The sequence below is a fragment of the Rattus norvegicus genome, chromosome 3, assembly GCF_021556685.1.
Source record: "Rattus norvegicus strain SHRSP/BbbUtx chromosome 3, alternate assembly SHRSP_T2T, whole genome shotgun sequence".
NCBI classification, from domain to species: domain Eukaryota; kingdom Metazoa; phylum Chordata; class Mammalia; order Rodentia; family Muridae; genus Rattus; species Rattus norvegicus.
In genome coordinates, this window is record NC_141536.1 from 124,571,948 (window position 1) to 124,716,126 (window position 144,179).

The 144,179-nt window shown below is 38.4% G+C and overlaps 2 long non-coding RNA genes across 3 annotated transcripts; one reads left to right on the top strand and one right to left on the bottom strand.

Moving 5' to 3' along the window:
- Positions 1–27,538: 27,538 nt before the first annotated feature.
- On the bottom strand, positions 27,539–117,381 carry LOC102547911 (uncharacterized). 2 transcript variants are annotated; one of them, XR_015683830.1, is made up of 11 exons: positions 117,266–117,381; positions 106,113–106,170; positions 95,550–95,589; positions 76,374–76,559; positions 72,602–72,685; positions 72,162–72,225; positions 57,649–57,738; positions 56,493–56,587; positions 53,993–54,082; positions 47,489–47,558; positions 41,337–41,533 (listed from the first exon to the last, which is right to left on the bottom strand). It is a non-coding gene; the product is annotated as an uncharacterized LOC102547911 (long non-coding RNA). The 2 variants fall into 2 exon arrangements; XR_015683829.1 differs by lacking the exons at positions 41,337–41,533; positions 106,113–106,170; positions 117,266–117,381 and adding exons at positions 27,539–27,718; positions 100,754–100,820.
- Positions 109,279–113,910, top strand: LOC120101692 (uncharacterized). Its single transcript, XR_015683831.1, has 3 exons — positions 109,279–109,499; positions 110,729–110,824; positions 113,732–113,910. It is a non-coding gene; the product is annotated as an uncharacterized LOC120101692 (long non-coding RNA).
- Positions 117,382–144,179: the final 26,798 nt, after the last annotated feature.

Sequence of the window (144,179 nt, forward strand, 5' to 3'; positions counted from 1 at the left end):
CAATCATGAGAATGGCAAAATATCATTAAATCATCTCAATTCATTCAGTGATTATTTTTATACCAGCCGTGTTTTGTTCTGATTGGTACAATTTTAAACTGGACATCTGTTGACATCTATACATAAATTATACAGTGTATTAGAAAGTATCAATTCATATTTTATTTTTGAGAAAAATTTTGAGTTGTGCTCTGATGTGCTTTTAGTAAATTTGCTTTTTAGATCAAAATTCTTTCTTGGAGCTCTAATAATGGTCAACTCTCTAAAGCTCAGGGTGACTGTATTCACTATAGTCATTATCTTATTCTAAATGTTGCTTTGTGAATAAAATGTTTTGGTTGAAAGGGGTCATTGAAAATACTATCACTCTCTCATCATTATTCATTATATCTCATTACCAGAAAGACTACAACCACAAAATGACATATACACACAACTGAGTCACTGCTGAATCCAAGATATAAATCGGCCACTATAGCTGATGCATTATAATTTCTGGAAGTGTTTGATGGATTGACACATTCACCTCATAGTTTTCATTTGAGAATAAAGAATAATCTGAGAATGATTAATTCCTTTTTAATTAAAAAAATCTCCAGAAGCCTTTATTAGTAGTAGTTAGTGATTAACAAAGACACACAATTAGTTGTGGTACAGAGAATAAGAGATTGGGGAAGGCTCAGCCCTAAATGAAACATCTATTTCATATGTGCTCCTTTCAAGGTTCAGAAAGCACTGTGGAAGAGGAGGCATAAAGAGTGCAGTGCGAAGGCCAGAGGACGTGAATACCCACAAGGCATCAGTGGTTTTTGTACATTGAGGACTTCTGTACGTATGAATTGTCAACAGCTATGACAGCACACACAAGACCTGTGCAACTCAAGCCAGACAAAATTTCATCATGCAGAAAAAGGTGGGCATGGAGTGCCACTCCACCTTGGGGAAGTATTGACAATGGACAGCTGCTACGGGAAGTAGAATCAATTTTCTCTAAGAAGGTAACCCTTGATATATGTTGACCAAGCTCCAGTAGAAAGGCACATGTCAACGAATGTCTGGGTAGCACAAATCGGACTTAATGGATCCAAAAAGGACACAGATATGGTTGGTTAGGGAAAGAGAAGGGGATATAATCAAAACACATGGAATTCTCAAAGGACTAATCAAAATTTACAAAATCACAATGATGAATTCAATCAAAATGAATGAAAGTGAGGGGCAAAGTTGCTGTCTCCATCCTGAAATTTGACATTTCCATAGAGTGATGATTGACTACCTAGCTTTCTAGTTTTTCCAACAGGAATATGAAATAGTCAAATCCAAACTTGAAATAATAAGCAACCTCCATGTCACGTCATGCAGCCAGCAGTGATCCCTAGTTCAAAGTTCTGTCTCAGTGTGACAGGCCTTCGGGTATTGGGGATATAGAACACACTGCAGGATGTTGAAGGTGTTGATGAAATACACAGCTGTGGCTATGAATTTAGTCGTTCAAGCCTGTCCTACAGTTTCTGTTATAGAATAAAGGAAGTAGTCATGATAGTAGGAGATTTTCTCTTCCTTTAAAGATCACAAATCTACTTCAAAAATAAAGTAAGACTATCCACTTTGAACTATATTTAAAATATTCAGACATTTATATCATTATGATATTAAAGTGGATGGTAACATTTTATTATTTACTTTTATGCTAGTACTTCTGTACCAGTTGTCAGTTACATGAATTTAAAGCATGCTGGTATTGTCTAAAATTTACAACTTCCTTTGTAAAATTATGTTTTGATTAAGGTTTTAATCACTTTGCCATTATAAATTTAGATGAAGATTATGCTGGAAGGGAAGTTTGATCTTTCAAAAACAGATGACATGAAAAGTCTAGTCCCTTATAAATAAGATTGTATGGGAAAATTGATAATTTAAATTTAAGATTTTGTGTGTGTGTGTGTGTGTGTGTGTGTGTTTGTGTGTGTGCGTGCATGTGCGCACCCATGCACACATGTGCCAAGATCCCACAGAGGTCAGAAGAGGCTTTTGATCTCCTGGAACTGGATGACAAGGGTTGCAAACCACTGTGTGGGTGGTGGGAACACAAACCCAGACTTCTGCAATGATTGTGAACTCCTTAAGCTCTAAGCCATGCTTGATAATTTGATTGAATGATTATATGTTCAACAATTATTTGAGCCAAAAAGCATTAACTTTAACCATACATGAGAAATGAATTCAATCAGTGTTGATTGGGTATCAAATACATGAGAAGTACAGTTCTGAATACAACACTTCTAAACAAACATCATTGAACTCCCCTGGTTGTAGTCCAAAAGGAGAGAAAGAGGAGACAGGACAAATAAGATAAGTACAGAAGATAAAATCTAGATGAGAAAAATTAGGTAGGCAGGGGCAATAGGTCCTTTGGAAGACAGACTATAATTTTAGATAGTGTGGTTGAGGAGAAGACTCAGAGAACACAGAGTGAGGAAGGTAGAGAGAAAACCTGTTCATATAGAAGCAAAAGCAACAAGGAAGGAGGTGGGGTGGGGGATGCAGGTCACGGTCGACCTGCGAGGACTTTGACTCTTACTCTGAGTGAATAAAACAACTTTTGGAAGAGTTTTAAAAGAAAGCTACTATTTTATTATTGATGATTTTAAGCAATTACTATAACTGCAGTGTTGAAATTGGACTGCAGGTAGATAGGAACAATAGAAATCAAAAGAGTTATGAAGCAACTGCCATTGACACTAATAGAAAGGAAAGTGGATGAGACTAGAAAAAAGGACCGGTCAAGGTTTCAATAGCAAATACGATGCTCATTAAAATTTTTGAGAACTGAAGGTTTTTTTTAATACAAAGTTAATTTCAAAGTGTGGGTGGAGTGGAGAGGAAGCTCAAGGAATGTTGGAGTAATCCGGGGTGAGTAACACTTGCTTACTTTCCTAAGAGTCAAAGGATTAGAGAAAACTATAGTTCCAGAACTTGACCGAAGGACAAAGTTATGTAGAGACATTCCCTTGATATTAGCAGGGACACAGCCATCTCAGATGACTTCACAGAGTGATCCCAAACACTTGACACTATGACTTCAGCAATTTCCTCCTCCCATCCTAACTCCCATCACAGTCAGACTCCCCACTGCCCAAACCCAACCAAGAGCCTAAAGCAAAAGAATCACAATTACCTCCTTTTCCTCCCCTTTATCCACTTCCTTTCGTCTGAGTGAAAACCTTGTATCTTCCACACCGGTACTTCAAGCACACTTCAGGGCAGGCTCCATGATCAAATACACTCCATGATTTTTACTGTAATTTCGTTTGTTTGTTTCGTGTTCTTTATGTTTTAAAGAAACTATTGGTTCTTTGTTTTAATTTTGTGGTTTTTTTTTTTTTGACAGAAAGAGATAATAGAAAGCTGGGTAGATAGGGAGATAGGAAGGGTATGGGAGGAGTTGGAGGAGGGGAAAACAAAATATTTCAATCAAACAGGAAAGGTATAGCTGTAAATACAGACCTGCATCATACGGCACAGATACAGAAGTCTCCGCTTCTGTTTCTAATCGTGTACTGAGATCTATAACCAGAATTGCCTCTGCTTATTTCCCATACACTTGGCTAACACGGTAAGTTAGTGTTCTTTATGAAATAGAATGATACTAAACCTTATTTGTGATAGATGTGGACCTCAAATGGTTTTGTTTTCTGAAGGTTGTCACAGTTTTACACTGGTGAATGATGTTAGGTCAGAGATATATTAGCATGTACTCCAGTAGATACATTATTCTTAAGGCAATCCTATTATGTCCATTATATAGTAACATCTTATTTCCTTCCAGGCGATTAGGTATAGTTGATTACCCTGGATACTGCAGGGCTTCCCTTCTCTGCTTATTGGCTCACTGATGTAAACACTCAACTGACCAGGGCACAATTTCAGTTTGTAATTCATTGTATCCTTGATCCTGTCTTTCTTGGATGCACTGTCTAAACATCAGGACTTCTAAACATACTGAGCCTTAGGATGTTAGGAACGAGAAGAAAACTCTTCCAACTGAGTGTGTGTGTGTGTGTGTGTGTGTGTGTGTGTGTGTGTGTGTGTGTGTCAGATACACACACACACACACATATATATAATGTATATACATATACATATTAGAACTAAGTTTAAATAAAATGCAAAATGTTTTGTCCAAATGCCCAAGACATACTTCAACTATCAAGTTATCGATTTCAACTGATTTTGAAAAATTATAATTCTTTCAGCTGGCCAGCTCCTACTTTCATAAAGCCAGCTACCTCTGTGTGACAGGCCATATGTTGATTTCATGGAAGTGAATACATTTTCTTATTATCTTTGCTGCAAGATGAATGCCTCGTTGAAGGCAGTGTTTTTCACAGTGTCATGGATCAGATATGTCCCATAGCAATTCTGCAAATGCTAAGGGTTACAGTTCTGGAAGGCAGACAAAGCAAGTCAGCATCCCGAATATGTGTCCATTCCTTTGAGGTTGTATTTCTTGTGGCAGATACCAATGGAGCATGGTGGGTCGTTAGACTCTTAGCATCTGGTTTTGCTGTTGACCATGCTTATGGCAGTATACAGGTATGCTTTGGTGAGAGCATTTGGTGGTCTTCCAAATGTACTTATCTATAATCTAACAACATGTAAGTAGATGTTGATATCAGAAAAAGAATGCTTATCTCTACCCCAATACGCTTAGACTCAGCAACCCTTCCACAGACAAATCCATTTTTTTGCTGGAACATAGCCTCAGGTAGGAAAGAAGCTTTTCCAAAGCCTTAATTATTTTCATAATTTTTCTTGTGCTTTGAGTCCATCCATAATTGACTATATGAGTAAATGATATAGTGCAGCACGTTTAAATGTTCTATATTTTACCTCCAAAAGCCTAAGAAATGCCCCAATATTGTTTGTCTCATTGAAGTGAGTAGCCATCATTTGAAAAAAAATGGCCCTCATTTCAAAGTTTTCTTAGCCTTGGGACAAAGATTCCAACTTTGGTAGGAAAGGGAAGGAAATATTTACCTTGTTAAAACAATGTATCAGATACTAAATATCATGTCAAATGACTGCAATGGATACCCTATATTTAATGGTCTGATATTTTACATTGACACCCATTTGTTGCTATTATGACAATCCAGATATGAATCAAGCATTCATATTGGAATGCATCTCTGTATTTCATATAGTTTGATAGTTGCACACTTTTGTAGCATTTTCAGAAATGTTACAGATATTTTTGTTTACTCAGTTGCCTTTTTTGGTATGAAATTTGAATGGAATTAGGAATATCAATAGTCTTAGCCTTATCTATATCTAAAAAAAAAATATCCTCACACTGTGCCTTAGGATTTTAATTCAATATTGTCCTTGTCTTAGCATAGATGACTTTGTTGGGTTAAACATTTACATGGCAAGGAAACACTTCAATCTTCATAACCTCAGCCACATCTGCTTTGTGACCAAGTAAGATAAGGAACTCCTTCATATCTACATAAGAGTGTTCAGATGCTTATGTGTTCTAGTTATATTTCGAACATAATTTATGTTTAAAAACAATCTTTTGAAAACAGAATTTTAAATCTATAATTATTACTTATAGCTAACATCACTGAGGTTGTCAATCAGCACACAGGTAACATATTCAGAGCAGAACAACTAAAGAAAGGGCCATATCCAAAGCAACTGTTTATAAAAGCGGAGATGGGAAATAGGAAAACTCTAAATGGCGGTTTAAAAAAAAAACCTATCCTATTTTATAGCCTATTGTTAAAATCAGCAGATTCATTTTCTAGGACTGAAGGACAGAGATTAAGATTTTTCTAGAATCTATAAAATATAATTTTTATAGATTCTGAAGTAAATGCTTTATAGGTGTTTGTCTGAACTGTGAGACAAACGTGCTACACTAGCTTAAGGAGACTGCAAGGTGGGTATACATTAGACAACGGGACTGAAAGACTATTTGCACGCCTGCTGTGTTATATAATAATAGGACTGGAAAGGCAAAAGATATGTTTTCTTCACTTTAGTTTTATAATAATTGTAGGACAATTTTAAGCAGTCATTCTTTACCAAGTTACTGAAGAATTATATCTAATAAAAGGAACACAGTTCTGTCCCTTCTATTTTAGGCTATTAGATTTGCATGTTAGTGTTTATTACACAAAACTCAAAAGTTTCAGTTGAATATCACTCAAATGCAAAGGACGAAAAGATTTACATTTCCCCTAGTTTGCTTTTAGGAGTATCAAATCAGCTCTCTTACTAAGACACCTTCCAAATAGTTAAGTTTTCTGCCATTCTTCAGTATGTAGAACTGAGGCAGAACCTCCCAGAAGACACTAAATTTCGCATCTTTTACTCATAGGGGACAACCCACACCCTTTGGTCCTTGTCATTACTCTCTCCTGCTTTATTTTATATTAATATGAAAACATTTATCTTGAATCTCTGGCACATGAGTTTTGATTAAACAAAACCAACCAAACAAATAGAAACCGAAATGAACTTGCTTCCCACAGAAGGCTATGTTGAGATCTGTTTCCCAGAAGACATGGTTGTCTATGTTTCAGCTCTTACTCAAGAAAAAGTTTCCATGTAAAGACATGTGTGGGCAAGCAAAAGATGCTACCTATTGGCTTTCTATCTAAGAGCTGCTGTAGCTCTAGTGTCTGGTCTAAGGTAGTTTTCTAGAAGATATATTTTTTCCCTACCAAAATAGCTAATAAATAGTTCATTTTTTGCTTGCTGCATTGAGGCAGTAGGTGGCATTTCTGCATTTATTCTGGTTTTGGTTTTGATTTTTTTTTTAAAATCTTACAATCTCATTTGAAGTAAATGCTTTTAGATGAGGAAACCAAGTTCTAGAAAGTTTAAATAACTTACGGAAATCCATAAAACTAGTGAACCATCTAGACCTAAATTTAGAAAGTCATTCCCCTGACTATCACAAGGTTCATGAAAATAGTCATTTTCTTTATATCTTTGTGTTATTTTGAAGTACCTTGTACAGTTTATTCCATTAAAATGCATTTACTGCCCACGAATAAACTGAAGTTAAGAGAATTTCATTGCTGGGCTTCTGTGATTTGCCTGAGAAATACAAATGGAAACGGACCATTAAGATGCTTCACACAGTAAGACGCACCAGTGTTAACTAAGAACAAACTAAAACTCCATCATGTTTCCCTTCAGTGAGTCTGATGGCTTAGTCTAAATGCTTTCCTTCTGCCATCACACAGACTCCTTTCTTATCTCTTCTCCCCGTGCACGTTTTTCAGTTGTGTGGTCTTAAGAAGCATGCAGGTATGTTTCCACTGGTGACATCTTTGAAGAAAATTCTCTCCGTAAATTCCTTAATCTTTGTATTCTTCGAGGCAGCCATGTGAAAACTAGGGCCGTCCTAAGCAACATGAGGCATCTGGCTGCATTCTGATAAATATTTCCACTGTGAGAAATTCCAGCTGATGTGCCAACAACTGGAAACATCAGTTCAGGGTGGGAAAAGACTTTGTGGGTGAGAATATCTTTATTTAAGAATGTAAAGCAAGAAATGTTTGGTAGTTATGTGTCAGGAGCATGGATCTGAAATACAATCATCTTTGCTGCAGAACTGACTAAAGACACTTTTGATAAATGGCTCTCTCCTTTTAATTTCTGCTCAATTCAAAGGGTTCTTTTTTTTTTAATCTATGGAAGGAAATTCATGCAGGAAAGAGGGTGGGGATGGAAAAAAAAGGTTCAGGCTTAACTCCCAGTCTATGGATAAGAAGGAATTTGAATATTAATTTGCAACCTTGAGAATAAACGGCTCTGACCAGCAACCTTAAGAGTTGGCAGCTGGCTGGGGACTGATAAGGAATGCTGGGGGGTGGGGGAGAGGTCCTGGGAGGGACTGTTCCCAGGCAGGCCTCTCATCTCTGGCTGGCATTAGAAAGAATTACAAAGCATGATTCAGAATCTAATTCTGTCAGCTGGTGATTGGCTCCCACGAGGCTCTGGCCTCACAATGTTCTATTAAGTAATGGGAATTGGGTTGTGTTCTCTTTCTCTGCTGCGCGGTTGCCACCCTGTTTTCCTTCTGCTCATGTCACCAGCATGCACATAGGTGTGTTGCTGCTGCTTACACTTGCATTCCAAAAGGCATCCGTAAATATCTCAGCAACGTCTGGATGCGGAGCGCCTGGGGTAATGACGTCACTATGATTTTCACACTTTTTTTTTTTTAATCTTAATTGTCTGACTCTGTTGTGTTGAGCATAACCTTACCTTATCAGGACTGGCAAATGCCAAATGGGATAAAGGAACATTTAAATTAAACCCATCCACTTACTTACTGTAAGGGATTTGATGGGCTTTCACACGCAGGCTTTTATCATGGGTAAACTTCTATATAGAGAGGCCAAGTAAATACAACGAGTGAGAAATCATTTGGTTTATGTTAACGTCCCAGAAAGAGGACTGAATAAAAATTGACTGTGTAACACACTTTGCTTGTGTGTCTGAAGGAAGGCCTGAAACCTGTCAAAACATCTGTTTATCCTGCATAAAATGATGGATGTCATCAGTGAGGAAACCTATTTGTTTAAAGGTAGTAATTTGCACACCTACAAAAGGTGGTGTTATGTGTTCAGAGGACCTAAAATATGGGTTTCATTATCCTATTACACAACTCAACAGGAGTTAATTTCTCAGAGAGTTATGAAACAGGACCATTTCCCCCCCTATTTTAAGACTTTTGGAAGTTTGTTATTCTCTCTGGACTCCAGAATGTACAAAAACTATAATTAATGAGCATAGGTGATGTGTTCACTGGGCAGACTTTTAGGCTAAAAATAAAACATTTCTAAGAATCTATATTTTTCTGTCAAAATTAAATCACAAGATTCATTTCTGTCCACTTAAACAATTTCCCTGAGAGAATTTTTGCAGACTCCCCAATAAAAACCTTTCTAATCTTATCTTTTAGCCTTTCTTTCCTGGTCTCCAAATGCTTCCTGTTTCAGGTAGGAAATACCAGGCTTTTGTTGAAGAAAATATCTCATATCGGCATCAGAAGACACTACTCTATTTCTGCTTTGGCGTGGATTAAGAAAGTTAATACAGAATGACTCTCTGGATCTCATTGTATACATGAGAGGACTGGGTGGTTCAGAAGGCAGGAAGCTTCCAGTGATGGTTCAAGTTGGACTTAGAGGTTCTTTGAGCTTATATTTGATTTATTTAAGATTTCCAAACTTTCTACAGTACCCAGCACTCTAGTTTTCTCTGAGTGTGCATGTGTGTGTGTATGTGCATGTGTATGTACACTTGCATATCAGTTCACATGAGAAATCAAATTAAATTTTATGCTTAATTGACTTAAATATAGGCCTAGTGAATATGAGATTAGCTCAACATAGTAAGGCCAGTAATTTGATGAACATAGTTGGACACACCTATTGATCTTGCTTGGGCTCACTTAGTTGTGGTCAACTGCCATTTAGTAAGGTAGCTGTATTTCCAGACCTGGACATCTGTCACCTAGGGCAACAGACATTTCTAAGCAAATAACGTTATCATCCTGTGAAAACCCCTGGTCTCTGTGCTACTGCTGTGATAATTGAGCTGTACTACTTTTGTTATATTCTCTTACCCAAGGCAACTGACAAAGATGAACTGAGAGTCAACATGTGGAAAGAGACTCCAAGTCAGGAAGGGACAATTAAATAATATTTTTAATTATTTCAATCTACTACCATCTCCTCATAAGTATTTATTCTTGAAGTCTTTTCCTATGTGACTTTAAATTCATTCCCAGATTTTTGAAAGGGAATCCAAGCCTACACAGAATAAACACATGGACACTTCTATACCAGGAGTGTGACTATGGAGCTTAGCAATGTGTCTCAATATATAATCCTTTTAAAGAAATACTGGCAAGCGAATGTCATACTGACCACAGTTCCCCAGACGTCTGGACACTTCTGCCCTCAGTGACTGAATCCTTGACCAATCAACATCTAGAATCTTCCAAATATAAATGATTTTCTTGTTATATGATGACCATTTTATGCAATGGTGGTCAGCATGAGGATGGGGATGTTGACCCATACAATGTAAGCCTACATGTTCTTACATGGCCCCAAAGACAAAACAAATCCCGAACCATTTTCAAAGTTTGAAAGTCATTTCTAGACTTCTTGGCTTTTTTTCTAACTGCTCATAGTCTGAAGTGATGATTCGGGAAAATTCCCTTTGGAAGGAAAGTTGACTGTTTTCTTTTTGCGCATATGTTAGTCCGAAGAAGCCATAGATGTTATGTGGGAAATAAACTCAGAAAAAATAAAGACTATGTAGTAAAATAAAGTAGAAAAAGAATGTGTGAAGAGACCCACAAATACCTGGAATGTTACTAGTAGCAGTTAACACCATTCAAATGAAAGCAACTGATAATTTTTCCCTCCTCCACTACCCACAATGAAAATTACATTATCACTGAATGGAGTTGAGCACATTAGAGCCTTCTAGAGATGAGATCGAGGAAGGCGTGTTTTAACATCCTCTCCGAGGTGTGAGGACATCATCCAAATGAGGACTTCTGCTTACTCAGAGGTCTGGGAGTTATTTCAAAGTTTTGTAAAAAGAGCTGACAAACAAAATGAAAAGGAGAATTTTATTTAAAATAGTATTACAGTATCTATGGCTTTGGGCTCTGTGGATTGCACACATAGGAAGGGAAATTACAGAGTAGAGGTAAGTGGCCAAGGGCCTTTATTGCAAGTTTGACCTAAACATAAAAAGTCCAAATAGAAGCCGAGCAGAATTTTTGAAAGAATACATTTATTACTGCAAACACTGATTTAAAATACCACCCGATTTTACCCTAAAGGGAAGTTCAATAATTATTTTCTGAGGAAAAAAATAAAGACAGACCAAGGTATGCAGAAATCTGTCAATATGATCCATTTCAGAAAAGGATTAATGAGAGCTGTGGCCTTTGTATACTTGAAAGTGGGAGAAGGAACATAGAAATACTATAGGAAATGTATCCAATTTGGAAGAGTGGTTAACATAGAAAACAAAAGTAAAATAAAATAATAAAAGAGAAGCTAAACAGAGGGGACTATGGGAGGAATCGTCGAAGGCTAAGTGTAGCAGTGAAGAGTTAATCCACTTTGAGCTCCTTCCTGATGGATGACCAAGCCTCTAGCCAACCACCCGGGCTGGCTGGATTCATGAATGAAAGGCACACATACGTCAACTTAATTTTTAATATGCATACCTAGCTCAAAGTTTGGGCACTTCCAAACCTCCCTGCAGCTAGCAAGCACTCTCCTCTGGTATTCCTGAATTAATATTTGCTAACTCTACATTTTCTCTCTGCTGCCAGACCCAGTCAGGGGAGTGGCCCCTGTGGCCACCTACTCTGATTCTTACACATTGTTGGGCCTTTTAGTTTGATTTTCTTTTTCCCCATCTTGGCGATTTTGTCTGTTCTTCCCCCTGGGTCCTTGGCCATGCATTCTGAAAGCCTGCCTTCATCTCCCTGCCCAGCCATGGATGTACGGCTATTCCTTATTACCAATCAACCAAAGCCAGCTCGAGGCAGGGACCCTCAGCATCTGGAAGTGTGGCTTTTGGGAGCTGAATTATGACAAAGCATTAGAGCCAATTCCCAACAGTTACATTGCCATAAAACGACAGAATTCTAGTGCAAAGACAATTTTTTTCACATCAAATTCATCTGTGTCTCCCTGATGTGACATGATTTCTTAATCCCATGTGATATCTTGGATGAGTGTGAATCCTCATCATGTTTTAAATGTGTTCCTATCACCTTATATTCCATAGTCGCTCATGAAACATGTCTGTTTGAAGAACAGAGAGGCCAAATGAGTGTAGGGCTGGGTCTACTCCTTTTATTTATAGCTAGGAAATCTTCAAAGTATTCATTCTGCTACTTCATTCAAATTCAAGTATCTCTGTGCAACTCTGAAAACTCCCAGATATTATTACAGCAGTAATCCGTGTGGACTCCCTCTTGTGTTTAGGGTTTCAGTCAGTCCAGCCAGTCCTGGGCTCACGAAGCATCTTTTTCAATGACCCCTTCATGTGTTTCATTAGAAGCTCCTCTCTCGTCTCCTCTTTGATCCTGCCTAGTCTTCAAACCTTGGTTTCATTTATTTTCTTCCCTCAACACTTTACTCTAAGCAACTGTAGTTCATGTTGCACTTGTATCTAGACTATCAAATGCTGCTGAGAAGCTCTAACCTCCTTTGTCCACTCCACAAAACCTTTTCTGATACTTTACACATAGCAGGAGTCTTTTATATGCTTGTCTGTGATTCAAGTTTTTGTTCTGTGTAAACAGGAATATTTACTACTTGTCATGTCAGCCTGCATGTTGCATGTTTTGATAGCATCTGAAGACCAGATGTTCTGAATGGAATTAATTAAATTCTCTCCATGATTCCATTTCTCCTGCTATATTTTCTGCCCTAGTAACTGACAATAATATTAATTTATGTCTAAATCCAAAATCTACTGAATATGATTCCCTATTATTTTTACCTCCAACATTTAATTGGCTACTTGAAGTTTAATTGATGCTTCCATAGCTACGCACAGCCAATGTCTGCATCCTATTCATCCTTTTTCACTGCCAAGATCATGCTTCTCATCCTTGTGCTCTGGGCCTTCCTACCGGCACTTCTTTTGTCTTACTCTCGGGGCACTCTTTCCTCCAAACAGTCTCCAGAGTTGACCTTAAGAAGTGTTGTTTCTTTATGTTTCTTTTTATCCTAAAACAATTGATAACAAGAATGCCCTTTGATAGCTGTTAAATCCATTTGCTTTTTTTCATTCCCAGACTTCCAAACACTCAGTTATGGACTTGCAAGTATTCTCCTATTATTCCGTGCTTTGGTTCAGTTTAAAATTCTTTTCCTTTATCACTCTTGTGATATCTGCTGATCTAAACGGTTTGTATCAGATATGATACATGACAACCTATTGTCACCATCATTGCTGTTAAAGGCTAAGATCAAATAGTATCTCTCTGCAACTCTGTCTTGATCTCCCTGTGGAAGATAACGAATAACTTCTCTATGTTTAATTTTGCTTCAAAATCACCTTTAAATAAATCTTAATGTTTTATATTACAGTTATCTGTCTACTTCTCTTTCTTTTGAATACATCGTCATATGTCACATGAAGCCCACACATGCTTTGCATGTCATCTACATAGTCTACATACAGGTAGACACATTTTTAAAAGATCAATAAAGATAAATATTTGTTTTGATGCCCTTGAGCAACATTGCCATTTTCAAATCCTTGAACTGATTATAATTCTCAAGTCCCACATTTTGAAATTTTATATATATATATACATACATATATATATACATACATATATATATATAATATATATATACATACATATATATCATATATATAGGCATCTTTGCTGCCTAGAGGAGAAATAGTGTGAAGCAAGCAGAAGTTATGTATGTCCCAGGCATGTTCATTTAGTCAAAAGAAAGCAGTGAAAGGTTTGAAGATACTCTCAGAGATTCTTATCCAACATTGGCCAGGAGTGTGTAAAAAGAGATGGACCAAAGAAACCCAAAGCCGAAGGAGTCTAGTTCTAGGTGGTTCACCCTAAGAAAGAAGCATATACCTTTTAGGATTAAAACGCAGAGCCAGGTAATGCTTCCTATTATTAACAATGTTGCTGTCATCAGCAGCAGCATTATTGTGTCTGCACTATGTAGGTACAGCCTCGGTGTGACTCACAGTGAGATCAGTAGTGTGGGGCAGGGGGTGCTGGCAAAGACAAAGACTGAAGCCAGTCAGTTAAGTGCCAAGGTAAGTTGGCTTTTGAGTCAACTCTAATCTCTACAGGATCTGAACTGGGGAAAGGCCAGTCTGCATACGCTAAACAAGTCAAATATTAATGAACTTAAAAGCTTTTTAAAAATAAAAGCATTTCATCTGACATGTCTTTGTCTACTACTCTGAGCTGCTGAGCTGAAGAGAGGCAGACATTACTCAGAATGAGAGAGGAGACTGTTTCTAGCAACACATCTTTATTTCAAGTGTCTTTTTTGCCCCCAATTTTAAAATAATGATATAATTAAAAAAATAATCTTAAGGTATTCATCAGCGTACTACAAAGGTCTCACCCATCCAGAGAGAGATTTTTGAGTCCCTTTTGTTCTTATAAGAAGGACATGGGCTAGAAGGAGTCTCACAGCCCTGAAGGTGGCAAACAGTTGCCTAAATTTCTAACGCTTAGAGTTGAATATCTTCCTTTTAGGATTAAAACATATAAACTGCTTCAGATTATTGTTTACTATACAGATCTCATAAACAAAGCACTATCATTCTATGTCGGTTCATTTTATACAAAACACAACCAATGACAAGCTATTTTATTTCATATTTTAGTACTTGCAGTAATGCTTATGTTAGGTGATAATTCTGTAGTTAGCTAAAATAAATCAAATCCAGTTAATGTTAAATCACTCCCCGCACGTTTACATGGAAAAGAATAAAATACTCTGATGGGAAACTGCAGGCAAATTGTTACTTGCACCTGGAGTCTTACATGAATCATAGAAAATATTAATTTCACTCATTTATAAGGATTTCCTCTCCATTGAGTGGAAAATTACTTCTCTATACACTTCTCAATCCCGTTACTCTTGAGATCGATAGTTTATTTTTCCCTCTTGTCTTTCTCCAAATGAAGTTTTAAAGTGTATTCTGATATCGGGTATGATGTAATATGGAGGGTTGAAGCATGAATCAGGAAGCCAGTGTCCCTGATTTCGCTTGGACATGGATTTGCTATGTGGTGTTCATTCTAATCACATAATCTTCGTAGGCATCAGAATCTGCATCTAGAGGACTCTACAGGGAATTGACTATGGTGATGAATAACGCTCTCTTTGTCATGAACATTGGATAAAAGCCTTTAGTCCCTTTTGGTATGCATTTTACCTTGTCTGTCAGACATTTCTATGGGATTCATTTCAGAATAGTATGCATAAGAAAAGACTGCACGTTGCTTTCTCTTTCTCTAAGTAATCTGTTTTCAGATTCACTTGTAGTTGTAAAGGAAGAACTTACTCTACAGGAGAATATGTTTCTGTTTGGAAAACCATGTATAGGACTATAAGGCCATCATTTAAATCAAGCCAATTCACCTTGCTTTGAATTTGACAGCACTGTAAACAAAACAATACCTCCCAACTATTCCAACTGACAGAATGAGCGGCCATCCTTGATATGCTAGTGTATGAATCTCTTTTTCTTTCTTCTTTTATTGGAAGTGACAAGTAGTATTTCTGCATTAAATTAAATCTGGCCCACAAGGAGCTCTTTTGCCCAGAAAATGCGAGAACATGGGTTGTTGGCAAATGTAAGGTAAATATAAAACCTCTGATGGTACTTGGGCGCTATGAAGCTTATTCAAAAGCCACAGACCAGCACTGACTACATCATTCACAAGTGGCAAGGCTATGATGGAGTAGTGCAAGCCATCCAAAAGACGTGGTACTGAAATTTATGCTAATCCTTCTATTGCCAATTTTATTCGTGTTCATGTATCTAATTGTGTTTTATGGACATTTCACATCTTTCCATTTCTCTTTTTTGGTTACTATGGAAAGAGCTGGCTCATGAGTCTGGGTGGAGAAAGAAATAATGGCAGTCAATCTTGAATTAAAAATGCATGTTGGCTCTGAAAAAAATCAGGGTTTGAAAGAATTCTCAACAGTTTAAATAAAACTATAGTAACCTATCTCATAAACTGGCAGACTATGAACTTCAAGATCAGTTAGCTCTTTGTGGGACAATATTATTATTACTCCTGGCAGGGAAAATGTGATCAGTTTTGTTTTGTTCAAGATTTGGTAAAATCTGTAATGATATTACATGTTGAAGCATAATTAAATTTTAGATTTATTGTTTTAAGTTCGCGCTGGCTGTCTTCAAGGCTGCTCAACTTAATGTTTTTCTGCTCACTGATCGATGAGATTTACCCAGCAAGAAGTCAAGGCTCACTATGTGTTCAATACTTTGCCAGATCTTGGTAATATAAATTCAGCTCAAAGTTGATTGAAATTCTAGGAGATTGGTAAAGCAATGTGGTTTTATCAATATGTCAGTTTCCAGGGAATAATTGCAATTTCAATTCACAATGAAATCCAAGCCTGGATTTTAGGCGTTTCCTTGATCTAGGCTCTGCTTGCTATTCAACCTTAACTCATATGCAGCATATATTTTTTCTTTTAAATTTTTCTTCCTTTTGTTTGTTGGCTTTATTTTATTTCTTTCCGTGCTAAAGGGTGGACCTTGTGCTAACTGAAAACCCTGCCACCTAGCCTTAGACTTGTATTTGGGGCAGAATCTTCTTAATTTCCCAAGTAGGTTTCACACTTGTTATCATACTACCTTAGCCTTGGGAGTAGATGAGATTGCAAGCTTGTGCCACCAGTCCTGACCCTTTGTTGTTATTACTTTCTTTGTGTGCTTGTTTGCTTTGTTTTAGAGACAAGATCTTGCCCTATAGCAAGGATTTAAACATTCTATGCTCTGGCTTTAACGTCACAGATGCTGGGATTGCAGGTACACACTTATTTGCTCCACTCTCCACCACCATGGCCATTTTAACTTTCTTAAATATGATTTCTTTCTTAATATTTTTTAAAGTAGATCCTCCTCACACATGACACATCAGAATATGTCTCTAGAAGCCATTCTTCTTTCTGCTCTTTTCTCCTGAGCCGAGTCATTTTTGCTTTTCTGGTAGTCACCTAAATAAGGCATTAATCAAGTTTTTCACATTGTGTTCTATTAATATCACAGCATAGGAATACAGAAGAAAAGTGAGAGAAATTAGTAGGCAGGCAGTACTTTGGGATGGGTAGGAGATGTACTGAAAGCAGCCCTGAATACAGTCCTGATTGTGCTGTGGGAGTGGCCAATACCTAACAAAGTGACAAATCATCTTGAGAGAGGGATGGTACAGTTAAGTTGTTAAGACACTGGGGAGGAGACAAGTGTTGAAATTTGACCTATAAATGGGGGTAAGGAAGAGCAGCATGATAGAGGCACAGGCTAAAGTAGATTAGGTGTTAGTACGTGGGGTGGCCTTAAGGTTAGAATGAATGCTTGGATTCGTAAGGTCATCTTAGAGCCTGCTCTGTGATCCAGGTATGAAATGACCTGGTCTAGACTAGGGTGATGACAACCAGGACCCTGAAGGTGTGAGTTTCAGAGGCAGCTGGTCAGAAATCAGTGACAACAGGGTATAAAGGATTCAAAGGACAAATGAGTCAAGCATGTCCCTGAAGTATTATTCCTCAAACACTGGTAGGTGGGGAAGGGTAGACTCCAGACCTCTGCCACATTTACCTGTTGGCTTGTAAGGAGAAGCAACTTGGATCAGAGTAGAATTCACTGTAAGAAGTGGAAAATGGGGCAATTTGGACTTTAAAGATGATGCTGGAAATGTTATGATTGGTGCCACTATCCTGAGAGCTGAGAACTCCCCCGACCCTCCTCCCAACTCAACATGGAGACAGACCAAAACCACAATGTCTGGCCTTAGAATGTGTACCATGAAGACCAGCAGGCTCACAATGCTCATATATTTTTCTACTTCCTTTTTCTGTGAAAAGATAGCAAACCTTTTGCTGACCAGGAGAGAGATAAAGAGAGGTCACATTTTAGAATTGGTTTGTTACAGGTTTTTTTTTTCCTTAAACATATTGGGCTTATAAAACCCTAAGTGTGTTTTTTCCCCAAGTACTTTTCTTGTGTTTTAAACTCATATGTATTTTGAAGTCAATTTAACCCATATGTTTCTGATTAATTTATGCTTAGCTCATCAAAATGTTGTTTTAAGAAGAAAAGCTTATAATAAAAACAGAGTCATGCTTCAGCAGCCACTGATGAAATCAACTCCAGAAGACTGCAGTTTAGTCAGAAACTCGGCTGGACTAAGGGCACCATGGTTTCCCAAGTCAGGACCTCACTCCGGTTGTTCTTTTAAAACTTAATGTGCTCAGTTCCACGAGAGAAACCCATTTCGGTTCTTTTATGTGTGTTATTTGCTTTCTGGAGGCGTTGGCTCGTTATTTTAGTCAACTGTCATCAGTTTATGTAGTCCTTTAGTTGTTCACTTAGCTTCCGGGGTTTTCATAGATCTAACTGGGAAAGAGACACCATCATGGCAGAGAAGGATGACTGTGTGTGGACAAGAGGCATGTGTAGTTAAATCTTTGCAGAAGAGGGTATGAGAATTTGAATTGGGTCCATATGTATCCATTGCTCTATGGTGATAGAAATAAGGAATAGATACGTATCACAAATATAAAAGTGTGGTGTCCATGTCTGTTATTGCAGTCAAGAATTAGAAACAAAATAATCTTTTAGAAAGACATGGTTAGAGGAAGGTAAAATAGCAATAAGGATGTTGAAAAAGACTTAAGGAATCCTACAGTTAAATGTTTTTTCTTAAAACCCTATAAAACACATAATTCTCCTCATTCAGATATACATAAATGTACATATATGTATAGCTTAAGATTCAGATATATATACCTATCTCTATCTATCTATCTGTCTATCTATCTATCTATCTATCTATCTATCTATCTATCTATCTATTTTTTAAGGAAAATCTTCTCATCTGAGATACAATGCTACCCCCAAGTGCTAAAGACCACTTAACAAAAACCCTGAAACCAGACTTGAGAGGCTTTTCTGAGTTGTTTGTCAGGGTTGCCTAAGAGACTCCTTAAATATACAGCTGATTGCTATTGGCTTTGGCTTCTTTTGAGAGGTGGAAAGCAAGTCTCTATTGCTGCCCCTTAACTGGAACTCACCTCCTGAATTCATCCTTCCTGAAGACCAGCTTTCATGGTACCAGAAGGCACCACGCAAACACCCAAGTGTCCTAATCAGCTCTGGTATCTAAGAACTACTACAATAACTAATATGGCACAGCAACTCTAAGGGTACAATCATGGCACACATTCCTTGGCAGAGTCCTACAGGTCTCTAGTTGGATGCAAAATCTCCTCAACAAGAGGAAAGCCATGCCTGTTACTGGAAACCTAGCCTACTACTCAGAACTAATGAAGTTGGGGATCTTGGAGGAGAACCCACAACCATCACTTTACCAGAACAGCAAAATTCCTAACAACAATCCACACTTTTGTCCCTATGCCCACAGATAAGGCCAGTCTTTACTCTTCATCAAGTGAGCTTCTCTTTGAAAAAGATAGATGTCATATAGAGAACTATGGCCAATCAAAATGTCAAGTTCTAGAGCTCCAGTTTCAATAGATATATCTATTAAACCTCTTCACATCTCAGACTTAGGAATCATCGTAGAAGAAAGAGTAGAAAGACTATGAGAGCTGGGGGATTCGGGAGTTTGCTGTGAGACTGTTATTTGTCTCCTAGTGATGTGGGAAGCTACACACACAACATTTCACCAATATGGCTGCCTAAGCATGAGCTGAACAAGTACATTAGCAAGAAATATGCCAATGTGAACAGGGGAAAGCTCATGAGGTCCCAACACTACACAAAGAACTATTGGCAACTTGGGAATTCTGAGAGTGAGAGAAATAGTCTTTTCCAGGGAAAAGCACACCAACTACTTATCTAAGACCAAATAATCAATCCTGAAGACATACAAGCAACGTTATTCAGATAAAGCAAGTTTTTCACCCATATATGCACATTTATGTATTTATATAAAATTCATAATATATTATACAAATACTATATATTTATATATACATATATAAACAAAGAAGCTGTGGATTTTAAAAAAGAGTGAGGAGGGTTATAAGAGAAACATAAAATAATGTAATTATATTTTAATATCACAAAATTTTAAAAAGTGGGAAATTGTATACACCAGTACATTACATACACAGCATATAGATCTACTTATAAGGCTAATTTTATAAAGCTAACATTTTAAAAGAGTAACATATTTTCTTCTTTAAAAAGGCAGTAAGATTATTTTCATCAAAAACTTCAGGAAAATCCTAAGAGATAGGAAATACTTTCTGAATCTCACAGACAGAATTTAGATAGTGGTTTCTTTTCAGTGTCACAACAGCTGCCTGGGAACTGAAACTCACTTTGATTATCATGTAATTTTATCTATCTCATTTGAGCAGCTCTATAATATCATCAATAAATTACCATCACTAATAATACATCTATGTGCATTTCTTCTTTCTAGACTTTATAATTTCTTCTTTCTGCTCCCTAAATGTTGACTTTGACTTCATGTTTATATTTAATTCTGTACAAGTTTGGATAGCATCCTGTCCATATTTCAAACCTTGCATTCAAATACTTTAAATGTTCAATGTATTTTAAAATACATTGTATTTTGTCATAATACAATGTATTATGCCAAAGAGAATGTGACTTCATTTTTTACTTTCTCCTATATCTTTCTCTTCTCTGCCCCTTAGTATTTCTGGAACTATTGGAACCTTCATCTACCTGATGTCTCAAGCTTAAGCACGTACTGTCAGCCAAGATTCTTCATTCTGCTTATAACCTACATCTAACTAGGCATAATACTTTCAATGCTGCCTCAAATGATTTCATGTCCTTCCTAATTTCTTTACTTCGGGAAGGCATGAGTTTTCCAAGTACTGTGATCTCATAATTTTGATTCTACCACATGAAATGTTATTGCTGCCACTGTTACCCTGAAAAATACAAAGATTTCCAGTTTGCTCAGCTGCTTAAAACTGTGACTATCTACTGCTACTTTCAGGATGAAGCTGAATGATTATACACTGTTCAGTATTGCTGACCATCATGGTACTTCGTGGACAGTTACTGCCCAAAGCCCATATTCTTCCTCTTTCATTCTTTGCCATTTCAAGGTGAATGTCTTCAAAGTCTCTCCTTTTTTACTGCCTTCCTGCTTTTATACATACAGATCATTTTGTCTGAGCACTCATTCTTTACTGCTTGTGGAAATCACATCTCCCTCACCCTGGACTTCGGTTTAGATATAACTTTTTCCCTGAGGATAGACTTACTCTCATACCCTGGGGAATCTTTTCTATTTTTCACGGTATCCAGAATATTTTACTTAATTTCAATTTCTTATTTAGTCACAGGCCTACCCTGCACAGAGAGAGAGAGAGAGAGAGAGAGAGAGAGAGAGAGAGAGAGAGAGAGAGAGAGAGAGAGAGAGACTTTTCAGAGGGAAGTTTATTCTCTTCCCTACTTACTTTTGAATTCCCAACTCAGAACACTAGGACTTGGGCACACAGAAATAGGCAATTAGTCTTTGTTGAACTAATTAATTTATAGGTTTTCACATCTCTGTTTCCATACACGCTATGCCTTCAATCTTGAAGTGCCTTTATAGTTTTCTTTGCTCTGATAACCTGACTCCTCAACATCTAACAGCTAATATCTGTGATGAGTGTCTCAGAAATGCTGGCCTAGTGCAGTTCTTTGCACAAGTGAACGGTAACCACAGAAATTGTTATTGAGGGTTAGACAGCTGACTATCATGGATAACGAGAGCGATGTTGCTCTAATACTCTAGCTATTTATAATGAACACCATCTAACCATTTTGCACTTGATTTCACTTGTAAAGTAAGAGGCTTGTCAGTTTTTCTGTGACTGAAAGTCATTTCTCCATTTCCTATATACTAACAAAGACACGTCTTGTTTGTCAGCTTTAGACTCACCAAAAGAAAAAGGAGATAGTGGAGGGTGAGAGCTCATATGCCATTTATAATGGGAGATGAGAACATTAACAAAAGGATGACGTGGGCCGTGCTGTCTGAGTACATTTTTTCCACAGTAATAAAATGATCTTGGGCTGCACATCATCAGAGTTCGGCCTTTCTTTGGGAATTCTGTGTTTATTTTAACCAACACTTAAAAAAATAGGTTGCTCCTCCCTAACAATGTAAAATCTCCCCATTTATTAAATTGTCTTGGCTGTGTTGAGTACTGTAGCATCCACATTCTCACATGTAAAATATTTCCTAATCATACTAAACATTTCACATCTGCTCTGAATAAATGGCTGGAATCCAAGAAATTGAAGCATTCTTAGAGGATCGTTGTTGGTCCTCAGCCAGCCCTGACACTGGAGAGGACTACAGGGAAAGGGCCTTCCTTCCCATCCTCCTTTTTTCCCAAGTTGTTTTATTATTATTATTATTATTATTATTATTATTATTATTATTATTATTGGAACTTGATGACACTCCTCTACCCTGCTTACACACCCCTCTATTTTAATAATTAGGAACTGGTCCAGAGTTCCAGTTGTGTTTTTAGTTCTGTCTTTTCTTTCCACATCCACTGGAAAGCCAAAAACAGCCCTGTGCGACTTCCAACTGCTCCTTGGCTACCCTAGACTCACTTTTACCACATGGAAATTCTTTGCACATTATAATCAAACTTAACTCCAACACTTAGTAAACACTCAAGGAGTGATTTGCAGAGATCCAGAAAATATTAATTTATTGTTCTACTCATGGATTGGAATTATTTTCTCTCGTAGTCTCAACCACAGAGTCTTTTTCTGTTGTGCCTTGGCTCACCCATCAGAGCAAATGAGAAGAGACTCTCGTCTGTCTCCAGAGTGAAGAGAAATGGAGTTGTCCCAGAGATTATTATTCACATTGGAAATGATTTTCATTGTGTTTTGATTGTGAGCCAACTCTCTGTACTTGTTGGAAGCTCAAATTCAAATAGCAGTGAATCCCTCGGGGTATAAACCGTTCTCATTACTATCACCTGGTTTCCAGGCAGACTTTTAAGCAACAGAGTGAGAACACTCTTGATAAAGACTGGCTGGAGGAATGCCTTGGCACAGAGCGAGAGCTTCTAAAACAGGATGAAGTTGGTGGCAAATGACAGGATATCTAGAGTGGGCAAATTGTGTAATTCAAAACGTTAAGTCAAGAAAGAGGATGTACCAGTTTAGAACTTAAAGGATCTAAGGAAGTTTGGCTCCAGGCATGGCTAGAGCTGAAGTCCGAAGCCAAGGCAGCAGGGTTCAGTCTCCCCCTGGCGCTTCAGTTGTCTTCCCTGGTGGTTCCATTCTCTCAAAGATTGGACTCTAGCACCCCTGCTTCTGCTATTTCATGCTTTAATCAAGATCATAGAGTACTTCCCTCACACCTCAGAAATTCTCAACAAAACAAGCGAGACTCACTTTAGTGCAACTGACCTCAGCCACATCTTCCTGAGCTAGTTAAGGGTGCTTTGTATGGAAGATGCTAGTTGTCCAGACATAAGACAATTTCTTCTCCAAGCTTTGCGGAGTAAGATAAGGACTGAGATTATTTTATAGAAAATTCTCAAAATTCTATTTCCTTAAATCAATAAGGAAAGCCGAGCCTGTTGGTAGAAGCCTGTGATTCTCAGGTGAATGAGACTGAGGAAGGAGAGTCACTAGTTCAAGGCAGCCTGGGAAACTTGATGATGCCTTGTCTTGAAATCAATAAAACAAATAAAAACAAGGTATTGGTTATATCTTGGTGAAGGAGAGCTTGTCTAGTGTACACTATGTCCTAGTTTCAATCCCCAGTACTATATAATGTGGGGACTATATACTTTACAGAAAAAAGAAATAATTATTATTCATTGAGGTCTTATAATTCTGTTGATACACACACACACACACACACACATATAATTTAAAAACCTACAGGCCTTATTTTGAAAAAGGACATGAATAAGGGTGTTTTAAGGAAAAGACTAATAGTCTGTTTATATTACTGTTATTCGTCTCTGAAAATATGATAAGTCAGTCTCTGAATATAGTAAGACAGTGGGAATACTAGAGACATTTGATAGGGGTGCCTCAAGAAAGCAGTAATGGTTGACCCTGCTCACAGATTGGTTTGAGGGAGTTGGGCTGTATGTGTGGTCTGAGGTAGAGTTTGGTATAACCTGTGACAACAAAGCAAAACAATGACATTATTTATCATGAAATAAAATCATCTTGATTTCCTCTTTATATTTTTAGTTTTGCAAAAGGCATACCTGGGGATTTCCAGCGGGATTTGGTGTGAGCCAAGAGACTGTTAATGTGCTTCCTGAGACTCGGTGGATATAGAACACGTGACATGCTTCTACCCAGGGCATCCGGAAATTGCATGCTGGCAACAGGAGGCTACTTTTAGGAGATACCTCGGAAGAGAGGAAGCTTAGTCATGAAATATATTTCACTTCCTTTTAACTCTCTCAATTTTGTATTAGTGGATGACATGAATAATACAGATTAGAAATTTAGAGTGGTATGATCTACAAAGGCCATATCTAACTTGAGTGAAAATGTCTTTAGATCATATTACAAATCATGTTGGTTGAGATTACAATGGTGCTCTAGAACTTGAAGCAGGTGATGAACTTAGTGTGTCTATGAATCCCAGGGCCTTTTGCTACAATCACAAAGTCAGCTTTTTCTTTGCTTCCTTGTTCACTTACAGCTTGTTCAGGGAGCTTTGGACAATTTTGCCATTTCTTTCCCCAAGCGCAAACTCATATCCAGGCAGCTAGAAGGTACTTCCTTCCTCAGTAAATTGAGTTTTGGAAAAGATCACCATAAGTAGTCTAATAGTAGCCCAGTCTGAATGGGCTGAAGAGGAATCTATAATCAACGTTGGAAGTGCTCACTGCTAGGTGTAGCATAGTGTATAGGAAGACCCTTAATACCAAAAGTTTTATGAAGAAATGAGGGTGTTCCTTCATGCATTATGTCTTCGGATAATGTGAGGAACTACTGAGTTTCACCAAGGGGCCTTTTTTTTTCCTTGCTGTCTTTTTGGCTATGTCCAGGCTTGTCCCCAACTGCTTCCTTCATTACTTTTGCTTTTGTTATTTTGCTTTCTCCTTGGTTCTCTGAGTCAAGGACATGCTGCTATTTGCTGCTAAGGTATAGACTCTTTTGCTAGCCCATTCTAGGTAGTTAATCCTAGAAGACCTTCAGCTTCCTTTCATGTGGTATTGGGTACAGGCACAAATTGTTGGGTAGGGGCTTGTATATATGGTCATGCCAGTGAAAAGCAGAAAGGACAGCCTCCAGTATTGTTCTTTATGACACCATGCATCTCTGCATTTGAAACAGAGTTTCCTCCTAGGTTAGACCAACTGACAGGGAGCAAATCCCCAGGAATCTGATTGTCTCTTCTTTCCTAGGTCTGATAGCAAGGCGAAGGCATTAATATCTCTCTTCTCGCTGTCTCTTGCTGTCTCTCTTTCTCACTTCTCTCTCTCTCTCTCTCTCTCTCTCTCTCTCTCTCTCTCTCTTCATGTTTGAGAAGTTTTTACTAAATGTTTTGATTCTCACCCTCTCCTCATCTCCTCCCAGATATAGCCCTCCTTCTATATCCACCTAACTGTGTATCCCATTTTGTTTTCTTTTAAACGCAATAAAGTATATATATTTTGTGCTTCCCATATATTGATAGATGGGTAGTTTGACCAATTAGGAGTGTGGTTGACTTATTGAGGCCTACAGTCTTAAAGAAAACTGACTCTTCCTGTCTAGTTCCTTCTGTCAACAGCTATCAGTTGCCAATATTTCCTCAACTAGATGTGATATTTTGTGCCCATCTCCCATTCATGATGATTTTGTCTATCTTGATCTTGCAATTGTTTTGCTCATACTGTTAAAACCAAAAATAGTTCATATGTGTAACTGCACTGATGTATGCAGAAGACCCTTTACATTAGCTATCCACCACCTTTAGCTTTCACAACAATTCAACATCCTTTCCTGCTATGATAGCTGATCATTGGGAGAAGAGGATTTGCTTGAAAGAATCCATTTAGGACTAAGAATTTTTAAATCCCTTTGGCCAATTCTGGATCTCCATGTTAATTATTACACACTGTATACAGACATTTCTCTGATGGAATTTGAGAAATGTACTAATCTATTCGGTTTAAAAAGAGTTCATTCAGAATCCATTTAATACAATGATTATAGCAGTTTCTCTGCTAAGATCTATGACACATATAGCCATTGGTTCCTGATTTAATAATAATGCCAGGTTTGGGATTCATCCTGTAGAGTGGGCCTCACATATAATAAAAAGAGTTGTTTGCTACTCTAATGATGTTTAACCACTACTAAACCAATGTGAGAGTGTCCTGTCACATCAATTCTTAACTGTATCTGATAGGGTTCACAGCTGGGTGAGATTTTTGATGATTCCTTTTCCTCTCCACAGTCTACATAGCAAAATTTCAACACTATGACAATTAGTCAGTAAGAATGAATCTTCCAGATAGCACTAGCTTGACTTCCCAATGTCCTGTAACTCTAGTGTGTTGTGTCTTTAGCAATATGATTTTGCTGTCAGGTTTAGGGGGTAACCAATAGCATTAGCAATAAAGGTTCTAATGTTTGTCTGTTTATTATACCTCACTCATCAAATGAGGTAACCCACTGCTAGTACTTTTATGTCTAGTGTCAGCATTTTTGCCTCATTATAAGATAACTCAATATTAATACATTATTTATCATCTATCTATCTATCTATCTATCTATCTATCTATCTATCTATCCATCCATCCACCTGTCTGTCTGTCTATCTCTCTATCTGTCAGTCTGTCTATCTGACTGTCTGTCTGTCTGTCTATCTGTCTATCTGTTTATCTGTCTATCTTTTGTCTATCATTTATAGTACTTTTATACTACTTTTATAGTATTAGGTTTCCATATAAATTTTCTTAACATATTTTTAAATTTATTCTTTGGGAACTTTTCAATTGCACTCATTTCCCAGTCCCTTCATATTTTCTCTCTACCCTCTAATCTCCCCACAAAAGAAAACAAAACATTTAAAAGAAAAAAAATATGTCACTGGCTCCTCTGGGCAAAAACTTGCTCCTCTATCCATCTTAACTTTCTCTTGTGCCAGTCATAGCTGTTGTCTTGCCGTACTTGTACCAATCCACATGTGGGTCTGTCCTGCTTCTACATCATATACTCATTTGCCATAGTGGCATTGAGAGCCACAAAGTATCACACAGTATGCCCCTTTGACCAAATAGCTGTACTTGCAAATGTTCATTGCAATGAGTCAATGTCTGGTTGAAGGCCTCTGGCTTCATCTACACCATCCCATACTATACCCTCAAAAAGACTCCTCTTGGATATCCTGCTGTTGCTATGAGTCATGGAGATCCTGTGGTCAGGGCTCCATATGACTTAAAAACAAAACAAAACAAAAACTTGAGTGTTATAGTGTTATTTTTTCCCTTCTAATAATCCCTGCTCTGCCTGGCCTTCACACCCAATTTAAGCCTTCCTGCCCCATTATACCCATTTAACTTTTATAATTCCGTGTGTCTCTCCCCTCCCTTGATTGCCCCCTTTACCATTGCCATAATTCCTTACTAATCTTGTGATCTCTGGGAACAATCCAAACAGAACACATATCTGAATATTCAAAGCTAATATCCACAAATGAGAGAAAACACATGGCAATTTTCTTTCTGGATCTGGGTTGCATCACTCAGAATGATTTATTTTTTTAACTCCATTCATATCCTTGTGAACTTTATAATACTGTTTTTATAGCTGAGTAATATTCAGTTGTTTAAATATATTACATTTTCGTTATCTATCAGTTGATGGACATCTAGGCAGTTCCTCTTTCTTGAATATTCTAGAGAGAGCAGAATGGGGGTTAACATTAATATGCAGGTATCTCTATCATAGGTTTTACAATTCTTTGGGTCTGTGCCCAACGGTGGAATAACTGGATAATGTGAATGATTTGTATCTAACTTGTTGAGAAACCTTCACACAGATTTGCATAGTGGTTATACTCTTACTACAAGTGAATAATTCTTCCTGTTCCCTTATATCCATGCCACCATTTTTTTAAATTTTAAAAATATCAGCTCTTGAAAATCTGCTCTTACAGTGTGCTCAGAGATCCAAGGAGGGGATGTGAGGTTGGAGACAATGTAAAGCAGGCATGCAATCACACGTGGATGAAGCAAGCTCAAACAACTTCATACATATGCATACTTACATACATACATACATACATACATATGTATATACATAAATACATATGTACAACATGTATTCATACATTGGGTGGATGGGTAAGGCTCCAATCAGTTTACATACATGCACATATGTGCATCTGGTGGATGGGGCAAAGCTGTAATGAGCAAGTTCTGATGATTTTATTTTTTTCCTCCCACAGCTTATATATCCCACCAAAATCTTTCAAGCCATACAAAAATTGTAATGTGATTACATTATATTTTTCTTTAAATGAATGAACACAATGAATATACATTAGAAAAACATGTTCTTCAATACTCTCACATGATCAAATGCTTTAATTATAAATCAGAAAATTATTCCCAAAAACTCACATGCATTTGTAACTAAGCAACTTGTTATAGATTAAGAAAGTGTAAGCACACAAGGTAGATTTCTCAGCCAGTTTCTCTTACAGGCAGGCTGAAATTTGTGGTTACCAAAGAGTATCAATTATTTTATGATTTGTCTTTAAAAATCTTAAAAGAATCACTAATCTAAATTTTACATAAAAATAATGAGTCATTTCTACTATAAATCCTTGGTATATATATCTACTCATTAAAGGTTTTTATTAGGTCATATCAGAAATCACCAGTTCAACTTCAGCAAGAGAGGCACATGAGCTTGTGTTGGTGAGGCTACCAATGTTCTTGTTCCCTGACCTCAAAATAATCCCTAGCTCAAGTATTAAGAATGTGCCTTTCTGAACCTTAAATTGTTCCCTAAGATTTCCTATGTCATAGCTACTAGCAAAAATATCCTAGTCTAACTTTACTAACCATCTACATCTCCAAACTCTTTGTAAGGCTGGTGATCAGTACTAACAACGTACATCTCTAAGTCCTTTCCGAGGTTGGTGCATAAATCATTAATCTGATCCAGGAGGTAGGCATGAAAAAGATCAAGTACTATTATTGTGAGTGCCAATGATACTGTTCATTGGGGTGCTGGAGACCCCTAAAGAGTTTTCACAAAGCACATAGATTAGGAAGGACATGAGGACTGCAAGGAGAACAAGTAGACTGATGCTCCCTAAAAGCATGAAGCCCTCAGGCACTGCCTCTCCAAGGCACGACCAATGTGGTTGTGCTAACCGGTGGGCCGCATTCCATGAGTTCTAAAGCCATTTGCTGTTTCTCTTACACGGGCCTCAAAATTTAGCCATTCTGACAGATGTAACTTGAACTCTCAGAGGAATTTTAATTTGCATTTCCTTGATGACTAAGGATGTTGAAAAATTTTCCAAGCACTTCTAAGCCATTTGTATTTCATCTTTTGAGAAATTTCTATTTAATTCCATGCCCCGTTTCTAATGGGATTGTTTTCTTGATGTTTATGGATTTTACATTTTTGAGTTTTGCGTGTATTCCAGATATTGATCTTGTGCCAAATGTATAGCTACTCAATCTTTATCCAATCCTTTTGGCTGCCTCCTTACGTGAGCTGGGTTATCCTATGCTGTACCAAAATGTTTTGTTTCTTTTGTTAATTGTTCATCCCAATGTCTGTGCAACAGGGTGCTGCTCACAAAGTTATTTCCTATGTCAATGAGTTTAAATGTATTCTCCAATTTTTATTTATCATCTTTAAGCATTAGGTCTTATGTTAAAGTGCCTAACTCCTTTGGAGTTGAGGTTTGTTCAGAATGCGACATAGACACATTTCCTTCTTCTTTACACTCTTATCCAGTTTGACTAGTGTCTTTTGTTGAAGAGGTTCTTTTTTATCCAATATATGTTTTGAGCCTCTTTGTTGAAAATCAGGTGGCTCTAGGAGCTTATATGTGGCTCTTCAATTCTACTTCAAGGATACTGGCTGTTATGCTATTATCGCGCTATTTTATTACTGTAGCTCTGAAGTATAGTTCAACACTGAATGGCAATACCTCTAGCATGCTTTTATTCATTAGCGTTGTTTTTGGCTGTCCTAAACCTCCTGTGTTTCCATTTAAAATTTAAGATCTTTGTTCATGTTTCATGAGGAATTGATTTAGAGTTCACGGGGATTTCATTGCATCTGTAGATTGCTTTGGATGACCATTTTCAGGCTATTATTTCTACTAGTCCATGAGCACAGGAATCTTTCCATTTTGTTGTATCTTATTTAATTTAGTTTCTTTTATCAGTTTCTTAAAGTTTGCATTGTATTAGTCTTTCCCTTCCTTAGTGTTACACATACACACACACACACACACACAAACACACACACACACACACATATATATATCCTCTCTCATGTACATGTATGTGTATGTGTATATGTATAATATGTGTAGCAAGATGTTGGCTATGGGCTTGTATGTTTTACTTACTATGTTGGGATGTGTTTTCCATATTTCTAGATTCTTTGGAATTTTCACAATGACATAAACATGAAGTTTCTGTCCTTGAATATAAGTTACATTTATTGATATTTTATATTCTGCATTTCTTGGATATAGTCAAATTGATCGTGGTAAATAACATTTTTGATGTCTTCTTGAATTGTGTTTGCAGGTATTTTATTGAAAAATTTTCAGTCCGTGTTCATCAAAAGATAGGGCATATCTTATTTGACATCAAGTTAGTACAAAATTCACAAAAGGAATTTGGAAATGTAGCTTAGGTTTCTATTTTCAGAACAATTTGAGGAGTATTAGTATAATTTCTTATTTTAGAATTGAAAAACTATGTTGAAGGCTTAGCTCAGTGGATAAGGATATGAAAATTAAGTGTATTGTATTTTTGGCAGTATTCTTTAACCTGCAAGAAGGAGTATTCTAGGCGTTGGGGGTTTAGCTCAGTGGTAGAGCACTTGCCTAGCAAGTGCAAGGCCCTGGGTTCGGTCCCCAGCTCCGAAAAAAAGAAAAGAAAAAAAAAAAAAGAAGGAGTACTCTAGGAAAACTAGTAAACCCTTTGTTTGTAGTATTTCATAACATTTTCCAGAACAATGAGCATGATCAGTGCCCAGCAATGATTATTAGTGGATTTGAAGGTTGATATCTTTTCTTTTTTTAATTTTCTTTTTTGTGGATATTTTATGTATTTATATCTCAAGTGTTATACCCTTTCCCTTCTCTCTCATATCCCCTACCCCTGTCCCCCTGCTTCTGTGAGGATGCTCCCACTCCCACTCACTCACTCCCACCTCAATACCCTGGCATTCCCTTACACTGGGGAGACAAACCTTCACAGGACCAAGGGCTTTTCCTCCTATTGATGCTGGACAATGCCCTCCTCTGCTACATATGTGGCTGGTGTCATGGGTCCCTCATTGGTTGATGGTTTTGTCCCTGGGAGCTCTGATGGGGTCTGGTTGGTTGATACTCTTGTTCTTCCTATGGTGTTGCAATGACTCAGCCATTAAAGGTTGATTTCTTTTATCTACAAAGTAATGAATTATGCATGCCGTACATTAGCTACTGTTAGGAGTGTCTGGACTTCAATGTAAACTGGACAATTCAATTGGTGCCGCCTCTGCCACTGTCAAACATTTACAAGTCATCTATAAAATGGATCAGCAAATAGCAGCAAAAGGTAAATATGAAATGACAATAAAAATATAAGAAATTCTATACTGGCAACATCATTTACAATTTTTCACAATCTAAAAGTCCATGAAGAATGAAAGAACCTAAGGAACACTACTGCTTTGCTGACATATGAGATGAGTAAAGGCTTAATGTAGTTCTGTGTTGTCCAAAATCAAATGTTCACAAAGGAAGGCAAAGAGAAAAAAGTACGTTAATCCAGACAGCCAAAGAATTCTAATTTATACAGTTGTCCCTTGACAGATAACTTTGGGACCTTTGAAAAGGATAATGATGCCACAGTGGAATTATTGGAGATAATGGAATCATTCCCACCTCTGTATGATTTTTATTATCTTTGTATTGGAAGTTGGACCTGAGAGACAATGAGTATGGATATGTTTTCTGGTTGAATAAGTGATCTGATTTGAAAAAATAGAAACCACAGTAAGAAAATGAAGATAGAAGAGGAGACAATGGTAGAAAGAAGGTAGGAAAAGGAAGGAATGGGTTATTATTAATAAAGAAATACCATTTTGTATTTTGGTGTTCTTCGATACAATTTTCAGAATTCTTGATTTTTTTTAAAAAATGTGATGAATTCCATTTTTTAAAATGACTTTAGTTCTTTGGCAATATTATATATGCATAAAAAGCATCCTAGTTACTCTTTCCATAAGCTCTTTAACTTCCTACTTCTTGGACTCTGCCTCCTCCCTACGAGTCTATTTTCCATATTGATGAATTTTTTTTTTTTGGTTTAGTTGTGTGAACCTACTTAACAGGACCAACTGCTTGAATGTTGAATAGTACTACCCACTGAAATCTGATAAAGTTACCAGGGCACAAAACTTAAGCCAGTGACAGCTCCCCTTTTCCAACTTTTCCTGGTCACAAAACGTAGATCAGCAGTAAAGGGTAAGGGTCCACAACTCCTTCTTCCGTCCTTACCTGAACGTCAGTGGGTTTATTTGGGCACAGCCAGTACAGTTATCCAGTTGTTGTGGGTTGATTTTTACAGTGGCTGTGTATTGCCCAGAAAAAAAAATGACATTTTCTGGCCCTCCTCCATCATTTCCACTTGTTAAAATCTTGTCATTACCTCTTGTGTGTTGTTCTATAAGCTTTAGAGATATCTCATAGCTGAACACTCCACTACCACCTATTCTCAAAATTGTGAACAACCATAACTGTCTGCCATTATTATTTATTTTTATTTATTTTGTTATCTTTATTAACTTAAGTATTTCTTATTTACATTTCGATTGTTATTCCCTTTCCCGGTTTCTGGGCCAAGATCCCCCTAACCCCTCCCGCTCCCCTTCTATATGGGTGTTCCCCTCCCATCCTCCCCCCATTACCGCCCTCCCCCCAACAATCATGTTCACTGGGGGTTCAGTCTTGGCAGGACCAAGGGCTTCCCCTTCCACTGGTGCTCTTACTAGGCTATTCATTGCTACCTATGAGGTTGGAGCCCAGGGTCAGTCTATATTGTTGACAAAAAGATTCTCTGATTAAGGCTGAGACTGGTAATTAACTATGGGTATAAATATATATTTAGAAGGAAGGTTAATATTATTTCAGTTTATCAAACAACAGAAGTAAGTTTCCCTGAAGAGCCTGTGACTCGTCCCACTATGGGATTTTGAATTGGTTAACTTTACCGAGGTCTTGGTTTCCTCCCTGTGGACCTCAAAGTAATCATAGAGAAGTTGGATACTCCCCCTCAAAGTCACACTGCACTGAAGAAGTAGACTTATCATCCCAGCAGCTTAGTAGCATAATTTGTAAGATTTTTATTGCTGGATAAAACCACAAATACCTTTTTTTCTCTTTCAGATGCCTGTGTCACAGCTTCCACCATAATGCGAGATGGCAGATGAGAAGGAGCCTTCCAGTTCAGTTCCAGATAATTTCTCTATATCATGCAATGACGTTTTGTGGTGTCTTGAGCAGCAGCTCTTATCATTTACTTCTGCTACCAAGAAGAATGCCAAGAGTCTGGGTTGGGGATTTAGCTCAGTGGTAGAGCAGTTGCCTAGCAAGTGCAAGGCCCTGGGTTTGGTCCCCAGCTCCGAAAAAAAGAAAAAAAATGCCAAGAGTCTACATTATTTACAGTCTTCCAGTACTCCTGATTAACAGTTCATTAGAGGGGTACCCATATTGGACGCTAGAGTTTTAGTTTAATAAACTATGGTTTCAAGAAGAAATTTTTCCAGTCATATAAAGCAGCTCCCTCCCAACTTAAAACAAATTTTTTACATGATTGGTGCTTGCCATGGGGTTTCTCCATGTCATCATCATGTTGGTTAACCCTCCCAGAATCTTTTCACCTTTCTCTCCTATTTCCCCTACTTAAACTTCCTCCTACAGTGTCCATTCTTTCTATGTTCAAATCACCTGAGATCTCTTCACCCTCCTAATGGCTGGTTCCTAGATTTATAAACTCCATAGAGACTCTAAGCTGAACACACAATATTAAAAGCCACATAAGAAGGACGACATTTGATACAAGTTTTTTTTTTTTTGTGCCTGCAAAACCTCACTCCATACAATGTTTTCAAGTTACATTCATTTTCCTATAAACTTTATGTTTCTTTAGAGCTCAATAAATTCCATTGTTGAATAACATTCATGCTGAGACTATTTCTTAATTATTGTGGATATAGTACAAATAAACATGAATAGGCAAATGTCTTTGAGTGAGATAGAGTGATTCCCAGGAAGTGGAATAGCTTGAACATACAAAATTCTAGTTTGACCTTTTGGGGAAGCTTCACACTGATTTCCATAATAACTATACCATTTTTCACTCCATCAGCAGAAACTAGGGGTTCACCTACCCCCACGTTCATGTTCGCATTTTTGTCATTTGAGCTCTTGGCAGTGTGGACTTTAAAAATACTTTTATTGTCCATTTATATTTCTTCGTTTTAGAACTATTCATATCAGTAGCCCTTTTTGTATTAATTTTCTGTTTTATTTTTATGTTTGAGGGTGTTTTGTTTTGTCCCTTCCATAATCTAGATATTAATCTTTTGGATGTATACTTGTAAAATACTTTTTCTATTATTTAGATTACCTTTTTATGTATTGAATGGTTCTTCTGCTAGACAGAAACTTTTTAGTTTCATAAATGCACATTTGTCAATTATTTGTTTTGTTTCCTGCGCTACCAGAATCCACTTAATAAACTGCTTAGTTGTGGTTATATATTATAGCATATTTCCTCCCTTCCCTTATAGCAGTTTCAGCATCCCATGTTTTATATTGAGGCCTGGTCTCTTTCCTAATATGCAGAAGTAAAAGGTAAAGTAAGTGACAGGACTAGAGGAACATCCCTATGTGTTTCCCAAAAGATTATTCTACTGATCCTATTAAATGAATAAGTAATTACACTGGTAAGTGACAGTCACACTCAATCTATTGTAATTTTATATATGCAATACCTCTATGCCTAGTTTTCATGGGGGAAAACTAGGAACTTTCATTGTAGAAACAATACACTTAGGTCTTATCAATAGAGCTAAGTTTCTCTCTTTGTATCAATGCCTTAAGTTCAACAGCTAATATCATTATATTTGTCCTCCTAACATTGAAAACTCTTCCATGGGATGTTACTAATGTTTGTCCAGTCAGAAGCATCAACGATGAGGATCACAGTAGGAAATTTACCTACCTTCTCTTTCTCAACTGATACAAAGGACATCTTGACAAAAAAATAAGTCATTCCCAATGACATATTGGCTTTTGCAGTATTATCTAAAGGTATTGATTGTCACTTCTGAAATGAGTTGTAATCATATTCCTTTGAATTACTGAGCAATGTCAGGCTACATACAAGAATATAGTTTCAAAAAGATGCAAGCATCTTCAAACTATTCATCTTCTTTGTTGAATGTGGTTCCTGCTAGTACTCCTGAATGTGTTGGAAAGAAGGAGCTTTAAACTGTCCTTTGAATACTGATTCAGTGTGATCTGCCCAGAATCTTAAAGTGCCCTGTGATAGAAGATACTATAACTCTTTCCTGTGGTGAGCAGATGCTGTCATTCAATGAGAAGATGTTTTATTTCCTGTCATCTCACATAAGTTGTATAAAATATCTTGAAAATTGTATAATATTTGTGACTATTGTGAAGGGTGTTGTTTCCCCAATTTCTTTCTCAGCCTGTTTATCCTTTGAGTAGAGGAAGGCTACAGATTTTTTTTAGTTAATTTTATATCCAGTCACTTTGTTGAAGTTGCCCAGATGTCCTTCAACAGAGGAATGGATACAGAAAATGTTCTACATTTACACAATGGAGTACTACTCAGCTATTAAAAACGATGAACTCTTCGGCAAATGGATGGAACTAGAAAATATCATCCTGAGTGAGCTAAAAACCACTCACAAAAGAACACACATGCTATGGACGCACTGATAAGTGGACATTAGTTCCAAAGCTCAGAATACCCAAGATATAATTCACAGAGCACATGAAGCTCAAGAAGAAGGAAGACCAAAGTGGGGATGCTTCAGTCCTTCTTAGGGGGAACAAAATACTCAAAGGAGGAAATATGGAGACAAAGTGTAGAGCAGAGACTGAAGGAAAGGCCATCCAGAGACTGCCCCACCTGGGGATCCATCACATATATAGTCATCAAACCCAGAAACTATAGAGGAGGCCAAGAAGTGTACGCTGACAGGAGCCTGATATAGCTGTCTCCTGAAAGGCTCTGACAGAACCTGACAAATACAGAGGCAAATGGTCACAGCCAGCCATTGGACAGAGCATGGTGTTCCCAACTGAGGAGTTAGAGAGAGGACTGAAGGAGCTGAAAGGGTTTACAACCACATAGGAAGAACAACAATATCAACCAAAAAGACCCCAGAGCTCCCAGGGACTAAGCCACCAACCAAAGAGTACACATGGAACAACTCATGACTCCAGCCACATATGTAGCAGAGGATGGCCTTGTCAGGCATGACAATGGCAAGAGAGGCCCTTGGTCCTGTGAAGGCTTAATTCCCCAGTGTAGGCTAATGCCAGCATGAGGAGGCAGGAGGGAGTGGGTGAGTGGGGTTGCATTGTCATAGAAGCAGGAGAAAGGGGGATGAGATAAGGGGTTTCTGGAGGGGAAATCAGCAAAGGGGATAACATTTGAAATGTAAATTAAAAGGCAATAATAAAAAAGAAAAGTAAAGATTAGAGTTGAAAAATGCCTTAAAATGCTCAAGTTTATAAATTCTAAGATATAAAGTTACACAAGTTGAGTTAAATCGTAGTTATGTCAGCACACTACCTTTTCATCACCATTTAAACTACTAGCACTTTTATGTCTTAATCCCCTCTCAGCAAAACAGAGAAAGTAGTATTTTCTTGGCAAAAATTGTTAAAGCTTCAACTCCACTATGTCCTTGGAAGCCTAGTGGTGTATTTGCAGTGTTGAGACAGTCTCAGGAAAAAGCCAAGGAAAACCTTCTTAGATATTTTTCTGATGATGCAGTCTATTGTCCCCAAACTTACGTATGTTTTTATAGTGGCATTGGTGACAAGTCATGGATGTTAGTCATCAGATTAAGCTCGAGTTCACAAGTATCTATTAACACTTCCAGTGTTGTCCATCATTCTGACAGATGGAGAGAGGTTTCAGGTATTAAATAAATAGGAGTTCTTCTCCACTACTTAAAATTTTCAAACTTTAAGTAGTATAGAGCCAGGAAGGGAAGGACTAAGAGATGTTGCAATTTTCTTTTTTTTCTTTCTTTCTTTCTTCCTTCCTTCCTTTCTTTCTTTCCTTCTTTCTGTTTTTTACGTTTTTAGTTTAGTTTTTTTTTTGTTTTTGTTTTTGAATAACAGGCATGGCATATTCACATTCCAGCAGCAGATAAGTCATCTGCTACTAGAACGCAGAAGGGGACACATGTTCACTGTGATCCAGTCTACTGGCATTAGTAGTTGCCAAGAGTGGAAGCTTTTAAGCCAACACAGGCAATATGACTATCACTCAGTTTTGCAAGAGTGACAATACTAGTTTTAAATATCTTGAAACAATTTTGCTCACTGCTTTTTATTTCCATTAACATATTTTCTAGGGAATTTTGGCCCATGAATCATGTATCTCACTTTGTTCTAGGAGATGAAAACTTGTGTTATTTAAAAGAAAAATTTTGTCAGATAATAAAAATCTTTTAGTCCAAAAACTAACATAAAAGAATTAGCCAACATTCTAGGTGTAGATGGCCATCAAATTTCTTGGCCAATGTTTGCAGCCTCGTACAATCGACTATCATCTGTTTGATATATCCACTAGTCTACATGGGATACAGTCTTGGTGGTTAAGTATTTTCAGATAAGTTCAAAATAGATTCATATTTAGTTGGCTGACTGATGTGCTTTCTGCTCTCATATAAAAAGGGATTTTTTTCAAATTCTTTAAAGTCATCTTCTCATATTTACTAAATAGTAAAGTCAAAGGTCATTGTGGATAGATGCTTGTAGATTATTGCATGACTAAGGAGACCAAACACAGCTTTGGGATCCAAATTCCTCAGGAAGGGTCACACTCAATTCCACTTCAGGAATAAGCAACTCTCTTTTACACATAGTTCCCCTTGGACGGTCTGAGATCAGTCAGTTTTCATGCTTCTTTCCTTTATTCCTTCGTTCCTTTGCTTCTTCCTTTGTTCCTTCCTTCTTTCCTTCTTTCCTTCTTTCCTTCTTTCCTTCCTTCCTTCCTTCCTTCCTTCCTTTCTTTCTTTCTTCTTTCTTTTCTTTCTTTTGCTCAATGTATAAAAGTCCTTGAGATTAAAGAGTCTCCTCCACCTCATTGTTTGGAATGTTCTCTAAGACCCACTAAACACCCCATACTTTCAAATTTGGATGGGAGGAACAGAGGGCTCCTTCAAGGGCAATGGTCTTCTGTGTAAACCATTTCTTTGAGGATCAGTGTGTTTTCTTAGATGGGGTTAAGAATTCAAGAAGCTAAGTGTCTCACCACTAAAGCAGACCTGGACTGAGAAGTCCTTTGGACATAACTTTGAACCTGAGTCTCTGATTTTGAAATATTGTATTACCCTATTAATTCAGTTTCCCACCTGTGAAATGGGTAGTAAGAGGCCTGGTCCAGTGTTTCCTAGAGGAATCCACTTGAATGATACAAACATTCAGTCAGGTCTGACACACAGTAGACCGCTGTATCTCTTAAGGGAGGGCTCCTTTCAGAAATATTAAATGAATTCTGTGATGTTTGCCTTGTGTGAACACAAAATGAAAAACAGAAAAGATTTCTTCTCGCCCTGTGGGTGGGGTGTTGCTCCTCTATATTCAAATTCTTTTTTATAACAGAAGGGTGTGTTGAATGTGGTGGGAAAGGCCAGCCCACATGGCAGAAAGTCATGGAGCACAAGATACGCTTTATTACATGGCTTGTTTCTGCACCACAGATGTGCACACAGATGTGGTCATCACCAGAGATAACTTAGTTTACAAGCCCTCCCTGGAAACTGCTCAGAGTTCTTAGGAGAAAAGTAATTTTTCAGCCAACTCCAGCAATGAGGCTCAGCCCATGATTAAAACATTTCCAACTGTTCCACACTGAAAAAAGTTAGAAAGGAAAAATGACCAGCCAGTGTGCAGAACTAGAGGTCACCTAGAAGGCTAAATCCTATTAAAACCAAAATCTATTGTGACCTTTTTGTTCTGACTCCCCCTGCCCCATTATGATTCTTTCATACTCCCTCCTAATTCTTCTTCCTGTTTCTCCTTCCTCTTATTGTTTCCCTCTATTTATTTAATCTCAATAGAAAACTGCACTTTATGTTAAGAACACACTGTAGCAAATCTTCTTTATAACTGATTTATTATCATGACCAGTGACATGTGTTGAAGGTATTATGCAAATGAGCAACTTTCTTTGGCCCAATGGGAGAAATTTGCCCATTAGTTCATATTTTTACCCTACTCCAGGCAGATTACTGTCAAGGACTGATCAGAAAAATATAAAATTTATGGAACCATTTCCAAGGTAAGGAAGTAGTTTTGGATAGTATTCTACAGGTAAAAGTAATTTAAATAAAAACCATAGGTTTAATTCAACTCTCTGCTACTTATAATTTTATGGCTTTCCCAAATGGGGTAGTTCTTTCTATTAATGATATATACTGTGTGTGTTTGTGTGTGTGTGTTTCTAAAACATATAGTACTTGGCCCTAGGAGTCGGGCCTGACAAAGAGATTCATGTGAATGAGATTTATGGGGATTGAGATCTCAAGAAACATAAGAGTGAAGCAAATAGAGGGAGCAGGGTATGGCTAGGATGCTCCCTTTCTGTGGAAGTAATTTTGCTCAATCCCATGAAGAGATCTAGAGAGTGAGTTACACTCCAGAGTTATTCTTACCCTGAGATGGATACTTCTCTATATTCTACCAACCAGTCCTTCACAGTCATCTGCCTTGGAGTAGAGTGAGACTATTTCTTACTAGGCAAATATACTCCATTGATCCAATGAATGCTCTCCGGAGAAGGAAGCGTTCTTTTCTGTTCCTTTGTATGGCAGAAACATCTTTCCCAACTCTGATGGAATTGTACCATTATACTTATTTTCTCTTTAGCATACCTATGATGTAGCTATCCCATTCTTTATGCTGCTACTTAGATCGGAATATGTACTCTGTGAATTAACACCACAGGGTTCCCTTTGCTGAAGATTATCTTTCATGGAACCAGAAGCAATCATTCAAGGTTCTTAAGAAGGAGGAGACAGTCTTCCCTAGCTATGACACCTGTGAACCACATCAATGACCAACATGATATAATAACTGTTAGGGTTCAGTAGCAGGACATGTACCTTGGTGGTAACCAACAGCTTCTAATTAGGCTTAAGATGTACTCAACAAGAGGGAGAAAACCATGGTGCTGGAAACCTGGCTAACTACTTAATGCTGGTGAAATCATGGTTATTGGAGGAGAATCTATAACCAGTAATTTACTAAACCAGCATAATTTCTAACAACAATCTTTAAAAATGTAAACTCTTATACTTACACCCACAAATAAGTATAGTTTTTATCCCTTATAAAGGAAACTTTCCTTTGAAACAGATGGAGACCATTATAGAAATCCGCAGCCAATCAAAACACTGAGCTGTGGAGCCGTTTCCCAGTGGATAATCTACAAAACATTCCCACATATAAGGATTGGAGAATACTGTGGAAGAAGGGGTATAAAAAGTTTTAAGAGCCAGGGAATAGGGAATCAGGGAGTTTGCTGTGATACTGTGTATCCTGGTAATTCCGGAAGTTACAACCATAACATTTCACCAACTTGACTGCCCAAAGGTGAGATGAGCATGGAGGACAGCAGTGAACATGAAAAACTGGATGGGGAAAAGCCCACAAGGCCTCAACTCTCTCCAAGGTGTTATAGGCTTTCGAGGAAATTTGAGAACAGGAAAAGAGACCTACTGCAGGGAAGAACATTCCAATTTGTTTCCCAGTACAAAATGGTCAACCTTAAAAACATGCACACACATAACATTATATGGAGGAAACCGATTATATTTGAGAACACATATGCATACATTGGCAATTAATTTTTTAAAAGGCCATGAATTTGATGAAGGGACAGACAAGGTATGTGGGAGAGTTTGGAGGAAGGAAAAGAAAGAGAAAAATGCCATCATTAAAACATAACCTCAAAAATAAATAGATTAAAATGAAAACTATACCATGTGAATCTCATTAATATTTATTTGTACAAGTTTAGAGGGATACATTTTTTATCTTGTGGAAAGCCATGGTGGTTGTGTGGGTAATTAACACTTAATATTGTGATTAATTATTGTTCTTCATCCCAGTTAATTCTGGTATGCCTTTTTCATTTGTAAATAGTGTATCTTCTTTTTTCTAGATGATAGGTGATAGTTGAGCCTTAAAATTACCAAAATGTTAGGTTAAAGAATGGTTTGATTTGGCTTAGTATATACATGTATGCACAGAAAAGATAAGTTTGATAACTCATCAAATAATACTTTGATTCAGAATTACGTTGGCAACGTGGTCATTGTCTTCTGGACATTGGTTAGTTGCAATGCTAGTTTTTATATTGTTGTTATTCCTGAACAAGAGACACCCTTAACTATCTCTGCCTTGTTCTTACATAAGTGAAATGAGTTAATGCTAAAGCAATGTTCAAGAAATCAAAATGATGACAAAGCCAAGAGCACGAAATGACTAAGGCTTTGTTGCTTGTGGCTTGAGGGGGTGGGAGGTGCCGCCCTCTGAGGTGTCTGAGTGGGTCACCCAACAGACTTGCCAAGGGCTGGGAGGGAGGGAAAAAAATAAGTTGGATAACTTTCCTCTTGGGATGAAGCCCAGAGTTACATGGTCTGGAGTGATGAGAACTGGGTGGGCATACAATTAACAGGAAAAAGATGGATTGAAGTAGAAAAGACATAGAGGAGATCTAAGCTAAATGTGATGGCTCTTTGATGGCCCCAGCAATGCACACTCCTCACTTTTATAGAGATGGCAAATTTCCTTTTCAATTTGACTTCCCTATAAGATGCCTATACCGTAGCAAGAAGTAAATACAGAATAATATCTATGTTAATTTTTATGTATAAACATATTCTTAGAAAGAAAGTTGAATAATAATTCCCTTTGAAGATGAATTTCTCTCAACACTTAGATATTTCTCTCTCCTTCTGCTCTCTACTCTGAATATTATAAGATACAGGGAATGGGGAGGGCACATGTTTCTAAATTAGACAAGAGCTAATCTTATTTTGGGTCTTTCCTACAGTATTACTTGATTCTAACATGCACCATAGTATCAATGAGACAAAAGTGACATCCTCAACCCCATGGAGCAAACTGCGGCTGGAGAATCAACAGAGCCAGGTTTTGATTCTTGACAATGCATGTGAGCTACTGCATTCATTGGTATTGTCCTGACCCTTCGACGAGCCAATAGGTTTCTTTCTCTTCATTCTTTATTCTTTCAGTATTTTCTCCAGCTTTGAGCCAAAACACTTTATCCATAGTCAAAGGCTAATTTATGTCTTTTACCTACTTAAAAATCATTGGCTACTCTTATGATTGAACTATGTTTCCCAAATTCCTATGTTAAAATACTTTATCCTCAGCAACTTACTTCGCAATTAGGTCATTGCAGATAAGTTTAATGAGAGGAGATCATTAATACAGGCCTTAATCCAATAGGATTGATCTAATAAAAAGAAAGTTTCAAACACAGAGACACATTTAAGGAGATTGCCATGTGAAAATAAAGAAGGCAAGCCTTCTTTACTCTCCTAAGAGTAACATATCATTCTTTCCTGTCTCTTAGAAGCAATGAGTCTTACAAGTACCTTGATTTCAGACTTCTGGTCCCTAAATTATGACACAATTTCTGTTGCTTAAACTACTCAAATATGTTACCTTTTATTGAAGCAAACTAACAAATTAATACAAATTATTTTCTTATTAGGATGATGTTGTACACTTCCTATATTCTGGAAAAGGGGTAGAATATGAAAGAAGGAAGACATATAACCTAATCTAAACACAAGACTTTGGAATTGTGAATGAGCTTAGAAACAACTATTGAGTAACTATTGTCATCTTACATGTTGGGAATTGTTGCATTTGCACAATACAGGAAGGAATCTTACCAGGTGCCAGGAATTGCTGAGTATTTAGAAGGGAATGAAATTGACATAGTGCCTGTTCTCAGGGAGCTTACACTGAAGCAGGACTAATTATCCAAGCAATTAACTACAGTAGAAGCTAAGAATGTGAGTTGATGTCTTAAATAGGAAGCAAGAGAGTTTATTCTTTAGTTTGAGGGACAAAAACCATCATGGAAATCTTCCTTGAGAAAATTACACTAAGCTTCCTTCTAAAAGATGAGACAATAATAAAGCGAGGCATGTACTAGGAAGAGGTAGCGTTGATGTAAAATAGATAGAAGATATTAAGATCCTAAGGCTGAAGGATTATGACACTTTCCAGAACCAGTAAGAGCGAAGCACAGGCAGAGTTGAGAAAGTCAGTCAGAGTCGTGTTGATGACGTAGAAGCCAAGAAGAGACGAGTGTTGCAGGAGGTGATATCCTTAGAGTTCATTGTAAATAATGGAGAAAACTCATATAAGGAGATCATATGGGAAAATGGGGACAATGGAAAGGAATCTCGGCTTAAAAAATAGTCTATTGTTGGGACACAATTGATAAAATTCAATTAAGATAGTGAGTAAGGAGCTGGGAGATAAGGATATGATGTCAAGGTTGACCACAGCTTTTTAGTGTGTCTGAATGGAATGTGATATTTTTAATAGAGATATGAAACATTAAGTCACTTTTAATTCTATGAGAATAAATTCATATTTAGCTCTATTGTGTGATAACCGGTGTCACATGAGCCATCAACCTCACTTGTTAAGAGTTCTGGGCCATTGGAGACGCAAGTTTGTACATGGTTTGATATAGTTAGAAAGTAACTTGAGCTGTAACAACAGATGAGCTCATCTAGCAAGGGCTCTGTACAATGGAGGATTCAAACTTTCTGAGGTTGGCTTCAGGAAGATGCACCAGCACAATGATAAGGAGTGGCAAGCAGAAAAAGGAGTAGGCCCAAAGGATTTATTGCCATCAAAGTCTGTGAGAGAAGAGTTCATGTAGGAGGCAAGTCATGGCTAATAGCCGTCAAACAATCAAAGTAAGGCAATTTCTGGAGAAGAGTAAATGTTGGCCGTATCAGTGCCCAGTAGGAGCTCCTTTGGGGTCTGAATTGGTGAATTAAAACAGAGATGGAGAAGATACTATGGATCTCTTGTTTTATCCCTTTGACTGCTATGTCCATATCCCAAAGACTAATCATTATGAGCAACTGTACCTAAAAAGGATTTTGTAGTTTTGGTGTGTGTGTGTGTGTGTGTGTGTGTGTGTGTGTGTGTGTGTGTGTGTGTGTGTGTGTGTATTTGTGCGCGCGCGTGTGTATATATGTATTTATCACATTTAGTCTAAGCACAGTTCAAGCCACACAATAAGAAAGAATACCCAGAGCTAGCCCACAAGTAATGACTGTCAGAGATTTAATAACTGGAATACTGCAGACGCTTGGCTCTCAGCAGATAGAATAAAATCTAAGATCTTGGGATTGGCTTGCTTGCTAACAGAATTCTCATGAGTTTTCTGCTCTTCCCTAGTAGAAGTACTCAGCACTTCCCAGAGTCACAGAGTGGACACAGTCACTCGCCTTTGTATCCTTGCCTCAGAGGCTGCTTCTGGGTAACAATAAATACATGAAAACTTAGGTAATATGACGCAATGAATGTGCATCTAAAGGGGATAGCTAGAGAGGTATGGCAGGACTACAGCAGCATTATGAAACTATGAAATATACTGGGACTCTGCATGCTGATAAAAGATTTTAGGAGAGTGAAAAGAAAAGGATTTTTGTAGGAGTCCTGCTGCATAAATACATATAATTTTCAGAGCTGTTGGTTAAAAGGAATGGAAATTAAATAAAAAAGAAGGAATTATAGAATGGTTTCCAATAGAATAGGCAGAAAGTTACTTTCTGGATGTAACAAAAAGACCAAACGTTTTTTTCTTAAAAAAATAAATCAGGCTCCATAATTCTTGGACTTTAGTACACAGAGGAATTCCCAACATCTCTAGAATCCACTTAGTTACTGCATGACATATTTTCCCTCCAGATGTACAGGCGGGAGAGTCGGCTGTCAGTCGAATACACTTGTATTCTTTTCTCAGCAATTATTTTAAGGAATGCATTTGAATAAAATGCACTTTTGGCATCATTTTTCAGAATGGGTGATGATTTATGCTTTTCTTGCAGGGACAAGATGGCTCTGGGCATGAGTCATGACTGGATGCTGGGAAGGTTCCGATGGGAACCTTGTTCCTGCGGGCTGATCCCTACCTTACATGGACTTGAGGCTGTGCATGGCTTTTATTAACTTGAGGATTTCGCTTTTAAAGGGTTGGGATTCATCTTTTCCTTCACAACATAAGCTCCGTTCGTGGTTCACACGCACCTGATTCAGAATCTGTGCTCGGGACTCTGAGTGGCTTGGGAATAGTAATTTGAAGTCTCTGATTCTTTGTCAGCTAAAATGGGATGATGCATTCCCTGGTGGAGCTGGGAAACAGGCTGGCTTTCTGCGGGGGAGTCAATTAAAATGGAAGACAAAGTTCTGATTCTGTGGGACAGATTTAGTATAAATAAAATTTGTTCATAGGTAAAAAATGCTACAAAATATAGCACTGATCTATGCTTCTTTCTTTTGCAAAAAAGTACTGTTTTATACCCTGTCTTCAGATGTGAGTTTTCCTTGAGAAAAACTCCGGGCCCAGAGCAGATGTTGGGGGGAGGGGCACTGAAGTCTTTCATGGGCCAAGGTGATTGAACTGTAAAACTTATGCTCAGAATTTTCCAGGTTAAAGTTATTCCTGTCACTGTCCTTGGCTCTGGTTTTCAAAATGTTTTCTACAGTATTGCTTGTAGGATGTTACCATGTACATGAATCACCCGGGGGATTTGTTAAACTGCATGCAGACTCCTCTTCAGGAGTTTGAGACTGGACTTGATCATATTTTTTTTTCTTTGTGTTGTACTCTCAGGAGATTGAAGATTCTGGTCAATCTTGATCACTGAATATTTTAGACCAAGAGATGCAGAAACTTGTCTTCTAAGATGCTAAGACAGATTCTCTGGGCCTTTACATTTAAGGAAATCATAATTTAAAACTACATCTGCATTTTCTCTTCCCATTCAAAATTCTACTTGTGAAAAAGTCGACAATCCTGGGAGGCTTTGTATCGATGGAGGCGGGTTTAATATGAAAAAGTTGTACAATATGCCGTCCCTTAACAGCCTGGGAATTTTGATTTCTCGTGAGAGAACAGGACAATGTGTTGTGTCCTGACAGAAATCTATTCACATATTTAAGCAAATGCAAGAAGTATTTTGGGAACATGTTTGACCCTCTTTATTTATGTGATTCTGGTAACTGAAAATGTTGCATATTTTCCAAATGATCAAGGTTCTAAGTGAAATGCTCAACACTCCTGTTAGAACAGTAGCTCTGCCAGGTGCTTCTGTTTCCCAAACATACTATGAACATCAGTCGGATCTAAACTTTCTTAGTGCTTTAGCCACAAATGGGCTTCTATTAAAAGGCTTCTTTTTAAAGTGGCATGCATAGAAAGACTGCAGGTGAATATGATCTAAATACTTTGTGTGAAATTCTCAAAGAATTAATATAATTGCTCTTCATAGGGATGCTGTATAGTAATGCAGACTCCCCAACCTTCCTAAATTATTTGCCACATTCACTATGCTGACATGTCTATGTCACAATTCTTTAATGAGTTTTCATGAAGACCCCGTTTCAGAAGTGATCACTCTTTGACTGGTAGGCAAGGGTCTTTAATTTTATAAGCATTCGCAAGACTTATCAAGGCAGGAGTTCTGAGGTCCCTATCTGAGAATGAATTTTGTTTCAGTGTAATGTAATAGCCAACAACTTGGCTTTATAAATATGTATTTTTAAGTCCTATTTTAGTATTATATTCCAGTCTTGAATGAAGGACATATATGGTTGCATGGGAAAGTCAGTATTTTCGCTTCCAATGTTATTGAAAATATTGTCATTAGTCAGAACAGAAAACACTCTGCAGCACCTTATTGGCAGAGAAGTATAATTTTGCTCCTGTAACTCCCGGTTTAGGCTTATCAGAATAGAATATTTCTTAGCATGGTTTAGATAAGAGTAAATGAACATTTAATATTTCATAAGACATGTGTTGGCATCACTATAAACATGTACACTTATGTAAAAATTTCCAGAAATTGTTACCTTGATCTTCTAAGTCATTCATGGCTTATGTCCATGTTGGCTTATTCTCATTCTCCTGGGGATATTTATTCTATGGTTTGAGAAACATATAATTATATCTTGATTATGATCTTCCAAATAAAGAGTAAATTCCCTTTATAACTTTTTACAGAAACAAAAATATTTTACAGACTTTTTATATTGAGATATTTTATAATAAAATTACATTATTTTACTATTAAAATTGTAACACGATTTTTAAGGTTAGAGCAAAATTTAATGTTGAATTATAGTGACTTCTATTAGTCTAGTTGTTTAGTTCATATACTAAGATTTCTACATTTTCTATATACATTTAATTTCAGTTTTCAGATTAATTTTCTTATGTACGTCATTTAAAACAAAAAACCTTATATTATTGAAATCAATAGATTATACATTGCTACTTTTCATCATTGATGTAAATTCTTTTGACCATTGTTGCCCTCTTAGAATTGTTTTTAATTAGAAGTACACTCCAACATTATTGTGTTTGATTAACTCTGTTGGAGAATTCATCTTCTTGAGACTCTCGTGAAATTCTACCCACATCATGGTCTCTGAGACACCTTATATAAGTATTCTGGTATCTTGATATAGTGATTATCTTGCAATGCATATTTGGTGTTTCCACCTTCCTCAGGCTAATCTAAAGTCCAAACTGCCTTTACCTTAAAGATTGAAAACTGAGGCTAAAGACACCTAATAGCTTGCCCAGTGTGAATCAAGGAAGAAGCAAATTTGGTTTTAAAAATTGGTCTTGAGATGACCAAATCTACAATGGCTCTCCCTGAAATCTGGTCCTCATCTTTTGATCACTGGAAGCTATAAAAGAGGTATGAAGTTTATCACAGCTTGTGGCTGTGCTGTCTGTTCAAATGGAAAAGTACTTGTTCAAATAAAGCTGACTGAAAGGAAGGCATAAGAAAGCAAAGGAAAACTTGCTTGTTTTAAGAAAACAACATGTCAGAGTTTGCCAAGTGCTGACTGAATGCTTCTCTTTTGTTCTAAGATATTTGGGTTGGTCTTAACATGAGATACAAGGATGTGTTTAGTGCAAAGGAATTTTTTTTAAATTCCAGATTGTTGGATAAATAAAGCATTGCTTTAATAGGAATGAAGTCCATATGAGTATTACATACAGATAAGTTTTTCATCAACAAAACACATTCTTCCCATGCCTAAGTGACGTGCTGGACTGAAAAGTAAGTGACATAGACTATTATGGCAACCCAGTTAACAATGGAAAATAACACAGTGGAACCACCAGCAGCAGCAAACAGTCCATTAACCTGATCTTTCTATCATATCATATCAGACATCTACTTTGATTTTTAACCTCTTAATTGTCCTCTTATTTTGTTGAATAAATGCCAAGTTGTGTGCCATTTTAGAGTGACATTACAGTGGAGCTATTTAAGTTAAAGTGACAATATAGTCTATAGTCTGTCTCTATCTCTCTGTCTGTCTCTGTGTGTCTGTCTGTCTTTATCTGTCTGCTTCTCTCTCTCCCTCTCTCTCTCTCTCTCTTTCTCTCTCTCTCTCTCTCTCACACATACACATACACACATACATATTCAACAAAAATTGCTATAAGCATAGTCATACAATAAATGCTTGTTAAATGACTCTTGAAGAAAAGGAAGAGTAGCCCTTCCTCTGGAGCAGCTTCACTGCCATCACTAGTGACATACACTAACTACTGACAATTGTTCAGTAGAAGGTTTTCTTCTTTTTCCAAATGTTTAAAACCACGGAAAAGCCATTATGTATGCCTGATCTGTGGACTGTCATTTGATGAAGGCTTTGTAAATTCCCTTTATTGTCCACTTTCCACATCCTAGTGGAGAACTTCTGGAAGATACACAGAAAGAGTCTCTGATGGGGCATGTGTGAGAGAAGGTTAACATAAATTTCTATCATTGGCCTGACGATTTATGAGCAAGCAATGGTAGCAAGATTGTATGATAGAATTTCATGAATAAACAGAAACCATGAAAATAAATGATTTTTTCTCTTCTTTTTAGTGAGTTTTCCTATATTGCATATTAATATATATGACTGACCCTGAATATCTTAACATTATTTTGATTTATTACTATTTTTTCATAACATTATGTTGTGAATGAAAAGTAATTCCTAAAATATTCACAAGACATATTTGTTTCACTTGTACATATGCATTATCAAATTAGAAATAAACATCTAAGAGAGAAACTACATGAAATGCAGCATGGTACTCATTTAAAAGACAAATTGTAACATGGGTTTTCTCCTCCTTCACAGGCAACTTCTTCTCTGTTCCTAGTGCAAGTAGAAACTTTGACCTAAAGAAAATGGTAAAACAAACCCCACTCGTATCCAGCTGGTTGCCAACAAGAAGGCCCACAGCCTGAACACAGGAACTTAACATAGGAAATTCAATATTTGTTTTGCATTGTAAGGATATTAGAACCATAAAGAGTTTTAAAATTTTTTGATTATTAGAGACTCGAACAATGTTTATATACAAGATACCAGTGTATATGCCACTGCACGCTGGCCGAGTGCCTGCCTGTGCACATACAGCCCTCTTTGTGTGCAGCAGACAGTGGCCATCGCGCTTTGACTTTTATAAATTGAATTAACAAACGTTTAATGTGAACCATCTTTAACAAATAGCTTGGCCAGATTTAAGAGGAAATGTTTTTGTTGCTAATGCTTTGCTTTTTTTTTAAACTTCATTCTTACTGAGAGCTGCCGACAGAACCATCCAAACATTAACTCTTTACCTTGTCTACAATTCAACCTACAAAAAATTGTTCATATCTATTTTACTTATTAGTTGCTTTTATATAGTTTTGAATTATACTCACAATTAGTGCACCCATCCATCCATCCATCTATACATTCATTCATTTATTCATTTTGCCTTTTAATACCACACTCAGATATAGTAGTCCTCGACTTCTTGGTTAGAGATCCTAGAAAGTGCACCAAACTGAATTCACTCAGTTATCATTTTCTTGCCAGTAGGACATTTTAAAAGAGTTGAGAAGAAATGGTTGGAACCCCAAATCTGTATGTTTCTGTCACACATAGAATATAGAGCAGCTCTTCTCCGAGAGCTGTGAGAAACTGAGTTTTAATCCCATGTTCACTTTCCAATTGTATGGATGCTCGCAAAAGTTGCAGAATTGGAGTTACTCCATTGACATTTACAAATTCAAATTCTAATAACTGATTTCATTAATTATATACATATCTTATATGCATATCAAGAAAAATCCTACTGTATTTTTATTTTTACAAAATTCTGTGGAAAAGGTTTTATTAAGGTATGGATATACTTACTATTTATATCAGAACCAATAACTTTTTTCTTAATATAGCCATTCTCTGGAACCCATCATTTGATGAATTCTTGTTATTATTATTATTATTTACATGTATTTACACAGGTCATTCTTAGTAATAATTTGGGAGCATCTTAAATATCCTTGCAGATTTAGGGTTGCCAGATTAGATAAAGGATGCACTTAAATTTTGACACATCATGACACATTGTATAAATGCATTCCCCCAAAGGCACAGGGCATATTTACATTAACAATTTAGTCTTTGGTTTTAAAATTCAGATATACTTGAATAACTTATGTTTTTATTTGCTAAATCTGGCAATGTTAACTGCCTCGATAGCAGTATATGCCTCTCTCCTACCTGACCTTGCCTGGCCTGCATTAGACTCTTTTATACCATAAAATCTTAACTCTTAAAACATCAGAAGAAAATCAAGTTTTTCATGTTAGGTTCAAAGCTGTCCAAATATATTTTATATAGTATTCTTGGACCCTGCTTTATAGAATACAGGTTATATTTTGCAATCCCAAATAGGCCTTTGACTAACTTATCAGCCATTTCATTAGTCTTCAGTCAAATATATGCCGCAGATCTTGTGCAAAGGAATTAAGCTATGTGTCTGGAGACCTGTGGTCTTGTGTTATCTTCAGTGTTATCTGTGACTGTGGGTACATCTGTGAATCCTCCTGTTCTGGACAGGTATGCTGCAGTGCTACTGTACTCTTAAAGTCATCGTTTCTGTTTAGAATATGCTCTGTTAAGTTTATAATATAATACTCATTTTTCTACAAATAAGTGAAATCACTAGGGGGAGAGTAATCTGACTCCTTACTTGGTAATGATTGGACTGTCTCTTACTACCTAAATTTCCCTGAGCCAACGTTCTATGAAAAAGACAGGTGGACCTCCTTATGTTAGCAGAAGTCATCTTGAACACTCCAAGGCTTCTTGAGACACTATGTAAAATGTTTAGCTGATCGCCTTGTCTCCAGCAGGCACAGTCCCAGCCTGGGCTGTTTGAGCCAATTTATAGCTGATTTTTTTCCCTATCACAAGCCTGGATGCCCGTGTCTTCTTGGCTAGAAAGGGGATTATTATTCTTTTCATTATCATGGAACTACTATGACTAGTGCTAAGGGTCACAGGTATGATTGGTTCCCAAAAGATATGTAATGGTTGTGATTGGTGCTAAAGGTAAGGGATGTGAGTGACTGACTTAACCAAATGGTGTGATTATACAAACCAAATGACTCTGATTGCTTCAGATAATGGCTGAGTGTTCCAAGACTGCTTCAGCTTATACACACAGGCTTCTTAGACTACATGAGGGAGTCAGGTAGGGCATACTCTCTTGTATTACCTATCCTGGTGTAATAGTTAGTCAAAGGAAAACTTCTCTCAAAGACGACATCTACTGCTTACTTCTAGCACTGGAGACTTAGCAGGCAACAGAAGGATCCCAAAGACAGGAAAGCTTGACAATTAATAAGTGAAAGTTCTGAGGTGAAACTTGACATGTGAAGTTATGGTGGGCATTATGTGGGTCAAATATTGCCCAGCACTGTCTGAGTCAGATGTCTGATCCTGGATTTCCAAGCAATCATTGATCACTTCTTAACAGCTAAGAGGTTGAGTTGCCCAACTTCTAGTAATCCTATTTTCCTGGTGTGCCAACCTGCAGCAAACACCTGTGTGTGAATGATCCTGGCGTACCACTGACCAGCTGAAACAGAGCAGTTCTGGGCAGGCAAGAGCAAAACAAAGGCAATTAGAAAGCAGAGAGGTGATTGAAAATATAAGAAACCAAATAGGTGATGCCCAAGGCCCAAGGCCAAATGCCTCGTTACATAAGACCTACACCGAGACAAAAAGTCTGGTAAAGCCAAGATCCTCATATCCAAGGCCTACGTGAGGACTATAATACTTCACAGGTCGGCTGCTACTACTAGCAGCTGCCAAGGAAACAAGAAACTACCCCAATTCACAATTTGATGAATTTCTTGCCGACATATAATTTCTATCCAGATAGAGCAAAATGGCTTTCAGCAAACTGATTAATAGCAAATAAATGACCCTAAATGTTTGCCTTCTCTGTTTCTATATCCTTTGACATGTAAGGTAATGGAGCTGATTATTTGTTTCTTGATTCTGATTATAGTCATTCAGACTAACATTGGCCAATGAGATGCTTAAAACCAACTCTACCTGTGTGTTTCCATTTCTAATGATACAACACTGCCTCTGCTTGGAGAGCATGCCCTGGCTGGCCTGGAATGAGAGAATGAGGTGGAGAAGAACACCTCTGTGCATTCCTGTCTCTCACGTAGGAGAAGAACTAATCAGATTGACAGGTTTTTATTTCCCTCCAAGAATCCTTACTCATTATTTATGTATGGATATTGGCAAGGGCTCAAGAAAACATATTTATACGTGTATGTGGCAGTCTTAACAAAAATCGGATCTGGCTTTAGAATTCTAAGCAATCCAAAGACCTATAGGTAGGTCTTATTTTTTATGTTGCCTTGTTCCTTAAAAATTCGGAGAAAATAAAGAGAAATGGTGCTATAGAAAGGAGAAAAAAAATGAAGGGTCTATGTTGAAGGCTACTTTGTTCACAGGGAAAGAGTTCTATGAGCAGTAAGCTTGAGTATGTGAGAGTGTCAAGGTGTTTGGTATGTGGGCATGGTCTTGGCCAAGGCTTGGAATGGGTATTACACTCTTACATTCCCTTACTGTTATTTGTTCTATGTGGTGATCGATGAACAGAACACAAGAATGTCTCTGTGCCATGATTGACAGAATACAGAATCATTACTTCAGGTCCTATGTTACCAAATGGACATTAATTGACCCTAATTTGGAATTAAGTTGCCTGATTTCCTTTTGTTCATTCAAGATTAAAATTTTAAAAATACATTATTGTAGATAAAAATATAGCTGGTGTCAGATTGCTCCTTTGTCCCTGTGTAGCTAAGCTCTGTAAGGAAGAGGAAGAAACGGAAGAGTTACACATATTTCATTTCAGGTCTAAAGATTTCTGACTTCTTCACATACTTTAAAACAATCAATACTCTCCATTGTTATTGACCACTGTAAATGCCCTCAAATATAATCTGCAGCATCTGGCAGATCATACTTTTTACCCACCTTTGACAACGGCCCAAACACTTTGGCAAATAAAAGGGATATAATAATTTCCCATGGATAAACATTCCTAGTTTCAGTGCTACCAGGAGTCTGTAATGAAAGCAAATAAAAGCGATGTGAATTTTCTTTAGTTTCTAACTTGGGAACGAATTCTTAGATATAATAGGTATGTGGGAAAAAATTATGTTGACAGCACAACAATCCATCCACTTCCTAACATGACGAGTCATGTACTGCACTTCAGTGCAAACAATGGGGTTATTGTGCACATGGGAAAACAAGTAATCAGTGGAAGGCAAAAAAGCGAAAATGTTCTATAACCTGACTTTGCTTTGCTATTTTCTCATCATCTTAAAAGGTGTACTTAATAGGCACACATCGGAAAATTTGGCTATTTAGAAAAGTGAAGATTTCTTTTAGGTTTCTCACCTTTTGAAAAATGACTTGATTAGATTTTATTGCTCTGCTCTCTTATGAAGTGAGGGGAGGGGGAGTGCCCATTTCACCACTGGATTTTTCTCTCTAAGCTGAAAGAATTGGAGGGTAACAACTAGACATCCTTCAAAGATTACAAGCCAGGCTTGGAATGAATGAAGCTACTGAGAACTTCACTTCATGGTTCCAAAATGAGAGTTTTAACACTCTGGATTTTTTTGTATTCACCCCTTCTTTTACTGGATATCTCCATTTGTTTTTACCTGCTCTTCTCTAGATAGGTTTAGAGTGGGGAAGAAAGAGGAGGAAAATCAATACTTTAAGAGAGAAGCAAGACAAATGGATGGCTCTGTCACTCCTATTCTCATGTTTCTGAAATCTACATCTTTATTTCTATAATTAGTGTTTGGATATTTGTCACCTGGAGTCTGAGCTAGTCTTTGATCTTCCAATAGATACTAGTTATGCAATATTTATAATTTTGGTTTAACTAATTTTAGACAGTGCTATCCTACCCAAATTGGTATTGACCTGGATATTCTTCTGCCTCAGTGTCCCCAGTGTTGTAATTACGGGCCTGCAGTAGCACATGCAGTTTAGAAATATTTGTTAAAGCCATGTTGTGGCCTGAGAAAACACCTCAGTTTATAAAATGCTTACTTCACAAACATGAGGACTTAGTTTTAATTCCTAGTATGCATATAAAAACCTGGGTGTGGTAGAGCACATCTTTAATCCTAGCACAGGGGACATCGAAACAAGAGAGTTCTTGGGGTTGTCTGGCCAGCTAGTCTAGATGAACTGGTGAGCTACAGATCAATGAATAACACTGTTTGAAAAAATAAGATGGAAAGAAATTGAGTAAGACATTCAACATTGACTTCTAGTCTCCTTGGGCGCATGCACAAGTGTTCTGCTCCTACACACATGTGAATATACATAAACACACACACACACACACACACACACACACTTCCTTTCTTGTTTACAATATACTTTAAGTTGGGTTGATAGTTTCCTGAAACCTCTAAACTAAGGCCCTATTTTCCCTTCTTTTCTGCTTGATCTTTAAAGTAGAAAAATTAATTAAATGATAACTTGTCATTTCTCTAAGCATAATGTCAGGCAATGAGTTGCATAGACTCCAGAAAGGTAACCTCTTAGACATGTACTATTTAGGCAAACACTGCTAATAAACTCTTCTCAAATCTCCTGTTCTGGGTGTCCATCCTCCTATTCCAGGAGAATATAGTAAAGCAGCTAAAGAAAGATTTAGACAAGTTCTCAAGTAGTAGGGATCCGATTCCCATCCCCTTCTATTCTGTCTCAGAAGCTCTTGTGGGCGCCATGGTCAGACTGGATACTTCTTCCTGCATTTGTTTATGGGTTCCTCCCAAGTATTTGGATTTCTCTGGTTTCCACTGAATGTCTGCGGCTGAGAACAACCATTTGAGCAAAAATAGTCCTGGGGCAAACTCAGACAGGCTGTAGTGAGCAAAGGGCTGCAGCCGGGAATATCTGCATCGTCATCAGTCAGTGTTAAAAGGAGGTCAGGGGATGTTTCTGGATTTGAGGCCTAAGCAGGATATGGAATTTTGGAAGGCTCCATTCTATTGACATCCATGTGATTTGGAGGTTTTGCTCATAGTTCTTGCTGCTAATTCTTAGTGCCAGAGTAAATAATCATGGTCAGGGGGGAAAAAGCCCTCTGGAGCTCATTTAAAGGAAACTGAAAGGAGAAATTTTTCTTGCCAACCTGGGCTTCGTCTCTGAACCCACAATTGAGAGAGGTGGAGACAGAATCAGATGAACTGCAGTCTGGTCGACAATTTACAAAAGAGGAGTTGCCGTTCTGAATTTCACTTCTTGGTCTCAGTCACCTATCTGATTGTTGTCTTATTGTTGGGTGTTTACTATGTGTTCCTCATGGAATGCTATTACTCCCTTCTCCCACACATAAGCACCTGCTGTTGCTGACATTGGTTTATAGTGGGGAAGCCGATGTATAGTAGGGACAGTAGTTGATTATCTTGACTCCATTTGAAATCACATAGAGAACACACACCTGGGTTTGCCTGTAAGGATGTTGGCAGACAGGTTGCCTGAGGAGAAAGTCATCCTGAGTGTAGGGTGTACCATTCCATGAACTGGGGTCTCAGACTAAATAAAAAGAAAAAAGGTAAGAGAATCAGTATTCACCTCTCTGCTTCATGACTATGGACCAACCAAATGTGACGAGGAGCCTCAAAACGTTCTTGCTGACACACTTTTCCCCTGAAGATGTATTATCCCCTTGTGCTGACTAGTCTTGTCAACTATACAAGGCACAATCATTTTGGAAGAGATTTTCAATTGGGAAAATGTCCCCACCAGATTGCCGTGTGGACAAGCCTGTGCTGCATTTTCTTGAACATCACTAGGTGTAGGTGGACTCAGCTCACTGTGAGTGCTATCCCTGGGATGGTGGGCTTGGGTACTATGAGAAAACAAAATGAGCAAGCGTAAGGTACAAGCCAGTAAGAAGCATTCCTCCACAACCTCCATATCAGCTCTGACTCCAGGTTCCTGCCCTGTCTGAGTTTCTACCTTGACTTCCCTTATCAACGGAGCTGCAAGTCATAAGCTGAAATAAGCCATGTATCCATAAGTTATTATTTGTGGTAATGGTGCCTATCACAGCAAAAGACAACCCTTAAACTGTGGCACAAAACAACTCCTTCCTTTCTTATGCTGTTTTTGTCAGACATTTCATCACAACCATGAGGGGAAAAGGGGTAAGAAGAAATAGAAGCTAATTATGATGTTGACTAACTACTAAACCTAGATTACATCCTTCCATGTTGGGATTCATCTTCTTTATCCTCACCTCCTAGTTGTTTATTGAAAGCAAATTTCTCACCCATTGTATTAGTTACTTTCCTTGTAGAAGTAATTATCAAAAATCCCTGAATCTATATTAGAGGAGCAGTCAATGGGATGGTTCATGATAATAAAACCTTTAAAGGTTTTTAGAGGATGCCAATCTTCTCTGTTAAGACTATTACTTATTAATACAGAAAACCAAGACCCAGCTTTATATCAATGTATACTACCCTGTTGCTATTTCCAATTAATAATTTCTTTTAATTATTTTTACTCCTAAAAATAATTTCTGGGATTCGAGATAGCCCAGTGATTTGCAAAGGTGCTCGTTACCAAGCATTATGAGAAAAATTCCCTACCTGGAACCCACAGGATGAAAGGAGCAAACTGACTCCTAAAGGTTGTCCACTGAGTTCCACAGAAACATTTTGGTACACGAACCCTGTGCCCTGAAATAAATTATATTCAAAATTGTAAAAACTTATTTTTAATAATGATAGTAATTTCTGAATTAGAAACATAGCCAGAGGAAACTAAATAATCTTGTATGTCACATTTTGTATGTATAAAAACTAGGCATATATTCAAATTTAATAATAAGTTGTGTGGGAGACAGTTGAATGAAGATGTGGGTAGAGACAAGGTGTACAGCCCAGTTATGTTTTTTGACTCTGTCATCATTAAACAGAAGCAAATCTTGGTGTTGGGATTGGCTTCTCCCTCGGTGGAGTTTAATTGCTTATACACGATTCAGTATCATTACTGTAAAGAGGGGATAATAGAAGCCTATTTCATCCAATTTTGAAGTTCATAATAGTCATTTTAGAAATGTTAAATCTTTTCTTCTTTACATTAATAGGTCTTTAATAAAACCTTTACTTATTCTTAAAGTTATGGCACTCAAGAGATTAAAATCAGCAGTTGTAGCTTGGGCACACTTTCTGAAGAAAGTAGTCTAGTGTTTCACTTGTCAGCAATGTGAGGTTAGCTAAGGTCTGTGCACTTAACTTGTTACACACTTGAACCCTCTTACAGCTCTTTCAAGGTTTACAAACGAAGATGCAGTTTTAACATCTCTGTTCTTTTTCAGTACACAAAGCTTTTCACCCAGATGACTACATTCTTCCCCCATCATGCCTCCTTGACAAATTGCCTTCTTTTCCATTAATTAATCAACTAATCTCACATCCCAACTGCAACTTCCCCTCTTTTTCTTCAGTCTCTCCATCTTGCCTCCCCTCCATGTACCTCACTCTCTCTCCCCAGAAAAAGGGAGATGTTACTTTCTTGTTATACCACAAATTGATAACTACTTGGCACCAAGCACAAGTATTCCCTCCTAAGACTGTACCCCCTGTCTCTGGTGGACTCACTTTACACTAACACTGTTACTCACAGCTACTCTATAGCTGCATTTTCTCTGCAAGCCTTCGGGAGAGCTCAGATTCTCTAACTCAACTATAATCCGGGCGCACTCATATAGTACTGACACATTCTTGTCTTCTACCCCTCTAAGCTTGTATTTGAAGTGTTCCCTGGTCTCAGAGTTTCTCTCTATCTCATATGCTAGTTTTAGATTTCCTTTGCTCTTTGCCCAAAGCATTGGGATAGTTGCAGCTCTTTGAGATCCAGCCTCCCTGAGGTCCGTGGTCCCCCACCTTGCTGAGAAGTAGACATGCAACGTTTTCATTTCAGTCTGAGGATTGTGTTTGAATCTGCTGGGAATCTCACTAAAGCGAAACATTCTAAGTTAGTGGGTCTGGAAGGGTCCTGAAATTCTGTAGTTTCAGCAAGCTAGTGTTGCCGGGTGCTGCTTTGAATAAAAAGCCTGCAGATGTCTTCAAGAGTCTCCCAGCTCTCCTCTTTGCCTTTTATCTTCATTTCCACACCTACTACCATAGCTGTTCTTAGAAACAACCCTGGTTGTTTACCATTAATGGCTCCCCAAAGCTTTTAGAAAAACTTCAAATATGTGTACCCAGTGCTTAAGTCACCTTGTTTAAAATCCTACTAGATATTTTCCCAAACCCTCTTGGGCTTCTTGTCAGCATTAACTCCCCATCTCTGTGTAGAGTACCAGATTGTACCTCTGATGAACCCTTTTGCTTTCATGACTGTTGGGTGTTTGAGTTCCCCTTGCTCTGAGGAATACAACTCCATTGGTTCAGCCTAAAAACAGACATCGGTATTTATTGTCAACCCTCAGTAAATGCTAGAACATGTGACCTGTGTAAGACATGCTTTGCTGTTTAATCCAGTGTTGTGTTAGCATAGAAATGTAATATGTAGCTTATTTGGGTGGGGTGAGAAGGTGGATATAAATAATTGAACTATGTATTTATATTCAGAGTTGAGAGGAAAAAGAATTAAGCTTCTTTATTAACCTTTAAGATGTAAGCAACAACTTAAGGACTATTGTCAGTCTTTCTTATAAGCAGGCAATGTCGCATCAAACTGTTTGTGAGGAACAACTTGTGCTCACAGCACCAATCTAAGAGAAATAAATGATAATGTCTAAGTGTTAGTGCTTGGAGGCTGATAGGACATTGGTTGGTGTCGTTTTATCTGTGTGACATTGTTTACACAAGGGTTTTAAGTCCGTCCTCTTTATCTTTGATGACTGGTTAGAAAGAATATGTAAAAACAGAACATTATAAGGATGAGTCCACCTTCCCACTACAGTCAGAATTATTGACTTAATTATGTTTATAAAAATTGAAACCCATAATTGTACTAAAGCATCAGTTATTTGCACTGGACATAGTTATTATATTAACAATTCTGAATCATTGAGTCCTTGGTTTATAACTTCTTAGAGTGAATTCATAAATACACTATCTAGATTAGGAAAATTTTGTTGCAGTGTCCAGTTCCATCACTAAATAGTGTGTAATCTTGACTGCTCATTTTATCTTTCTGGATTAGGGTTTCTTCAGTCATGATATGATAGAACTAGAAAAAATGTGTCCAACCAGAAATATATATAAGAACCTACCAATTAGTGGACAATGGGATACAGAGATGTGTGTGTGTATGTGTGTGTGTGTGTGTGCATTTTTGTTGTTGTTGACATAAATACTATATGATTATTAGGCACAAAGGAAGATGTCACAATAGAATTAACTCTACTCTGTAATCCAGACTCAAGAAAGAAGAGCTTGGATTTTTGTGTTATAGATATAACTTCTCCAGTCTCTCACAGTATCCTCAATTTTTCTTATCTAGAGCATTGACAAAATAGTTAATTCTTATGTGACCTTTTTCATATTCTACTTTTGATTTTCTTTCCTTTTATTGGTTTAAGTATATTTACCAAATTTGGCACTGTATCCTAAAAATATGTAGTTGAATGGGTTTCTTAGCACAACAAAACACCCATAAGTAAGAAAGTGTTTCCTGGCTGGTTGTAGCATTCAAGTGGGCAGTGTACCAACCTGTGTTGGGCAATAGTGATGCTTTGGATAAAACTGGACAGTTTTGATGGTTATAGTTGTTTGCCACTTATTTTTTAGTTGATAAATATTGGTATGGGCAGGATCAATGAATGAGTCTTTCGATACCGGGTTTATGTCAGAATCATCTATAAACTTTAAAAACAGATATCAGGATTTTATGGCCAGTTTTTCTGAACTTGTGAAGATGTGGGTTAGAGCCACAACAGTGTGGTACTGAAAAGCCTTCCACGGAGTGAAAGAAGCTGAGCTTGGAAATATCAATACCTGGCACAAGACAATTAGGAAATACTTATCCCAAAACTTTGCCATTCTTTTAAGAGGTTAATTTTTTGAACATTCACCCTTCAGCCTTAATTGTCTTAGTTCTCGAGAATATTTCTTGATTTTAGGCCTGTTTGCATAAGCTAATAGGTTTGAGGTCACATAGAAAAATGTGTTAATTAAAATCAACCATTAAATTGAAGCAGAAATGCCAACAGTCTATTTGTTGATTGTTGATAGATTGGAGTAAAGGAATCTGTGCCAGTTCATATACTGTATTTTGGACCAACAGAGAGCAAATGAGTTGATCATTAAAAATTCCACCGCAGGCAGATGTATTCATGGAGTTTCTCAGAGGTCTGGAAAACAAGGAGGCTGTGTGGTCTAGAAAAGGAGGTATCAAGACCTTGGATCTCCTCCCAGAACTTCGCTAACCACATGTGTGACCTTGGGCCAATTATTTAACCTTCTGAGACCAGTTTTCTTATCTGCAAGTTCGTGGCTATGTTAATCATTCTCAGAGTTCACTCTTAACTGAAAACTTTATAGTTTAACATATGCAATTTCTTTATAATTCTAACATATCTAAGGAGGCAATGTGAGGGAGGTGAGGTGTGTCTCTGCTGTTATATTGTAAATCTCATGGTTCAAGGTAGATCAGCTGTGTAGATTCTCAGTTGCTTCCCATCATCATCCTCAGGAGTCTTCCTGCTAACACCAAATACTGAATTTAGGTACTCAGTACTTGATTACCAGCGTTCGGATGAGAAAGGAACTTGCAAATGTCTTGAAATAATGGATTGTCCAGTTCAGTCGTACAAACTGTTCTTTTTGTTACTATTTAAAGAATAATATATGGAGGGGCCCAGGCATTTGACAAGCATCATAATGATTTTTTTCAAAGTGAACACATCCATGGAACTAGGGCCAGAACATTATGGTGGCTTGAGTTCTGTCTTAGCACATTTACTTCAGTTCAAACCTCTTCCCTTAATGATGAATGACTGTCTACACTCGTGATGCTATAGACTTTGTTTTCCTGTTCATATCTATTCATTTTACCAACATTACATTTGAAACACCATATTACCATATGGCAATATTAGTGAAAATTGTTCAATCTTATCTCTGTACAGTAATCCACTGTATGTATGTATATATATATATATATATATATATATATATATATATATATATATATAATGCTGACTACCGTTTGGATAGCTTCCAGTTTGGTACATTTAAAAAAATAATTTATTTTAATTTTATGTGTATTAGTGTTTGGTCTGTATGTCTGTGTGAGAGTGTCAGATCTTAGAGTCACAGGCAGTAATTAGCCACCATATGGATGCTGGGAATTGAACCTGCATCCTATGGAAGGGCAGTCCATGCTTTAGCGGCTGAAGTACCTCTCCAGCCCCAGTTTGGGACTTTTACAAATAACACTTCTATGAACACCCTGATCTGCACCTTCTGCTGATATGTATTTGTATATTGGGGCATGTATTACAAAGACAGCAATTGAAGGGTCCGTGGGGTACAGCACACCATTCTGAGTGCTTTAAACTCTGACCTCTTATCTAGTGGTGGGATCTTCAGGGGACATAACCTTGCTTCTTGGGTTAGAATTTTCTTAAAGACTCATACATGTATGCCTGAATACAGATGCATTTTCTTCCCTTGTCAGCTTCAGCTGATGTTGAAACACATTTGTTCACTGAACACTAATTGTTTTGTGAGAAGGGTTGGGAGAAAGGAAAAGAGAGAAAGGAGAGGAGAGGAGAGGACAGGACAGGAGAGGACAGGAGAGGACAGGAGAGGACAGGAGAGGACAGGAGAGGTCAGGAGAGAGAGAGACAGACAGAGACAGGTAGACAGACAGACATGGCAAGAGAAACAGAACTGGAGAGAGAGAGGATCCTCATTATCCTAAGTAGAAGCAACAGAATCTCAAATGTCACCAGGAGTTTGAAATGGAATGCTTCATAGAACATAAAAAGTAAAGTACAAGAACACCATGTTCTGTAAATGGTCCCATGTGAAGTTGTCTGGTATTTGGCACTGTGCGGCTGTGCTTCCTGTGAATTTAAGCTTTGATGCAGATGAGTACTCAGAACCTGGAGTAAGAGCCTCTCTGATGCTAATAGCTACCATTAATCCTGAGACTCAGTGTATAAACAGTTCTATGGTCCTTTTCTTCCCAAGCCTTCCTGAGGAGCCATTTTTAGGCCTCTCAGAAAGTCACCTGCTCATTATTTCCACTTCATTTGGGTGGGGAAGTTTGGCCCAAAGGGCAGTTCCGATCTCTTTGTGCTACTATTATTGGAGGTTTGTTTCTGCCAGAGGTCACGTCGTCCACCCTATTAGTCAGTAGCTTGCCAACTCTTCAGTGGATAGAGCCACTTTAGGCTGTATATTTAGGCTTAGATTAATAGAAGAGTCTGACAAAGTCTGGTGGGGAATAAGTGGACTTCTTGAAGAAAATGGAAAATCCTTACTTGATATTCAGAGTTATATATGGTCAGGATAAGACTATGAGGGGCATCATGTCTTTTTGTGGAGACTTATGAAAATATTACATTTCCTTTATACATACATGGTCTTGGGTAGATACTCTGACCCAAGATTTGAGGGCCTGTGTCTTACTGAAGTTACATTTCCATGAGGAAGTGAAAGGAAGGCAAGTTGTTAGAAGACACTAAAGTTGAGCTTTACCTGACTCTGTGGAAATTCTGAAATAGAGTTGTTCTGTTCTTGGGAACCCTTGAATTTTGTACCCATTTTTCCTTCATGTCATTTAGACACTAGTTGTCCACTAGAGTCTGACATTCAGATAAATGTACTTATTCCAAGGGATGAAGATCTGAGAGCCAATAGTGGCAAATAGGAGGTAGTGATGGCAGTGATGCTTTGACGAACATTAATAGTGATGATACAACAAAAACTGCTGCTGCTGCTGCTGCTGCTGCTGCTGCTGCTGCTGCTGCTGGTGGTGGTGGTGGTACTGGTGCTGGTGCTGGTGCTGGTGCTGGTGCTGGTGCTGGTGCTGGTATGGTGATGATGGTGATGATGATAGTAATAATAATGATGATGTTGGTTATTTCCTTTTGGATACTCTGGTACTCTGTCCAGGTGTGAGAAATTGGATTCTCTATATACAAACTGAGATTTATTGATTTACTTCAGAGGATGGGGGTAGAAGGATCATTTATCAACCACTCAGAAATTAACAGAAGATACTGTATAGTGGACCCAGTACATTTAAAGACAACCATTCTCCAGACCTTGTAAGCAATCTGCTCCTCCTTCTAGTACAGATTATTTTTGTGTTCTTTCCTGACAGCTAACATCTCTCCTCTCCCATGTCATAAGGGAGCTAGAAACACACCCTTCCTTTCTAAAATACAAAATAAAACTGTCATATTTGGCCATGTTTACACTTCTTTCCTGTTTGTCATTTAGCATCTGCCATCTTGGTCTAGTTTTAAGTGAAAGGCAGATTGTGCGTGTAAGTGCATGTGTCTCTGAGTTGGTGTGCATTTGTGTAGTATAGATGCATATGATGGTGTGTATGTGTACTTTAAGGGGCAAGAGGAGGGCACTGGGAACCCTGCTTTATCTCTCTTTGCTTTATTCCTTTAAGACAACATCTTCCACTTAACCTGGCACTGTGCTAAGATAAGAAAGCCTCAGCAGTCCCTCCTGTCTCTACTCCTGTGGCTACAGGTGGGAAGGTGACAGTAACCTACTTCTTGCATTGATTCTTGTATCCAACCCTGATGCTTACACAGAAAGTACTCTCATCCACTGAGCTACCTCTCCAGCCTCCCGAGATATTCTGTTGTCCTGTTAAGTAGAGTAAGTACATTTGTGTTAAATTAGGATTATCTACACAACTTGAATTGAAATACCAATGCAAGAAGCACTATGGTATGAGACAGGAAAAGGGGGTAGAAACTTAAGCACTAGGAGGTCATCATTACTGATGGCAGGGCATAATTTAGCTTATAGTCACTAAGATAATCTCTGACTTGTATCATGGCTCCCAACTAGTAAGAAAATGGAGCATTATTCTTTAATTCTTGTTCGACATTGATGAGAAGGTTGTCCTAGGTAGGGTTTCCATTGCTGTGAAGAGAAACCATGACCAATGCAAGTCTTATAAAGGACATTTAATTGGGGCTATCTTGTAGGTTCAGAAGTTCAGTCCATTATCATCATGGCAGGAATCATGGCAGCAAGCCAGCAGGCATAGCACCTGAGAAGCTGAGAGTTCTACCTCTTCATCTTAAGGCCACTAGGAGAAGACTGGCTCCCATGTGGTTAGGAAGAGGGTCTCATTACCCATTCCCACAGTGAAATACTTTCTCCCCCAAGGCTCCACTTACTCCAATGAGGCCACACCTCCTAATAGTGCCACTCCCTGGGCCAAACATATCTAAACTACCACAGAGGTCATCTATGGATTGCTCACTCTCTGCCCTTGTGACAGATGAAAACTGGGTTCATTCTCTCCACCAATGCATGTGTACAATCAGAAACATGGGTGCTAGACCAAGAACTCTTTTGATATAGGGACCGTAAAAGTTGAGAAGGAATATATAGGGCTCTCACCATCTTTGCTCTGAGCTTCATGAAGTTCAAGATCACAAAAGCATCAGTTTACTGTTACAGACCACAGTGAGAAGACACTAGCATCTGTACATGTTTCAATGATGTATTGGTTGATGCTGACTGAGCAGTGGTATAAATGAGAGTATGACACACATGTTATTGCATTTGTGATAAAGCAATTGATGAAAATTGCTGTATGCACTAGATGCCATCTAGAAGTTTCATGACATTAATGAGTCCATGTCATGTGCTAAATTCTCAAGCATAATGTATTTGGAAGATTTGAGAATTTGGCATAGTGTAGAGCACTAATCACAAACATGGATTCTAGTCTCACTCTCTAATTGTCATAGAGACTGGCAGCCCTCATACACTTCTCCCTATCAAATGGATTTTCCAGTTATTTCTCTAATGATAAAGAATTTCCTATAAAATGGGTTGATATCCAAAAGAGAAGTATGTCTGGGCTCCTTTCCTAAATATAGTAATGTCAAATGTGCTTATTTTACAATGGAGAGATCCCACAGTTCAAGTATTGCATGTGCATGCCATTCTTTGAATATAATCTTTCTATTCTTAACTGTATTTAATGAATGTGTTTGAGTGCCCATGTTTCAGCAGTTCTAGATGTTCATAATAAATCTTTGAGTGAACACATGTCAGCCCTTTTTGGCTTATAGTTTATCTAGGAGAATAATTCCACTCAAGAAATGAAATAAACAAGAAATCAATACAGTGCATTTAGAGCCTCATACGTGCTAAACAAGAATCGCACCACTGATACATAATCCCAGCCTCCAACATGGCATAGTAGAGCACATCATGAATGAACTCAGGTCAGGACAAGGAGATAATGGCTGCAACTGGCAGTAAGTGACAATTTTATAGAATGGGTTTGAATGGCAGCTTCAAAAAGGCAACACCTGAGAAGTTAAAACAGGCTCCTCACGCAATATTCTGTTCCTCACTGATTGGAACACACACACACACACACACACACACACACACACACACACACACACACACACAGAGAGAGAGAGAGAGAGAGAGAGAGAGACAGAGACAGAGACAGAGACAGAGACAGAGACAGAGACAGAGAGACAGAGACAGACAGAAAAAGATAGAGAGGTACTTTATTTTGTGACATGCCTCATTTTTCAAAGTAAATGTCAACCACAAACCCCACAGCACCCCCACACACACACAGTCTTGTGAGTACACTAAGCTCATTGCTCTCTGTTTCCTTTCACACAGAATAATTTTGACTTTTTATGACTTTCTTCCGGCTCCTTCTAACATATGTATCATTTCTCAGAAGCAAAACCAGGCCCCAAACACTGTCGCTCTTGTTTCTTGTCATGTATTGACTGTTTCGATGTGATGTGCTGCTTTGGATATTGGTTAGTGTTTTCAGTGTCTTCTTCTTGGAACAGAATTTTTTTCTTCACTGCCTATTCTCTTCTGTTATCTCCCAATAGAAAAAGACAAATGCAAGCAGTGTGTGTGGTGAAGAACAGTCATTATATTTCATATGCTTTATTTATCTGATTCTATATGCTTCAACACATAAGAACAAATAACCAATGACCCACTCATGATTTCTTTACTATCTCTTCAAAGAAAGATTTCTGAAACATAATCACAGCTTGTTCTCATTCTTACTGGGGAGGGCAGACTCTAATGAGTCTATGCAATGCAAAATTAAGATTTTTTTTCTAGAATCCAGACCATGGAATGACTTCTGCCTAATCTTGCTCTCCAATTGTGATGAGATACAGCAGATCTCAGTCCTTTCTTGTGGAATGTCTGCCCAGACTATAGTTTTATTCATTTTTGTATTTATCTACTCTCATCTTCAATAGATAGGCTGTACATTGATTAAAAACAATACAATGTTTATTGTTCAAGAAATAAACAAACACGGAGAAATATTCGCACAGTGGATAACAAGAGTTATTTTGCCTATGAAGACCTTTCCTTTCAATTTTTCAAATGTATCTGTAACTAGGAACAAGTTTTACTGCACTTGTAACTCCTAAGGGTACAATTTTATGCCTTAAGATGTAAAACATGTTACTTCTAGGATTCAGAAGAAATGTGTTAGAGATAGGTGTTTGCAAAAAAAAATGCATCTATGTCAGAACTGAAGAAGTCAAATCCTCTTTGCAATGTATAAAAATGGCTCGTTCACAGGAATTTTAACTTATCTAGAAATAATGCTTCTAACAGATAATTTTCAACTGGTATATTGTCATTTTAAAAACTAGATTTTTTGTTTTAGATTGAAATCAAATTGATAACCGAATGAGGAGATGAGATTACTAATAACACCCAACAATTTAGCATGCTTTACAACCCAATACTTAATTTATTCCGTCAAGTGATCAAAATGTGTAATTCTGAAAATTTTCTTTCTTGTTTGCCATCTAATTTTTCTGCGATTATTGGCATCTGACTTGCTGGATTTAGGGATTTTGCCAGGACAAAGTGGTAGAGTTAAACCAGTGAGGAGTCTCAAGCCACATGAACAATAGACAATCAGGCAAGCATTGCTACACAGTCATTCCTGTTGACAGAAAGATGGGTCCAGATTATGGGATGGCAGTATGTTAGATATCCCATCTTCTTCCTATTAACTTCTACAACAGTGGGAAGGATTAACAAGGAAAGCAAGAAAGTGCTTCCCTTTTTAAAGGAAGACCCAACAAATGCATTAACAACCTTTTTCCTGTTAGTATCCAGCAAAATCCAGAAGGAGCTATGAAAGGCCTGTATGCCAATTAAAACTACCCAAGGTTGATAGTTATAGATACATCAACTTTGGGGATCTATATTTTTGTCAATGTATTTAGGAAACCTCAACTCGTTTCATGGACATTAGTTATGTCATAGTGACATTTTGTGCACTAAACTGTATTGGCCAGACAAATAATGACTAAGCTTTATTTGTTTAATTTTAAAAATCAGAAGGGCTCCTAGATTTATCATCTGTGTCTGAGTCTCCAGACCTTTCAATGCAAACACTATAGCAGTTTCTCCTTAAATACCAAGAAATATTAAATGCTAAGATTATAGAAAATACAGTGGTAATTATTACTTCAGTCAAAATGTTTCCCTTAGTATGGCTGGGCCTGCTGCTTATGTTTTAGACATGACTATTTTAGTAAATAAAATTTATGCCATTAAATAATTTAGGGAGGTAAAGTTTCTCTATATTTCTCCTGTTGGTAAACTGATAAGTGTAAAATCTGGTTAATTCTTAATTTCCCCCATAGCTTGTCATTCTTTATCTGAAAAATGAGAGAAAGGAACACTTTGATTTTATTTCTAACACAGTAATCAAACAAAAGGAAAATTAATAGGTTCTTGTACAAAGGGTTTGTAACAGTATAATGTGCCTTTGTTAGCAGAGCTTGGTAGAAGGGGAAGACAGTGGAGTAGCCAGATGCTTGGGTCAGGTGCCTGATCCATTGCATGGCTTACAGTTTATGCATCCCCTGGCCAGGTGTCTTCTGGATAACAATGAGAGTAAAATCTACTCTTATCCCACAAGTGTGAGAATCAGATTAAAGAAATGAATGAGATCATGTACTGTAATTCAATGACTTAACTGTTCAAGTCATTTTATTTGTTGTTACTGTTGCTATTGTCGTTGTTGAGAAACAAAGTAGAGAAAGCACTCTGGATTTAGAGTTTAGAAGACAGCTAACATCCATTAAAGGAAGATACAGAAACAAGTAAGTCTGCTAAATGGAAGTAGGACTGTACGGGATCATTTCTCTAACTTTCCCTAAGAATTTCTCCTTCCTGGTTCTTTTAAAACCCTTTCTTTAATTATTGGATTATACTGATGTAGTGATCAAATAATTAATCAAATTGCATTCACATACTGATTAAATGTTTTTACTTTTTATTGGGTTAATGGTTTTGTCTGCATTTATTTACCGTGTTTGTAAAATACGTAATTTAATAACATGTCAAGCCACACAGAGTGCTGTTTGTTGCTACTTGAATACAACATGATGCAAATAATTTAGAAATGGGAAAATGTTTAGTGCAAATTAAATATACTTTTTATTGACTAGTTATTCTACTAGGATTGAATGTATTCTCAGAAATATATATGTGTATACATATATACATAATTTATATGTAAGTGTGTACATTATATGTGCATATTATAATATATACATACATGTGATGTGTATATTATATGTATATGTGTATGTATATGCATATTGCTGTCTGTAAGCAGGTAAAAGAGAAGGCTAGAGTCTGTGATTAGGCAGTGGAAAGGAAGGGAGGCTGAGAGTTTTAGAGTAAGGACCGAGAGAGACAGAGTGAGGTGGAGATGAGGGGACAGGATGGAACCTATAGGAGAGGAAGATGGACTGGGTCCACATGGCTTGAAATAGCCATAGGTAGCTATGGATGTCATAGAAGGACAATAGAGTAATGTAGGGTGCATTTGCCCCATTCAAGTGTGCGGCTTCTGTTTATATCAATTGAGTTTTGAGTTCTTTGAGTGGGGGCATTTTGTGGGTTGAGAATTTACTGTTATATATCTGACAGATAAATTATAAACTTCTAGAATTTTCTTTTTCTTTTCATTTTTCCCCATGAAGGAACAAATAAGTGGTTTTCTTTATTCTGTTTGTATGCATTTACATTATAAAGATATATGCTCAAGTAAGAAAAGTCTGCATCTTCTTAAATATTTTCACCAACATGGTGACCCTTGTGGAGGTGTCTTTTGAAGACTTTTTCACAAATCTGTTATATTTCAATCTTTTTTTGGGAGGGATTTTTTTTCTTTTTTTTTCTTTTTTATTTTTTTCTGGAGCTGGGGACCGAACCCAGGGCCTTGCGCTTGCTAGGCAAGTGCTCTACCACTGAGCTAAATCCCCAACCCCTGGAGGGATTTTTTAAAATTACGTTTCAGATGTTATTCCCTTTCCCAATTTCCTGTCCATAAGTCCCTTATCCCCTCCCCCCTCCTTCTTCTATAAGGGTGTTCCCCTCCCTATCCACTCCCTTTTCATTTTATTGTTTATTTTATTTATTCACATTTCAAGTGTTATGCACTTCCCAGTTTCCCCTCCTCCCTTTCCCCTGCCTCTATGAGGGTGCTCCCTCATGGGCTCTCCCACTCCTGCCTCAGTCTCCTAGCATTCTCCTATCCTGGGCTATCAAGCCTCTGTTGGACCAAGGGGTTTCCCTCCCAGTGATGCCAGATAAGGCCATCCTCTGATACATATCCAGCTGGAGCCATGGCTGTCCCTTGTGTACTCTGGTTGGTGGTTTAGTCCCTGGGAGCTTCGGGGACTCTGGTTGGTTGATATTGCTGTTAGTTTTCTTTATACAGAGCTGGGGTTTAGAGCAAGTCCTGGTAGACTAGCCTCAGGGGATGAATGACTGGGAATGCAAGGGATTAGGCAGCAAGTAAACCTCAGGGAAATTGGGCGGACCACAACTTGGGGATAGCTATGGAAACAGGGAGACTGCTGCAGCCAGAGAATAGCTGATGATAGCTTAGATTGTGTTTTAATAATTACATTATATATATATATATGTGTGTGTGTGTGTGTGTGTGTGTGTGTGTGTGTGTGTGTGTGTGTGTTATACAAGAATGCATCCTTATTCTCAATGGCAAAAGCCGAGAGTATGATCTAGCCTTTAATAGTTCTACAGAATAAATGAATTTTGACACTTTTCACATAACAGAAAGCTATGCAGGGATGATGTTACCAAGGAGCTGGCTGGGTTCTTCTGCTCTATCAGAGAGGGTGCTCTCTGAGCTCTGACCTTGGGCAGGTTTTTCATACTTTGGCATTTGACAACCTGAGTGCTGGCAGGTGATATGATCGATAGTTCTTCACGTGGCACCTCTAGTGTTGGTCAAAGAAGTCAAGACTCTTTGCCTGCTGCTTCCAGTCAGACTTTTGTATTGATCTTTCTTAGCCCTTGATGGCAGCCAGTGCTACAGCTCATAAGCTTTGATATCTAAAACCCTTGGTTCTCTAGACCTGGAAGCTCTCTGGAAGTCCTCCAGTGATCAACACATACCATTTCCCTTCTCAGCCTCCTTCCATCATCCTCTGTTCTTCAACCTCTGTCCTTCTACAACATCACTCCCCTTGTTCTTTCCCTGTTGATTCTCTTGAACTGTGCAACTGTCTCTTTGTCACCCACTAAGAAGTTGGCCACCATGCTGTTTTTGCAGCTCAGCTTTCTGAGTTCTCAGCTGTGCTTCTCTTTCACATGTCCAGAGCTGGCTGCCCTGTTGCTTTTGTAGTTTAGCTTCTAAACTGCTTGGCTGCCATGAACACTGCTATCCTGTTGCCTCTTCCATTACATTTGCCCTGTTTCCTCTGCTGCTTCTTGCTGCACATTACCACCAGGTAAAAGTGTACAAGAAAAGCCTTCTCTTAGACTTACTGTTGCCACACCACAGGAGGAGGTATGGTCAGTTGTCCCAAATCAAGCCTAAATAGTATACTTTTATATCAAGAGAAGGGGTGTTTGCACAAATGGTAGAATACCTGGTAGGCAAGCAAAGATTTTTCTCACACCAGTCTTCAGACTGTCATTCGAGTCTGCTAGACCCTAGAGGAAATAATTGGAATGTGATTACTTTTAACCAAGGTTTGCGACAGCAAATTGTCTGATACAAATTGTTTTGAATGGCACTATCTAAGGCTGGAATTTTCAGGAGCTGAAACAGCAGTGAACCTTGTACAGTTTTCTCAAGGTGTCTGTGGTGTGATGAAAGCATGAAGGTAATCCAGCTGGTTACTTATGGCATCCAGACCAGAAAGGCAGGTACAACAGCATCCAAGAAGGGTGACAAATTGCCCTATCCCTGAACATATTTGCTTTGGACAAGAAAATAAAAGAAGGTGAAGTGTGTCAATAAGAACCCAAAGAACTTAGTATTAACACTAGTGATTTGAAGCAAATCTTAATAATGTTTAATTCTTACCTGCTATTCACAGAAAATGGATTTGCTTCATCTGTCTTGATAAGATGAAATTAACTACAGATGTAAACAGCATTGGTGAATGACCTAAGTGAATTGAGCATAAGTAGTTAAGTTCACATGAATACCCTATATTCTTAGTTTAATAATCTTTAGTATCAACAAAAGGTGTAAGCCCCTATGTAAATGCTGATTACTATATCCATACGTCACAACAGAGCACATATGAATTTCTTCAGACTGAGAATCTTGCAAAAAGTGGTGGGCTGATTCAAGGGCAACTGTACAGTCAGGGCTGGTAGTTTAGGCTTACAACCCTAGCTACTGGAGAAACAGGATGATTGGAAGGCCTGTAAAAATAAAACTTAGCATGACCCATTCTCAAAATAAAAAGGAAAAAAATAAACTATTGATACAGTTTAGTGGTAGAGTTCTTGCCTACCACGTTGTTGGTCCTCTGTTCAAGTTCTAGTAAACCTGCCCAGCCCCCAAAAAGATAGATCATTTATTCCCTGTGATAGGTGTTTGATGTGAACATGTCAAAATAGAAATAATGTCTCTGTTACTTAGGTTGGAGCAGATGAGCTCGTTGACTCCAGTCTTGGAGACAAGATCTACAAAAGAAAATCCTCTTGGACAAACGGATCTTGGCTACCAGCAAATGAAAATGGATGAAGGCATTACACTGCCCTGTAATCCTAGCACTGAACTTCAGCCCAATCTGGAGATGGAGCCAGAATAGAGACGCTGCTGCACCTTTCCTGGAGTCACTGCCAGGACTGCACACACTGCCCTTGTCCCTTCTTGCTATATAGACTTAGCACCGCATGACAAGATGAGGATGTTACTCAGCAAATTCCACTTGGAGCTCGACATTATCACTAGTTCTAAGCTGGGTGAAGTGTCCACTGATGTGATCCATGAAACTTCTAGAAGAGATAGCTCTTAAGTAGCCTAGAGTCTCTTTCTTTCACTTATGATTTTCCTGAAAAGATTGAATGGTTTGATAGGTTGATTTGTGCATCAGAAAAAAAATTCTAAGAAACTGAAAAATAGTTTGTGCTGACAGGTAATTTTACAAAGATCCATTTTAATCCAAAGATATGAGAGATATTCTTTGGCGAACAGCAGCTAATGCCAAATTCTCTGTTAAAACCCCAAAACTAATTCTTTAAATTACATGAATCCTTAGAGACCATTTCCCCAGTACCATCATTTTATATAAAAAATAAAAATTAATAATTATCCTCCTTCCCTTCCTGCCTCCTTCTCTCCCTCTCTCCTCTCTCTTCTCTCCCTCCCCCTTTCCTTTCCTTTCCTTTCCTTTCCTTTCCTTTCCTTTCCTTTCCTTTCCTTTCCTTTCCTTTCCTTTCCTTCATCTACATTTTATTCATTGTCGTTTTTATTGTTCTTGAAATTTATGGGCTATGACACATGTATGCAACATATGATAATCAAATCAGTGTAACTAGCATCTCCTTAAATATTTCTCTTCTAGCTTTACGTTGTCTTTAGTATTTTCTATCTTGTTCTCTATATATATTTTGGTCGTCTCAATCTGTGTAGCCAAATGCACATAGAGAGTGCAGAGATAGAATATGGAAGCTAGACACAGCGTTCTACTATCATGTTTTTAATCAGTGTCTTTCTTAATTCATTCTCTCCCCACTTAGCTTATCATCTCATATTTATAACTTGGACACTTTTAACATGGTTTTATCTTTAAGAGACATAAATGTCTCTGTAGTTAGTGGTTTTGGCTTTTCAGTCTTAAAAAGAAACAATCCTGAAAGTTCCCAAATCAACAGAAGATGTCTGAGTTTCAAAAGTGTTCTCATTTTCAAATGGCAGATTTGGCAGCCCGACTCCTTTTACGTCAGAAAGTATGTTCTAACAATAGATTTTAATGAGAGTAGATTCCATTAGATGTGATAGAGACCACAGTTTTGATAAAATTAAGAAATCGACACTAAACTTAGAATATCTTTTCATATTATATCATTGTTAAACTAATAGCAGTAAGTTTATTAACTTTCATTAAGTTTTACTTTTAGAAAACATTCACTGACAAGACTGTAAACAGGGCCCCGTTTTGCAATTTATAAATATTGCATGATGGCAAAAAGTGGAAGTAGAAATAAATTTAATTTAAAGGTACAGCTAAAACATGCTATGGTATTGCCTTGAACGTGAGTCTGTGTGTGTCAAATATCAAAGTAGCTTGCTCTGTTCCACAAAGCACACACAAGGAAGTCCTCTGCATTTTTTTTTAAAAAAACTGATTTGAGGTGAAATGAAATCTGAATCTGGCTGTCTACATTTTTATGCTGTCTCCATCTGATGAGTTTGCAAATATCCAGTAAAAAGATCAGCGTGTGATTCTATTCCTATAGCTTTGGGGCATCAAACCCACATGCCCTGTAATAGCTTGACCTACATGAATGGAGGGGTGGTTTTAATTCTTTCCAAAGCTATAGTTTGTGCAGCTGTGGACACTCCTTCAATAGTTTAAGACAAGGAACTGAGTGTATTTAAAATAACATCAAATTCCTATTCACTTTGTCAAACAAATGCGACTGTTTTCCCATGTGCTATATGAAGCGGTATGAAATGTCTCTTGATATGCTAAAATAATTGACATTTGAACGATGTTTCTTGATTTATCATGTTTTATTTTATGAAATATTTCAATGAACTTTATGAAATTTTAAGAGTCAGGAGTCTGGAGTGACGGTCCAGCCATAAAGTACGTTTAACCCTGGGGCAGGAGAGACTAGCTTAGTGGTTGGGAGCATTGACTTCTCTTCCAGAAGACTCAGGTTCAATTACCACAAGGCAGCTTGAAACTGTCTGTAACTCCCGGATACAACCTCTTCATGCAGACATACATGCATGTATATGTATGTGTATATATATGTGTGTGTGTGTGTGTGTGTGTGTGTGTGTGTGTGTGTGTGTGTGTGTGTGTATGTATGATTAAAAAAAAGAACCGTCTTGTAGTTGGCCTAGGTTTGATTACCATCACCTATATCAGGCAGCTCAAAACTGCTATATCTGCAGTTCAGGAAGACCCAGTAACCTCTTTTGATCTCCTCAGGAACTTTCACACATATAGTTCCCATACATATCAATCATATACCCATACATGTAAAATGCTAATATTTTTAGATGTTAATAGTGAGAAATTAATATTTTTTTACTCATTTTTAGAGATGAACTAGTTAAGAGTATATATCAAACCACTTGTAACTAGAAAATAAATGCTTGAAGGGTGGCAGTTTTAAAGATTACTGCTCCATGTAATTCAGTTTTAGAATTTCTAGTCTGACCTGTCTCTGGTAGCACTTGAGAATTTGAGCATGAAATCTTTACTTGGAACAGAGCCCTTCAACACAGCTCAGTCATGTAAATAAGTGCCAGTAACATTTCTACAGAAAATGTTCTTAACTTTGGGGACTAAGAAAGATTGCATTTTATGGTTATGGAAAGATTTTCAAATAAGTTCCTAAGTAAAGTAGTGCAAATAAAACAGATTACAGGAACTAGTGAAACTTTCATATGGATTATTATTTAGGAAACCCAGTCAGTCCTGTACTATACCTTTCTACCTGTCTTATTTTTCTACAGAAAGAGGCATTTTGATAAAACAAGATAGAATTTTTGCCCGGCCAGAGTTCACCACGGTCTTTTATACTATACAGACTTACTGGCTTTAAGAACTTATTTTTCAAATTCCTTTAGCTGATAGTTTTGTCTCATTCTTAGCTGCAGATACCTGATTTGCTCATCCAGGAGGTAGGATGTAATTGTCAGGCGCATTCTTTCCATTGGCTCACTCTTCAACCTCTGACTGAGAGACAAAGTGTTTGAACAGCTCAGCTCCATGGATCACCTTTGAGCATGCATTCTGCAGTTGTCCAGAGCTAGCTCTAAGGACTCAGTCCCAGTCATCCAAAGTACCCTACATGATTGAAAACAGCCATGCTATTTATTGGGGTTGGTTGATTCATTTGTTTGTTGTTTGTTTTTTTTTTTTTTTCTTGCCAGTCATTCTGTTCTCTGTTGCTCTACCCACGTTCTCTAAATCACTTCTAAAACCATTTACTCTTGAATCTGTATTTCAGGTTATACTTCCAAAACTATATCTGGGGAAATTCCAAAGAATCTGGTATAGAAACACTCAGAAAACTGATTGCTCTCCCTAAGAAGAACTAACAAAGCCCTTCCCCCTCCCTAGGGGCAAGTCTTCAAATTGGGGTATATTTTCTCCAGCTTGTGTGTATTTGTTTTTAGCATCTCATCGCCATGGAAAATGTCCCAGAGTGTATAGAATTATATGTATCCCCTTTCTGTTATAATTAATGAGCACTTGCTTAGGTCCCAAGCTAGCTACACTCAGCAGACAGCCAAAGTCTGGATCACACAGCAGCTCTGATGAATGCAGATCAATCTGGAAGGCAAAATGGTAGAAGGAGAATGGTCGGCTGACATGCGGCATTTCAGCTAATTGGCTCTAATAGAAACATTCATTTTCTTTACATTTTTTCTTTCACTCTAAACCACTTAAGGATAAGTTTACTGTAGTTTGTAAAATATTACAATGCTGTTTTCCTCTATGAAAAGGAAAAAATGTTGATACTTGCTTAAAATAGAGCTTTCTGAATTCCAGTTTGAGACTGCTAAATCAGAATTTCTGGGATACAGAAATTCTCATGACTCAGTTCCTCAAATGAGTTGTGGGTTTTTTTTCCTCTCCTGCTTCTCTTACTCTGCTCTTCATAGATTCTTTTTTAACTTTTCCTTTCTTCTAATCTCATAGATAAGTCAAATCAGATTGTCCATTCTTTTAACAATCTAAAGGAAACATATTTGCATGTCCACCCTTTAGAACTCTATTTACTTAAGCCCACGCTTAGCAGAAAATAATAAGCTTAATAAGATGCCCGGATTCCTATAATAAAAATGAAACAATAAAAGCATAGAAATATGAGGAAGAAATTACACCCATTAAATGCATCAAGCCATCAAGCCCGATGAGTGATAGGATAGCTGCCTATTCAAGTTGGAAATTTTACACATGATCGAAGCTTTATTTAGTCTACTGGAATGCGCTTCCTGAATTTGGCTTCTAGCTAAGCCAGAGTACAATAGCAAGTATTATGTGATCGGACTGACCTCTTCCCATCTCTAAGTCATTGTGATTCTGGCTTACTCTGCCTCTTTTTCCCAGGTAGCCATCACCACACTGTTCTCTCTCTGGTTTAGATATTGATTCAGGCTGCTCTAGGAGCCTGGTTGACTATAAATACCACAGGTTTCTCTTCAGCTTCTCTAAACCCTTGTAAATTCATTGATTACAATCAATTCTCTCTTGTGTTTAAGAGGTACAAACTCAATGATTTGGGAAAATAAAAGTCATAGAAAATGTCACTAGTAGGCAAGATTTATAGCAATCTCACTGCTAGGTAATGGCATAGGTGAACTAAGACTATGATCTGTGTAGTAGCATAGTAAACATAATCTCCAGATGGTTTTGTAAGAAGAATGTAACAGTTTCCTAGAAGAAAAAGCAACGCGATCCAAAATACCATGTATTCCCTTAACCTTTATTCAGGCATATAAAAGTGGGGCTATGGATGGGCAGGTTAGTTATAATTTAGCTTCCAAATATCCTTAATTTAATCTTGTTTTGCTTTCAGGCATTGCTTACCCACTGAGTATAAACTATTAAGTGACATAAACAGAAAATCATTGAGAAAAATTCCCCAATACCATAACTGTCCTATTCCCATCAATTGATCTGGATTGACCTTGCAATCATTAGGTTGATATTCAAATATCAAAATGTTCAACATATTTGAACTGAGCAAAGCTACATTACTATTAGGAGATATGCATTCAGACAGGTTCTAAGGAAGCTGTAACAGCCCATTAAATTAGGAGTAGTCAGAGTGGTCCTCAAAGTAGTGTATCTACTGTAGCCCTACAGACGTTTTGGGTAACACTCAAGTCCTGCTTTTCACGAAATTTTCAAATATTTCAACAGATCTTGCCTTTCAAAGCTTTCTCTTTAGACATTTTGTCTCCGAATCTCTCCCCACCTAACAGGGAAATTCCAGGGTCTTAACATCAATGGAAGAAATCCTGTGTTTTGCTCAAGTCAGCTCTCTATCTCTGTTTCTGTCTCTCTGTTCCTTTGTCTCTGTGTCTCTGCATCTCTGTCTCTCTTTCTCCTTCTCCCTGGCTCTCTCCTCTCTCTCTCCCTCCCTCCCTCTCTCTCTCTCTCTCTCTCTCTCTCTCTCTCTCTCTCTCTCTCTCTCTCTCTCTGCTTTTAATGTGTGCTAATTCTGGGCCACTGGCCTGATTCTGAATTCTAGGAAGTGTGCTATTATCAGATAATAATCTAGAATTCATACTAATCTACAAAAGACATTGTTTATAATAACTTACACCATATCTGAAGATCTAAAGCTTCCCCTGCCTTGGAACCAAGAGTGAGCACCATCAGTCAATTCCAAAGAGGACCCTGGGATGCTGACTTAGAACTCAGCAAAACCTTAGAACTCAAGGGTATCATCTTTGCTGATGGTGTTTCTCAAAGTGTAGACCTTGTAGAGCTTACAAAGATGGGCTGAGCTGCCTTCCACTCATTTCCCAGTTATGGCCCTTGACCTGCTCTCTCTCTCTCTCTCTCTCTCTCTCTCTCTCTCTCTCTCTCTCTCTCTCTCTGTCTGTCTCTGTCTCTCTCTCTCTCTCTCTCTGTGTGTGTGTGTGTGTGTGCGCGCGCGCTTGCGCGCGCATGCACAAGCACATGTGTCTCCTCTCCTCTCCCTCCAAATTTCTCTACCTTCAAGAATAAAGGTATAATCTTATTTATTATGTCCCTAATATAAAGTAGGATGATTTGGTTTGCCACCATTATTTTTAGTGTGACCACTGATGACAAACTAAAGTCTCTCTAGCACACTCTAATGATAGAGGTTAGTTGCCTTTTCAGGTTGTTCTGAAGATGGCATGAATATATGTTTCTGTCCACATCGGACAACTTCCTAGTGCATGAAAATTCCTGAACTAAGTTCTACCTCTCTCGAATCAACACATTTTCTGTCTAGGACAAGAAAGACCAAGCAGGATATTTAGTCTCAGAAATTTATGTCACTAGAAGAAACAGCTCACCAAACAATAGATGTGCTGAAAGCTGATACAGTTGCCATTTTCTTTATGAGTGTTGATCAGCCAGGAAACTTAAAACGAGTTATTCATGAATATCAATTAAATCAAAGCAATTTAATTGATGATTGTTTTTTTAATTTCTGTAACGTAGAATGCTGAACCCAGAGATTTTCACATGCTAGACCAATGCTCTGCAGCTGAACTCTGTACTCAGTCTGAAACATCACTTGACATGATGTGGATGTTGGGACTCAAATCTGCATCTCCGATAAGAGTAGCCAGGGCTCTTAACTGTTGAGCTGCCTCTTCAGCCCTAGATGGGCTTTTATCCCCTAGCAATGTGCTCTCAAGAACAGTGGTAGCACTCCCCATGGGTTTATATTGCCTAGAATGTACAACAGCATACTCATCCTCTCACCTACTGAAGGACTTCTTAGCTGATCTCCATATGGGATGAATAAAACAAAAGCTACTATAAATACGTACCTGCAGGTTTCATAAGGGTATGTTTTCAATTCAGTTAAATAAATATAGATGAGAAAGTGTACTAGTAAGAAATTGTCCACCTATATCTTCCAAAAGTAGTCATAATTTTCATGAAACTTACCAATAAATATGAGATTCTACTGCTCCACAGAAATCGACATTGTCAGTTTTTAGAACTATCTATCTATTATTAATTAATATGTTTGTAGGTACGTGCATGTACATGTGAAGGTCAGAGGACTTGAGGAAATTCATTCTTTACTTTCATGATGTGGATTGGAAAAATCAAACTCAGGTCATAGGGCTTGATGGCAAATGCCTTTCAGCATGGCTCATTGTCAAATTTAGAAAGAAACTATGTCAACTCATTCAAGTAAATGTATCCTGTATCTCATCATTTGTACTTTTATTTCTCCATTTTTTTAAAGATTTATTCATTTATTATATATAAGTCCACTGCAGCTGTCTTCAGACACCAGAAGAAGGTTTCGGATCCCATTACAGATGGTTGTGAGCCACCATGTGGTTGCTGGGAATTGAACTCATGACCTCTGGAGGAGCAGTCGGGTGCTCTTAACCGCTGAGCCATCTCTCCAGCCCCTATTTCTCCATTTTATACTTTATTATAAACAGTCTACTGCATTTCATTTCTATAAAAAGTATTTTTGTAGAAATATAAGTGAAGGGCTTTTCTATAGATCATTTTCCAATATTGATTTCAGAAAATTAATTATTTTTGTTTGTTAGGATGCAATTTTTATTACTTTCACATTTTCTGTACCACATGCACACCAGACATTCAATACAAGTTTAGATTCATCGTTGGTCACCTCAGAGATATGCCCTTTGAAAGCTTTTCCTGTCTTGTCTTACACTGAACTTTTCAACTGAAAAGTGAACTTCATCTATGGAAACCAACAAGTTACCCTACCTGAAGCTTTGGAAGAATATTTGAAAACTAAAACTATTATGCTTGAATTCTGTCAAGAGGCCCAGACTACATGAAATACTTGGTGACACTTTTCTTTCCAAAGGTTTCCCCTTCTTCTTTATGTCCCTGTCTTTTACTGCCTTTTAGAATAACCTTAAAGCATATCTACTGACCATTCCCTTTCAGCACCATTTGCTGCTATAGCAGCATTACCTCCATGAGATGTGAGGAACTCCAGCACGAAAGCAGAGTGGCAGGAGATGGAGAAATCTAGCTTTTGTGTATACTATTTGATATTGTTTGTATTCTTTCTTTGTGTATAATTTGCACGCTGAGCACAATGCAAGCTTATTCAAAGACAAATAAGTATTCCCATGAGCTTTTGTGCTTTTCAAGTTTTTCAGACAGGAACATGGGTGTCTCCATGGAAAATTTATCTCACCACTTTTTTTTAAATCTCATCCTGATTTTCATCAGATACACACAGTTGTTTTGAACATTTTCATTGAAATGAATCATTCATTTGCCCAGAAGACTATTAAATTTTATTAAGTCCCAGTCACGTCTCAATCATCTACTTCAATAATTGCCCGTTTCAAGTAGAGGTTTGAAACTAGTTTGGCCTCACTCGGTTGCATTGTTCATACCAAAAGAAGTGCTTTAAAATACAAACAAAACAAACCTTGATAACAATGGGACAATAGTGTTCAGGTTACAGGGAGGAAATACTTGGATTAGTACTCCTACGTGTGAAATATGTTACTTTGCAATAAAAAAAATTGTTTAGCTTTTGGTCACAGTCACCAAAACTCCAGCCAGCACACTCTTGCTCTTGTTTTCAAAAGGAAGCTTGGTCTGTATTCACATGCACCACATAGCATGTCAGGGACGCATGATGAGACCCCTCTCTCTCAGTTTCTGTTCCTTTATTTAAAAATGTAATTAAACAATAACCAATTCACTTTTCCTCAGCCTCAGCTTTACAAAGGTAGAATCGAATAGAAATTGTGCATATTTGTGTTACAATATTGTAGTTGATATTTGTAGTGTTGTGAATGAGTTCAGTTAGCCTGATTGACAAGTTAGTCTGTTCATATTTCGATCAGTGTTCAATGTGGATAGTACTTAAAGTCTCGGCATTTTCAAGTGTAGAATATGATATTACCTACCCTACTGACCAGGATGTGACTACATCTCCAGAGCTTTTCTAATTCAAACTTTCTGTGGCCTTTGATGGTTTCTATGGTTTTCGTTTAAACTCTAATACTGACCAAGGAAACAGGTGGTATTTTAGAGCTAAATACACTATTTAAACTTGATGATGATGAAATGAGTAATATTTGGAGCAATGGGAATTTCTATGATTTTTTGATAACTGAATGTATTCAAAGATGCATCCGGGCATTAAGGCAAAGAGCTAGGGGTAGCCAAATATAATATACTATAGGCAAGTATCTAATTTCTATATTGTGGTTTTATTAGAGGAGACTAAGAATCTCTTAGCCTGGGGCTCAGAGCAATCATGCTGATCACAGAACAGAGGCTGGCTTTCTGTTACAGCAGAATGAGAATGGTTGTTTCCTAAACCCATCTGTCTAACACTAACTCTGCCTTTGTGACCAGCTCTCTTAAAATCATATCAGTCATTGAAACTCTATTCCCAAACTGTGCTGTTTAATTTGCTACTTCAAAAAAAAAGCATTTTTCATTAATCTAAGTATCTGAATTCATTAATTCTGCAAAGCAATGTTTTTTCTTTAAATATTAATTGTTTTATGGCAAGTACTCAGGCCTTGTGACTCTAATGAACATTTTTCATACACCAGGGCTTATCTCAGTATCTCTGACTTACACATCCATAGCTTCTCTCTGTAACTCACCAGATCCAGCCCAGGTTCCATATCAATGCTCAGCCTGGGACCACTCCTACCTGCATCACATTTAATATCTAGGTTTTCACCAAGACCTCCTTATCTGTCATCATCCACAGGTCCCTTCTGAGTCACATGGAATCTTTCTATCCATTCATACCTTCCACTTTCCTATGTCTAGCCCAGTGAGTCTCTATATCCTCCCCACCCATTGTCTCAATAAATAACCACATCTAACCCAGATCCTACAGACCTACTATCTCCCCAACCCCTGAACCCTTTGCCTGTTCCAGAAGCAATCCCTAGGCTTCTGCCAAGACACTTACTACCTATTCTCAAACTCAAATACCCCCCCTCATAGGCCAAATACAACCTTTCCAACCAGCCATGTCTACTCTCATACTCTGGCCTTGGATTAGAAATCATCCTTCCCACTGGACCAGTCTTTTCTCACTACTTAAATTCTTTCCAGTAAAGTCATTTCCAACCTCTGGTCCAATCTGCCCAAACAACCTCTCTCCTGCACCAACCTGTTATGCCCATATTAGACATAAAGAAGGTACCATACCCAAATTTCCTCCCCAAATACCAACTATAAGAAAGATCAAGCTAATATTTTTTCTTGACAATCCACAATTTTTATAGATATTTTCGATGAGAATTCTGAAAAACTCTAAGACACAGAATTTTAAAAATACAGTCATAAACTTTGTCACAATATTCAAGAGTTTCAGGAACACATACATACTCACACACAAACACTCACACACACACTCACACACACACATACACAGAGAGAGAGAGAGAGAGAGAGAGAGAGAGAGAGAGAGAGAGCTTGAGAATAAATACCCACATGGTGTTTAAGAAAACACAAACACAAGAATGATGGAAATCATGAAGATAATACAGAACTACAGAATAGAATTCAATAAGGCCTCAAACTGAAGAGAAGATGAACTTGAATTGTCCAATAATTCAGCTAGAAAACTCAAAGGAAAGCCTTACAAATAGAATCAATCAAATAGAGGAACTAGAACAAATATGCATCAATATGAAAAATAAAAATAAAAGGGAGATGTAAGACATCATTAGAAAAAACAACTTTGGCGGATCCCGGCCCGCAGCAGCTCTCTGCTCCCAGACCCGGTGAGAGAGAGACCCAACCGCCTGGTCAGGTGGGCACTCCTGAGGCTGCAGAGCGGAAGAGACCACCAACACTGCTCACCCCTGCCCACATCCCTGGCCCAAGAGGAAACTGTATAAGGCCTCTGGGCTCCCGTGGGGGAGGGCCCAGGAGCGGCAGGACCCCTGCCAGAGACACCGCCGGACCCTGAAGGAAACAGACCGGATAAACAGTTCTCTGCACCCAAATCCCGTGGGAGGGAGAGCTAAACCTTCAGAGAGGCAGACAAGCCTGGGAAACCAGTAGAGACTGCTCCCTGCACACACATCTCGGACGCCAGAGGAAAAAGCCAAAGACCATCTGGAACCCTGGTGCACTGAAGCTCCCGGAAGGGGCGGCACAGGTCTTCCTGGTTGCTGCCACTGCAGAGAGCCCCTGGGCAGCACCCCACGAGCGAACCTGAGCCTCAGTACCACAGGTAAGACCAACTTTTCTGCTGCAAGAAAGCTGCCTGGTGAACTCAAGACACAGGCCCACAGGAACAGCTGAAGACCTGTAGAGAGGAAAAACTACACGCCCGAAAGCAGAACACTCTGTCCCCAGAACTGACTGAAAGAGAGGAAAACAGGTCTATAGCACTCCTGACACACAGGCTTATTGGACAGTCTAGCCACTGTCAGAAATAGCAGAACAAAGAAACACTAGAGATAATCTGATGGCGAGAGGCAAGCGCAGGAACCCAAGCAACAGAAACCAAGACTACATGCCATCATCGGAGCCCAATTCTCCCAACAAAACAAACATGGAATATCCAAACACACCAGAAAAGCAAGATCTAGTTTCAAAATCATATTTGATCATGATGCTGGAGGACTCAAGAAAGACATGAACACACTTAGGGAAACACAGGAAAACATTAATAAACAAGTAGAAGCCTACAGAGAGGAATCGCAAAAATCCCTGAAAAAATTCCAGGAAAACACAATCAAACAGTTGAAGGAATTAAAAATGGAAATAGAAGCAATCAAGAAAGAACACATGGAAACAACCCTGGATATAGAAAACCAAAAGAAGAGACAAGGAGCTGTAGATACAAGCTTCACCAACAGAATACAAGAGATGGAAGAGAGAATCTCAGGAGCAGAAGATTCCATAGAAATCATTGACTCAACTGTCAAAGATAATGTAAAGCGGAAAACGCTACTGGTCCAAAACATACAGGAAATCCAGGACTCAATGAGAAGATCAAACCTAAGGATAATAGGTATAGAAGAGAGTGAAGACTCCCAGCTCAAAGGACCAGTAAATATCTTCAACAAAATCATAGAAGAAAACTTCCCTAACCTAAAAAAAGAGATACCCATAGACATACAAGAAGCCTACAGAACTCCAAATAGATTGGACCAGAAAAGAAACCCCTCCCGTCACATAATTGTCAAAACACCAAACGCACAAATTAAAGAAAGAATATTAAAAGCAGTAAGGGAAAAAGGTCAAGTAACATATAAAGGCAGACCTATCAGAATCACACCAGACTTCTCGCCAGAAACTATGAAGGCCAGAAGATCCTGGACTGATGTCATACAGACCCTAAGAGAACACAAATGCCAGCCCAGGTTACTGTATCCAGCAAAACTCTCAATTAACATTGATGGAGAAACCAAGATATTCCATGACAAAACCAAATTTAAACAATATCTTTCTACAAATCCAGCGCTACAAAGGATAATAAATGGTAAAGCCCAACATAAGGAGGCAAGCTATACCCTAGAAGAAGCAAGAAACTAATCGTCTTGGCAACAAAACAAAGAGAATGAAAGCACACAAACATAACCTCACATCCAAATATGAATATAACAGGAAGCAATAATCACTATTCCTTAATATCTCTCAATATCAATGGCCTCAACTCCCCAATAAAAAGACATAGATTAACAAACTGGATACGCAACGAGGACCCTGCATTCTGCTGCCTACAGGAAACACACCTCAGAGACAAAGACAGACACTACCTCAGAGTGAAAGGCTGGAAAACAACTTTCCAAGCAAATGGTCAGAAGAAGCAAGCTGGAGTAGCCATTCTAATATCAAATAAAATCAATTTTCAATTAAAAGTCATCAAAAAAGATAAGGAAGGACACTTCATATTCATCAAAGGAAAAATCAACCAAGATGAACTCTCAATCCTAAATATCTATGCCCCAAATACAAGGGCACCTACATACGTAAAAGAAACCTTACTAAAGCTCAAAACACACATTGCACCTCACACAATAATAGTGGGAGATTTCAACACCCCACTCTCATCAATGGACAGATCATGGAAACAGAAATTAAACAGTGATGTCGACAGACTAAGAGAAGTCATGAGCCAAATGGACTTAACGGATATTTATAGAACATTCTATCCTAAAGCAAAAGGATATACCTTCTTCTCAGCTCCTCATGGTACTTTCTCCAAAATTGACCATATAATTGGTCAAAAAATGGGCCTCAACAGGTACAGAAAGATAGAAATAATCCCATGCGTGCTATCGGACCACCACGGCCTAAAACTGGTCTTCAATAACAATAAGGGAAGAATGCCCACATATACGTGGAAATTGAACAATGCTCTACTCAATGATAACCTGGTCAAGGAAGAAATAAAGAAAGAAATTAAAAACTTTTTAGAATTTAATGAAAATGAAGATACAACATACTCAAACTTATGGGACACAATGAAAGCTGTGCTAAGAGGAAAACTCATAGCGCTGAGTGCCTGCAGAAAGAAACAGGAAAGAGCATATGTCAGCAGCTTGACAGCACACCTAAAAGCTCTAGAACAAAAAGAAGCAAATACACCCAGGAGGAGTAGAAGGCAGGAAATAATCAAACTCAGAGCTGAAATCAACCAAGTAGAAACAAAAAGGACCATAGAAAGAATCAACAGAACCAAAAGTTGGTTCTTTGAGAAAATCAACAAGATAGATAAACCCTTAGCCAGACTAACGAGAGGACACAGAGAGTGCGTCCAAATTAACAAAATCAGAAATGAAAAGGGAGACATAACTACAGATTCAGAGGAAATTCAAAAAATCATCAGATCTTACTATAAAAACCTATATTCAACAAAATTTGAAAATCTTCAGGAAATGGACAATTTCCTAGACAGATACCAGGTATCGAAGTTAAATCAGGAACAGATAAACCAGTTAAACAACCCCATAACTCCTAAGGAAATAGAAGCAGTCATTAAAGGTCTCCCAACCAAAAAGAGCCCAGGTCCAGACGGGTTTAGTGCAGAATTCTATCAAACCTTCATAGAAGACCTCATACCAATATTATCCAAACTATTCCACAAAATTGAAACAGATGGAGCCCTACCGAATTCCTTCTACGAAGCCACAATTACTCTTATACCTAAACCACACAAAGACACAACAAAGAAAGAGAACTTCAGACCAATTTCCCTTATGAATATCGACGCAAAAATACTCAATAAAATTCTGGCAAACCGAATTCAAGAGCACATCAAAACAATCATCCACCATGATCAAGTAGGCTTCATCCCAGGCATGCAGGGATGGTTTAATATACGGAAAACCATCAACGTGATCCATTATATAAACAAACTGAAAGAACAGAACCACATGATCATTTCATTAGATGCTGAGAAAGCATTTGACAAAATTCAACACCCCTTCATGATAAAAGTCCTGGAAAGAATAGGAATTCAAGGCCCATACCTAAACATAGTAAAAGCCATATACAGCAAACCAGTTGCTAACATTAAACTAAATGGAGAGAAACTTGAAGCAATCCCACTAAAATCAGGGACTAGACAAGGCTGCCCACTCTCTCCCTACTTATTCAATATAGTTCTTGAAGTTCTAGCCAGAGCAATCAGACAACAAAAGGAGATCAAAGGGATACAGATCGGAAAAGAAGAGGTCAAAATATCACTATTTGCAGATGACATGATAGTATATTTAAGTGATCCCAAAAGTTCCACCAGAGAACTACTAAAGCTGATAAACAACTTCAGCAAAGTGGCTGGGTATAAAATTAACTCAAATAAATCAGTTGCCTTCCTCTATACAAAAGAGAAACAAGCCGAGAAAGAAATTAGGGAAACGACACCCTTCATAATAGACCCAAATAATATAAAGTACCTCGGTGTGACTTTAACCAAGCAAGTAAAAGATCTGTACAATAAGAACTTCAAGACACTGAGGAAGGAAATTGAAGAAGACCTCAGAAGATGGAAAGATCTCCCATGCTCATGGATTGGCAGGATTAATATAGTAAAAATGGCCATTTTACCAAAAGCAATCTACAGATTCAATGCAATCCCCATCAAAATACCAATCCAATTCTTCAAAGAGTTAGACAGAACAATTTGCAAATTCATCTGGAATAACAAAAAACCCAGGATAGCTAAAGCTATCCTCAACAATAAAAGGACTTCAGGGGGAATCACTCTCCCTGAACTCAAGCAGTATTACAGAGCAATAGTGATAAAAACTGCATGGTATTGGTACAGAGACAGACAGATAGACCAATGGAATAGAATTGAAGACCCAGAAATGAACGCACACACCTATGGTCACTTGATTTTTGACAAAGGAGCCAAAACCATCCAATGGAAAAAAGATAGCATTTTCAGCAAATGGTGCTGGTTCAACTGGAGGGCAACATGTAGAAGAATGCAGATCGATCCATGCTTATCACCCTGTACAAAGCTTAAGTCCAAGTGGATCAAGGACCTCCACATCAAACCAGACACACTCAAACTAATAGAAGAAAAACTAGGGAAGCATCTGGAACACATGGGCACTGGAAAAAATTTCCTGAACAAAACACCAATGGCTTATGCTCTAAGATCAAGAATCGACAAATGGGATCTCATAAAACTGCAAAGCTTCTGTAAGGCAAAGGACACTGTGGTTAGGACAAAACGGCAACCAACAGATTGGGAAAAGATCTTTACCAATCCTACAACAGATAGAGGCCTTATATCCAAAATATACAAAGAACTCAAGAAGTTAGACCGCAGGGAAACAAATAACCCTATTAAAAATGGGGTTCAGAGCTAAACAAAGAATTCACAGCTGAGGAATGCCGAATGGCTGAGAAACACCTAAAGAAATGTTCAACATCTTTAGTCATAAGGGAAATACAAATCAAAACAACCCTGAGATTTCACCTCACACCAGTGCGATTGGCTAAGATCAAAAACTCAGGTGACAGCAGATGCTGGCGAGGATGTGGAGAAAGAGGAACACTCCTCCATTGTTGGTGGGGTTTCAGACTGGTAAAACCATTCTGGAAATCAGTCTGGAGGTTCCTCAGAAAATTGGACATTGAACTGCCTGAGGATCCAGCTATACCTCTCTTGGGCATATACCCAAAAGATGCCTCAACATATGAAAGAGACACGTGCTCCACTATGTTCATCGCAGCCTTATTTATAATAGCCAGAAACTGGAAAGAACCCAGATGCCCTTCAACAGAGGAATGGATACAGAAAATGTGGTACATCTACACAATGGAATATTACTCAGCTATCAAAAACAACGAGTTTATGAAATTCGTAGGCAAATGGGTGGAACTGGAAAATATCATCCTGAGTGAGCTAACCCAATCACAGAAAGACATACATGTTATGCACTCATTGATAAGTGGCTATTAGCCCAAATGCTTGAATTACCCTAGATCCCTAGAACAAACGAAACTCAAGACGGATGATCAAAATGTGAATGCTTCACTCCTTCTTTAAATGAGGAAAAAGAATACCCTTGGCAGGGAAGGGAGAGGCAAAGATTAAAACAGAGACTGAAGGAACACCCATTCAGAGCCTGCCCCACATGTGGCCCATACATATACAGCCACCCAATTAGACAAGATGGAGGAAGCAAAGAAGTGCAGACCGACAGGAGCCGGATGTAGATCGCTCCTGAGAGACACAGCCAGAATACAGCAAATACAGAGGCGAATGCCAGCAGCAAACCACTGAACTGAGAATAGGTCCCCTATTGAAGGAATCAGAGAAAGAACTGGAAGAGCTTGAAGGGGCTCGAGACCCCAAAAGTACAACAATGCCAAGCAACCAGAGCTTCCAGAGACTAAGCCACTACCTAAAGACTATACATGGACTGACCCTGGACTCTGACCCCATAGGTAGCAATGAATATCCTAGTAAGAGCACCAGTGGAAGGGGAAGCCCTGGGTCCTGCTAAGACTGAACCCCCAGTGAACTAGTCTATGGGGGGAGGGCGGCAATGGGGGGAGGGTTGGGAGGGGAACACCCATAAGGAAGGGGAGGGGGGAGGGGGATGTTTGCCCGGAAACCGGGAAAGGGAATAACACTCGAAATGTATATAAGAAATACTCAAGTTAATAAAAAAAAGAAAAAAAAAAAGAAAAAACAACTTTGAGTTACAGGTATAGATAAGGGAGAAGAATTCCAAATTGATAGCATATATCAGATATTCAATAAGAACCTAGACAAAAACTTCTCCAAATTCAGGAAAGATACACTCATACAAAAGCCCACACAGGACATCAGTTAAACAAGACCAAAAAGGATATACCCAAAGCATATCATCACTAAACCATTAAATGTATGTAAACAAAGTATACTGAAAGCTGCAGGAGGAAAAAACAACCATAAAAACCCTCAAGTCATATAAAAAATGAAAACCCATCAGAATAAAATCTGTTTTCTCTATGGGAACTTAAAAGTTATAAGAACCAGTTTCTAAAAGACTGCTACAGCCAGCCTAGGATGGGCACCACCATAGAGTGAAAGGATGAACAGAAATACCCATCAAACAAGACCAGGAAGTAAGCAGCACTGTAGTCCTAGAATCTAACTAAGGAGACACTAGTATTCCTCAACAAATACCCACCAAACTCTGGAGCACTAGCATCATTAAATAAATATACTGCTGGATTTAAAGACACAGACTGGCATCAATCCATTAGTAGTAGGTGTTATCAGTATTCTATCTACTCTCTCCAATAGATGGGTATTCTAAACACACACACACACACACACACACACACACACACACACACACACACACACACACACACGCTGAACAGAGAAACATTAAAATTAACTGACATCGTACATCAAGTCAACTTACCTAGCAAATATTTACAAAATATTCCACCCCACCTCTAAGGAATACATATTCTCCTCTGTAGCATGAAGACACTTTTCTAAAACAGAATGTATTTTGAAACACAAAACAAATCTTTCCAAATTCAAAACAGGAAATAACACGTTGCATCCTCTCTGACCACAGCGTACTCCATCTTCTAATTGACTGAAAACAATGTGCTAGTGAAGGCAGAAGCTCACAGAGAATAAACAGCTCATCACAGAATGATGACTGGGTCAAAGGAAAGAAGTCAAGTAAGATGTAAACAATATCCTGGAACTAAATAAAAATGCAAGCACATGGAAAGCAGTCCTGCAAGGGAAATTGCAGCTCTCACTGCATGCATTAGTGAAGCAGAAAATGCACGAACAAATGACTTAACAATGCAACTCAAAAACTGGGAGAAACGCGAACAAAGCCAAATCCATGCCCAGCCAATGGCAAGGAAAAATAAAAGCCAGAATAGGAATCAATGATATAGAAACAAGAAACTAATGCAACATAGAATCAACAAATCTAAAGGCTATTTGGAGGGGTGGGGAGAGAAACAAGCAGACCCTTGAACCAACTGACCCAAAGAGTGGACCCAAATTAACAGAATAAGAAATGAACAAGTAAAACACTACAACAGATTACAGCATAGAAATCCAGAATACTGTAAGTAACATTCTTTTTAAAAATAAGCTATATGCCATTAGCCATAACACCTTAAATAACAAAATAAAAAGGATGAATTTCTTGATTCAGTCATACCACCAAAATTAAAACAAGTCTGCAATCTGCAGGACGTCAACAAACCCTTTACAAATGAGGAAACCAAAGTAGTAATAAAAAGCCTTTTAGCCAAAAACCAATCCAGGACCAGATGGATTCACAGAAGATTTCTTCCCAAATTTTAAAGAAAGTGTTATAACCAATCCTTCTTAAACTATTCAAAAGATACACACATATACATATATACATGTGGTAGTAATAAATTTAAAAGAGGCCACAAATTTGAAAAGACTAAAGAGGAGTATATGGAAGGATTTGAAGGGAAAGAAGAAAATTAAGAAATTATAAACTTATATTAAATCTCTAAAATAAAAGAAAATAACATTTCGTATTAATCTTTCTTCTAATTTTGGTTAAAAGTTTGTGATGGTTTCTTGTTTTAATTTGTCTCTTGTTCCCTCCTCCTCTTCCTCCTCATCCTCCCCTATTCCTCTCCCTCCTCAGGATCTTTCAGATAGACAGGTCTTGCTTCTTAAATCACTGCTTCTCTCAAATTCTAGATCTTCCTGTCTCACCCCCACCCCCACCCCCCAGTGATGGATTTACAAGGATGTGCCACTAGGTTCAACTTAAGTTCTTGACTGTAAGAAAACTTACTTGATGAATTATTTATTTTCTTAAATGTAGTTTGTGTTATATACTATAACACATTCTAATAAGAATTGTCACAGTTTTTTTTTATAATACTCTAAGGAGAAATTTTGGGGGGATCTATTTCAAATAGAAAAAGATTGGGTCCCTGAAGTTACCATTCCAAAAGCTACAGAGACCCATCTAAGATTTTAGTCCATGCCAAAACCCCTATCCACATATGTAATATGTAATGTGAGCTCTGCTGCTCAATTATCCTTCAAATTATATTTTGTTTTAGAGAAAAATTAGGGTCTGAAGACTTGTAACTCAGCAGAGAAGATATACCTTTTTAGTCAACTTCCCCAGGCCTTCCTCAGAGCTTCATTTGAGGAATGAATGCATGTGAGGCAGCTTTTCTTTTTTTCTTTCTTTCTTTTTTTGTTTTTGTACCAGCAGCCTGGTGGTTTATTAACCTATCTGTTTACCTTAGATATTGAAGAGAATTTCCATGTTCCAGTATAATCATGCAGAATGCATGGACAGGGTTTAGAAAACTATAGAAAAAAATTGCAGGATACAATTTATTTTTTATTAATATTTTACTTTCTCTTGTTTTTCTAGTTAGGAAAATAGTTGTGAGGTCTTTTACTTGTGGGAAAATGTAAAAAAATCTTTTAAGAATAAAATAAGTGCTATGCTATGACTGCTGTGTTCCTCTGGGTATCATTTGCGTATCAGTCGATTGGTTTAAGATTTTAATTGATAGGTTTGCATATTAGGTCATCTATTTTACATACTTACTCTGTACTAAAAGGTAGGCTGTCTTCTGCACAGAGTAAGTCCAAAAGACAATTTTCCACCCTCCATATTTCTTTATGTTGCCTGTGGAAAATAAAGAACCTATTTTTTTCAATGGCAACCATAACTGCTAGAAGCTGGAATAAAGTCTGTAAAAGGAATCATCAGGATGAAGAGTGGCTAAGTGGCAGTCAGAGTTGTAATTCAAATGACAAGAAAAAGTCAGTCATGCAAGGACCAAGGGAACGATCACACTCAGAGAGAATGGGCTAGCTATTGTGCCAGCAAAGATTCTTTGTGCTGGAGCCGGAAATAGGGCTGTTGTCCCCAGAACAAGCAGTGCTGAGAGCATCAGAGGTGATGAGAGAGTGACCGTGAGGATGGTAATGACTTTTGTCTCATGTTGCTATATAAGTTCTAAGTAATGTTCACTTTATGGTTCTGCAGACGGAGATACCCAGTGTCAGAGTGATGGATTTTGGTAAAATGCTTCACGATCACAGCATCATGGGATGTGGGGATCATATGTAAATACCAAGAAAGCACAAAAACACAGAAAACAGCCCCCTCCTTTTTTCTTAGAAAGTCACTATTCCAAATGTGGGCTCCCTCGCTCATAACTCCATCTAGCCTGTCCTTGGTTTCTACCTCTCTGTACGACAACAATGAGAGGCAGCCAAGGCACAACAGGAAGAGAGGCAAATAGACTGAGACAAGATTTGAAAATCCAGTCCTCAGAATTTGCTTATGTGTTATACTAGAGAGGGTAATAAAAAGAGCACTCAAGAGTCATTAGCTGTCTTTTAACTATAGACTCCAAGGTTGCCATAGAAAGGCATGTTGTTAGTTTTTAGGATGGGGAGACTGATAGACATATAACTTCTATATACTATTTGAAGGTTTTATTGGCTAAATTAGTAGAAAAATCAACAAGCAATTATGAGTTTCAAGCCTTAAGAATTGTCTGGGGACATAAATTTGAAGAAGTGAGCATTGAGACTCAAAGTTAGTAAACTCTGCCATACAGACCAAGTGTCGTCACTGTCTGACTTTTATGTGTCTAAAAGCTATGAGTGCTTTCTCATGTTTAAATGGTTGAGAAAATTCAAAACAAAAGGAATATTTCACGACACATGAAAATGATATGAAATGCAAGTTTTCATGTCCATAAATAAAGCTCCTTTGGAAGCTAGCCACAGTCACTCATTTATGTGCTACATTCGGCTACTCTCTTACAGCAACGGCAATGCCGAAGAGCTGTGATAGAGACCATATGGCCTGCAAAGTCAAAACTATTTACTACATGGCTATTTATAGAAAATGTTTGCCTACCACTAATTTAGATGATATTGAACCTATGGGACTAGATGGTAGATCTTTGCTTGTGTCTGGCTGCCCAGATGTCCTAGAAGAATGTGGGAACCTAGGAAGAGGGCTCTCCATTCATTCGCCTGCTGTGAGCCCCACTTGTGGACTCTCCAAGGAAGGAACAACATCAGAAGAGAATGATGGATTAGGGAAGCCACACGGGGCTCCTGCATTGCAAGCTCCAAATTAACTGTACAGTGAGCAGACTTGCAAACTTAAAAAAAAAGCACATGGGAAAAGACCTTCTGTTTATTTTTCCCCTTATTAATTTACCACAGCCACCACTGAGTATCCCATTTTCTGTCTGGGAAGAGTGGCTGGCAGGGCCAGCCATCAGAAAGCAGCTGGAAAACCCCAAGAAATTATGGAACCCTCATAAAACAATGCAAGGACAATGTTTTTCAAACCACTTGAAAAACTGAAGAGTCCATTCTGGTCATGTTATTGTGTTTTTCGTGATGTGTTAACAACCGTAATGAAGGACCTGGATAGTGTGGACTCGGGAGGGATGTTTCTAATGAAATTCATACTCCTAGAAGAAGGATTCACGGAAGGCCCTATTAGTGAGGCCTGTGCTTTAGCATGCAAACAGTGCCCAGGAACAATCTAGACTAAAAACCCAGAAAACCAATTTCTCAGCAGAACTTCAAATGCATGAATGTTTTCAATAGAGCACCAAACACTGCATATTAATTATACTTACACACCCACTGGATCTATACAAGTTTTCAGTCCTGAAGAACCTGTTGAAAAATAATCCTTTTTCAATAATTTAGCTAACAGAGGAGAGGGAATTCAGAGCTTTGATTTATATACTTCAGAATTGTAAGACAATCACTCAGTCTTTATAATGTTTTAAAATATTTATGTTGAGTGTTCCATGAGGCATTTGAGTACATAGGTGGCCTTTGATTTGGTGTTTTGAAATATTGACCTTGACACCAAGAAGAAAACTACTATATCCACTCATATAGTGTTTTCTAGGAATGCTAAAGGTTCTAATTGTGGCAAAGCAGAGCCATTCTGCCTGCCATGTACACTTACGCTGACTGGCCAGCCTTGCTATTTCCTGGTCACTTTGATGACTATTTACTTATCTCTAAGGCTGCCAGTCAGAGGAAAAAGATTTTCCAAGCCGTTCTTTGTTGAACTGTTATTATTGTTGGCATTTGTGGATAAAGGGTTCCAGGTGTAAAAGTAAGTTCCATACATAAAAGTTTCTACAATTACCATTTTCCAAACTTCCTCATTTGTTAAAACGGCTTATAAAATCATTTTCTCACAAGGTAGTAGTATGTTCTGGCTTACCTACATTTGGATATATTCATATGCATACATTATTAGATCATATGCACATATTGAATTTTGATCTGAATAATTCATGCATGTATTTATGTATAGATTATAGTTTAAGAATCCCATCCTTGAATATTTTATACAAGTTCCACTCCGTCTTTTTTGCCCTCCAACTCTTCCCATGGATCCTCTTACTTTCTCTCAAATCAATGACTACTTCTTACATAAAAACACCCTGATGAGTTTTTCTTGCATGTGGATAGGTTTAGAGCTGACTTTCTGTGTTTGGACAACATAAAGTGGGGTTTGGGGATTAGGGCCTTGCAAAAGTTTCCCATCTACAATGGCATGTCATTTCTGTTGTTATTGTCCAAGTCTTAACTTTGGAGAAATTTGTTGAAATTTGTTTTCATATTGTTGAAATTTCCTAGGCACAGCTTCATCTTTATATGTAGAAGACAGTATGTCACAGCAATGTCCTGGACTTCTGTCTCTTATCATCTTTCTGATTCTCCTTCTATACTGTTCGATCAAGTTTGCATGTAAGAACTTTGTTTTAAATGTGTCTATTGAATTTAAGAACCTCACAATCAGTGATTCTCTGCATTTTAACAACTTGAGAGTTTCTATAACAGTCTCAATCTACTGAAAACGGAAGGTTATTTGATGAAGGGCGGAAGCTACACTGGTCTATGTGTACAGGATCTCTAGAATGCAATTATAAATAATGCAGGTTTAGGAGCATTCAATAGAAGGTTCTCTTTTAGGGTCATGACCTCATCATTCATAGACAATCAGCTGGGTTTACAGTAGCAAGCAGGAATTCCTTCCTATTGATCAGGACATTTCCCCATGATATAAGCTTCACGATTGCGCCTTTAGGGTATCTTGCCACACTGGTTATTGTTATGATTGAGCAGTGAAGCTGGATAGGATTATTAATTACTTTTCTCCCTTAGCAGCTTGCCTGGTACCTTGAGTTATTGTGAAAAAGAGAGCTACTCCTCAGGGAGGAAGCTTCCATGTCAGTTTCAGCTGGATTCCTCCAGGGCTTATGTTTGAAATATGGGGCACCTCTAGCAAAAGGGTCTAACCTTTCAGTTCTTGAAAACAAGAAAGGGCAAAACTAATACCTGAAAGTCATTTGAACTCCCCTGGTACTGAAGCTTTGGTAGATATTCTATGATTTTGGGGTGATCATTATCTTAACACACACACATTTATACACATAAGCACTTCATACTTGGTATCTAACTCTATCCCATTTCTCCTTGTTCTTTGTAGTCTGTAATGACTACTCTTCTATCATTTATGAGCTCAATCCTGAGCTTCTACTAGGAGCAGATTATGGAGTATTTACCATTCTGTGTCTGCCTTATTTCATTTACCATCTTTCGGTTTCATTTATGTTCCCCCGAATGGCAGGATTTTATTCATTTTTACAAGATAATAATATTTTATTGTACATCCACACCACCACATTTTCCTTACCCAGTCTTCCATCAGTACTAACATTCTCTTGCCAAGCCTTAAGTACACGACACAATTTCAATAAACAGGTTATTATAGTGGAGAATAATAGCACTTTATTGTTTAAAACCTATATCGATATCCAGGTTATCCTTTTCACTTGTTCTCTACTGCATTCACACAGACTGTTTTTTATCTACATGCTTAGAAAGAAAGAAAAAAGAAACAATAACAACAACAAAACCAAAGCAAACCAACTAAGGTGAGAAAAATTGAAAGCTTCCTTCAGCACCTTGAACAAACCAATTCCAAGGGAAAAAAACAACTCAAATCTTGCCTTTTTTGCTTAGTTCACTTTCCATGTATGACTGGTAGTCCTAGTGCTCATCTCTCACTAGTACTTGTATTAAAACTGCACTCATAGGTGTGGAACATAAGACCCTCAGTAGACAATGCGTATTGTCCTTTGATAAACCCACAGTGCCATGTTTGTCTTATGAAGTTGCCTTTGTATTTTCTTCTTTTAAAACAAGTTTATTTTTAATTTATGAGCATGAGTGGTTAGTCTGTGTGTATATTTGTGTACTGTATATGCACAGTGCTTTTGGACAAAAGGAGGGTATCGGGAATCCGAGAAGTTGGGTTGTAAATCGTCCTGAACTGCTATGTGCATGTGGGGGACATGTCTGGAGTTCTCCATAAAAGCAACAAATGCTCTTAAGTGCTGAGCCATCTCTCCAGCCCCATCTCGGTTTTTTATTTTGCTATTGTTTTCTTTGTTTGCTTTTCTTTAAATGTAGAACACATCCCTTGAGAAAATTAACTGAAAATATAGCTTGTCTCTCACTTGCTTGCTTTCACCATGTGTGTTAGATTTCTTTGTTGATATATATATATATGTGTGTGTGTGTGTGTGTGTGTGTGTGTGTGTGTGTGTGTGTGTGTGTGTGTGTTAAGGTTTTTTTTTCTTTTCTTTTTTTTTCTTTTTTTTTTTTCAGAGCTGGGGACCGAACCCAGGGCCTTGCGCTTGCTAGGCAAGTGCTCTACCACTGAGCTAAACCCCCAACCCCATATGTTAAGTTTTAATGTAAGTTCTCTAAAGGATTAAGCAGAAAGCCATGCTTTTAAAATAGCAGTAATAATTCATGCTTCCTAAGTTACAATGAAGAAAAACACCTTTGGAAAGGAAGAAGATAAAGATCTTTCAAAATGAAGATTGGACATTTGGGGGCTTTGGAAGTGAACTATGGCATTATTTTTTTCTGATTCCCTTTGGCCAAGGTCAAGGCATCACTTAGCCTGATTCAGCATTGGTTACTTCATTCTAGACAGAAAGCAGGATACTGGCTGCTTTCTTGATAGCTCGAAGAGGATGGATAAGCAGGATCTAAAATCTGGAACACTTTCCAACTGCCAGGCAACATAACTCACTCCAACACAAAAATAGGTCATTAAATGTCATCAAAGGGTAACGTACATGATCAGGAATCAGCTTCCTCCTCTGTTGTGTCGACAAAGGCTCTTTGTCCCTTTAAGAGTTTTCAGCCACATCTCCAGTCACATCCTAAAAGCTTTCCTCATGTGTTGGGTAGGTGTATCCGGTCGCACAGTCCTGTTCAGAACTTCCTGGCAGATGTCATAATTTACTGTCACCCTCTTGCAGGAATGCAGAACAAGGGGCCCCCATGCCAGCACTGTGATCCATTGCCTGACAAGTCCTGGGTGTCAACCTTCAGCAGGCCCAGCGGAGGTGAAACACCATTTACCTGATAGTGCCTTTGATAAAGTGGGCAATTAGATGCACTTGGGAAATCCTGGCTGGAAACTAGTTTAGGAAATATTACAGCCACATCAGGTTTCTTAAAAGTTAATAGAAAAGATGGAGCGCTCCAGTATTTGCTTTGCTCTCTGCAGAAGGCAGGACTACAGGGTCATATATGAAGTTTTATCTCTTTGGGTGTCTGTCCTGCCTTCTTACTCTTATTTCCTCCAGACACAGTAATAAATCCCCCAGCAGAGATGGGAGTGAGATGAAAGGGATCAAGCGACACGGTTTACAGTTTAGGATCATAGAGCCACATTGTTTTTTTAGGCCCCAAGCTCTTCCTCTCTGTTGTTTTGTTTGTCTGTTTTTGTTTTTGAGACAGGGTCTCATGTTGTTGCCCAGGCTTCCCTGGAACTCATAGTAATGGTCCTGTCGCATGCTCTTGAGTGTTGAGATTACAAGCCTGCACCCTAATGCTTAGCTCTCTTCCTGTCTTTATTTTTCTACTTTTTCTTTGGTTGCTGCTTGTCTCTGTTCTCCCCCAGCCCCTCTTTTGCATACACTCTCTCTCTCTCTCTCTCTCTCTCTCTCTCTCTCACACACACACACACACACACACAGACACATGCACACATATACACACAGATTCACTCAGAGCAAAGAGGACTTAACATTTCATCTCACTGGAGCATTCTATCTTTGATGTCAGCACAAGGGCATGATTTGTTTGGCATATATTCCACACCCTCCTCTTTGCTTCCTCCTTACTAGATGGCTTCATGAAGCTTGCCAGCGATTAATGAATCTGGAAGGTGAGCGACAGTTATCTTAAGGGCTCTCAAACATTTGTTTCCACAGCCTAGCCAAACTGTCCTGCTGCATTAGCTCTAGTTAGATTTCCTGTGGATAACGACCTGTGGAAAATAAACCCCATCTTTACCCCAAAGTTGCCATCAGCATGGAGCCCTGTTTGTATGCCAACAGTGCAGAAGTTCTCCCTCCGTCAACCATGCAATTTCCATTCTTCTTTAGGCTGACAAGCATTTTACCTTTGAGAAGGAGTTAAGTCTGTTGTGAGGTTAGACCAACCCTACATCTCCTTTGGATGCGGAAGCCTTATGAAATTGAAAAGTCGTGACTGATCTGGAAAATGTGCTTACAAATGGTGGAACAGGGAAATGACTTCTTCCCGTAGGCTTGTTCCTTCTGTGTGGGGTGGAAAAGGTGGGAGGCAGGGACAGGGTGTTCTCTGTCATTGGAATTCCCCTGTAGAGTCACAGGAGGTGAGCAAGCCTTTGGTTTTCCTTTTGTGTGTGTGTGTGTTTTATTTTGCACCTAGACCAATAGACATGAGGAAAGTTGGCAAAGATACCCACATGAGGTTTGTTGTCGCTGATGATCAGGTCTACAGAGGTTACCAAGGCATGCTGACCACTGGAATATGGGGCCAATTAGGCCTTGGCTTCCTTCCAAGGTAGCCATAGAATCATTTGGAACCACAGTCTATGTCATAATGCCAGTCACTGTGGGGAAGTGAATGACTGAGTCTTCCTTCCCATGTTTGCTTCTGGACCCATGTAGTCATGGTCTCTTTAGCAAATAAAGAGGCTACTTGGAATTGGCAGAGACTGAAGTGGGATAAACTAAAACAGAAAAGCAATGCTTTAGTACCACAGAGAAAATCTAAGAATTGAGAAAAGAGGTGAGATGGTCCTTATTCCTGTGCCTAACAGCTACACTATGTCTTCCTGGTGATGATTCTGAATGAACCCAAGTTACGTTTTCCTTATGATCTCATTTACTGGGCTTGAAGCCCACCTCAATCATCATGTTTGGAGTCTAATGAGCTGTTTGCAGGACAGTGTTGAAAGGTACATAAGATAAAAAGAGAGTAAAATGTGTACATGTAGGTACAGAGCCTCAAAGTCCAGGCTCCTCAGCAGAATATTGCCTTCATTCTAGAAGAAACACTGGAGGAGTTTCCAATGATTCTTCTGCTCTTTTGCATAGTATCTGTGGTACTGAAGTCCCTCCAACCAAGATGCAGGGTCCATGCTGTTCTTGGAGTGGAATGCAGAATCATTGGAAGGATACTGGACCGTTCTGCCTAAACCCTGCAGTGCACTTCACATTCCTGCTTGCTCGCACCACGCTGTTTTCCCCAGCCAGGACAATATGCCCTGAAAAACCTTCTAGATAATGAAACAGGAGAAACTGTTTTATGTCTCTCCAGCTGTCTTAGAAGAGCCCATCCTAAATCGGCCAGAGATTACTGTCCCTGGAGAACATGAACAGGCCAAAGTCAGTGTAGCCTAAGTTCCTAACCCAAAGACATAAGAGAACAGTAAATCATACTGCTTGGAACCAGCGTCCAGTGAGAGACTGTTATATGACATTATTACAACAATACAAAACAAAACAATACAATACAATACAATAAAAACGATGACCCTTTGCCTATTGGATTGTTTCTGGGTCTCTGTTCACTTCTTATTTTTGTTTTTATTGTAAGCCAGTGTAATGTCTTTCATGTAAATTTTCTGGCCTTTGTTTTATCTATTATCACACAAATCCTTTCTCCCCATAGATCATTTTGTTCCAATGCAACACAGGACTCTAAGGTCATCACAGGACAAAGAGCATTAATAGGGAAATGCTCATTTCTTCTCAAAAGTGATCCTCACTTTGGGTTGTTTCTGACATCTGCAGAAAAAGAAATTACAAAATATACATGTGTGTAGTACATTGAGGATGTTTTGTATTTGGAGGAAAAATAGCAAGCAAATCTTAACATATTCCTGTTGAGTTAAGCAAAAAATAGAATGAGATTTTTGAGCACATTGTAGATGAGGTTATTATTATTTATCTGGACAATAATGATGTGGGGGAGAGACACCTAACTATGACATCCCAAGTCACTCATCTAACTCACTGTAAAGCCACTAGGGAGATTTATGAAGAATCAGCAGGGTTTACTCAATGAAATGCATTTCCTGGAAAGGCACTTCTGGACCTTTGAATTCTTAATCCTCCTGTTGTCAGACTTCTCGCAAATATCTGCTGGACTAGGAATCTAGAGAGCTGGAGTCTTATGTCTCTATAGCCACAAGAAGACATAGCCTTGACAAAGTCATTTGTTTTCGTTGGGTTGGATGTTACTGTCAAGCAAAGGCTTGAGTCTGATTCATTCTCAGGAAACTTCCAGGAGTGGGTTTTAGTGGTTTAGTGAGATTGTGGTGCTGGTGCTTTCCTGGGCCTTATAGGAAATAGAAAGGAAGAAGTGTTGACAAAATTGTGCTACCTGTGATCTCTTCATAGCTTCTCAGGAAAAATGAAAGAGAAATTAAGCACCCTATAGGCTGTTAGAAAGCAATGAGACTTTCATCTCCTGCCTTCTACCTAGAAACTAGAAAGGCCTAATCTGTATTATTAGAGGCTATCTTTAATGAAGAGAGCATTAATGGTCTATGCATCTTCTAGGCCCCAGTATGAAAGAATGGCATAAGAACTGGACATACCCCTATGTGGAAACTCTTAAATGTCCCCTGTGGCAACTAGATGAAATGTGACCACCAGAAGCTTCCATTCTCTCTTCAGCCATGGCCTCAGAAAATCTCATTGAAAACCTTGGAACATGCAGCAAAATGATGAGCTGAGGTTAGAAAAGAACAGTAAGTGTCCCATCTTAAAATTTTCCTAGCCTTTCAGACTCCATATAAATGATGATTATGCATCCAATAAGAAAGATCATAAGTTTAGTGAATGAGTCAAATAACATGGAAAAGAGGGGGACTGCTTGACAAGGTTGTTGGAGACTAGGCTTGGGAAAGAATGCCTAAAGAGTAAGTGACATACACACTATGGGAAACACATAACACACACACACACACACACACACACACACACACTCACACTCACACTCACACACACACTCACACTCACACACACAAATCATACACACATACACATCACCCACACATACACACCACACACTCAAATACTCACCCAAATATACATACGACATACACATACACACCACCCCCCCAACACACACACACACCACACACTCCATTCTTTTGATATAGCACACAGGACTTATTTATCATCTTACCAATAGTGTATCCTGAAGATATTTTTAAGGTAGTTCTTGATCAGTTTTGACATCTTTAAATAGTACCATGCTTTAGAAGGAAGCTCTGGAACTGGATAGGTTATTTCATTTTACTTTTTAAACTTATTGATTTTCATTTTATGTATATGGATTTTTTTCTTGCATGTATGTTTGTGTGCTGCATGCATGCAGTAACAATGGAAAACAGAAGAGGACATTGGATTCTCTGGACCTGGAGTTACAGGTAGAGTTCCCTGTAAGTGATGGGAATCAAGCCTGTTTATTGGAAGAACAGCCAGATGAACAGCTCTGGAAGAGCTAAATGTCTCTTAACTTCTGAGTTATCTATTCAGCTTCTGGAGACAGCCAATTGAAATTCTAGCTCCTAATTTCCATTTGGAAATTTTACCAATAATCTTCAGTTTCATTATATGCAAAAAGATAAAACTGATAATGTATAGTTCATATGGTATTACAAGGACTATGAAGAATAGTAGACATAATTGAATTAATGTCTTCATTGATTATGATAGATGCTTTAAATGCGAACCAAATGCATTACATCCTGAGGTTACAAGACAAATAAGCAAAGAGAACAGAGTTGGTGATTTGTTTAAAAAGTTAGCTATACAGTCATTCCTCACAACAAAAAAAGTTGAAGATGAAGAAATAAAGGATAAAAATTAAATAAGATAGGTATTGAAGACAAAGTATATAATAAATAAAATCAAAGAGTAGCATTGACTAATAGAAATATAGCATCTAGATCCCATTTTGAGATGTTTGAGGAATAAACACAACTCATCAACTTGCTACATTCTTGGAGTTGGACAGCACTTAGTAGTCACTTAATTTAATCTTAGCTCCCTGAATGCTGTTTCTATTTATTCTGAGTTCTTTGGTCAAGGACTGAAAGTTTCATGTTTCATATTTCATCCATCTAATGAAATAGTATTATATTTTTAAATAATTATAAAGGGAAAAATAGCAAAATTGAATCATATATCTATGATAAAGTGATCAAAGTGTTAGTACCATCAATTTATAGCTGTAATTAAGCATTCTAATAGGTGAAGAGTACAAATAGAATTTATTAGCAAATTCTAATAGATGATATTGGGATATAATGAGAGAAAGAATGTTTTAATAATCTTACTTTCTAACGGGCTACTGAATTATTGATCTAATTCATACTTTAATAATTATTATTATTTTCATTGCTGGAGTCTATTTCCAAAGTACTATAGGAGGATTCAAGTAAATGTTAATCAAACTGAAAGTGTGCAAGAAGAACCCAAGAAGGTAGGAGGACAAAATTTTGAGAAACATAGGTTAAATGTACATATATTTCTTAAATATAAGTAGATTGAATCAATAAAATTAAGAAATATCAGCTTGGAATAAAAGAAAATTTTAATGAAATCTGATATTTAATTCCTGGAGAAGTGTTACTCATCTTAATCTTTTGACAAAATACCTGACAATGGCTGATTAGGAAGGAATGTTTTATTTTGGATCACAGTCCAAGGGTCCTCCATGGTGGTGAAGTCATGGAGACAGAAGTTTGAGGCAGCTGGCTTCATTATGTCCAGGAAATAGAGAAAGATACTTTCTCCATTTCATCCAGACCAGGACCCAACCAGTGGAATGGTGCCACCCACAGTGTAGTTCTTCTTATCTCAGTTAACCTAATGGATATCTCTCACAGCAATGCCCAGAAACTTGTGCCCTAGGTGACTGTAGACTCTAAAGATATGACAATATTAGCCATCATTAGGTATATTTATATATACCTTTTGACTTTTTATAAGAATGGCATCTTCTGAGGTTGTATACTTGATATGATCCAATTCTAGAAACTATCAAAAATGTGTAGCTTTCTGTACATGTACAATACAAAAGAAAAGAAAGTTGAGTATTAAAGTTTAAAATATCCTTTGTAGGATTATAATTTTCAAAACATACGGTAAAAGGTCTACTTAAACACCTTAAACCTCCTTCTAGCCCACAACCCACCAGAGACAGTAGAAAGGAAAGGTTAATAGGAGGATGTAGACCTGTTTAGAAATAGTTCTTTAGAGCAGATCCAATCTATATTGTAAGGATATCAGCAGTTCAGTTTACATGAATCTTCCCCAGTAGCTCAACCCACTCACAAACACCATTCACGAATCACCAATGGCAGTCTAATTCAGAAGAAACCTCTAGGCTCTGCCAAGTGGCCCAAGTTAGGAGAGGTAGCAAAAAACCACAACCAGAAGTTCTTTGTTGCATTTCTGTCTACAAAGTCACAGCAAATGATGATCAGCAAAGAGTGGCAAGGCAAACCAATACCACACAGCATCATCAGTGATAACCAGCATCAGCAAATTCTAATGAAGACCAGCAAATAGTGGCAAGGCATACCAATACCACACAGCCTTGTCCCCTGTCTGTTGAATTATATTGCTATCCTTTCCAAACATCATGTGTTCTTTTAAGCATCTGCTCTAGCAAAACATCACGTGACTTTTTCCAAAAAAACACCATGTGCCTCTTCTCAGCAAACCATCCTCTCATAAGACAGCTTGTAGACAAACATTACATGATGCAACTGAGTCTCCAAAGAAACCAGAAAATTTTACCTCAATCTCTCATGTGTATGTGCCTGAGCATGTGGTTCCAATGTGGAGGATGTGGAACCTGCAGGGGTAAAGCAGACAAAGTGTGTCACTAGGAGAAGGTACTGAAAGTCATCATCTTGGCACTGCCTCTTCATCATGCACTGAGGTTTCAGAAGTTCTACTGAGATCAAGGCACCATTCGCAGAGCTCCAGTCGCCATGCCCTTTCCATAATTATAGACAGTCTCCACTTAAACCATGAGCCAAAAGAAATCCTTTCTCCTATAAATTGTTCCTGTCTGGTATTTGGTAGCAATGACAAGAGTAATCAATGTCTTGGGTAAAAGATATCACAGGGATATTAAACAGAACAGATATAAGAATGAGGACATGAGCAAGTCAGTATAAAAATAATAATAACTTCAATTCACAGGAAGATTTGATTTCAATAGCTATGCACCTAATTGTATGCTCAAACCATAGGAAACAGCTAGTAATACAAATCCAGGAAGATATTAGTAATAGGAGATTCTAATAAAGAAAAGACAGAAGACACTGGCAAAGTACACTAGTGCAGGGAAGTTTGCAAAGGACACTGGTGCAGGAAAGTTAGCACCCTTCCCTCAAAACCTGAAAAGATAAGTCACCCAAAATATCTTAGTCTTTTAGCATATTTCTCTATACAGTTGGTGGAATTTCAGGAGAAAATTAGCAAAGACAAGAATAGAGGCTAAAAATGCATAAGGAAGTCACGCATTATAATAGTTTAATACAAATTCACAAAGCATAAAATAATAATAAATGGCAACAAGATAGAAATCGAGGTTGACAAAATTTGAAAAGATGAAAAGTTAGATTTCTAAAAATCTGACTAATAATGCAGGAATAAAAAATGCAGAAATAAAAAAAAACAAAAATAACACTAGGAAAGAAAAGATGACCACCACACACTAAGTCATTGTTGAAGATATTTTCAATAAAATAATGGTTTTAGATCTAGTTTTAAGACTCTTGAAGAGACAGTTATAGTGAGGGATGCTTGTAAGCAAAGTGCTAATGCGTTAGACGTGATTTTGCCAGTGTTCTAGAATGACCATTTTTAACCCTTAATATTTTTGAAACTATAGGGAATTTTATAATCCATAGATAAACATTATAGTTCCATTTTCTAAAACTTATGATGTCTTAGACTCATGAAAACCACGTGTTGGTAAAGGCAAGAGAATGAGTTGGAAGACTTCAGGTCACTGAAGGGAAAAGGAGGTCAGGACTGAAATTATACAGCATATAACACAATCAAGCACCAAGGACAGGTGCTCCTAGATCTCCAAAGCTATGCTCTGCTGTGAAAGACAGGCAAATAGTGACACACCTGAGAACAGACCTGGAAACCTTCTAGGTCATAGGACCACTTTTCCAGGTGCTTAGGCCCTCTGTTGATGGCGGGGCACAAGTTTATCGTTTTCAATGGCCACAGTTTTATGTGTGTCTTTACACTGAAAGACCAGGAATTATAGAATTTCACTGTCAAACTCTGTGGCATAGAGTTCGATGTTTACAAACTAAAAAGTACAGTTATAGTGACAGATGCTTGTACAGGAGAGGTTAGTCAGTGAGTACTTGTGATTGAAGCATTTCAATAAAGAATAAGGAAGGCTTTTCTGGAGAAAGGACAGGAAAGTTCCCTTTGGAGTGCTTGCAGACTCAGATCAGAAAGCCCCACCCCCTTTTTTTATTGGTTAAACTAGAGTTGATTTGCATTAAGACGAATCTACTTGCATATGTTTGAAATGGCTCCTCTTTCCCCAGCAAAATTAGTGTGAAAGTCATTCAGCTTTTCCCAATCAAAGCTGGAGCTTCGTGCCAACATATCTTAACCATGGAAGGCCTGTCCTCATCTTGCCAAACTCAAGCCAGAAAAGAACGCCTACTGCCAACTCGAAGCTCTTTTGGCACAAATACCCTTCTGCATGTTCAGAACATGAGAAAAACAGAGACAAACACTTCTCCCTCCAAATGCTCACCCGCATGGGGAGGAGGCTCTGTGGCCATTCCCCTCAGGGAAGAATCCCACACACCAAGTATAATTTCCAGGCATGTTGAGTAATCGGGCAAAATAAAGTTGGATTCTCCTACCTTAAATCTAATTAATCCTCTTCTATTTTACATTAATTCTATTGAAATATGGCAACAAAGTTCGTTCACTTGGGTTTGCATTTTCCAGCTATGTTTTATAAGCAAAGGTACTGTGTAAAATCCTAATGTAGAATGATTTAGAAAAGCAACAGAATCGATTCTTAGCAAAAGAGCAAAAATTCATACTCTTAAATTTCTGTAGATCCAAACAGTAGAAAAGCAGTGCCCCAGAGTTACAATAATTATTATTATTTGCTAATAGTAATTATTATGTTTTGCACACAGTCTAATCATCCACTGTGTTAGCTGTTAGGTGACTAACATGTGCCATGACTACACGCCTTGGTAATGAATTGTGGGAAAAGCACTGCTTAAGGTAATCTGTAACTTTAAGTAATGCATACTTAATTCTTATTTCTTCTGAGTTCTGCTTTTCAAACATGTAGATGACAGATTTGCCTACTATGTAGGGAAAATGCTTACTGCAGATCAGAATCGGCTATATTCCAATGGCAATGAATATCACAGCATTAAGACATGCAGCTCGAATAAAATTCATCAAATAAGATCACATGTGAAAACTTTAAAAACTAAATTGCCATTTGAATTTTCCCCTGTTACTCCCAAGCAGAAATCTCCAGCCAGAAAATTAAATTGTGTTTATTTATTTTGTCTCCACCAAGACTATGAACATAAATAACATTTTCAGTCAGTAGTTGTTTTAACAGGAAAAAATTATAAAAATAACCTATAAATCTACTATAAATATTTATGTATTAGGTTGTTTAAATGTACACACACACACACACACACACACACACACACACACAAACACACACATATATGAATCTGATAGTTGAAGAATTTCATACTTTGAAATTCGGTTTATTAAAAGCTCTGGTTTTACAGTACTCACAGGAGAGGATCGGCTAGAAATAGTGGTCCCTGTTGGTTTGAGGTTGACTAGATCTATAATTTATGTGTATCTGAGCGGTTGAGTAAGGTGAAGACCATGAGGAGGTCATTTACACATGTCTCCTTTCTTCCTGAAGGCCCCATGCAACGTATGTGTAGGAGGGAAGCTTCCAATCGTTCTGAAGATGAGTGACAGCAAGACGACTACTGATCCTCAGGAATGTTTTCACAGAACAGGCGGTTATTTTGTTTCTTTGTATTTCTCACAATATTCATTTCATCGCTTTGATAACTGGCTAGATGTGAGTTGATTAAGAACAAGATGACGAGTAAGAAAGGAAAGGTGGAAAGAAGGAAGGTAAGAGGCAGGGAAGAAAAAGCCAATTCTTAGAAAGGTGCTTATGTCAACCTGTTTAGTTGTAAATACATTACGCTCCTCATTTCAAAATCTGTTATGTCTCATCAGCACTGTGTTTTAGTGAGGAGACTTCTGTAGACAGATGGCGGAGTTGTAGCCAACAAAACGTTACTAACAAAAACAGTCTGCAGGGTAAAATTACTTCATGACCTATTGGTAGACGATGTAAAACATCTTAAGTAGTTTTTCCTTTTCTGAAGAAGCATTTTAGAGATCTGCAAGACTGCATTAGTAATTCAGCTTCAACAAAGCACAACTCTTTAAATTACACTATTCAGCCGCCATGACTCCAGGGTCAGTGCTCAGGAACCTCTGCATATTAATAGTACCTGCCCTCGACAGGCAATTCTTTTTGCTTATGCTGCATTTTATGTGCTATCCGTAGGCCCAAGCTAACATGAGCAAAACAGGATAGATGGCATAAGAAGACATTAACTGGGACTGTAAGCTGCCCAAATATTCTCTGGGTTAGTCATTTCTGGTATCCAGTGGAGTGAATGCAGCATTCATTAAGGCCCAGAGACTGTTCAGGCATGGTCCAGACAGTCTGCTGGCAGAAAGAAAGCTGAAGGCAAGGAAGGCCTGTGTTGATTGTCGTCTATAGTTATGAGTCTGAGAAATAGTAGCTATGAATCAGTCTGTCTGAGGCTTTGTTGTCTATATTCACAACAGCAAGGAAGACAATATTTTACAAAGCTTTAGGAGTAAAATGAGTCTTAACCACTAGAGAGAAGAATCATAGTCTGCAGCTACATTGCCTGGAGGCTTAATGATGATTCAGTGTAAAATTAGACCAATTAAGCATCCCCCCCATAGCGCTGTCTTGAGTGAGCAAGATAAGATCATCAGTTCCCTTTGACTCATGGAATCTTAAAATTAGATCAGATCTTAGAGAAGTTTCTGGCCATGGGGTCGTAGAATTTGAGCATACAAGGCATCTCACTGGAGATCTGGTAAACCAGTTTTCACAGATGGGGAAACTGAGCCCTGGCAAGGTTAGTGATGAACAGTGATTCAGGAGAGTGGGTGGTGGGGATTGATCTACCCCAGCAGGTTGATAGATTGATAGACTCGTTCATTAAGACTATCGCTGTTCATTCAGCAAATGTGATTTACCTGTTCGTTCTCAATGCAATGTTATCAAAGAACCCAATCTGATGTCTCACAAGGATCAGAGAAGGCCAGAGTTCTCCAGAACCTGCTGCAGAAAGCTGGTGACCATCTTATACCTCCAAGGGCTTTCAACCCTAGCAACACATGCATAGGTAAAGAAAACGAGATGCAAATAGTTTATGTGGATTGCTTCAAGCCTGTGCACGTACTGGGTGACCGTAATCTTTCTCAGCATTCTGAGACCAGGCCACATTTAGGCCAACACATCATAACCTTAAGAGATGGGACCTAGATGTTGAAATGCTCCGAAATGTCTTAGGTGATTTTGAAATGCAGCCAAATTCTTGGAACCACTGGGCTAAGTGAACTCTTTTTATTTCATTTCATATAGAAAAACTTTTCCATCATGGGGGAAATAATTTGGAGACATCAGAAAAGAAAAGAAAATTTCTAGAGGGAAGCCTTGCTACACACACACACACACACACACACACACACACACACACACACACATGCACACGCGCATGCACGCACGCACACCTCTAAATGATTATCAAGAACTTACACATTCACACAGGGGAACATATTATAGAAACGAAAGATCTACATGTTGCTGGTTTTTTTAAAAACTCTAAGTCAAGTGTATGATGTTTAACCTATTTTTGCGTTGCTCACCAAATTAGACATAAATATTCCCAAACGTTTACATTTTGAAAGTAGGCCTAAAAATCAGTGGGTGGTTTCTCCTTCCTAGTATCACCAATACTGTAAGATTTTACGATGATATATCGACAGGATTCTATCTCCTGTGAGACCTAATGCAGCTGCCTGGCTGCTTTTTCTCAGAAAGCTTTAGTGTAAATGTTTGAAAATGGCGGCAGGTGTTTGGGTTCAATTATCCATTGTATAATTCCATCTCCTGGGCTGAGGGCTGAATGCATGTGCGTGCTGGGCAAGTGTTCTACTGCTACAATAAACCCACAGCTCACAGACCTTTACTTGAGCTTGTGTATATGTATATACAGTATATGTTTATATGTAATATATAGAAATCTCTATTGTATATTTAAATTCATATTGGTATATACAATCAAAACAGTACAGATTATATCATATTTGAGCAATCCACTTTACCAAATGCCTTCATATAAAATGTTCGTCATTTAATTTCTCTTAAAAAATATTACATTTCTCTTTTTGGTCTGCTCTTCCTCTATTCACAGTTGGCCAGCAGTTGACTCTGTACTAAGATAGAAGGCTATTCTTCCCCTTGAAGTGTGTGCATTAGAATCAAAGACCATATATTTCTGATTGCTGTTTCCAGAATGCAGCTCCTATGAGGAGCTTGCTGATTCGTGGAGGACATGATGAGCCCTCCCATTGTTTATCTGGTCCAGCTTAACTTTCATTATTTGTATCCCCATGTTCAGCTGTGTACTGAAGCTGAGTCTTTATCCCCTCAAGAAGTAAGTCAGAGGCAGGAGACTCCCATACCCCACCCCTGGTCCTCACCCCCCACCCTCCACCCCAAGTACTTTACCTAAAATCCATTGCAAGTGATTTTCTCAACATGCATTAAAAGCATTCTTGTTCACAGGGATTTAAAGCTGCAATTACATTCCGAATAACTTTCTAGCCTAGATTGTATTTAATCAGCACGACTTTAAGAGATTAGGAGATTGTGGGAAGAGTTTAGAATAGTCTTTCCTACAGAAGTCTGACATTCAGACCAAAATAAATCATCATTCTGTCATTCTGTCCTTGTTCTTATGCTCGTCTTTAAAATTCTTGATTTCTATAGGAAATTGTTCTGTGAGTTTTACAAAAGGAAAGGGTTGGGAAATGCATGTACTGAACACCAAAGAACTGGAATCTGTAATAAAGAGCAGGGTTCTTACTGAGAAAATGCCCAGCACTGACAATCTCTTTTATGGCCCTACTGACAGATTTATCAAAATAAATAGACCACCATGCTCTTTGGAGTTCCTGGGAAAGTGACCATAGCAGGAAACTTTTAGAAGAGTCACTCAAATCAGCAGATAGGAGAGGAGGGGGAACGACCTGTCCATCAAACGTAGGAGAAAAGACAAATGACATTTCCATCTTTTTTCTGTTCTAGTCTCCCTTTCTGAGACAGTGCCAAACTGCACACCACATCTCCACAGTAATCAACAGACAGGCCATGTCTGTCCTGAGCACTTCTGTGTGTGCAAACCTAACGGCTAGGGTATCCACCAGGCATGTAGTCTGATGATGATGTTTGAGTCGGTTGGCCACAGCTGCTTATTTCATTCCTAGTCCCAAGTTAAGAAGAAGAAAGCCACTGTATTCTCATAGGGGAGGGTAGGAAGTGCAGAGGGATGGCAGAAACATTCAGATGTCTCATCCTGAGAAGACAGTAGTAAAAAAAAAGTCTAAGAGTTATTTGTGCCAAATCAATGGGCAGACCCAGCCTGTTTATCTGTTTATTTCCATAGGTTATCATTTGGACAAGAAGAGTCATCTTTAATGCCTGAGGGCTTTCTTTTTTGAAACACTATCTTTTCTCCCTTTTATTCCCAGTCTCTTGCTTTACAAAGAAAGAACTTTTTGGCTTTTTTGGTATTTTTGCTTCCTGCCCCCAATTCTATTTGTGTAACAAGCAGAAACTAAAGGTATAGATATGCGTGTGAACAGCTGTACAGGAGAAGACAACTTCATGATTTTTGAATTTTTATTCAAATGACAATAAATTTTTATTTCACAAGCTTCAAATACTCAGGCTTAGGATACTCATACTACTTATAAAATGATGTCAAGATTTGTTTAAAGACACTTGATTCCACATAAATATTTTTGAGCCTTTTTAAGTATAGGAAAAATGTTGCCAAGGTCATGAGGCAATGGAAATTCTGTGACGTGCTAAGTCAAATGCTGCCTGAACCTTCTGACTCGTTATTCTCTCTGTGTTTTCTGTTGCTCTCATGTGCTTGTTTAATATGATCATGGACACGTATGTTCATGGATGTGTAGTTTCCTTGCTTATTTGCTCATCAGGTGTGTTTCTTCTTACCACCTAGGACAATGACATCAACTGTTAGAGATTCCAAAGAAACTAATAAAAGAGTCAACAGAAGGTGGTACTTTCACAAGTTACAGAAGACATACTCCATACCATGTTTTCTGACACCCCCCCTGCATGTGTGTGAGTGTGTGCGCGTGTGTGTGTGCATGTGTGTATTAAAGCACCTAACTCACATTGCCTTGGCTCATATTTTGGGTTTCTTCCTACAGGAACTAATTTTCACCCACATCTCCTTCATTCTCTGCTTTGTTTCAAGGGAATGTATTTAAAACTCATAAAATGTCACAACACCAGAGAACTGGCATCGTTGGAGGTTCTTTTTAGCTGACTTGACTGTTTTGGAAGAAACCAAGTTTCTGAACTTTTGAAGATGTACATCACCAAAAGTGTTCTGAAAGAAGACGGGAAAGACTAAGGCATGTGTCTTGACCAGAAATTCCCACGCACACCACATTGGCAGTACACGTACCTCTGTGGCACAGCACTTTTGGCTTTTAGCTAGAGCCCATGGATTTTGGTGGTATGAATATGATCTTTCATTTATGCAACAATTCATCACAGGGGTTCATTTCTTTATGCAACAATTCCTTCCAGGCACAATTTCAAAGACCTGACCTGCCTGCAAATTAGCATAGAATCTTCAGCCTGGGAAACAGTTCCATTATTTCAGGAATCAGAGAGCTGAGTTCACATTCCCAAGCTGTGCTCTTTAGTTAAGACAGAACCACCACGAGAATGGTTCTAACTTCTCTAGATCTTGCTTATTCTCACTGAGAATGTAAGAAAGTTGTGGAACAAGAGAATGGCTCAGTAGAACTTTGTTTCTATTCTTTGCACGTGGTTAAGAGTTTGTATTTCCTAATTGGTAGAAGTCTTTGCAGAATCCTTAACCCAATCTTATTTCACTGGTGACAGCCAGGAAGAGAAACTGAATCTCCAGGTAGTAAGAGCTTCCCTGGGCTTCTCCCCACAGATGCTACAAGTCTTAAGAGTTCATTACTTTATGCAAAACAAGGCAGTGCCACATCGAACTGGCCTGATTTACTACTGCCTCCTCCCTGTAATTTAAAGGGTTAATTTGCTTTCATGTTGCTCCCACTGAGAGGCACTGTTATTATGGGATGCAGATTCCCACAAAAATAAAGAGAGGTGCTTTTCTCCAAGCACAGACTGGCAAGATCATAGTTAATTTCCATGAGAGCGGAGAGCAGAAGCACAGGGCCAGTCTTTGAAATCCACTTGGGACATGTTATGTGAGAGAGACCGGTGCTTGAAAGACAGGAATCCCATACCTTGAATTCACTTTCCCATGAAAGGCGACAGGAAACAAAAAGCAATTCACCTTCCCTCCCTCCCCATCCTCTCCAGCCCACTTGTTTTCCCGGGGTATCAGGCAGCAACCTAAAAATTTCTAACTTGGGAACTACACCACCCTGCAGAATTAATGTGCATCTTCACAAGATCACCTAGGATTTACATGAAGCCTGGAGACATCATCCCTTTACTTGACCAACTCTGCTTATTACAAGTCTATGCTCTTTTTTTTTCTTTCAATTTTTTTGGAAAGGACATTAAAACAAAACAAAACACTGAGTGCTCTCATGTGAAAAAGGGTCACGTCAGTATTTTGAAAGTGTGCTTTGTCACAAGATTTGCAGGATATTGAGAAAACCAAGAGCCTGTATGGGTATGAAATGGCATCTGTGGCTTTCCAATGTCATTATCTAATGAGATCGTATAGTCTTACTTTGCAAGCTATATGTGACTTTGTTTTCCTGTAACTGTGGCATTCTGCAGACACTCAGCGGCTGATCTCAAACACAGAAAGTTCAAGGGCAAACCCAAAATTTAGCCCCAGAAGTTAGGAATACCTTAGAAAATGCCTGGAGTTGTTTTGCTTGCTAAGTCATTTGATGTTTTGTTGTTGTGGAAGGCAGAGGCTTGAATTAATAATATGCAGATGGGTATGCAAAATATGCACTTGATGTGTAAGTATAATTATGACACGAGGTTTAATTACACCATGTCACAAATTTCTGACTCATTTGTAAACATCTTTATTAGCAAACAAGTATTGAACTTTACCATATGTAAATTCAGATTTAGTTAGACTGTCTGGAAAAAAAATAGGGAGTACAGACATTTGTGGCTCAATTAGCTTCTTATAACTAGAAGGGGAATTGTGTTTATATCTTAGTATTGTCTGACATTTAGAAGAGAAAGCCATAGAGCAATACATATTAATTAATTGGTTATCATCTTAATCAGTTAATTAGTTAATTGTTTGAAAAAGAAGTAATCAGGAGAGCTAAATTCTGCTTCAATTCACCTAATTGGCAAGCAGAGTTATAATCCAGAAATGTGGCCCATTGTCCTGCTCCCTATACTTGTAAAACCACATCTCATAAACTCTCCACACTCCCAGACACTCGGCAGGGAGGAAGCGAGGAAATGAGCCTTCAGTGAGGTGGGAGGGAAACCGATCTATTCCTGGAGAAGGGAGGCATGAGCTGTACCTCTCTGACAGGTAGTCCCCTTACACTGCAGGGTAATGTGCCTGGTATGCTTTGAAGACTTCCTATGGTGGTGGGCTTGACAAGTCTTTCAGTAGACACTGATTCTTATCACCAATCCCTAACAGTCTGTTTTGTCCACAGAAGGAAAAGGAGGGAGGGGAAGGGAGAGGGAATGGGAAACTGATAACACTCTACATTTAGAAAGAGTTTAAACAGAGGCTTCGGGGACCTAACTGGATTGCTAGCTGAATGGGTCTGGATTTTGCCTGGCACAAAAAGGGGTACTGGAGCCAGGCACTGTGTGTCTGAGCCACAGGTCTCTAAAAACCACTTGCACCTATCCTGACTACGCCCAGTGTTTCTAGCAATAGCTACACGTGCGGTGTGAATATTTATGAGCTCGGTTCCAGACACGTGCATTTTACTGTTTATAGATTATTCCTCAAGAAGAATGGATATATCACTTTGAATAACTTAGCTGGTTAGGGGTAATGAGGGAGAGAAAGAGAGCTACTTGGGGCATGGGTGTTCTTGCGATCCACAGCTGGCATGGATTTGAAGGGCCATTTATCACCCTTTCGTGACACAAAATGGTAGGGACTGCTGTTTGCTTAGTTGCTTACTTTTTAATCAACAAAAAACAAAAACTCATCAAAACAACAACAACAACAACAACAAAAACCAATTTTTCCTTCCCAGAGAAGTGGGTAATGACGTTTAGAGGGTCCACAAGAGGAGCTAACAGGCTTCTGCTTGCTTTGGATCAAGGATGTCTCCACGGTGGCTTACTTTTGCTACAAACCACTGAGCTACATATCCTGTTCTTTAGATATAGGCTCCATTGCACAGTAAATGTTTTTCAACCTTCTGTACCACACAAGACACCTTAAAATATACATATAAAAGCACATGCTTACATATTAACTGAGAGATAATACATTGCAAGCATTCCTACATAGTGATTTGTGCATAAATTAGAACATACCAGAAGTCGATGAGCAAACATCACTCACCCCAACTTTCTGCCTTGCTGGTTGTCCCTAGGAGAGTCCCTGAAGTCCAGCCGTCACTGAGCAAGTGAGGAGAACCTAATTAAAAAGACCTTGCATCTTGCAGTACTTTTGGGTCTGTTGCCTGCTTATTATGCAAGAGACAAGTCATTTCTCAATTGACTTGAAGCAAACCTGGCATGGCTCAGGGTATTAGCACTAGCTGTGGGCTCTGCTTGGCATCTGGCTCTTGTGCTAACCTGGAAAGCTGGCTTTATCCCCTATCCCAGAGCCTGACTACCACACTTTCTCAGAGCTAAAAATCAAAAGCTCCTACCATATCTAGCTTGGTTTTTTTTTTTAAGTACTTTCTTGGCTTTAAATCTTCTTTGGAGTTACAACGTGTACTGTGTCTTCTCTTTCTCTTTTCTTCTTTCTGTTTATCTGTCATTCTCTTCATGGTATGTAAAAAATGTTGGTCATTTTTGGTTACAGCACCCATAGGAGTAAAATGGTGTCTAGTAAATAGTAGGTGCTTGCTAACAGAAAGTACAACGTTTGTATAGCCGTACAGCAATTGGGAGCCAATCCATCTATAAACGAGACTCAGCCCTTTGTGTAATAAGCTTACTGTTTGCAAAAGGCTTTATAACTAAAGAATGTAGTGTATCCCAGCCTGTCATATGTTCATTGTTTATTATGTAACTTCTACAGGTAAAAGACATTACATATTGGGGGCTGGGAGGCTTAACCTAGAACCTTTGTTTATCCCATGCATTTAATCAGAACTCAGGCCCTGAATTCAAAACACCATGTGAACCAGCCCTTGAAATATGACCTCTTTATTTGAGAGAGCAGTATCTCCAGGTCAAATGGAGTGTCCCATGAGCACTCCCCTGACCTTATTGCCAACAATTATTACACTAGATGAAGAACTTATTTTCTCACTGATATCCTGCTGCTGTTGTGAGGGGAATTGATTCTAATTGCCAGCTTCCTGCATTTTCTTTAACATTTCGATTTTGCAAGGGGAAAAAAAAAATCTCAGTGATGAAAATTCCACACGTTACTGGGATTACTTCACAAACAGAACATTCTTGGCTTTGGAATTCCCCCTCAGACTCCAAATGGAGCTTACCCAATACAGAAAGCTTGAATCCATTCTGAAATGGACTAAAGACAAGGCAAAATGTTATCTTTGAGCTATGACACTTGGCTTCCAGTGGTCACAAGGAGTGAACTCACATCCAATACCAAACAGGCTGATAACAGACAGGAAACTTCATCATGTAAGAAATGGCCTTCACGGAAGGTATAACTCTGTACACCACATTATTGCCCTAAGCCCAGATCTCCCCAGCATGAACACAGCTAGGCTTCAGGGGGTAGGAGGATCCAGAGCTTCAACATTAAAGGTCAGCTCACAGATCATTAGACTGAAGTCTAGCCAACAGGGGTAGGGGATTGGGGGTGGGGAAGTTGAAGATATTTATCTATTGTGAGGAGATGAGCGAGGAGGAAAATGAGCTCCAGTTCCAAGTCTTCCCTGGCTCTACTCACAGGAAAGCAGGACAATATAATTCAGAAATAAAATTCAGAAACTTCCTCTTTACCAGCGGTCTGATGCTGTCCTGGCACCAATTTGCACTGACATCAGCTCACAGCAGGCTGAACATGAAATTTATCATCACGGAAAAATGACCCTTGGCTGTGAGTAATCTAAAAAAAAATTATAGCCAAAAATTGGGCAAATAAAGATAAAGACATTTGTGCAGGACAAATGTTGCATTTCCTACACACAGCTTTGTAATTCTTCTGTCTCAGGAAATGAATAGAAAAGCAATGGAGGCAGACTGCCTGGGGATTTCTGGTGTTATCTCCACATGGCTTATGTCGATAAAGCTGAGAGGCAGGTAGTGTAGAATGTCCAAGTTGACGAACTTGGATTGCTATCAGTCAATGGCATACAATAGAGATGAGCTAACAGAAAAGCTTCTCGGAAAAAAAATGTTTTGTTGAACTTATAGCTTTACGCATCATAGAGTTTTTCTATTTTCATGTTTAGGCAGCTTAAAGTTGTAGGTTCAGAAGTGTTTATGTTGCATGAGTGTGTGTGTGTGTGTGTGTGTGTGTGTGTGTGTGTGTGTGTACTATGCTTATGTGTGAGAAGTTTGAGATTTTTAAAGGGATGGACTCACAGTCTTTTTGGTCAGTGAGATTCTTAATCACATGGGTTTGGAACTCTGCATGTGTGTGTACTTTAGTTTGATATTTATAAGTTATGTTTTCAAATTGTTGATCTTAACTTTGCTGTGATTCATGTTTTAGTTTTTCCTATTAATTATTATTTTTTTTTTTTGGAGCTGAGGACCGAACCCAGGACCTTGTGCTTGCTAGGCAAGCGCTCTACCACTGAACTAAACACCAACCCCTTAATTTCTTGAATTTATACAGCTGGTTTTTTTTCAAATGCAGGATAATAATAAAAAAAATCTTCCAAAAAGTTAGAAATTTAGTATGAGCAATATAGAGTAAGAAGGTAAAAAAGAAACATTCTTCTATGGAATTCTGTTAGTATATTGAAGATATACCAGGAAATCAGCTAAGCTAAGCAAACACAGACATTTTATACTCAAAAACAGTGCTCTCTCTCTCTCTCTCTCTCTCTCTCTCTCTCTCTCTCTCTCTCTCATCAATAAATCACTGTCATAATTGTCCCAAAGTGGTTTGAGAAACAGCCTTTGGGGGAAGTCCTTCTTCCCAAAATATCCACCTTATCTGGTTTTTCCTGATAGCTCAAATTCCACTGTTTGAGAGGGCTGCTATAGAGCTAAGGGGTGCAAATGTCTCTGTGAAAGGAGGAGCCAGGAGCTATTTACACTTCAGGGTGAGGTGTTTAATCAAATGTGATAACTAACTGAGATGTGTTTTTCTTGTGAAGCCACCGATTTCCAAGAAGGAAGGGTGTCAAGATAGCAGTCGGAAGCCCTGACAGGGAAGGTGTTGAAGACAGAGCTCAACATCTACCTATGCTGATGGGTGTTTTTCACTCCCTGGAGGTTCTTGCACGACATATTGCATATTACAATTACCCTAGCTTTCTCTTCAGACTAGAAAATTTAAAGCCAACTTCTACTATTAAGACTATGATCCTGATGGAGTTTTTGTTTGCTCCTTTGATTTGTCTTGTTTTGTTTTGTTTTGTCCAAGTAAACAAGGAAGAACCAGAAACTTTTGAGAATCATTAAAGTAGTTTGAATCCCAGTGGCTGCTTTTAAAGACTGGGCAAAGTATCCCTTAGACCTGCCCCTTGTCTTTAAGGGGCAAAGGAACATTTTAACAGCCATTTCTAAAGATGATCTTTATCTTCGTGTAGGCATTTCTGGTTCCCTCTACCCTACTTGTCCCTTTCTACTGTCATGTACATGGTACCACGTGGCTAAGGAGATGGCACAGCTATTAGTGGACATGGTAGAAGCACTGATTTTGTCTTAGACAAGGCAACTCTCTCTGTATGGTGGACAGGTCAGATTATAAGGATCTTGAAGGGATATCACCTTCTGTGGTCTGTTGTAATCCATCTGTAAGAGAAGATGTCCATCTACTTCAAATTACAGCCACTCACGTGTCACCTTAATTAGATCCAGATTGATAGAGGCAATTTGGAAATAACAGAAAGCAGGATAGCATCTCCAGAAGTAGATCTATTTATTTATGTATTTATTTATTTATTATAATCAGAACAGCTGAAAGGCCACAGTCTCTCTCCAGGAGAGGATACAGTATGCACATGGTATGAAGGGCTTTGGGGGTTCTTTTAGCATGGAATGGAGGACAAAATGGAAATGAAAGAGTAGAGTAGTTCCCCTGCATTCTGGAGGCAGTACATTTGGGGTGTGGATCTTTATAGGAGAAGCTTCCACAGGTATCATCAGTCAAGTCATTTCCCGTACAGAACTTCTCGGTCCACCTGAGGGTTCTTGGTCACTAACCCTTCAATCGTCCAGTTCCCCAGCGTCTATATACTCATTCACCACCTGCCTTCCATCCCCTTGACTCTAAAATAAGAAATGATCTTCCATTACTTTCAATCTATTCCTATAAAGTCTTTAACTCTGTTTATCTGTGAACCTGGTACACTGGATGTGATCAAGAAACATTTTCCACGTTTTATTGGTTAGATGTTGCCAATGAATAAGCTCAAAAAAATTCAAAACATGGCTTGCCTATAAATACAGAATAGGGTATTTCAAAATGAGGTACCTTCAAAATGAGGGTGCCAATGCCATAGACAATGAGTTCCACCAAGGAACAGAATCAGGGGATTGATACACTAACACTTGGCAAAGACTTTTACAGGAAAATGTCTTAGTTAGATACAAACTGGCTAGTATCCCATAGGGCAATCAAATAGTCCCTTTGGAGATTATGTTCTTAACCAGACAGAAAACTCTTGTATCTGTACTTCATAAAAATCAAGAAAGCCTACTTGTGCCTTTTGCTAGTGAGTCTAATGACAGTGGGGATCATGCCTTTTAATTTGTGATAATTAATTTGACAAGCAAACATTATGCTCTACCTATAAATATACAAATGAGAAGCACTATATCTGTGGTTGTCACAACAGGCTGCATAGAAGGACACAGATATGTGGTAAGTGGTCTTTAGTGTTGGTGATGCAGACATTTTACTAAGTTCCTATTTGCAAACAAGGAAATAGAAAGGCACACTTTCCTACCCACTGAGAGTAAACAGGTGTCCCCACTGCTAAAGGCATCTGGATAGGATGACACTCCTATTAGGTATTTACTAGGTATGTTTAAGCAACATGATTTGCATTGTTTTGTGTTAATTTCCCCCGGTCCCTTTCTACATATGCAGGAGGTTTTCATTGGCACAGGCCTACTCAGTAGATTCACTTAGCAGGAAATAATGCCTTTGTGGGACACTAATATTTCTCCCTAGCTACATCCCCCGCATATGCAAATGTGTATTGTATGAGTGTTTGTCAGCCTGAGGTCAACTTCGAGCATTGTTCTCTGGGAACTAAGCACCCTGTTTTTGAGACTGGGTTATCACAATTTGGCTAGACTGGCTGGCCAGTGAGCCTCAGGGATCTATCTTGTCTCCTCAGTGCTAGGACCACAGGAAAACCATACCTGGTTTTCTCATAGGTACCAGGGTTTGAACTCGGGTCTCCATGCTTATGTGATAAATACTTACTGACTGAATTATCTTCCCAATCCCTAATTCTTTCTTTTTTCTCAGTTGTACTTAATATATTTTTCCATGTATTTATGTATTCATTTTACATCGCAATTGCTGTCCCCCTCCCAGTACCCCCTCCTATGGTCCTTCTTCAAATCTCCCCTCCCCTTCTCCTCTGAGAGGATGGGAGTCTCCTGGGTACCCTCTATCCCCTAATCCCTGCTGTACCAAGACTGTGTAGAGTTAGGTGCAACCTCTCCCATTGAGGTCACACAAGTGAGCTCAGTTATGGGAATGGATTACACAGATAACAGATTCAGGAACAACTCCATTTATAGGGTCACCCACATGAGAATAAGCTGCGCATGTGCTACATATGTGCAGGAGGTTTAGGTCCAGTCCATACTTGTTCTTTGGTTGGTGGTTCAGTCTCTGGAAGCCCCCAAAAGTCAGGGTTGGTTGACTCAGGGTTGGTTTTTTTGTGGAGTTGATATCCCCTTGGGATCTCTCCAATCCTTCTTTAAACTCATTCACAAGACTCCAGGAGTTCTGCCTAATGTTTTACTGTGGGTCTCTGGATTTCTTTCTATTGACTTCTGGGTGGAGCCTCTCAGAGGACAGTTATCCTAGGATCCTATCTGCAAGTATAGCAGAGTATCATTAACAGTGTCAGCAATTAGTGCTTGTCCGTGGGATAGTTCTCAAGATGGGCTAGTGTGTCCTTCCCTAAGTCTGTGCTCCATCTTTGTCCCTGCATTTCCTTTAGACAGGACAAATTTATGGTCAAAAGTTTTGTGGGTGGGATGGTGTCCTTATCCTTCTGCTGGAGATCCTACCCGCCTACAGGAGATGGCCTCTTCAGTTCCATATCCCCACAGCTATGTGTCTCAGTTAAGGTCACCTGCATTGACTCCTGGGAGCCTCTACTATTCCAGGCTTGTAACACATCCCATAAAAGTCCCTGTCCCCCACTCCTGAGAGCTACAGATTTCCATTCATTCTTCTGGCCTCTGATCCTCTCTTCTGTCTTTCCCCATACCTGATCCTGACCCTCCATTCCCTCCCAAACCCTATCCCATCCAGTTCCCTACCTCCATTCTCCTCATATGATCAATTTTATCTCCCTTCTAAGTGAGATTTAACCATCCTTACTAGGGCCTTTCTTCTAAAGGTTAGCTTCTTTGAGACTGTGGTGTGTCTCAGGGATATTCTGTACTTTATGGCTAATATCTACTTGTCAGTGAGTACATGCCATGCACGTCCTTTTGGATCTAGGTTACCTCACTCAGAATGTTGTTTTTTAGTTCCATCTATTTGCCTGCAAAATTCATGATATCCTTGGTTTCAATAGCTGAATAGTATTTTATTGTGTAAATGAACCATATTTTTTGTATGGAACTTCTGGTTTGTTTCAAGTTTCTAAGTATTACAAACATAGTGAAACATGTGTCCTTATGATCTGGTACATTTTTGGGTATGTGGGTATGATATATCTTTTGGGTATATGCCCAAGAATGGTATAGCTGAGTCTTCAGGTAAAAGAATTTCTAATTTTCCGAGAAACTGCCATATTGACTTTCAAAATGGTTCAAGTTTGCACTCCCTCCAGCAATGGAGGAGCGTTCCCCTTGTTCCACATCCTCATCAGCATCTGCTGTTGCTTGAATTTTTTATCTTAATCATTCTGATTAGTGTACAATCAAATCTCAGCATCATTTTGATTTGCATTTCTCTGATGACTAAGAATGTTGAACATTTCTTTAGGTGCTTCTCAACCATTTGAGATTCCCCCACTAAGAATTCTCTGTTTAGCTCTTAGCTCTTTATTCCGTTTTTTTAAATTGAGTTATTTGATTTGTTGGTACCTCCCTTCTTGAGTTTTTTTTAAATATATATTTTGAATATTAGCCCTTTTTCAGAAATAGGGTTAGTGGAGATCTTTTTTCAATCTGTAACCTGACATTTTATCCTACTGACAGTGTCCTTTGTTTTATAGAAGATTTTCAGGTTCTCTTTATCAGTTATTGAATTTAGAGCCTGAGCCATTGCTGTTCTGTTCAGGAAACTCTCTCCTGTACTAATACACTCAAGACTGTTACCTGCCTTCTCTTCTATTAGATTTAATGTATCTGGTTTATGTTGAGGTGGCCATTTGTACACTTGGAATGAGTTTCGTGCAGGGTAATAAATATGGATCTATTTGCATTCTTCTCCGTGCAGACATCCAGTCAGACGAGCACCATTTGCTGAACATGCTTTCTTTTTTCTGCTGTATGGTTTTTGGCTTCTTTATCAAAAATCAAATCTTCATTGATGTGTAGGTAAATTTCTGGGTCTTCAATTTGATACAATCGATCAATCTTGCTATTTCTGTACAAATACCATGCAATTTTTATTACTGCTGTTCTGTAATTCAGGTGGAGTTCAGGGAAAATGATTCCACCTGAAGTTCTTTTATTGCTTAGCATTGTTTTGGCTATTCTGTTTTTTGTTGTTTGTTTGTCTGTTTGCTTTTCCATATCAAATTGAGAATTGATCTTTCAAGGTCTGTAAAACAGCATTTTGATGGGAACGCGTTGAACCTCTAAGTTCCTTTTGGTAAGATGGCCATTTTCACTGTTAATCCTACCCATCCATGAGCATGGACGATCTCTCCATCTTCTGATATCTTCTTCAATTTCTTTCTTCAGGGACTTGAAGTTCTTGTCATATAGGTCTTTCACTTGTTTGGTTAGAGTTACAGCAAGGTATTTTGAAGTTCTAGTGGCTATTGTGAAGGGTGTTTTTTCTCTAATTTCTTTCTTAGCCTGTTTATTATTTGTATCAAAGAGTGCTACTGATTGGAACAGGAACGGCAGTGGGCACTTCTATGTAAACTTCAGGGGCATCCTCAAAGGCATCTCCTGCAGGAGGACCTAACTGAGGACTGTCTGACAGACCAAGGAGTTCTGGCACAGCCAATACAGCCAATCAGGAACTGCTGTTTAGAAGAGATGCTTTCTTAGGACCAATAGGGAGCAGGTGGAGGGTATTAAAGGAAAGTATAGCAGTGTTCAGAGGAACTTCCTGCGACATTTCTCACCTTCTCCCAGAGTCTTTGTGGTTGATTCTGTGCCAACTCACCTCCAACCCCAAAGGGCAGGTAGGGTCATGCAATGAGTAGTCCAGGACATAGACAACAACTGATTTCTTTGAGTTAATTCTGTATCGAGTCACTTTCCTGAAGTTCTCTGGAAGAATTGGGGGGGGGGTGCTTACGTATACTATTATACTATTATCATCTGTAAATAGGATATTGACTTCTTCCTTTCCGATTTGAATTCCTTTGATCTCCTTTTGTTCTCTTACTGCTCTAGGTAGAACTTCAAGTACTATATTGAATAGATAAAGCTGACACCCTTGTCTTGCCGCTGATTTTAGTGGACCCGCGTTAAGTTTCTCTCCATTTAATTTGATCTTGGCTTACTGGATTGCTGTATATTGCTTTTGTTATGTTTAGGTATGTTCCTGGTCTCTCCAAGACTTTTAACCGACAGGGGTGCTGGATTTTGTCAAAGGCTTTTTTAAGCATCTAATGAGATGATCGTGTGATTTTTTTTTTATTTCAGTTTGTGTTTATGGTGGAGTACTTTGATGGATTTTTGTGTAACAAATTAACTTTTCATCACTGGGGTAAACCTATTTGGTCATGGAGAATGTTTTTGGTGTGTTCTTGGATTCAGTTTGTGAGTATTTTATTCAGTATTTTTGCATTAATATTCATAAAAAATGATCTGAAATTTTTTCTTTGTTGAGTCTTTTTGTGCTTTAGGTGTCAGGATGACTGTGGCCTCATAGAATGAGTTTGGTAGTAGTCCTGTTTCTATTTTGTGGAATAGTTTGAGGAGTATTGGTATTAGCTCTTCTTTGAAAGACTGGTAGAATTCTATGCTAAAACCAGCTGGCACTTGACTTTTTGTGGGGAGGGGAGATTTACATTTCAAATGGTATTCCCTTTCCCCATTTCCTGTCCATAAGCCCCCTATCCCCTTCTTCTCCCCTTCTTCTATAAGGATGTTCCACTCTTCACCCACCCCTCCATACCACCCTCCCCCACATTCCTTTGCACTGTGGGTCCAACCTAGGCAGAACCAAGGGCTTGGGAGGGGAGATTTTAATGAGTGCTTCTATTTCCTTAAGTCGTATAGGACTGTTTAGATAGCTTACCTGATGTTAATTTAAATTTGGTAAATGGTATCTCTCTAGAGAATCCTCCATTTCATTTACATTTCCTGATTTTCTGGAATACAGGCTTTTGATGTAAGACTTAATGATTTTTGAATTTCCTCAATTTTTGTTGTTATGTTTTCATTTTGATTTTTGATTTTGTTAATCTGGATATTTTCTCTCTGACTTTTAATTAGTTTGGCTAATGGTTTGTCTATCTTGTTGATTTTTCTCAAAGAACAAGCTCTTGGTTTTGTTGATTCTTTGTATTGTTCTCTGTTACGAATTGATTGATTTCAGCTTGGAGTTTGATTATTTCCTGCTGTCCACTCGTTTTGGGTGTGTTTGCTTCTTTTCATTTTAAAGCTTTTAGGTATGTTATTAAGTTGCTAGTATGAAATCTTTCCAAATTCTTTATGAAGGCACTTCATTCTACAAATGCTTTGTTAGCACTACTTTTATTGTGTCCCATAAGTTTGGGTAAGTTGTGCCTTCATTTTCATTGAATTCTGGAAAGTTTTAATTTCTTTATTTCTTTCCTGACAAAGGGATTATTGAATAGAGACTTGTTCGGTTGTTTCCATGAGTAAGTGGGTTTTTCTTTTGGTTCTGTTGCTGTGGAAGTCCATGGTGATCTGATAATATGCAAGGGGTTATTCAATATTCTTGTTTGTATCTGTTGAGGCTTGCTTTGTGATGGATAATATGATCAATTTTGGAGAACGTTCCATGAAGGACTGAGAAGAAAGTATATGCTGCTGTGTTTGGGTGAAAGACTCTCTAGATATCTGTTAGATCCATTTGTTTCATAAAACCTGTTAGTTTTATTATTTTCCTGTTTAATTTATGTTTTGATAATGTGGCCATTGGGGAAAGTGGGGTATTTAAATCCCCTACTATCATTTTGTGCTGTCTAATGTGTGATTTAAAATTTAGTATTGTGTGTTTTACAAATATGGTTGCCCTTATATTTGACGTATAGACGTTCAGAATTGAGACATCATCTTGATGGATTTTTTCCTTTGGTAAGTATGAAGTGTGTCCTTCCCCATTTCTTTTGATTATTATTTTTTTGTAGATATTAGAGTGGCTATTCCAGCTGGTATTTTGGTTCCTTTTGCATGGAAAACCTGTTTTTAGTCCTTTACTCTGACGTAGTCTATAACTTTGTTGCTGAGTTATGTTTCCTGTATGCAGCAGAATGATATATCCTGTTTAATCATCCACTCTGTTAGCCTCTCTTTTTATTGGTGAATTGAGTCTACTGATGTTGAAAGATATTAATGATCAGTTATTTTGATGTTAGTGATGGTACTGGTGTGTGTGTGTGTGTGTGTGTGTTTCTTTTTTGGTTTTGCTGTAAGATGATTAATTTCTTGTGCTTTCTTCAGTGTAGTTATCCTCCTTATGTTGGAGTTTTCCTTCTAGTATACTTTGTAGACTGGACTAATAGAAAGATACTGTTTAAATTTGATTTGGTTATAGAATATTTCGGTCTCTCCATGTATGATGATTGAATGTTTTGCTGGTTATAGTAGTCTTGACTGACATCTGTGGTCTCTTTGGGTCTACAAGACATCTATTCAGGACCCTATATGGCTGTTGAGAAATCAGGTATCATTCTGGTAGGTCTGCCATTATATGTTACTTGGCCTCTACCTTGTATCTTTCAATATTCTTTTTTTGTTCTGTACATTTAGTGTTTTGCTTATTATGTAGCAAAAAGATTTTCTTTTCTGTCCCAATCTATTTGATGTTCTGTAAGCTTCTTTTATATTATATCCATCTCTTTCTTTAGGCTAGGAAAGTTTTATTCTAAAATTTTGTGGAAGATATTTTCTGCGTATTTGAACTGAGAATCTTCTCCTGCTTCTATTCCTAGGTTTTGTCTTTTCATTGTGTCCCTTATTTCCTAGATGTTTATGTTATAAATTTTTTAGATTTGACATTTTGACTGAAGTATCTCTTCTATTGTATCTCCTAATCCTGAGATTCTTTCTTCCTTCTGCTGTATTCTGTCAGTGAGCTTGCATCTGTTGTCCCTGTCCTCTTTCCTAGCTTTTCCATCTCTAATGTTGCCTCTCTTTGTGTTTTCTTTATTGCTTCTATTTTCATTTTTTAGGTATTATTATTATTACTTCACAGGTTTATTCATTTTCTTCACCTGTATTTTTCTTTATTTCTTTAAGGGATTTTTTTTTGATTTCCTCTTTAAAGGCCTCTATCATCTTCACAAGACGAAATTTAAGGTCATAGTCTTGTTCTTCAGGTGTGCTAGGGTATCTCGGCTTGCTGTAGTAAGAGAGTTAGGTTCTGATGGTACCATATTGTGCTGACTTTTGTTGACTGTATTTTTTTTAGTTCCCTTTAGCTATCTGGTTCTTTCTGGTGCTGGCTGCCCAGGAAGTCCCTGAGAGTAGCAAGCCTCTGAGACTGTTTGCCACAGGTGGCAGCAGGCCTATGGGGAGCACTGTGCCCCTTGGGAGTGGAGTAGAGATCCAAGATTGTGGACAGAGGTATGTGTGGAACAGAAGATGAACACAAGGATAGGGCAGACCTTGCGGCTCCTGGACTTGCCAGAAGTCCAACAGGTAGGGTCACTCTCTTGTTCTTATTTTATATTTTCAAGTAGACGGTTTAGGGCCTGCCTGAGCTTATTCTATTAGAATGAATAGGACTGTTGGCAAAAGGCTCTCAGTATGAAGTCTGTTTTCCTATTGTTTTAAGAGACAGATTAGCAACTGATCAAGAATTATTCAAGGTATTCTAACACCATTGTGGGACTTTCCTTATAGCAGTGTCAGGGTGGTTGGTCAAGAACAAATAGTGAGGCAAATTCTCACTATGCAGTTAGTCTTTTGAAACCAGAAGTATTTTTCCTATTCTAAAGTACATAGCTAGAAAAGGTTGCTAAGGATCCTTTTAGACACTAATGTTTTTGCTCTTGTTGTTATAAAAAATAACATTTAGCAGATGAAAGATTCTAATTGAAGGCTTTGGAAAAAAGACTTGGGTGGCATAGGGACAAGTGTTGTGTTTATAAAAGAAAAAGGAGAGGGGAAGGATATGTTCTATGGAGGTCTCATGCTGAGACATCCCTTCCCCCTGAGGGACCAGCCACAAGCGTAGTATAGAATAGAGTTTATTCAGGGCATGAGGAAGGGAGTTAAGACAGTAGTAGGAGCAGAGAAAGAAGGAGAGTAGAGAAGCAGGAGAGTAAAGGCTGCCCAAGGCTGCCCATGAGCACATGGAGAGAAGGGACAAAGGGGGAAGTAGGTAAGAGCAAGAGAGGGGCATGGGGGAGCAGGAGAGAAGAGGAAGGAAGAAAAAGAGTGAGGAGAGGGCAAGCAGTCCCTTTTATAGTGTCAGGCATGCCTGACTGTTGACAAGTAACTGTGGGGGTGGAGCTTAGACAGAATGCTAACAACAGGCATTGCAACTCATGACTGCTAAACACTGCTAAGCCAACATCACTATGGCTTTCCAGGAGAAGGCTTATAAAGGGCTCCCTCACATGGAGGTTTCCTTCTGAGTTTAGTGAATGAGAGTGCATTTATCAACAGGACAAGATAGGTTTTGAGAATGCTGGGAAGAATCTCAGCAGGTATCAAGGTAGCCTTATTTAGAAGCACAACTGGGAATAGTAGCACACAACTGGGAATCCAAAGGCAGGAAGACCACAAGTTCCAGCCAAATTATGGTGGTATAATATAATAACTCGAAATATAACTTGGGCTACAGAGCAAATTCTATGACTGTTCTACAAAGAGGGATTTTATCTATTTTAAATATATAAATATATATTTTCCTATGAAAAAATGAAAACACAGCCTCTCCCATTGCAGACACTAGAAAATTGCCTCCTACCTTCACCCACTATTATTTGTGCACCTAGAGCAAGCCAATGGATTTATTTTACCTCGATTTTACACCTGTCAAATATCAGACTACGCAGGCTTCTGTCATGAGTCAGGGAGACTGGGTGAGTAAAGGCAAACGGTATGAGCCTGAATGAAAGACACTTTACTGTCTGCTCTCCTCTTAGACAGACCAGTACCTCTGTTCCTCCTCACTAAATTTCTGTTAGGTTTAGATTTACATATCACACAAAGTAATGTTCATTTCAACAAGTTTCCAGAGAACAAAGCCCAAGTGAACTGTGAAATCTGAAGAGGCAAGATGAAAATATCAATAAGCAGACACACAAAACATCTTTCTTGGGGACGACAGGACGTGAACAAGCAAAACTTCATTTTGTTTTGTTTTTTCCCTCACAGTTATCGTAGAGAATGTAGCCAAAGGGCAAATGGAAGAAGTATGCTGAAGGAAATGAGATTTTAATTTAATTGAAATATAAAGGAATTTAAAAATTATACTTGATTAAAAAATCTTTAGAGATTATTACCTTGTTACTTGAGTTCCCATTGTTGGATGCTCTTGGTGGTCCTGATGTGATTGCATATTCAGGATGTGATCTCCTGAATGGTATCTGCTGATTTTTAATGGTGGATTCAATCAAACTTCTGGTGCAAATAAAAAGCCTTTCTCTATTTCAAAAATGGTTTTTGACTAAGATTTTACAATATGGCTGCTGTGTGCAACACTCTGGTAGGAACATAATCAAACTTATAGTCAAATGAATGACATTCACAACACATGTATGAGCAATGGGACTATTAATGGCTTTTTCTTAGGTAGCCTCACTATTAGCTTAAGATGTTTTCCATCTCTTGGATTTTCTAGCTCCCCTTCTCAAGTTTGGGGATTTCAGTCATGTGTCATTGTTCTGGATAAGAATGTCAGGTTTTTCTGGGAGAGATGAACCTAGGGTGTTTTGGTTCCTTATTTTCAGACTGTCGCCCAGGCATAAGAGAAGTGTCCAGATCACAGAAAGGAAAGGTCTTCTAGAGCTCTGTGATGGTTCTGGGATTTCTGTCTCCAGTGGGATGGCTGAAGATAAGATCGGTAGCTGCGATCAAAGAAAGACACCATTGATTCTGAGGCAGGTAAACGAGGGGGAACTGGGACGGTACCATGAGGAATATCACTGGAGGAGATGATTCCTTATCTGTTGTTCTTCCAGAAGGACTGGCAGTGATGAGGAACCAGCCTGGGGGATATTATACTAGTATACTAATTTAGATAAATTACAAAAATGGGATATGTTGCATTTTGGGGCAATGAGCTTTTGACCAACCTAAGATATTCAACTAATTTCTTTAAAACTAAGGTATAATACTTACTAACCAAGTGCCCCTTACATAAAGAATGCATGACAGTTGTTTCTTTACTAAAACAAATGGGAGAAAAATGAATTGAACATTAGAAATTTTTAGAGGAGATTTTTTTCTAAAATAAAGTTGTTTTGTTTGTTTGTTTTCCAACAACCATCTGCCTGACAGGTTCTCATGTTAGTTTCTTACTAGACAAATGTAAATGGGATATAAATATTTTCTCAACTAGTCTATATTTAAACTATATTGTAATTTCATTTTCCTTAAATTAATTACCTTCCCCTTTTCAGAAATGTCACAATTTGTAATTTTATCACTTATACGTACTTGAAGCTCATAATAGTATGTGCAAAGTTTTGACTTGTTTATTAGAACCTGGGATAATTAAGCAATATATGAACATGTTAAAGGAATTCACAGTTATAAGAATGAGTTAAAATATGAACTTTAGCACTTTGTTTCTGAGATTTTGTGCAAACTAGAGACAAAGATGTTTGCTTTTAGAGGCTTATTTTTTCAGGGAATGTGTTTGTATATGTGTGCATCTAAAACTGCAAATGTGTGATATCATACATATGCATATGTATGTTTTATATATGCATATATTCATGCAGACCATATATTTGCAACATATCTGGAATTCAGTTCTGTATGTGTGACTTATAGGAAGTAAACCACAACAAGAAATTTATTACTGCTTTGTTATTATATCTACCCCCACCAGCCACAAACATGAATATTGAAGATCTAAGCATATTATAGAAAGTAGAAGTGGAAATGTGTGCTCCTGGCACAATAGGGAAGACTCTGCACATTCAGTTGACAATTGAAGCCCTGCAAAAAAGGTACAAATGAAGATGCTGAGATTAATTTGTTCCCCACAATGTGTTGAGCATGAAGGATGCTAGCATGAATTTTCAGAGTCTGCTTCTACACTTCACGGAGTCAATATAATGCACGGGCAAGAGCAAGCACTTTGAATCAATCCAGGGAAACCAATGTGAATGTCACAAGAATTTAACACTCTATAGATGTGTATAGGATGAGATTGTTAACCACAAGATAGGGCCATATTCAAACTTCTGAACACTCATGTCTACATCCTTTCTGCAGTTTTACACATCCATGCTATTAGATGGCAGGCATTATCAAGGTCTTTTTCCAACATTCTATCTCCCTGCCCATACCAGTTTCTATAATCAGCCCTATCTTAGAAGACCATTGCCGAGACCAGTGACCCAGAATGACTTCCTAGAGTAGTAGAAGGGAACTTTGAGGAAATATATCTTTATCAGTTTTTTATTGTTGTTGTTGTTTTGTTTTGTTTTGTTTTTGTCTGTTTTTAACTTTAATTCCACGGCGAGCTACATCACATGGTAGCATCTTCGATGAGATAACATGGATCTCAGTTGTGAAGGCAACTCTTCCTTAAAACCCAGTAATTAATCATTTCAGTGTACTTGATCCCATTTGTATGCGTCAGGCAGATTGAATATTGACGGAGACTTTCACTTCTACTAATATATGTATCACATCGAACTCTCAGACAATCATGACAGCATCTGTGGAGAAGCTATGCTCTAAGTGCATGCACCCATCCTCTTTGGATTAAAGTTAATCTAAAATGTGATCAAATCCCTGTCTCAGTCCACTATAATTTATTTAGTAGTGGGAGAGAAATTACACTTTACCATTAAGCTTGCTCACATTGGCTTTCTTATCTCTTTACTTCCATATTTTCTATTCTATTCCATGTTATTAGCTAGAATAAAGGGCTATCTCTTTTCAAGTGGGAAGAAAGGGGCCCTGCACTGCACACACAACCAGCGGTAGCAATGAGTAGCAGTGTTAGCTCAGTGATATAGCCACAGATTTTAAAACCCATAAGAAATAATACTCTTAGCTATGTGACACTTACAACATATAAGGAGCTACTGTGTAAGGATTTGGTATGTAGAAAGAATTAAGTAGTAAGAACTAATCATGAAGTAAAGTTAGAATAGGCATCTAGTAGGCTACATCAAAGAAAAGGTATCAAGCTTAGTAGGATTATTAAAAAAAAGTAAAGTTAATACCTTTAGGAGATACTGTCAGATTTTATGGAAAGAGTATATACCTATAATATCAACGACAGATCGAACAGAGCATTTGTTCAACTACAATTGTAAAAGTAGCCAAGAATACTCTAAGAACCTGAGCAAAAAGAATGAAGGGCTTACCTATGTGCTCTTTCACTGAGGCAATAGCTGGAGAACGAGAAGAGCTTATGAAAATGAAGCAGCCATCAGAGATGCAGGCATCAGAGATGCAGGAAACGACGCCCCCTCCCCCCAACCACCACCACCAAAACATCTTCCAAGGAACAGTTCTCTTCAGCAGTCATTGTTTTCTACTCTGGTGTGAATCTTTTACCCATCTAAGGTGGCTTCTAACTCACCAGCATATGAACACCTTTGTGGTTTTGCTACAGAGGAACTATGTGATTTAATATTGAACTCAGCTAATTTATAAATTAGCCTAGAATCATATTTAAAGGAAACTTAAGAGTGTTTCAGTATAGAATATACATTGGTTTTGGCATGTAAGTATTTGAAAACAAAATTCTGGAGTAGCAATTAAGTAACCCAAATCCTTTGCTATTTTGATTGAGATTCTGTTCCTACTAAATGCTTTGTTGTTGTTGGAGATGGTGGTCGTGGTGGTGGTGGTGATGGTGGTGGTGGTGGTGGTCGTGGTGGTGGTGGTGGTGGTGGTGGTGGTGGTGGTGGTGGTCATGGTCGTGGTAGTGATTGGCTGCTTGGTTGGTTGGTTGGTTGGTTGGATTTTTGGTTGGTTTTTGGTTGTTTTGTGTGTGTTTGTGTGTGTGTGTGTGTGTGTTGTTGTTGTTGTTGTTGTTGTTTTGTCTGATTAAAGGTTTTACTTCTGTAGGAATCACATGCATTGTATGTGATGCCTGATAACCTCAACATAAAGTGAGCCCAGGGATGGTGGTGCCATCCAGAGAAAGAAGAATTGAAGGTTTTGACTTTATTTTTATAGGTTTTCAGGGGGAAAGAAGAGATTATAGCTCACATAGAGACAATTGTAATTAGTTACCATTTTTTATACAATACTTCCTTTGTTGTAAGCAGTAGACACACAGGGAATAATTTATCTCTTCTAACAACACTGTAAAATAGCTACAATAACCCATTGGGAAAACCGGGAAACTCAATCAGTTTAGTGGGATGATCAATATTATACAATTAGTAAAAAATGGGTCAAGAGTTTGAAACAAGGAATTTGTGGTCAGTTTAATAGTTATAAGATTACACTGAGAACATATACTTATGACTATCTTTCTACAAAAATATGTGTACACAGAGAAATTTTTCATATCAGCTCTCATATGCTAGGGCTATTTAATTATTATTTAGATTCTAAAAAGACACTGGGGAAAATCTAGTTTCTGATTAATCTAAGAGTTGGCACTGTGTGGGAAATTAATGAAAAGAATTCTGGTAAGTTCCATTTCAGATTTTCCGATCTTGTAAGTGCATTGGCATGGCGAGTACTAACAGCCAAAGCTGTTTTTAGAAATCAATACCCTACATTTGGTCCTGCTTTTAACCTTAACAAGCATTGTTTTTCAGAGAGTTCCCTTTGAGAAGAGGTAGACATGGAGGGCAGGGGTTTATGGTAAAGTGACTTACTAAAGTCCAATATGAATGATCTCAGAGAAAGACTAAACTTCTAATTTTTCTGAATTCCAGACCAAGAGTTTCACATGACATTGGTTTTAATCTTTCTTTGCCTTGCCTTGCTGTTGTTATCAGGGCTTTATTCATCTCCCTAGTGTTTGAGCATCTATATAATTCAGGGTACCCATGAAATAATGATGCATATGAGAAGACACTGCCTAGTAATGAACACGTATCCCATAGATTCTTTTCCTATTTCCTCCCATTTGACTCCTTGCACCTCAATGTAACAATCTGTATCTTGACTTATGATTTTCATGAATTTGTCTCTAGACTGCTATCTCAAAATTTACCTACATCTACTCTTCTTTTTTACATTCATTTTGTGTCCCAAACACAGCCCCTCTCCCTTCTCTCTTCCTAGTCCTACCCTTATAATACCTACTCCCATTGCTGCTTATCTTATGAGAAGGAGACTCCCAACTTGGGTACCACTCCACCCTGGGGCACCTAGTCTCAATTAGGCACATCCTCTCCTACTGAGGCCCAACCAGGCAGTGCACATAAGGGAAGGGGATCCAACAGCAGAGAACAGAGACAGACATCCCTTGTCCCCCTTGTTAGGGAGTGCCACATGAACACCAAGCTGCGTATTTGCCGCAAGTGTGTGTGTGTGTGTGTATGTGTGTGTGTGTGTGTGTGTGTGTGTGTGTGTGTGTGTGTGTAGTCTAAGTCCAGTTCCTGTATATTCTCTGGTTGATGGCCCAGGCTCTGTGATCCCTCATTGTCCCAGGTTAGTTGATTCTGTAGGTGTTCTTATGGTGTCCTTGACCCCTCTGACATGCTCACTTCTTTTATTCTGGAGTCTTCCACAAGACTCCCTGGGCTCCACCTGATAATTGGCTCTAGTTCCCTACATCTGTCTCCATCCACTGCTGGATGAAGCCTCTCAGGAGACAGTTATGGTAGGTTCCTGTGTGCAAGCATAGACTAGTGTCATTAATAGTGTGGGTGGTTAATTCTCTAACATGGAATGAGTCTCAAGGTAGGGTACTCATTGGTTGATTGTTCTCTGTCTTGGCTCCATCATTATCCCTGAACATCTTGTAGGCAAAACCAATTTGGGGTTAATGATTTTGTGTGTAGATTGATGTCCGCACCGTTCTTTACAAATCCTGCCTACAGTAGCTACAGTAGGTGGCCATTTCAGACTCTAAATCTGCTTCTGGTAGGAATCTAAGCTAGGGTCACCCCCATAAGCTCCTCACATCCTTTTCCATCCCAGGCCGAGCTAGTCACCAGAGATGCCCCCATTTCCATTCTCACTCCCTTAACCCCCCACACCTGATTGCCATCCCTATTCCCCTCTTTACATCCTTTGTTCCCCAATTTCCTCTATTCATCCACCTCAGATGACTATTAGTTTCCTCTTCTGAGTAAGATTTATACATCCTCACTTGGGTCCTCCTTATTACCCAGATTCTTTAGGTCTGTTAATTTAGTGTGGTTATCCTGCACTTTACGGCTACTCTCCACTTGCAAGTAAGTACATACCATACTCATCTTAAAGCTTTGTTACCTCACTTAGGACGATATTCTCAAGTTCCATCCATTTACCTGCAAAATTCATGATGCCCTTGTTTTTAATGACTGAATAGTATTTCGTCAGGTAAATGAACCATATTTCAGAAAAAAAAATCCTTCAGTTGAAGGACATCTGGGATATTTCCCGTTTCCATTATAAATAAAGCTGCTTTAACATAGTTGAGCAGGTGTCCCTGTGCTATAGTGGGGTATCATTTGGGTATATGCCCAGGAGTGGTATAGCTGGAATTTGAGGTAGAGTTATTCCCAGTTTTCTGAGAAACTGCCAAATTAATTTCCAAAGTGGTTGTACAAATTTTGCACTCCTACCAGGAATGGAGGAGTGTTCCTTTTGTTCCACATCCTCACCAACATGTGTTATCACTTGAGTTTTTTACCTTAACCATCCTGATTTGTGTAAGGTGGAATCTAAGGGTTGTTTTGATTTGCATTTTTCTGATGACTAAGGATGTTGAACCTATCTTCAAGTGTTTCTAGGCCATTCGAGATGCCTCTGTTGGGAATTCTCTGTTTAGCTCTTATTGGTTTATTTTGTTTGTTGCTATCTGCCTTCCTGAGTTCCTTATGTATTTTATAATCGCCCTCTGTCAGATGTTACCTGCATTCATTATTTCTTTTGATGAATCTATGTATTGTTGCTTAAAGTTTTATCTTAACAAGACTACCAAATGCTCATTTTTTTTCAAAACCTTCATGGATTCCTGTCACTAAATCTTTGGTATGTAGAGGGATTTTCTATTTATAGTCATGGCAAATTTGTGCCTTCACTTCCCTGTATGCCAGAATCAAACCATTGGTACAATCAATATTATGAGGAATCACATGTGCTCTAAAGAAGTCAGTAAGTTTTCATTTGTGAGGACACAATTTTAGAATGTAATAACCAGGTTTCACACCTCACTTTATTCTACTAGACTGGAAAATCTGAAGGGTGGATTGGAACCTTAAATGGTGTAGAGTGCTGGTTTTAAATTTGTGGGTTGGTGACCCCTTTGGGGGTTACATATCAGTTATTCTGCATATTACATATTTTCATTAAGATTTATAACAGTAACAAAATTACAGTTACAAAATGGTAAGAAAATAATTTTAGGGCTGTGGGTGACCACAACATGAGAAACAGTATTAAAGGGTTGTATCATTAGGAGGCTGAGAATCGTTGATCTATGGTAACTACTGGTTGATAAATGAATATTCAAAGGCTGGCTGATTCTTAGCTGGTTTATGTTAGATCTATCCCATGTGTCCTCCCACTTTTTAAAAAGATAGCTTTGCATTGTGCATGGTAGTTGTAGGGTCTGAAGAGTAAAGCAGAGTGAGCACCTCTTGACTCTTCATAGACAGGTTTTGATCCTCCATTCCCTTCCAACACCCCATGGATCCAATTAAACCACATAGATGATTCAAGATAAAACTAACTTAATCGTGTAGTGGGTGTGGAGGAATATTTACCACATATCCAAATTTTTACTATTTCTGTATGAATAATAAATAACACACACACACACAAACACACACACATATTTGCATTAACTGGGGAGCATTAAACCACAAAATCTATCTCCTCTTCTAATAAGTCCACACCTCCTAATTCTTTCTAAACAGTTCCACAAACATTGGACCAAGATTCAACCATATGAGCCTATGGGACCATTCTCATTCAAAGTACTTCACCAAAATTACAATAGAACAGCTTAAAAAGATACCACTTGGTTTTTGATGAGTACTTCAGAGAGGACTTCTGGGTTGTTTGTTTCATCTGGGTTATCTGCATGGAATTTTAGAGTATACTCATAAAGCCCATCTCTAGTTAGAGTTTTACTGCTGTTTTAATGCTGGGCAAAAACACCCTGGAAAGGAGAAGAGGGTTTATTTTATCCCAAACTTAACATGTAACCGTCTGTCACCAAAGGATGTCATGGTAGATACTCAAGGAAGGCAGCAACTCGAGTAGGGCAGGAACTCAAGTAGGACAGGAACCTGGAGGCAGGAACTGAAGCAGAGACCACAGAGGACCACTGCTTACTGGCTTTCTTCTTATCCCTGCTTCTTTATAACACCTGAGACTACCTGCCTAGAAATAGCATTGCCCACAGCAAGTTGGGTCTTCCCATATCAATCATCAATCAAGTATACTTGCCACAGGCTTGCCACCAGGCAGGTCTGGTGGGAATATTTTCTTCATTGAGGCTCTTTCTTCCAAAATGACTCCAGCTTTTGTGAAATAGATATAATACTAGCCAGCACAGCACATGTTTCATTAATCAGCTTATTAGAATTTCAAGAGGCTTCATCTGGCTAAGTTCTAATTCATAAAAAAAGCTATCAGCACATTGTTCTTGTAAGTGAACTCCAAAACGTCTTCAGTCCCTCCTCTTTCAGGATTTGTTCTCTTTTATTATGTTTCTGCAGACCATCAGAAGAGCCAAAGCCTGATTCCAGCTCCTGACTCTTGGATGGCCTTACGCCTTGTTTTATCCAGTAAAATGCAGTAAATGTAATGCAGTGTAAGTTCTGAGCCTAGTAACCTAGAAGCCTTGTGCACTGTTGTTCCTGAAGTAATGTAGCAACCAATCTGGTTTTCTTTGCAGAAGATAAGAAATCGAGTGGAGAAGAAACACAAATTACCACCAGCTGGTAAACAGCCATTTCAGAATCCTCCTCCTCCACCTAAACAAAGAAGTCCACACAGGCACAAGAGTGGACTGTCATCTCTATCAGTCAAGACTGCTGGGTCTGCAAGAACTGTTCAGCTACAATTCACCCAGCCTTTTATAAGATCCAGATGACCTCGTACCTCTATATTTGCACTGGTGTGTTTTGGCAGATGAGGAAATAAAATCTTTGTCAGGAAATTCTGTCACTTTTTTTTTTTTTGCCATAGCATATATCAGAGAGTCTTGACTCACTGTGCTCTTACACAGCTGCTTTCCAGTGCAAATATATATGCCATGAAATGTGTCTCTATGGTCAATGTAGCATGAGTAACAAGTCACAACAAGCTATATTTACCTACATCATTAGTTGTGGGACCCTAATAAAACCAATTTATACCCTCCATTGTTCCCTCAGAACAATGTGAAAAATAAGACCCAGTTAGCCAAATTAACCAGTGGCTGAGATTACTATATCAAAGCTGAGTATTTATGTGGCAATTTAAAATCGATCTCACAATTTTGACTCTTCTTTTCCTGAGAACTGTAGGCCGTGTCTTTGTCCTCTTGTATCTGCGCTGACTCTGACTGTGGTCAAAGGGACACCGTTCCAGACTCATGTGGTTGGAAACTGGTGGCTTCGTTGCCCTGTCTGCAGACTCTTTATTGTAGCTCTGATTTTTCAGTGCCTTTACCTGGCATGTGAAGACTCTAAAGGCCATGCTAGAGAAGACCTAGAGAGATCCAAATCCACACACAGAGAGTCCAAGCTAAGCTCAGCCGTCCAACTTCTCTGATGTCTCTGTCATTGGAATGGAACTTCCTAGTGAGTTTAACTGCCTACTGATGTGACCCCAGGCAGTGTCACGCAGAGCAGCTAGTCTAACAGAGAGTCTTACTTGGATGGCTGACTACAGTCACTAGATATCGTAAAATGTCCATTGTTCAGTCATTTCACTTTAGGGTAGTTTGCTACACAGCCGTAGATAAGGAGAATAACTTATTGTAACACGGGCCCTCAGGATACATGGTGACTCTAGACTATGGGGGATTCCCAGGGTGCAGGACTTTCAGTGCTCAAACCTGGAAAGTCCCAGGTAAAAGTGAAGGAGTTGAGATTACTTACTGCATGCCAGAGATTACCTTTGTTGTGTACTCAAGCAAAAATCCAACTCCTTCGTGATTATTTCTGACAAAACTGTCCTCAGGCCAGCTGACTCACACTGCTGCAGAAGGGGAAAATGTTTGCAGAAGGATGGAAGCCCTATGGGATGGCAATGCTATAATGTATAGAGAATATTGTATTGAAGATAGTTTTAGTTGATTTTCCCCATAAAGAAGACAACTGGTTTGTCAGAAGAAGACTTTACTTAAAATTCTTTCACATGAATTGGGGTGTGGGGGGGGGCAGCAGCAGGAGCCCTGATGGCATTTCAAACATGCTTCAACAAAGCATTGTTTTACTAAATGTTTGAAATATTTTGATTACCACATATTAATGAATATTGCCCCTCTTTTTCTTAAAATGAAATCTGCTCAATTGTCATTTGGGAGAGACTTTTCAACTATATACAGCACCACCCTTAATTATCTTCTAAACACAACTTACAACTCTAATCATATTGTCTACTAATTTTGAGTATGATTTTCATAATCACAAAAATAATGCTTCAGTAAGACTTTAGGAAACAAGCAGAAACACAGCATGAAAGGGGTTTTAGTAGAATTCGGACGTTTTCTATTTCCCTGCTCTGATGTCAGATCCATATACAAAAGGAACCTTGAATTTGACTTATCAAGAATATTGGGAGATTTTATACTCTGAGACGAAGATAAGTAGATTGACACTAGGTAAAACCTAAGGAGGATAAAGGATACTAGCCGGATCCCTCCTTGCACTTTAGATTTCTCTAGAGCAGTGCTTCTCGACTTTTCTAAAGCTGTGACCATTTAGTACAGTTTCTCATGTTGTGGTGACACATCAACCGCCATAAAACTATTTCATTGCTACTTCATAACTGTAATTTTGCTGTTATGAATTTTAATGTAAACATCTGCATTTCATGATGGTCTTAGGTGACCCCTGTGTAAGGATTGCCAAAATAGTCATGACCCATAAGTAAGGAACCATTGCTCTAAAGGTAAGACATGGGCTCTTGAGTTACATGCTGGTGTCCCATTGGGAAAGGCCAAGGTTTATCATTGAGTGGTCCATAGTAAAACAAAGTCCCCTAGTGGAGACTGTCATACTACCCAGTGCCCAGGGCTGGAGGGTTCAAAGGAAACCCATTATGAGGCCAAGACACACAAATATTTTTTTAACTCTTTTAATGAGCTCCATCAAATTGATTCCCACTTGAGTTTATTACCATTGAGTTATAGATCATCTATCTATCTATCTATCTATCTATCTATCTATCTATCTAATAGCATATATTTTAACATATACTGAAATATATATATATATACATACATATATATATGCACAGTCTGTACTTTATAAATTGTTTATAGTGTGATGTTACCTTTAAAAAAATTGTCAGGACAAAGAATGTGACAAAATTAGGAATGGATTTAGTTAATATTAAACTTTCACTTGAGATGTATTTGTTCATTTTAAAGCTTTGCTTTTGCTTTAGTTTATGTATATATGTTTGTATGTATGCCGTGTATGTGAGGGTGGATGGGTGCAGAAGTCAAACGGCACCAGAGCCCCTGGAGCTGGATTGGCAGGAAGTTGTGAGCTGACTGAGATGTGTGGGGTCCATCCAGTTCAGTCTCGGGTCTTCCGCAAGAGCGACAAGCACTCTCAACTGTGAAGCAGTCTTCACAATGCCCGACTTGAGATTTATATATTTTCTTTTGCATGTTTATGTCCTATGCTTATGTTTTGTGACCATGTGTACGTGTGTACTTGTTGTAAAATAACTCCCATATCAATGTGGTACTATGTGGTGGGTCCTGAGTCATTTCTGTCTGCCCCATCCCCACGCCTCGCCAAGGTATACTTCCAACACTAATTGTCCATTATTCTAGGTGATGAGGGAATTTAGGACAATGGTAAACATTAAGATTTTCCAAGTGTGACGCGATTCTGCAGTCTAGCCCTCAGTTTACAAATAAGGTATGCCTTTCTTTTTTAAAGTAAATAAAAGACCTGTCACAGACGGTTTAGGGTTTTTGTTTTTGTTTTTTCTATTAAGTTCTATTATTTCAAATCGTACTTTTCTGACCTGTGTAATTATAATGATGACCTTTAGAGAAATGGTCACACCTGCCCTCAGCCAGTTCTGCCGTCTCCAGTGTACTGGTCTGAACCACATTTCCTCCGTCCAGCACAGTGTGCTGTGCTAGATCACAGATTCCCTCCTTTTGGCCCTTGCCTGTTTTAGTCAGTACAGTGTGGGCTTTGAGACAGAGTAATACCCTGTCCAGATGGATCCTGCAGAAGGAGGTTTTGAGCCTCAAACCCTGTCTGGGTCATGGCTGCATATAAACACCTCCCTGTGTTCCCAAGAAACCCCAGGCAGGGTCTGCTCGACCCAGGGGATTTGGAAACTGAGCCTGTGAGGGCTTGCTAGAGACAGCAGCCTTTCCCACCTGGACTCCCAATCCTGGGCTGGTGGGGCCTTAGGGTGCGTGTACATTTCAGACACCGAAAAGAGATCAGTTCCTGTGCTGAAAGGCAAGCCCGGGGCAGTGTTTGACAGAGCTGGGGACACCAGGAGGGACAATTACCGCGTAAGTGGTTCTCACGCTGTGCCTGGCACTGGGTGCCAGCTCGCACATTAACTCCTTTGACGGCACTTTCGTCAGTTCACTCAGCATTCTCAAGGGATGGCTTTGTCAATTGTTTGGCTGGCTGCTATGTTGACAGTCGATAGCCCCTGGATGCCAGCTTAGCCTGTCTAATAAGAAAGAGGCCAAAGTGAAATTCTAGACACAACTGCGGGCGCGGTATAGGGTGGCTCCGGCTCTTTTCTCTCCTCTTTTCCTCTCTCCTGAATACCAGTGACTCTTATCAGTTCACCTCTTTCCTCCTCCAAGGCTTTGGAGACAGAGCATTGCCTCAGCTGCTTCTGGGCAGGGCTGTGCAACCTTGGAAGCGTGTGGAAACATTTACTGGAAGCAGATCGGGGATGCTAAGTCTGAATGTAAGCACATACACTCTTAAGATGTTAAGAAGATTGGAGACAAATGCCTGTGTTTATGATGTTCTCTGTGCCAATCCCAGTGAGCAGCAATGATGGAGTGGTCAGCAGTAGGGCTCTGAATCCTCCAACCACTCCAAAAAACATCTATCCCAGAACCATGCATGCTCTTGATGAACAGTGCACGGACCGGAAGCTGG